General features: G+C 45.1%; 6 protein-coding genes, 4 long non-coding RNA genes and 3 pseudogenes across 17 annotated transcripts in view; 4 read left to right on the top strand and 9 right to left on the bottom strand.

Annotated features, from left to right (window-relative positions):
- Positions 1 to 20,672: 20,672 nt before the first annotated feature.
- Positions 20,673 to 31,686, bottom strand: LOC106545644 (uncharacterized). The gene is made up of 3 exons (XM_087704550.1): positions 31,595 to 31,686; positions 29,783 to 31,452; positions 20,673 to 22,783 (listed from the first exon to the last, which is right to left on the bottom strand). The coding sequence occupies exons 2-3, from the start codon at positions 31,334 to 31,336 to the stop codon at positions 21,356 to 21,358; spliced, it is 2,982 nt and encodes a 993-aa protein (XP_087560676.1). The 5' UTR covers positions 31,337 to 31,452; positions 31,595 to 31,686; the 3' UTR covers positions 20,673 to 21,355.
- Positions 31,687 to 41,714: 10,028 nt separating this feature from the next.
- LOC106552589 (uncharacterized) lies at positions 41,715 to 54,730 on the bottom strand (annotated as a pseudogene). The gene is made up of 3 exons (XR_015695466.1): positions 54,626 to 54,730; positions 52,894 to 54,482; positions 41,715 to 43,694 (listed from the first exon to the last, which is right to left on the bottom strand). The product of XR_015695466.1 is annotated as an uncharacterized LOC106552589 (transcript).
- LOC148048527 (uncharacterized) lies at positions 46,450 to 47,995 on the bottom strand. Its single transcript, XR_015695471.1, has 2 exons — positions 47,350 to 47,995; positions 46,450 to 46,749 (listed from the first exon to the last, which is right to left on the bottom strand). It is a non-coding gene; the product is annotated as an uncharacterized LOC148048527 (long non-coding RNA).
- A 3,371-nt stretch (positions 54,731 to 58,101) lies between the features above and the next one.
- Positions 58,102 to 61,024, bottom strand: LOC148048526 (uncharacterized). Its single transcript, XM_087704543.1, has 2 exons — positions 60,950 to 61,024; positions 58,102 to 60,808 (listed from the first exon to the last, which is right to left on the bottom strand). The coding sequence occupies exon 2, from the start codon at positions 60,655 to 60,657 to the stop codon at positions 58,930 to 58,932; it is 1,728 nt and encodes a 575-aa protein (XP_087560669.1). The 5' UTR covers positions 60,658 to 60,808; positions 60,950 to 61,024; the 3' UTR covers positions 58,102 to 58,929.
- A 2,972-nt stretch (positions 61,025 to 63,996) lies between these two features.
- LOC106552590 (uncharacterized) lies at positions 63,997 to 76,280 on the bottom strand. Its single transcript, XM_087704535.1, has 3 exons — positions 76,190 to 76,280; positions 74,731 to 76,047; positions 63,997 to 67,258 (listed from the first exon to the last, which is right to left on the bottom strand). Exons 1-3 carry the CDS (start codon positions 76,196 to 76,198, stop codon positions 65,828 to 65,830), a joined length of 2,757 nt encoding a protein of 918 aa, XP_087560661.1. The 5' UTR covers positions 76,199 to 76,280; the 3' UTR covers positions 63,997 to 65,827.
- Positions 76,281 to 81,982: 5,702 nt separating this feature from the next.
- LOC106552593 (uncharacterized) lies at positions 81,983 to 86,681 on the bottom strand. Of its 2 annotated transcripts, none has more exons than XM_087704538.1 (2): positions 86,604 to 86,681; positions 81,983 to 85,847 (listed from the first exon to the last, which is right to left on the bottom strand). In XM_087704538.1, the coding sequence occupies exon 2, from the start codon at positions 85,692 to 85,694 to the stop codon at positions 83,628 to 83,630; it is 2,067 nt and encodes a 688-aa protein (XP_087560664.1). In that variant the 5' UTR covers positions 85,695 to 85,847; positions 86,604 to 86,681; the 3' UTR covers positions 81,983 to 83,627. The 2 variants fall into 2 exon arrangements, with proteins under 2 accessions (XP_087560664.1, XP_087560663.1); XM_087704537.1 differs by lacking the exon at positions 86,604 to 86,681 and adding an exon at positions 85,997 to 86,037.
- LOC148048525 (uncharacterized) lies at positions 86,526 to 88,021 on the top strand. Of its 2 annotated transcripts, XR_015695468.1 has the most exons (3): positions 86,526 to 86,619; positions 86,849 to 87,354; positions 87,740 to 88,021. It is a non-coding gene; the product is annotated as an uncharacterized LOC148048525 (long non-coding RNA). The 2 variants fall into 2 exon arrangements; XR_015695467.1 differs by having other exon boundaries at positions 86,532 to 87,354.
- Positions 88,022 to 89,019: 998 nt separating this feature from the next.
- On the bottom strand, positions 89,020 to 96,582 carry LOC148048524 (uncharacterized). Its single transcript, XR_015695473.1, has 3 exons — positions 96,404 to 96,582; positions 90,999 to 91,080; positions 89,020 to 89,533 (listed from the first exon to the last, which is right to left on the bottom strand). It is a non-coding gene; the product is annotated as an uncharacterized LOC148048524 (long non-coding RNA).
- A 171-nt stretch (positions 96,583 to 96,753) lies between these two features.
- Positions 96,754 to 99,657, top strand: LOC148048523 (uncharacterized; annotated as a pseudogene). Its single transcript, XR_015695465.1, has 2 exons — positions 96,754 to 97,076; positions 97,202 to 99,657. The product of XR_015695465.1 is annotated as an uncharacterized LOC148048523 (transcript).
- Positions 99,658 to 103,982: 4,325 nt separating this feature from the next.
- LOC106553817 (uncharacterized) lies at positions 103,983 to 106,890 on the top strand. Its single transcript, XM_014072386.2, has 2 exons — positions 103,983 to 104,085; positions 104,227 to 106,890. Exons 1-2 carry the CDS (start codon positions 104,077 to 104,079, stop codon positions 106,051 to 106,053), a joined length of 1,836 nt encoding a protein of 611 aa, XP_013927861.2. The 5' UTR covers positions 103,983 to 104,076; the 3' UTR covers positions 106,054 to 106,890.
- Positions 106,891 to 111,426: 4,536 nt separating this feature from the next.
- LOC106552594 (uncharacterized) lies at positions 111,427 to 115,241 on the top strand. 2 transcript variants are annotated; one of them, XM_014070909.2, is made up of 2 exons: positions 111,427 to 111,529; positions 111,700 to 113,245. In XM_014070909.2, the coding sequence occupies exon 2, from the start codon at positions 111,789 to 111,791 to the stop codon at positions 113,103 to 113,105; it is 1,317 nt and encodes a 438-aa protein (XP_013926384.2). In that variant the 5' UTR covers positions 111,427 to 111,529; positions 111,700 to 111,788; the 3' UTR covers positions 113,106 to 113,245. The 2 variants fall into 2 exon arrangements, with proteins under 2 accessions (XP_013926384.2, XP_087560659.1); XM_087704533.1 differs by lacking the exon at positions 111,427 to 111,529 and having other exon boundaries at positions 111,604 to 113,010; positions 113,178 to 115,241.
- Positions 115,242 to 115,304: 63 nt separating this feature from the next.
- LOC148048522 (uncharacterized) lies at positions 115,305 to 119,912 on the bottom strand. 2 transcript variants are annotated; one of them, XR_015695464.1, is made up of 3 exons: positions 119,588 to 119,912; positions 119,183 to 119,329; positions 115,305 to 117,790 (listed from the first exon to the last, which is right to left on the bottom strand). It is a non-coding gene; the product is annotated as an uncharacterized LOC148048522 (long non-coding RNA). The 2 variants fall into 2 exon arrangements; XR_015695463.1 differs by lacking the exon at positions 119,588 to 119,912 and adding an exon at positions 119,429 to 119,536.
- Positions 119,913 to 128,704: 8,792 nt separating this feature from the next.
- The window catches only part of LOC148048521 (uncharacterized), a 12,103-nt pseudogene continuing 1,183 nt past the window's right edge, over positions 128,705 to 139,624 (bottom strand). The window contains exons 2-3 of the transcript XR_015695459.1: positions 138,644 to 139,624; positions 128,705 to 130,728 (exon numbers count right to left, since the gene is read on the bottom strand). The exon at positions 138,644 to 139,624 is cut by the window's right edge and continues 979 nt beyond it. The product of XR_015695459.1 is annotated as an uncharacterized LOC148048521 (transcript). The remainder of the gene's footprint in view (positions 130,729 to 138,643) is intronic.

Below are 139,624 nucleotides of genomic sequence, written 5' to 3'. Positions count from 1 at the left end.
GATTTTATTCTGGCCAAAGTTGTTCAAGGGAGACAGGGTTTATTTATTCTGTCTTCGATTGCTGTATTACTCTGGGATTCAGGAAAAGGTGGCTGCACCTAAGCAGAAATAAAAGAGGGAGCTTACCTGGGATGGTTTCTTAGTGGAGCTTCAAACAACAATTCAATTAGTGATGAAGCCTAAAATGTGAAGCAACAGAATCTCACAGTCAACTTAACTTGCTGGGAATTAAAATTGTTTTCTCAGTCGTCTTCTCTGCTCTAGCATTTTTCTCAGGGTTTTCTTGCTGGGGAAGGAGAGATAGTGGTGGTGGGGTTGTATAGGACGTCTGTGGGCTGATGTTCAAAGTTGTCCAGAAGAACCACTGTACACAGTGCAGGATACTAATCACTACAGATAGCAAAGGAGAAAAACCAATTCTTTATACTGTATATTTATATATGATGGTTGTTGCATTCCAGGCATTTCACTATCGGGACTCCAGGATGATGAGCCACCTTGGAAATAGTGTTTGGAGATTGTGTCCTGAAAGAGAAGCCAAGGTCCTCTCAGGGAAGTTTCAAAGTGGCTCTATGGGATATCCAAGGGCAGGAAATTTGGGGGACTTGCCCATTTCTTTAGGAGTGACTTCATTTATCCCAATGACTCTGGGTAGCCTACAAAAGAGAAAAATAAAACAGGGAAGAAGATGTACACCTGGGCAAAACACTGTATTAAAAACCAAAGCTCCCTATGGCTCAAGGAACAGTCTAACACCCTGCACCCACCCCCAGCCTAGGAGCCTGTATGGAAGGATAGAAGGTGCAAGAGAGCCGAGAGCCTTAGTTTCAAGGGAAAAAGTCACCCCAGGAGAGAACAAATTTCCAGGCGTATGGAAAGAACTGTGGACACAATAGAATGTTTGGACGTGCTAAATAGGTGGATGATTGCACATGTCCATGGAAGTGGAATGGTACTTAACCCAAGGGTGTGTGCGTGTGATGGAAACTTGCCAATGTGCTGGCATCTGTAGCAGATTTGTGTTGCTTTACCAGCCAGCTGAAACAATAATAACAGAACATGAGTTAGGTGCCAGACCAGGGGTGGAGGGTTATGTCGCAGGGCACACTGGCCCGGGCATCAGCTGCAACAGGAGTCCCCCTCCAAAGAGTGTATAGGAGAAAAATATATACACATGTCAACTTCAGCATCAGGTTTCCAGGGGCTCAAAAAAAGTTGAACAATCCAAATATTAAGGGGGCAGTATTGGAGGGGATTTTCCCCCTCTGCTGTGGTTTTTGGAAAGAAGGCAGAAAGGAGGGATGAGAAAGGAGAAAGTGGATCGGTGAGGGAGGGGCTGATAAGGCTGCTAGAGGGAGGGAGGGGCTGGATGACTCAACCCTGCTTACTGTCTCTGGGATGTATTTTGCAGTTATTGTTTGTGAAAGCTGGTTATATTGCCCCCAAGCTGTACAGGTAATCCTAGGTCTTTACAAGAAGCAGTAAGCAAGAAAACGGCAGTGTTGATTTTTATTTTATCCTGACATTATTTAAAAGGTTGCAAACTCAGAAGATATAAATGTGAGAATTCTCAAATTCAAAATAAAAGGTCTCATCTCATTGAAAAACTTCCCAGAAATACTCAACTGGTTTCTAATCACTTAGAAACTATGCCTGACCAGGTTCTGCAGGATTTTCTGGGAGATGACACATCCTCTCCACAACTGCTGTGTTACCTCTTGGGAAGAGAAGAGACTCTGCGGTATCCGAAGCAGCACATCGGATTCAATCACTTTTCTTCCGTTTGAAGAAGTATCAACCCTGTGAACTCCCAAGTCTCTTTTTTTCCATTATGTATTGTAAATGGTGTGTGTGTGGCATATGTATGGATATGTGTGTGTGTGTATGTTTATGCACACACACACACACACACACACACACACACACACACACACACACACAGAGTTTTGAGAGCAGGCATCAGAATTTCATTTTTTAATGGGTACCAGTTTCTTCACAGGAAAAGGTAACAATAAAGATGATCTTATCAAACCTTTATTGTGATCATTGTGGTTTCGTCAATCAAAAAACATAAACTTCAAAGTCTAAAAATTAATCATTCACCTTGAGGCAAATAAATCTAAATAAATACTTAAGAAGTAATAATTATGTAGTTATAATTTTAAGACAAAAATCTAAAATGTATGCCAAAAAATAAGGTGGCATCCTTAATAGCAATAGCAGTTAGACTTATATACCACTTCATAGGGCTTTCAGCCCTCTCTAAGCGGTTTACAGAGTCAGCATATTGCCCCCACAGTCTGGGTCCTCATTTCACCCACCTCGGAAGGTTGGAAGGCTGAGTCAACCCTGAGCCGATGAGATTTGAACAGCCGAACTACAGAACTGCAGTCAGCTGAAGTAGCCTGCAGTGCTGCATTTAACCACTGCGCTACCTCGGCTCTTAAATATCATATGGCATCCTAAATCGATCCCAGTCCCAGCATCTGCCAACCTAGCAGTTCGAAAGCACATAAAAATGCAAGTAGAAAAATAGGGACCACCTTCGGTGGGAAGGGAACAGCATTCTGTGCGCCTTCAGTGTTGAGTCATTCCGGCCACATGACCACGGAGACCTCTTTGGACAGCGTTGGCTCTTCGGCTTTGAAACAGAGATGAGCACTGCCCCCTGGAGTTGGGAATGACAAGCACATGTTTGAGGGAAACCTTTACCTTTAAGATTTTTTTCCGAGCTGGCGGAAGGGAAAAATAAAACCCAGTGATGATAAAGCAGACGTAAAGTGAGATTTGGACATTAAGTGTGAAACCTACTGGGTCAGGCTGGACAGCCTCTTAGAGCCCCTTTACTTCTATATTAAAGCCACATAGGCAGAATTGCAGCTTGCAAAAGAACAGGAAGCCAGTGCCTAACCACAAGATGTCAAAAGTCCAAGGTTCAATTAAAGTTCGTTAATGACACGTATTTCATAAACAAAAGGAGAAGTAAGACCCCATCTCCTTATAAGGTTTTCTCCTCAAGGTAACCACTAAGAAATGTGTTAAGTATTTCCGTGTTGCAATGCTTTTGAGAATGTATAAGAATGTGTGCTTCGATAATTAAGGTTGTTCAGAACTTGCAATGCTAAGCCATGGGCTAGCTTTCTGAACCTGGCTGCCAAATAAACTTTTCCTGTATCCTGAGAAGTCTAAAGCCTGTAATTTTCTGCAACATATTCTGGCGACCGCAGCAGGACTTAGAGCGATATTTTGCTGAGGACGGAACGGACCGACTGGTGCCCCATCGAAGCCATCTCGCCATCTTCAGGCGCCACAGAGACCTTTCTCTGGAAGATGGCTGATGACCTCTCTTGGGCATCCGGAGGACACCACCGATCCAAGAATCTGACCAGGGGCAGGACAAGTTAATAAAAATTACGCCGGCTGAGAAAGAAGACGCCTGCAGGCAAGTATCATAAGAATTGTAGACCCACTCAGTTAGGAGTGGAAGTGGGGGCCTGATCACCCCCCTGGGCCTGGGGTAGCGTCCCTTCCAAAGGGAACCGGCGTATCCTAATGAGGCTCTAGGTTTGTGTGGGAGGATAATCTGCTGCATTTCCTGTTGGTGGCCGTGAGCTCTGGGGCCGCAGGTCAGCAAAAAGTGTGTTAGAAATAGAACATGGGAGGGTGGGGAGCATTCCTCGAATGCCTCTCCAATACATGTTGAAAAAACCCTTCAGAAAAGTTTTAGTAAAGTCTCTGGCAGAGAAATTATCACCCCCATTGCACAAGCCTCAAGGAGGTTGTTTGTAGGGATCAGTAGTTAGAGACACATATGCTGTTGTTAATCAGGTTGCTGCAGCCTGTCTCAGTTGTGAGAAAAATAACCCAAAGACAGGATGGAAACTTCCTTTGGAAATCCTTCTACAGGACTCCCAGGTGCTGTGTGGCAAATAGATTTCCCCACAATATTCCCAGAAATTGGGATTTAGAGATCTCTTGGTTTTGTGTGTACTAAAAGACGATGTGCCAAGATTTGGGGTGCCTTTCTGTAGGCCCTCAGATTCTGGCCACCATGAGATGAATCAAGAGCCCCACCCAGATGCAAATGATACGTTAATGAAAGTCTCCATATATTTTGATCTTTAAAAATATGCCAGCGTGGGCTGGGAGATCAAGAATTTGGACTTTTAAAAATTAGCCAGCGCTGCTGGGAAGTCCAAATTATGGAACACGCCAGGGCAGAGACAGGTATTAAGAATCTAGTGCATAAGGAGATAGAACATCGGGCATAACTTTGAACAAAAGTAAGAAATTTAGCAGGTAATAAAAAGGAAAAGCCTATTGAATGGGAAGATCTAGGTAGTTGGACTTGATTAATTTGATGTACTGTCTGTTGAAATTCTTAGGTGTGTCTAAGTCTTTGTGCACCCTCAAGGTTATTGAAACTAAGATGTCTCCAATCCAAAAGGACATGAGAAAAGTTTCATCCTTGTAGTTATTGTGTGTTTAAATGATTTTACCTGTTCATTTTGTTCCTGAAGCATGTGAACCCATACTTCACAGTTCAGGTGACACAAACTGTTTCCTAGGCTTTTGGAATTAAGTGGAAACTTCATGCTGTCTATTCCCCACAGAGTAGTGGTGTTGAAATATTTAATGATTTGATTTAATGACAAAACAACTAATAGGAGACAATTATGAGGTTTTTTTGGTTATAGCAGGATATTGTAGAATATGGATACTGAATTTTGCCCCCCTAGTCAAACCACCGTATGAATCCACAAAAGAGACATAGATAAGAAATAAGAAACAAAAGAAAAAAGAGTCTCAATGTTTTAGCTTGCATGTTTGTCTTTGTTGATGTGTTTAAGTGTTCAAAAAGAGAAAGAGAGAGTGTGTCTCTGAGATCAGTGCCCTTCACCTGTGTAGCCTTAACATGAAGTAGTTGACACTGAAGGGGTAGGAGACCCAGGGAGACAAAAAGTGGAATCAGATATTGATTAGAATGAAGAAACAGTCCCATTAGGTGGGGCCAGGAGGAAGGAAACCAAAAAGGTTACTGAAGGGACAGATCAAGTGGACCACAAACCTGGTCCAAGGGAGCAGTTGAGACAAAAACTCAAATTGCCCCTAAGGAAAATTTTATTGCCAGAAGCTGAGGGGGAGCTACATAAGGTGTGGATATGCTCCATTCTCAGTGGCTGATTTATATAATTGGAAAAATCAAATTCCTGCTTATAGAGAAAATCCAGATGAGATGCATGTCCTTTTTGCATCCATTTTTCTGAACTCACCCGTCTGCTTGAGCTGACATACAAATTCTGATGGAAATTTTATTAACCCCAGAGAAAAGAAGGCTGGTGAAGATAACCATGAATTAGCCTTTGCAGAAGGATCATAAGGAGAAAAAAAATCCAGACTGGACATGGTTACTGAAGGAACCAGATTGGGAACCTAGTCCATTCAGCTGAAAAACTATTGGACCTTAGTTTTGGTAGGATTCAACAAAAGTAAAGATTTTATTGAAGGTGTATTAAATTCAACAGAAACAGGATGAAAATCCAGGGGAAATCCTAGAATGCATTTATCAAACCTTTAGGCAAAATACCACATTAGATCCTGAGCTTGAAGAAAGTAAGAGAATGATCAATATGATCTTCATTGGTCACTCTGCAGATGACATTAGGGTAAATAAATAAACAAAATACAGAAGACAAAAAGGGGGGCCAGGAAAGGCATCTCTGAACTTGTGAAATAAGCATGCAAAATGTATGTTAATTGGGCTCAAATTTCAGAGAAGAAAGACAGAAAGATGGGAGGCTAGGGGACTTGCTGTAAGAATTGTCGAGGAGAGGCCAAATAGATAGAATCCATGCCCATTCAGAGAAAGAGCCTTCCAGTTAGCAAGAAAAGAAAGCCACGAAGGTCTGTGTGGCTTGAATAAATGGAAATTGCATGAAAGGTCTTAGAAAGAAAGAAAGAAAGAAAGAAAGAAAGAAAGAAAGAAAGAAAGAAAGAAAGAAAGAAAGAAAGAAAGAAAGAAAGAAAGAAAGAAAGAAAAAGACAGGATGCAATGTAAAGCTCAATTGCTGACAGTTGCGTTGTCAAATAATTCCAAAGCAGAGGTCAATGTATTTGGTGAAAAGAAAAGAAAAAAGGCCATTGACTACAAAAATGTCCCAAGACATGCCTGAATGCCCAGTTCCTCTTCTGAGATGTGATCCTATGCAAAATGGGAGTTACACTGTCCTTTGAGGAAGAAAAAAATGGCCCTAAAATGAGACACCCCCCCAGATGAGATATGGCGAGTAATGGTAGTTTAAGCATTTAATCCACCAGGCTATGCATCTCATCATGTACCAATAATTATACAAGTAAAGCTTCTAGCCATGCCTGTCTGCCTACCACCTCAAATACATAGAGACAGCCAAAAACTATTTGCTTTTGGGGAAAACCTAGTAACAGGTCACAAGCGGCAGTTTGCTTGCCAAGGATTTGAAAAAAAAATTCACCTACCTTTTTGGCAAAGGTGGAATGTGCTACTCCAATATGTAGACAATATCTTAGTGATAGGACAGACAAAGGAAACTTGTTGGAAAAAACCCAATCAATTGCTCCATTTGTTAATGAACAAGGGACATGGTGCCCCAAGGCAAAAAAGCTCACCTGGGAAAGCCCCAAGTAAATACACCGTAAGTCGAGGTTAGAAGGCAATAGGAAATAAGTGAAAAGAAGCTGTCTGCCAAATCAAGGAACAAAATCATGCCCCCTCCCCCAAACAATTTTGTCCTGTTTAGTTTTGTTCTGTTCTTGGTTATTTTCTGTGAGCTTGCATTTTATCCCTTGGATTTCAAATTTCGCTCTTCTAGCCAAACCTCCTTACACATCTACGAAGGGGGGGGGGGGTGGTGGTGAAAAAGAACCTTTTGTTTGGGGTTTAAAGCAGAAACGAGTGTAAAAAGCCCTGAAGTCAGAATTATCTCAGGCTCTGATAAGAAAAGGGAAGTTGGCAACAACTTGTGGCTTATCTATATAAACACTGAACTGTGTTGCAAAAGGCTGGCCACATTGCCTAAAGATTCTAGCCACCACGGCTCTTGTGATAGAAGAAGCTAATAAATTAACTTTTGGACAGGCTACTTTTATCTACATAAGCCACGCAATTCAAATAATTTTAGAAATGAAAGGACATTTATGGTTAACAAACCCAAGTAGCAAAATTATGGGCTTTAATCTGTGCTTTAAAAGAGGACAAAGAATTAATGAAGGGTGAACTTCTGAACTGACTCCATATGCCTTCCTTACTTTGCATATCAATACTGCTGATTATGGGGAAAGAGGTCTTTTAACGGCCTCAGGAAAGAAATTAAGCAAATGTGTGAATCGCACTGTTAAGGAAAAGATAAGATGTGTTGAAACCCACCTTAAATGGGTAGACGCCTTACCCTTAGTTCTCTGGTCTGTAAGATTTACCCCATGTAAAGGACTCTAAATAGCTCATTAATCTAAACTGGATGGTCGGATCCAGCAGAAAAGGAAAAAGCAGCTGACAGAAAAACAAGGCTGTCAGCAACCGGAGGTGATCAGAGCCACCCTGACATGATAATTTATGCAGCATTGAAAAATGTGAAGGAGACTGAGCTCCAGATATTCCAAAGCAGAAGAACTCCATCTTACTTTCACCGCTTACACGCACTGTGTGCCTATGCAAGTGAAAGGTGTAGCATGTGTGCTCAAGTAAATCCAAGGCAAGGACCTAGACTCCCTCCTGGAAGTCAACCCAAAGGATATTATCCCATGGATTCATTGATTTCACAGACATGCCCAAGTGTGGGCTATATAAGGCAATGCTAGTCATAAATGGGTGAATGCATTGCCAATGGCACTTTAGTCTGTGTGATGCTCTACGCAAAAGGGAAATGGGTTATCTCCTTTTGAAGTGATGTTTGGGAGACCCCCCAGTTATAAGTGCTAACTTGAAAAATCATATAGGGCACCTAGGTCATGAAAATTTTGATCGTGTGACCATGAGGATGCTGCAACGGTCGCTAAGTGTGAAAATGGTCGCTAAGTGTGAAAAAGGTCATCAGTCACTTTTTTCAATGCCATTGTAACTTTGGTCACTAAACCCATTATACTACCTTTCTTGCCACAGTTCTTAAGTGAATAACTGCAGCTGATAAGTTAGTAACATAAGTGAATCTGGTTTCCCCATTTGACTTTGTCAAAAGGTGATTATATAAGCCAAGGACACTGAAATCATCATAAATATGAATCTGTTGCCAAACATCAAAATTTTGATTGCGTGACCATGAGGATGCTGCAACAGTCACTAAGTGTGAAAATGGTTGCTAAGTGTGAAAAATGGATGGGATGTTGGCATGAAAGGGATCCGGGCACAATCTCACCTGTTCCAAGTAAAGTTGCCTTTTGCAATTGGCTACCGGTAATCCTCGACTTACGACCAGGATTGATCCCCAATTTCTGTTGCTAAGGGAGACATTTGTTAAATGAATTTGGCCTCATTTTGCGACCTTTTATTGCCACATTAAGTGAATCATGGTGGTTGTTAAGTCAGGAACATGGCTGTTTAGTGACCAAAGTTACAATGGCATTGAAAAAAGTGACTGATTACCATTTTTCACACTTAGCGACCGTTGCAGCATCCTCATGGTCACGTGATCAAAATTTTGATGTTTGGCAACAGTTACAATTTATATTTGTAAATTGTAGTTATGTTGAAATAAAAAAATATTACAATACTATTTTTGCGTTGTATGAAAATTTTTGTTCCGTATAAAATTTTTAATCAAGCCCCCCCCACCCCCCACCCACCCCGGTCTAAGGTGTCCCTCTTTACCAATCTGAAAATCTGGTCACCTTAGTAATACACACACCTGTATGTATCATTAAATATTGTCCATTAACATTTCATTGTTGTTATTGTAGTTAACTAAAGGTTATTACCTCTCCTCTCCAGGCCCACACAATATTATGACTTTATAACCGTCTTTAAACAATGATTTATTAACAAGATTTATAGGACTTTTCCCTCAATCCCACATTAGTTAATTACGGGCTAAGAAAAAAAAAACATTAAACATCTAAGACTAAGGTGACCAGATTTTCAGATTGGTAAAGAGGGACACCTTACACCGGGGGGTGGGGGGTGGGGGCTTGATTAAAAATTTTATACGGAGCAACAACAATTTTCATACAATGCAAAAATAGTATTGTAATATTTTTTTATTTCAACATAACTACAATTTACAAATATAAATTGTAACTGTTGCCAAACATCAAAATTTTGATCACGTGACCATGAGGATGCTGCAACGGTCATTAAGTGTGAAAATGATCGCTAAGTGTGAAAAATGGTCAATGCCATTGTAACTTTGGTCACTAAACAGCCATGTTCCTGACTTAACAATCACCATGATTCACTTAACATGGCAATAAAAGGTCGCAAAATGAGGCCAAATTCATTTAACAAATGTCTCCCTTAGCAACAGAAATTGGGGGATCAATCCTGGTCGTAAGTCGAGGATTACCGGTAGCCAATTGCAAAAGGCAACTTTACTTGGAACAGGTGAGATTGTGTCTGGATCCCTTTCATGCCAACATCCCATCCTGTCCATGGGGAGAACTCCACAGGTGGACAAAAAAACCCAATCCCCTCTCAACCTCCACCTGACTTTGCCATCCACCATAACCACACATGACATTTAGATGGCCCTCAAAGGCAAAACTCGGGAGGCTGAATTCTACAGGGGGAGGAGTAAGGGGGAGATTTGAGGGGCAGCCCAAAGCACCGTCTGTCTAAATTTGCATCAGGCAGGCAGTAACATTTTCATAGAACATGATCAGAGGAGCAGGATCATAGGTCTTTCTTCCTTCTAGCCTTCCTCCCTTTCCATTCTTTCTCCTTCCATCCTTCCTCTTGCCTATCTACCTTCTGTCTTTCTGCTCTTTAGATCTCTCTTCCCCCTTCCTTCCTCCTTCCATCCTTTCACCAAAAATCAGGATGTTTTATTAGCATCAGCATCATTCTGCTGAAAATTCCAGATTCTGTGGTACTTCTCCCTTCAGTCCCGATGCGAGCAACCCACTTGGTGTCCCTGGCCCATGATAGGAAATAATAGCCGCTGAGATCCCACCTGCCTGCCGCAACATCGCTTTCGGGAGAAAAAGGAGGTGGGGGATAGTTCCCCCCCCCCCCGCCGCAGCAAACTTGTGGCAGCCACCCGAGCTCCCTCCTCACACCTTCTCGCCTTCCCTCAGGTGGAAGTTGCTCGCAATCACCCTCTCGCAAGGCTCTCGACTCCTCCGGGGACTCTTTGCCGCGGTGGCTCGACAAGCTCAGGCTTTCTCCTGCTGCTGTTGCTGCTGCTGTCTGGCTCCAGCAGAACGCGGCACGGGAGGCTTGGGGACCGAGTGCGGCTGGCGCAAAACATGTGAAAGATGCCAGCCGTGCTGTGTACGTTCCCGCCTCCACCCCTGCACCCGCGCCCGTTCTTTTTGGAGGCCTGGCATCTTGGGCAAGACCGGGGACCTTGCAAAGGTCTTGCGAGGTCCCCAAACATGTCAAAGACGCCGGCCACGCTGCGTACGTTCCCGCCCCCAGCCCCACGCCTGCTCTTTAAAAAAATTGGGACTTTTTAAGAATGCCGCGGGACGCGGGACAAATTGTGCAAAATCGTGACTGTCCCGCCAAAAGCGGGACGTCTGGTCACCTTACCTTACTTGTAACTTGAATCTGCTAAGTTTCTGACAACCTTTTGTGTTGCTGGCATATTGTTTGTCATAATCTTTGTTTTGTCCTTGTTTATTTTCAAGCCTGGTACTTTTCCATATTCCTCTATTCTTTCTAGCAGTTTGGGTGCTGTTTCTAATGGATCTTCAAGGATAAAAACTAGATCATCTGCAAACGCTTGTAGCTTATATTCTTCTTTTTAAATTTTCATTCCTCTTATTTCTTCTTCTTTTCTGATCTTTCTGTTTAAGACCTCTAATGTTAACACAAAGAGTAATGGTGATAATGGGCAACCTTGTCTCGTACCTCTCTTTATTTCAATAGGACCTGTTAATTCTTCATTTACCATTATCTTTGCTGCTTGTTTCTGATATATCATTCGTATGGTTTGAGTAAATTTCTTACCAAAGTTCATCTGCTCCAGTTGTAAAAACATAAATTGCCAATTCACATTGTCAAAGGCCTTCTGCGCATCGAGAAACATCAAAGCCATTTGTTTTTCAGGGTGGGCCTCATAATATTCCAGAGTATTCAAAATCATTCTCATATTATCTTTAATTTGTCTCTTAGGTAAAAAGCCATTTTGATCTGAGTGGATGAAGCCATTTAAATATTTTTAAGTCTCTCTGCTAGTGTAGATGCAAATAGCTTATAGTCTGAATTTAATAAAGAAATTGGTCTATAATTCTTAATTTGTGTTAGATCGGTCTCTTCCTTGGGTAGCAATGTAATATATGCTTCTGACCATTACTTCTGTATTTTACTCTCAAACATCACTTCATTCATAACTTGTAGGAGTGGGAGAATCAAAATTTCTTCAAATGTTCTATAAAATTCCACAAGTAGTCCATCCGGTCCTGGGGCTTTCCCGTTGTTTTGTTTTTTAAATGCATCTCTTAACTCCATTGTTATTTTACTTTCTAGCATTGTTCTAATTTCATCTGATATCTGATTGGCATCCTGTAAGTACTTTTTGACTCCTCCCTCCTCCACCTTCTCTTGTTCGTAGAGCTTAGCATAGTAGTCTTGTATAATATTTTTTTCTCAGTATTTCCATACTGAATTTGTCCGTGTTCATCTCTTAATTGGATTTTTTTTTTGTTTATCTCTCTTTTTTCAGTTTATATGCCAACCACCTGCCTGGTTTATTTGCATTTTCAAAATAGTTCTGTTTAGCACCTCTAATTTTTTGTGCCAGTTCTTCCTTTTCCAGTAGGTCCATTTTATGTTTAATTATGTCCATTTTTATCTTGACATCTTTTTTTTGGTGGCGAACTCTGTAATTCTCTTTCAAGTATTTTATAATCATTGTCTAAAGCTTTATGCATTTGTCTTTTCTTTAGGTTTCTCTTCTTTAAAACTTCCAGTGTTGGAGCACCCACAACTTCTGGAGGCAAGTTGTTCCACGGATGAATTGTTCTCACTGCCAGGAAATTTTTCCTAGATCTAGGCTGCTTCTCTCCTTGATTAGTTTCTTGTTGAGGTGGAGATGATATGAGGAGGGGGAAGGACACCCCTGGCATAGGCCATTTTCAACAAAGCGGGATATAAATGCAGTAATGAAATAAACAACATAACCGGAGCAGTCTGGCCCAGTTCAACAGAAGTTGTGGCTAACTTCTTTATCTAGCATTGGGCAAATCTTAGCTTTTGGGGGAACGTAAGAGGTGTGATGCCAGTCCAGAAGCCCCAGGGACTAAGCACAGGATGGGTGAGCCTGTCCTTCATTGGGGAGCCAAGCAGGAGGGTTCAATCCTTTTCCCACTGCAGGGAAAGATCTTGAGAGTGTATGGCTTCCCCTGCTAAAGTCAGCTTTAGCACTTCAAACACTTGGCTGTCCTCTAAAATTAGATTACAATCCCTCCTGCTTTCTCGTGCTTTCTCATGCTGAGCAAATGCTCAGTGCCGTATGTGGGGTTCTTCCTGATTCACACTGAAGTCCTCTGACAGCCCTGCAAAGCTGGCTGGCAAGGAAGCCCTGCCTAGTGGAGCAACTCAACAGAAGAACCTGGTTTGGTGGCCCTCCTCTTAAGTCATGAACTTAAGTTTTTTTCCTTTCTTTTCTGCCAGGGTGGGTTTGAGTTAAATCAACCCCTATTAAATCAATCACTATTTAAATCACTAGTAAAAAGGCTTGATTTAAATCTGACTTAAATCAAAATATTTAAAAAGCAACTGTCATCTCTGTCCCGCAGCTACTCCTCCCCTGACCCTCTGTTGATTCACCAACTGTTCCATTCACTTTAATGGGAGGGCTGGGGATGCAGTAGGGACACAGCAAGGTGAGGGACATGGTGGGCAACAGGTGAGTAGATCCCCACTAACACTAAGCACTAAGCTGCTTAGAAGGTTTCACTTCCATTTTTACTGGTTGCCCTTTTCCCCTCCCACCTGGAACTTTGTGGTACAAATCTATATCTCTTCAAACAATCTTGCAGTTTGTAGTCTACGTAGATTTGCAAAACATGGGGATAAAGGAATATTCCTACACTTTTATGATTTCTCTCATGGTTACTGGGAAATTGTGGTGAATGCATCAATGCAGTGCCTGTTGTCTCAGCTTGCATGGAGCTTCGATACATGGAATGAGTTTGCCAAGAATGTAAATATTGCAGATTTTTTTTTAATCCATGGTTTTTCTCCACCCGTTTTCTGCAGTCCTCCCGCCTGGATGACCAGTGCTGTGCCCCGCCCCATTCCGCCCCCCATGGCCCCACGGTGCCCGATGAGGATTTCTTCAGCCTCATCCAGCGGGTCCAAGCCAAGCGCATGGATGAGCAGAGGGTGGACCTGGCCTCAGGCGAAGAAGACCAAGTGGAGGACTGAGCACCAGATCGCCAGCAAAGCCCCAGCTTCAGTTAAGGCAGAGCAAGTGCTGAGCAAAGGGAGGGACTTCTGGATGCAGCTGAAGATCTGGGCCCTGGCACTCAGTGCATTTCTGGGTGGGGTGCACTTTCTCCCCCTGGGGAACATGGCACTGACCAGAGTGGCAAGCAGAATGGGTGGGCACTTTCTCCTGACCAAGGTGCCTTTGGGGCAGCTGGGGGGGATCGGCAAGTGTGTGGACCCTTCTCTGCTTGATGTTTGGCTGTGAAAACCGGGCTCAAGAACTGAGGAAGGGGACAGTCTGCACCAAGGAAATCTGGATGAGGGCCACGCCTCAAGGGGCTGCTGGAGAGGTTGACAACCCCCCCCCCCAAAAAAACCCAGGTTGATTTATGTCTCTGCCTCTTTCAGCAGCCAACTCGGGAATATGAATTGATGACAAATCAGTGACTCTGTGTGTGTGTGTGTGTATGCAAACCTTACTTTTAAAATATGTTTTGGATGCCCTTTTATCTCAGGTGCAATCGGATGCTAGTTGGAAAGGTGTTAGGGAGGAGACAGAGGGAAGCAAACATCCAGAGCCAAGATGCACGGTTTCTGTTAGCCAGGGGAAATTGGGCAGGACCCATAATTGGGCGGATCGCCTTTGACTTACGACTGCAGTTGAGTTCAGAATTGTGTCGGGTGGCTGTTTTGCTCAGTGACTGCAATCCCGGCTCTTCCAGTTGCAGTGATTGGGCAGGTTATTAAGCAGAGCTGGGGAAGCGAGATTACAAAGGGGGGGGAATCAGACTGTGCAGTTTGCAGAAATCTTCCCACAGGCCACGACTGAGTCGACTGCAGGGCCCACTGGGGCACAGAAATATCCATGGGCCTTCTGCCTGCCCGGCCAGCTCTGGCCCGATTACAGGATCCAGCCAATGTTCCCTCTAATTTTTTTTCAGTGTGAGCGGAAAAGTATAGTGTTTGAGCGGCACATTTTCATGCCTGAGGACCTGAATTTTTTTCACATGTCACCTAAGACAACAACAAAATCAATATTATTTGAAACTCAAAGTTATGTTTATTCAAGGTACCCGCTTAATTAAAAGTGTTATATAATATCAGTATCACTTAACAACGCTCCTGCTTAGCAACCAAAATGTTGGCTCAGACAGTCTGGCATTTGAAGCACGCAAGTCTTAAAGCTGTTGTTACAAGACCCTTGCACCCCTAACCCTTTAGGGAAAAAAAACCAGGGGTCTTCAAATGTGACAGCTTTAAGACTTGTGGACTTCAACTCCCAGAATTCCTCCCTGAGGGGGAATTATATATTTGGACTGTTTCATAGTTACATTAGAGAACTACATTGTTAGAACTTAGCACAAAAGATACCTTTTATCTGAAAATCTAAATAGAGTAAACCTGCTATTATCCCAGAGCACTAATGTCATTTGTCCCAATCTGTTTTACGAGTCTGTATTAAAATAGATAGAAATATTTTCACTAAATTTTGTAGATCTATATTTCAGGAACCTATCAGAAGTTAGGGCAAGATAAGAGTGGAAGAATGAATTTTGTTGCAGGTCATGGGGATTTTTTCAGCATCTTAAAAGTGGAGCGCATGTGCATTGAACTAGCAATACCCATTTAATAACAAAAGGAGATGGCTGAATTAAATTTGGTAAAGTTGCAAGCGAGCTGTAAAAAGCTTGTGGTTTTTAAAATCATATAATCAGAAGGGATACTGGAGGTCTTCTAGTCCAGCCCCTTGTTCAAGGCAGGAGTCTTTATATCATCTGAGACAAATGGCCATCCAGTCTTTTGAAAACCTGCGGCAAATGAATTAAGATTCCATTGATTTTAATTGTTCTTACTGTCAGATTTCTCCTTATTTCCATCTTGAGTCTCCTGACAAGTTTCCATTGCTTCTTGTCCTGTCCTCAGGTGCTATTGCTGCCACCTCCTCCTCCTCCTCCTCCTCCAACAGCACCAACACATTTGCTGCCCAGCGTTGCGGCTGAGGTGAAGCCGCCGAACCTCCTGCTGGCGCCCCCGCAGCATTGGGCGGAAATCCAGCAATGCTGTTGGAGGAGGAGGAGGCGAACCAGCCTGCCACCACCGGCCACCGCCAGCCCCGACGCTCTTCCCGCCCCCTTCCCAGCCCCACAGTCCAGCAGTCGCAGCAGAAGCAGCCCCGGGTCTCCGCTGCCGCTCCCCGCATTTTCTGGACGGGGATCCCTTGGAGAGGGGATTCCTTCCTGCGAGACCCTGTCCAGAAAATGCGGCGAGCGGCAGCGGAAACCCGGAGCAGTTTCTGCTGCGACCGCTGGACTGTGGGGCTGAGAAGGGGGCGGGAAGAGCAGCGGGGCTGGCGGTGGGCGGTGGTGGCAGGCTGGTTCGCCTCCTCCTCCTCCAACAGGCAACAGCACTGCCGGATTCAGTTGCAGCCGCCTGCAAAGGACTTCCACACGTTTCCTTAAGAAATCTCTGCGTGGCAGATAAAAACTGCTGCGCGGGATTTTCTTGCAACGTGCGCGGCCGCGCACACGCGCACCTTAGAGGGAACAGTGGATCCAGCACCACTTGTAAATTGCTCCACGCCATTCAATAGTGACAATAAAGTTATTCTAAGTCAGGGGTCGGCAACCTTAAAGACACAAAGAGCCGCTTGGGCCCGTTTTCCCCAGAAAACACCGCGAGCCACAAAACCTGGGTGGGCGTGGCCAACTCTACGTCGCTCATTCCCACCCAGTCACATGACCCACCGTAGCCACACCTACCCATGTTTTATGGCTCCCGGTTTTTTCTTTTCGGTGCTAGTCACCTTCAGTATTCTGCATCTCTCTGGAGATCGGGTAGATGGGTGGAGGGATGGAGTTGCTGCAGTTCTTAAAACCAGGTGGGATGTGATCACTTCGTTCAAAGCCTGCGAACCCAGCACTCCTGCTTGTTAAGTGATGGCTCCTCAGGTGGACTGAATCCCTGGTTCGATGTGCCAGGGGTGTCTTAGGAAGGCTGGGGAAATCTTGGGATGCCGGAGGCAGGATCACAAAGTTTGCATCCAGCCCACTAGGGTAGGGAGGTCTGGTGTGCTAGCACACTTTTGCCATCCCTTCCCAAGCAAGGTCAGGCGTGCCCGGTCTGTGTGCGGCAAGGCCTTCTTACAAAGGCTGCCTTGTGCCGCTCTCCCAAGTGGTCTCCATTCCCATGATCCTTCAGAGGTCCTTGAAGCACTGTTCCCTCTAAGGTGCGCGGCCACGCGGCCGCGCACATGGCAAGAAACCCCCGCGCAGAGGTTTCTAACTCCCGCGCAGAGGTTTCTTTCAAAGCAAACGTGGGGAAGTCCTTTGCAGGCGGCTAGAACTGGCTGCCTGCAAAGGACCTCCCCAAACTTGTTTCAGCGGCAGCTCTCAGCCTGGGCGGCAGCGTCATGCAAGCTGTGAAAGGAGGGGGAGGAGGAGGGAACCAAAGAGAGGCTTTTGCCGAGTCTGCGCCCCACAGCCAGGACCGTCCTTGCGCCTCACGCCGCGTTTCTTCCTGCAAAGCCCTTCTGGCGTCAAGCGGAACTCTCGGGTTGCCCGAAGGGCTTTGCAGGAAGAAACGCGGCTTGAGGCGCAAGGACGGTCCTGGCTGTGGGGCGCAGACCTGGTAAAAGCCTCTCTTTGGTTCCCTCCTCCTCCTCCTCCTCCTCCTCCTTCTTTCTGGACCCCCTTCCTCAAAGATTTGGTACCAAAGCAATGGCGGTGAGGAAGTTGTGTCTTTTGGATTTTGCACTGTTGTCTTTTCAATGGTTCTCAGACTGGTTGAACCTTTAGCAGCTGGGGTGATATTCTTTACTGTTAAGGTTACAATTGGATGTGTTGGACGAATCTTAAAAGATGAAACTTTTATTAAAACGTTTGACTTAACTAAAAACATCTTCCTTTTTCTTCTTCTTCTTAAATATGATTTATTTATTTTTACTTCAGAAGTTTGATGACCGTTGTACAAACTAATCCAACCTAAATGTAGAGGAGGAGAAGAAGGGGGGGGGATTTAAAAAGAGCAGAGGAAAAAGAAAAGAAAGCATGAAGAAAACATAAAGAAAGGGATGGGAGGGAGGGAAGGAAGGAAGGCACTTTATGTTGAAACAGAAAATATTATATAAGGAAGAAAATGGAAATAACTTAGGAAGGAAGGAAGGAAGGAAGGAATTGCACTTAATATTGAAGGAAAAGAGAATGAAGGAAAAAGTATTGGAAGGATTGAAAGAAGGAAGGAGGAACAAAGAATTACACTTAATATTGAAATGGAAAAGAAAATATAATGAATGAAAGAAGAAGTATAGGAAGGAAGGAAGGAAGGAAGAAACAAAGACTGTTGAAACAGAAAAGATAATATAAGGAAGAAAATGGAAAGACGTATAGGAAGGAAGGAAGGAAAAAAGGAAGACAATGTTGAAATGGAAAAGAATATAAGGAAGAAAATGGGAAAAAGTATAGGAAGAAAGGAAGAAATGTACTTAATATTGAAACAGACAAGGGAATGAAGGAAAAAATATTGGAAGGATTGAAAGAAGGAAGGAAGAATGGAAGGAACAAAGACAATGTTGAAATGGAAAAGAATATAAGGAAAAAAATGGAAAAATGTTAGGAAGGAAGAATTACACTTAATATTGAAACAATTGAATATAATGAAGGAAAAGGAAACAGGAATAAGGGAGGGACGGAGGACTTCAGCTCCCAAGGCTGGGAAAAGAATCCGCACTAGGGACAATGCAAGCTATGCTTCACCCCGTCAGCAATGTTCCCTCTAATTTTTTTTCAGTGTGAGCGGAAAAGTATTCTGGGAGTTGAAGTCCACAAGGCTTAAGGCTGTCAGGTTTGAAGATCCCTGGGGGTTTTTTCCTAAAGGGTTAGGGGTGCGAGGGTCTTGTAACTTGACAGCTTTAAGACTTGCACGCTTCAATGCCAGAGTTTCTGAGCCAACATTTTGGTTGCTAAGCAGGACCGTTGTTAAGTGATACTGATATTATATAACACTTTTAATTAAGCGGGTACCTTGAATAAACATAACTTTGAGTTTCAAATAATACTGATTTCGTTGTTGTCTTAGGTGACATCTGTGAAAAAAATTAAGGTGCTCAGGCATGAAAATGTGCCGCTCAAACACTATACTTTTCCGCTCACACTGAAAAAAAATTAGAGGGAACATTGCCTTGAAGTTTTGCATGCTCATGGGCCAGAGATGGGGGTCAGGAAGGACCATCCAGCACTTCTAGCCCTGGGAATCCAACTGCAGCAGCTCAGAAATCCTGGCAACTGCAGTGAAAGGCTGGCTCTTCTTCCCTTTCTCCATCCCGTCCATTGACTATCCAGCTAATTAACAGAAGGGCTGAGGTGGGGGATTGTTCTCGTTGCTGGGTGAGTATCTCCCAAACAAATTGTCTTCTCAGCAAAAGCGTCTTTGATCGCAGCCTACAAAACCTCCAGTGATAGAGAACGTGCCCTGACTCCAAAAGGATTCAGGGGGTCCCAAATCCCCCTTCTGGACACAGCCACACCCAGAAAGCCTTTCTCCTCAGAGTCCATGGGCAGTGAGGGAGGCATGGCGGCTGCTGGGGCAAACAGCCCCACCCTTTGCTTTGTGCCACAGTTAAGGGTCTCCGTGCCGGGATGCCAAAGTCCCAGAAGTTTACAAAGTTACACATTAACACCCAAAGCGTGAAGAATAAACAGAGTGAACAGTCTTAGTACATGAGAGCAAAGATGACATTGGTGCCGTTACTGAAATACGGCAGGAAGAAACCAGGAAGATTTAAAATGTTCAAAAGAGGCCTAATAAAAGAGGAGGAGTTGCACTAAACCTTGATAAAAATGCAAAAGAAAAGAAAACCATCTTGAATGCATTTGGGTTAATATGAAGGGAAAACTGAATGAGATTGCCATAGGTGTATACTCCGGACCACCCAATCGGAGGGACTAGATCGGGGGTATCAAACTCAAAGGTGCTTGGTTATGGCCCATGGGGGGTGCCCTGGAAAAAGCAAAGGACCGGCCCGCTATGTGCAGTGATGTGTGCAGCCCCACTGAGCCCTGTTTTCAGCGGTGATGGCCTCCTGCAGTCCTCTAACAGCAAAAATTTGCCCCCCGCAGCTCCATTTTCACTTGCAGTGTGTTAGGAAAACAAATTAAAAGAAAAAGAAACTTTTGCACTTGAGCATGCAAGAAGGGACAGGAAAGGAAAACAGGAAAGAGAAAGAAGGAAGTGAGAATAAGGGAGGAGAAATAAGGAAAAGGGAAGGAGGAAGAATGAAGAGGAAGTAAAAAGGAGGGAGGGAGGAAGATTATATAGAGATGGAGGGTCTGAGAGAAGTCCTGCCTTGCTCACTTAGCCACCCCAGGCGCTCCCAACAGAAGTGACCATGAGATGGCGACGCCTACCCTGAAAACACCCCCCCCCACTGCCCCCTTGCCCTCATAGGTCAAACCCGACCCTGATGTGGTCCTGAATGAAATCAAGTTTGACATCAGGGAACAATATGAATATTTTGCTGATCATTTAGCTGATGAACAGGAAGCACAGAAATGCTTTCACGATTCTGACAACTGGAAACACCTAGTCTCTGCACCTAGTGGGAGATCCAACAGGTCCCTAATGAGTCTTGTTCATTGAAAACATTCTTATAACTGCCCATCTTTCAGTCAACTCTCTGCAGCTCACAAAAAGCAGTTTTAAAAACAATACAACACATAAAAACAGAAAACATTGAAAATAAAAACCAACAAACAAAAGACTGGCATCAATCCACATCAACTTCTCATTGTCTGATCTCCCAGCACCTGGAGGAAAGCCAGGGGTTTAAAGCAAAAAGGATGGAGACTGGTATCTCACAAAGCTTTGTTGGCCTTAGAGAGTCCCTTATAGTGGTTTCTGCTGGAAGACAAGTGGACCATTCAGAGAATTCAACCAATAGGAGTTTCGGATATCTGGAAATGGTCTTCCATGTTTCTGACATTTGGAAAACCCACATAGAATAGAGTGTATCAATCAATGACAGAGAGAAGCTCTTTCACACCCACAACAAAAAAGGCCAAATTAGCAGTGGATTCAACCAGGGAACACTTGCTTCAATTAGAATCTGAGTGGGATGATTATTTAAAGGCAATTTATTAGAGGATTGTAGCAAAGAGATTTCCATCAATGAAGAGGGGGAATCCAGGAAACAAAATTTGGCTTCATTTTATACTCCATACAGTAGAAAAAGTAGAAAATGAGAGTTGATTGCATGGAAGAAATCATCCTGCTAAATTGCATTTACATCAAAGACATGGACAGTAACATCCCATAATATTAAGCATAACAACTGAAATGAGCATTGCATTAAAAGAACATTCACAAGGGAAATGGCATCCTGAGTCACATAAGTCTCTTCTGAAAAAGTACAATTTCAGGAGGTCGAAACAGCATGTACAACAGAAAAAGTCCTGTTATTCAGCCTGAGACAGTCCCCTATTTGCCAGTTATTATTTACTCTTCTTAATATCTTTCTTACTCACCCCCCCCAAATTGGGATTATTACAAATATTATCATGAATATCCTTATTCTGTTGCTCTGTAGGTACACTGAGAGCTTGTGCACTCGAAACAAATTCCTACCCTCTCTATTCACACTTGACCAAATTGAATATGCGATTGAATTCAATTCCTTAAATTCACACCGGGACTGAGGATCTTCTCACACTCAGGCATGTTTATCATTTTTCTCCCATGTGAATTCTTTAGTGTCGAAGGAGCTTCCTATGCTCAGTATAGCTCTTTCCACCCTCCAGGCATTTATGTGTTTTTTCTACCTCCTGGATCCTTTTGGGAAACCACGGGTCTTCCCAAGGACCCTCCGTCCTCCAGGCATATATTCGGTTTCTCTCTCCAGTGGATCCTTTGATGTCTATAAAGGCTGCTCCTCTGACTGAAGTTCTTTCCACATTCCAGGCATTCATGAGGTTTTTCTCCTGTGTGGATCCTTTGATGTTTATAAAGGTTGCCCCTACGACTGAAGCTCTTTCCACACTCCAAGCATTTATGGGATTTCGCTCCTGAGTGGATCCTTTGATGTTTATAAAGTTTGCTCCACTCACTGAAGCTCTTTCCACACTCCAGGCATTTATGAGGTTTTTCTCCTGTGTGGCTCCTTTGATGTATATAAAGGTGGTCCCTCCGACTGAAGCTCTTTCCACACTCCAGGCATTTATGAGGTTTTTCTCCTGTGTGGATCCTTTGATGTATATAAAGGTGGTCCCTCCGACTGAAGCTCTTTCCACACTCCAGGCATTTATGAGGTTTTTCTCCTGTGTGGATCCTTTGATGTGTATAAAAGCTGTTCCTCCAACTGAAGCTCTTTCCACACTCCAGACATTTATGAGGTTTTTCTCCTGTGTGGCTCCTTTGATGTGTATAAAGGTTCCTCCTGTCACTGAAGCTCTTTCCACACTCCAGGCATTTATGAGGTTTTTCTCCTGTGTGGATCCTTTGGTGTGTATAAAGGTTGCCCCTATGACTGAAGCTCTTTCCACACTCCAGGCATTTATGAGGTTTTTCTGCTGTGTGGATCCTTTGATGTACATAAAGGCTGTTGCTTTGACTGAAGCTCTTTCCACACTCCAGGCATTCATGAGGCTTCTCTCCTGTGTGGCTCCTTTGATGTGCATAAAGTCTGCTCCTCTGACTGAAGCTCTGTCCACAGTCCAGGCACTTGTGAGGTTTTTCTCCTGTGTGGCTCCTTTGATGTGCATAAAGTCTGCTCCTCTGACTGAAGCTCTGTCCACAGTCCAGGCATTTATGAGGTTTCTCTCCTGTGTGGATCCTTTGATGTACACAAAGGCTGCTGCTATGACTGAAGCTCTTTCCACACTCCAGGCATTTATGAGGTTTCTCTCCTGTGTGGATCCTTTGATGTACACAAAGGCTGCTGCTATGACTGAAGCTCTTTCCACACTCCAGGCATTTATGAGGTTTCTCTCCTGTGTGGATCCTTTGATGTACACAAAGGCTGCTGCTATGACTGAAACTCTGTCCACACCCCAGGCATTTATGAGGTTTCTCTCCTGTGTGGATCCTTTGATGTACATAAAGGCTGCTGGTATGACTGAAGCTCTTTCCACACTCCAGGCATTTATGAGGTTTTTCTCCCGTGTGAATTCTTGCATGTTGCCTAAGTTCTGCTCTATAATTGAAGCTCTTTCCACACTCAAAGCATTTATGTGGGTTTCCAAATGAGTGGATTTTTAGATGGTTCTCAAGATGGTCGTTTCTCTTGAAGGACTTTTCACATTCCGGGCACTGATATTTCTCTTCTTCCTCCTGGATCCTTTGGGGATTTCGGGGTCTTCCGAAGTAGCCTCCGCCCTCCAGGACCGTATCGGAGTCTCCGCTCATTTCCTTTTCCCCGCATCGCCCTCCAGGCAGCGGCCTTTCCCGGGATCTTCCTGAGTTCATCCCTCCTGCAGCCCCGGAGCTTCCCGGCCTTTCTCCGCCCTCTGCCGGGGAAACCGCACAGGGATCTCCTGCTCTCGGGCGGCGCTTTCTTCCTTCCCCCGCCGGGCTCCTCCGTGCTCCTGCAGGGGAGAGAGAGAGGTGGTCACGGCTGCGTCCCCTTCCCCGCAGGAGAGGCCCAGGCCTCCGCCTCCGCCTCCCACGGGCCTCCCTACCAAAGTCCCCCTCAGCCGTCAGACCAAGCCTCGGGCGCCCGCCCTCTCCTCCCTCACAGGTCTCCCTTCTCCGGAGGAATCTCCCGGACTGCAACTCCCGGCGTCCCTTGCGCCCTACCTGCATCAGTCCGCATGCGCACCTTTAATCGAATCCCCCCCCCCCCCGTTGCTTCTCTGTATCGGAAAATGAGGGCCAGACTGTCCTCCGCCCCGTTTTTGGCCAAGCTCCGCCTCTTCCTCTCCTGGTACCGCCTTCTGTAGCTCTCTTGGTCCGATTGCGGAAGTCGGGAAGAAAGCGCTTTTCCTACCAGATCGTGTCATTTGCATCGGGGAACCTTTTACGCTCATGCCTTCTGCAGCCCCGGAGCTTCCCGGCCTTTCCCCGCCGTCTCTCTGGGACGCCACGAAGGGACTTCGTCCTCTGAGGGGGCTCTTCCTTCCTTCCCCCTCCGGATTCTTCCGTTCTCCTGCAGGGGAGAGAGAGACATAGAAAGAGGCGGGTGACGGCTGCGTCTCGCAGCCTCCCCGTCCGAAAAAGACCCTCCTGCGACCCGGACTGCGACTTCCAGCATCCCCTGCGCCATCCGGCCTCCTCTTTCGCCCATTCATTAAGCTCCCTAGTTGCCCGTTTTGTTTCCGGAAGTGGAGGCTTCACGCCCTGTTTCTCCAGAGGTTCCGCCTGTTCCTTTGCAGAGACCGGTCCCAAGCAGTCCTCCTGCCAATCGCCGCCCTCCCCAGAGGACCAATCGGCGTGCGCCTTCCTCCAACCAGCCAAATAGCGCCTCCGGTGTTGATGGTTGCTATGGTTCCCAGTGGAGCCGTGGGCGCAGGGTTCCCTTTGATCTTTGGGGTCCTTCTCCCCCCCTCTTTCCCCCCTATTGAGGCCGGGCTCTTCTGGGGCGGAGACCTTATAGCCGCCTATATAGGGGAGCCAGTGGGGTAGAGTGGGGAGAAAGCAAAAGAGACTGAGGTCAAGTGTGGGGCAGCCGCTCTTTCGGTCCAGCCCACCTCACAGGGTTGTTGTTGGGGGAAGAGAGGAGGGAGGGGTCACCGTGGCTGGAAGGGGGAGGGGCTCCGAGAGCCCCAAATAGTCTCCTTCCTTTTCTTGTAATTGTTCTTATTTGTAGAAATAATAAAGTCAGGATCCAAATAAATAAAGTCTCCATATGTGACTCACTCAAGTCTTCTTTGAAATAGCAACTACAGGGCCAAATGCCAAAGCAGATGTCTTTGGAGGACCTAAGAATGAGAAGATCCTGCTAACGGTCCCTGCTAATGAATTTCCTCTCATTCCAACACATTATTGTGAGAAAAAGGAAGTAGAAAATTGGGCAATTTCGATATTACCCAAGTTGTACTACCTGTACAACAGGAGGGATGAGAAAGGAGAAGGTGGATCTGGGGAGGGAGGGGCTGATAAGGCTGCTAGAAGGAGAGAGGGGCTGGATGACTCAACCCTGCTTACTGTCTCTGGGGTGTATTTTGTAGTTATTGTTTGTGAAGGTTGGTTATATTGCCCCCAAGCTGTACAGGTAGTCCTAGATCTTTACAAGAAGCGGTAAGCAAGAAAACGGAAGTGTTGATTTTCATTTTACCAAGACATTATATAAAAGATTGCAAACTCAGAAGATAAATGTATAACATTTGATTCCCTACTTTATCTAAAATACGTTTAGCTTTCAGGTAATCAGACCATTTATATACCTTATAGAAGCTTGTAAATTAGCTAATTCATCTTCAATAGTTTTAGGGTGCACAAATGTATAACATTTGATTTGTTGCATTTGTTCCCGAATGCTGAAGATGAGTGAAAGGAAACCAATCCACGGATAGCAGAATCAACAGCATTTTATTGAGCATCAGACATGATTTATATAATTTCTTAGTTTCTCAGTTCTCACCTACTTTACCTGTTATTTCATTATTGGTTAACAAATCTCCAAGGTACAGTAATTGGTTAGCAATTACATCATTGGTGTTCATGAGAATATGCATGTTTTCTTACACAATGAAAGAATCAAATGTTATACATTCAAAGCAGCAAATGTTGCAGGTTATACATTGTTTCATCCTGTGTCCTTGTACATGCTTGGGAACACTGCAAGCAAAGAATTGCTGAAGTTTGCAATTATGTGTAACTTAAGGTGACTAGACGTCCCGCTTTTGAACAATTTGTCCCGCGTCCTGCGGCATTTTTAAAAAGTCCCGATTTTTCGGTCAGCCGCACACATGGCAAGAAAACAACGCACAGCAGTTTGCAACTGCCGCACAGTGATTTCTACTGTCACAGGCTCCGGAAGCTGGGGAGATCCTTTGCATGTGGCTAGAACTGGGGATTAGTGGCGTGGGGTCAGGTTTGCGGAGCAGAGGGCTGAGCTGGGCGAAGCGAGGTTTCTTTTTTGAGGGGGAAGTCCCTGCTCGGCTGTGGCTCCGTTCCCCGAAGTCTGAAGGACTTCCCCAAAGCCCCCAGTGCTCAGTTCCGGGCCAAGCGGCTCAGCTATTGGAAGTTGTTTTTTTTTGCCCGCTTCTCTTGGGCGCCGCTCTCCCTGCAGCCATGCCGGTCTTCCACACCCGCACCATCGAGAGCATCCTGGAGCCGGTGACCCAGCAGATCTCCCACCTGGTCATCATGCACGAGGAGGGCGAGGTAGACGGCAAGGCCATCCCGGACCTCACCGCCCCGGTGGCTGCCATTCAAGCCGCCGTCAGCAACCTGGTCTGGGTGAGCTGATGGGGGTGGCTTTTGAAAGGGTTGGGGGGTGTTGGGGGAAGGCAATCGGGGGGAGGCTGCTTTGCAACTGCCAGCAGTCCCATCTAAACTTCTTGGTTCGCCCTCCTCGGCCCAGAGCAGACTATTCTCGGGAAAGCCGGGTTCTTCCTCCCTCCCTCCCTTCTCTTCCCTTCCTCCCTTTCGCCTCCCTCCCTGGGGGGTGTTCTTGATTAAAACTTTTGCCGCCCGGCGCTGCGGCTGAGGTGAAACTGCCAAGCTCCCGCCAGCTCCCCCGCCCGTGGCAGCGACGTCTCCCCCTCTGCTCAGAGCACCTCAGCTGGGCACCGCATTATCCCTGCCCCCTCCTCCTCTGCCGTGCTTTTGAGGAGCCATGAGGCCGCGGGAACCAGTAGGAAGGCGGCGGAGGGGGCGGGAGCAGGAAAAAAAAGGCCACATGGCTTCTCAAAAGCACAGCGGAGTAGGAGGCGGCAGGGGTAACGCGGTGCCCAGCTCAGGTGCTCCAAGCAGGGGGGGGGGGACTTTGGCAGTTTCACCTCAGCTGCAGCGCCGGATGGCAAAATTTTTAATCAAGAACACACTGCCACCCCCCTCCCCCACCCCCAGTCAATGGTGTCCCGCTTTACCAATTTTAAAATCTGGTCACTTTAGTGTAACCGCAGTTCCAAGAACCATCCAGATGATGCATTGTAATAATCCTACATGTGGGAATTCTCAAATTCAAAATAAAAGGTCTCATCTCATTGAAAAACTTCCCAGAAATACTCAACAGGTTTTAATCACCTAGAAACGATGCCTGACCAGGTTCTGCAGGATTTTCTGGGAGATGACACATCCTCTCCACAACCGCTGTGTTACCTCCTAGGGAGAGAAGAGACTCTGCGGTATCTGGAGCAGCACATCGGATTCAATCACTTTTCTTCCGTTTGAAGAAGTATCAACCCTTTGAATTCCCCCCACACACAGAGAGAGAGAGAAAGAGAAAGAAAGAAAAAAGAAAGAAAAAGTGAGAGATGAAAGAATAGCAATAGCAATAGCAATAGCAGTAGACTTATATACCGCTTCATAGGCCTTTCAGGCCTCTCTAAGCGGTTTACAGAGAGTCAGCATATTGCCCCCAACAATCTGGGTCCTCATTTTACCCACCTCGGAAGGATGGAAGGCTGAGTCAACCCTGAGCCGGTGAGATTTGAACCGCTGACCTGCTGATCTAGCAGTAGCCTGCAGTGCTGCATTTAACCACTGCGCCACCTTGGCTCAAAAAAAGGAAAAAGGGACAGAGACAAAAGGAAGGAAAGAGAGAGCTGGGGGAGAAAGCACATGGCCGGCAAGCCACTCCCACAAAGGAGGCCACACCCACAGAGTAGGTTCAAAAAAATTTGAAACCCACCACTGACACATACCCATACATATGCTACACACACATAGACACACGGACAGTTTTGAGAGCAGGCATCAGAATTTCATAATGTTCAATGGACATTAAGACCACTTTACAGCCACAATCTTCACATGGCTCCTTAGCCGATTCTCCCCAAGATGTGTCCCCCGGGAAGGGAAGCCATCATGGATGCATTTGCATGGCCTGCTCAGCTTGGCTGGTGTTAGGTTAACTTTCCTTGCAGTCAGCCGGTGACTGCATTCTAGACAACGACAAACCTGCATACAGACGGAGGTTGAACAACTAGCCTTGGAGTGCAATCCGAACAATTATGAATTAAATACACTAAAAGCCATAGAAATCTTGGTAGATTTTAGGAGAAACCCTCCCATACTATCACCTCTTACAATACGAAACAACAAAGTTATCAACAGTAGAGACCTTCAAGCTTCTAGGTTCTATCATATCTCAAGACTTAAACTCTCCTGCTTGAGCAGAGGGTTGGACTAGAAGACATCTAAGGCCCCTTCCAGCTCGCTGTTCTTATTGTGTTAAGGGAACTTCCTCCATACATCTAAAAACACCTGGAGAACCTCACTGGGCTCCTGCATCAGATTATATCAGGTCTTTAATGCAAAACAACGAGAACATTAAAATGATGTCAAATTTGCAGCCCCTGCAGTTCTCACCTCCAAGACCTCCCCGCTTTACCAAGGGAGGAACCCCGGATGGGGGGGAGCTGCAGCCAAAGAAGGGCCCCTCAACCTCCACCTGCCTTCATTTAGTGGGGAGGAGGGGACCCAAAAAATCAAAGGGAGCCCCTTGCCTCACCTCCAAGTGAGACTAGGGACTCTTGTAGGTGGCCTCTAGCTGGCTGAAGGAGGGTGGATGCCGATTTAGCTGATGAACAGAAAGCATAGTGATGGGGGACTTTCACTATCCTGACAACTGGGGAACCCCAAGTGACTACTAGTCTCTGCACCTAGTGGGAGATCAAACAGGTCCCTAATGAGACTTATTCATTTAAAACATTGTTATAATGCCCATCTTTCAGTCAATTCTGCAGCTCTCAAAAAACTATTGGTATCAATATTTGGAAAACCCATGGAGATTGTATCAAACAATGCCAGGAAAAAGCACTTTCACATCTGGCACAATAAGGGCCAAATTATCCCTAGATTCAGCCAGGGAACCCTTGCTCCAATTGGACACCGAATGGGATGTCCATTTAAAGGCAACTTATTAGAATATTAAGGTATTTCCCTTAATGAAGAGGGAATCCAGGACACAGAATCAGGATTCCTTTTATACACCATACAGTAGAAAAAGTACAAAATAAGTGTTGATTGCATGGAAGAAATATGAGTGGATAAAAATAGATTAATTTTTTTTAAAAAAAATATTTTTTAAAATTAAATCTTTTTTTGTTATTTTTTTATCAAATTTATTTTAATAAAATGGTAAAAATCTAAACATAAATATCTATTTAAGATGCATTAATAATTTAGTTATAAATTAAAGCAAAGTGCAGGAATGTTCCTTTATCCCACTGATATGCAAATCTATGTACAACTACAACTATGATTGTTTGGCAATAAATACATTTGTACCACCAGGCTCCAAGTGTGGGAGGAAAAGGCAAGCGGTAAAAATGGAAGTGAAACCTTCTAAGCAGCTTATAAATGAAATATTAAAAAGCACCTGCCCTTTCAGATCCATCATGGCAGCCTCTGTTAGTGGGCATCCACTCACCTGCTACCCACCACGTCCCTCATCTTGTTGTGTCCCTGCCGCATCACCAGCCGTCCCATTAAAAGGAATGAGACTGTCAATGAGTCAACAGCGGGTCAGAGGAGGAGCCTCTGCGTGACAGACATAAGTCGCTCTTTAAAAATTGTGATTTAAATCGAGTTGATTTAAATCAAGCCTTTTTAATAGTGATTTATATCATGATTTAAATCGACCTGCTATAAATCAAACCCACCCTGGAAGAAATCATCCTGCTCAGTTACAGTTATCTAAGAGACATGGACAGTAACATCCCATAATATTAAGCATAATTGAAATGAGCATTGCATTAAAAATAGAACGTTAACATGGGAAATGGCATCATGAGTCACGTGAGTTTCTGGTGAAAAGGTACAATTTCAGCCAGTTGAAACATTTAGCATGTACAATTGAAAAAGTGCTTTATTATTCAGCCTGAGATTTGGCAGCTATGATTTACCCTTATTATCTTCTTTACTCAACCCTCATATTGGAATTATTATAGTTATGTCATGAATATTATTATTCTGTTGCTTTGTAGATACACTGAGAGCTTGTGCAGGCAAGACAAATTCCTTGGGTGCCTATTCACACTTGGACAAATTAAATAGGCAATACAATTCAATTCCTGAGATACACTCTGGGATTGAAGGTCTTCTCACACCCAGGCATGTTTATCATTTTTCTCCCATGTGAATTATTTGGTGTTGCTGGAGGCCTCTACGCTGAGTATAGCTCTTTCCACATTCAAGACATTTATGCGGCTTTTCTCCTGAATGGATTGTTTGATGCAGTGAAAGTTTTCCTCTCTGACTGAAGCTCTTTCCACACTCCAGACATTTATGTGGTTTCTCCCATGAGTGGATTCTTTGATGTCTGTTAAGGTGTCCTCTCCGACTGAAGCTCTTTCTACAATGCAGACATTTATGTGGTTTTTCTCCTGTGTGAATTCTTTGGTGTTGACGGAGGCTACCACGCTCAGCAAAGCTCTTTCCACACTCAAGACATTTGAAGGGTTTTTCTCCTGTGTGGATTCTTTGATGGGTATCAAGATTTCCCTTTTGACTGAAGCTCTTTCCACACTGCAAACATTTATGTGGTTTTTCTCCTGTGTGAATTCTTTGATGGCCATATAGACTTGCTTTTGTACCAAAACACTTTCTACATTCGAGGCATTTATATGGTTTTTCTCCTGTGTGGATTCTTTGATGTCGACGGAGGTGTGAACCACTAGTGAAGCTCTTTCCACACTTGAGGCATTTGTAAGGTTTTTCTCCCGTGTGGATTCTTTGATGGATATCAAGACTTCCCTTTTGACTGAAGCTCTTTCCACACTCCAGGCATATATTCAGCTTGTGGATTCTCAGATGTTTTTCAAAGTTTTGAATTGTTTTAAAGGATTTTTCACATTCCCCGCATTTGTACTCTTCTTGTAAATGGACTCTTTGATGTATATAAAGGCTGCTTCTCTGACTGAAGCTCCTTCCGCACTCCAGGCATTTATGAGGTTTTTCTCCGGAGTGGATCATTAGATGCCTTTGAAGATGGTCATTTGTTTTGAAAGATTTTTCACATTCTGGGCATTTGTATTTCTTTTCTCCTGAGTGGATCCTTAGATGCCTTTGAACATGCTCAACTGTTTTGAAAGATTTTTCACATTTCGGGCATTTGTATTTCTTTTCTTCTGAGTGGATACTTAGATGCTTTTTAAAAACATCCTTTCTTTTGAAACTCTTTCCACACTTCAGGCATTGATACTTCTTTTCTCCCTCCTGGATCTTTTGGGGATTCCCTGGTATTCCGAAGGACACTCTGCCATCCAGGCATATATTCGGTTTCTCCCTCCAGTGGATCCTTTGATGTCTATAAAGATGTCCCCTTTCACGGAATCTCTTTCCACACTCCAGGCATTTATTTAGTTTCTCTCCGCAATGGATCCTTTCATGTCTATAAAGATGTCCTCTTTGACGGAAGCTGTATCCACACTCAAAGCATTTAAATGGTCTCTCTCCTGTGTGGATTCTCAGATGGTCTTTAAGTTCTCTATTTCTTTTGAAGGCTTTTTCACATTCCGGGCACTGATAGTTCTTTCCTTCCTCCTTGATCCTTTGGGGATTCCGGGATCTTCCGAAGGAACCTCCGCCTTCCAAGCCCGTCTCAGGGTCTCCGCCCGTTTCCTTCTCCCCGCATCGCCTTCCAAGCAGCCGACTTTTCCGGGGTCTCCCTGGGCTCATCCCTCCTGCAGCCCCGGAGCCTCCCAGCCTTTCACCGCCGTCTCACGGGGAAACCGCGCCGGGACAGGGCACGGCTGCTCTGCGGGGCCCGCTCTTCTCCTCCGCTTCCTGCCTTCCTGCAGGGGAGAGAAAGAGAGAGTGGCGGGTCAGGGCTGCGTCCCCTTCCCCGCACCGAAGGCCCAGGCCAAAGCCTCCGCTTTGAGCGGACCCGAAAGTTATCCTCCCAGACTGCGACTCCCAGCATCCCCTTCGCCAAACCTGCATCATCCGGACTCCTCTATCGCCGATTAGGCAGCTCCCTCTGTGCCATTCTTTTTCCGGAAGTGGAGACTTCAGCCCCTTTTTTTTCCAGAAGTTCCGCCTTTTCCTTTATAGGAACCGCCGCAAGGAGTCCTCCTGCCAATCGTGGCCCTCCCCAGAGCGAACAATCGGCGTCCGCGTTCCTTCAACCAGCCAGATGGAGCGTGCGCGCGGTGGATGGTTGCTATGGTTCCCCGCGGAGGTGGGGGAGGAGGGCTCCCTTTGATCTTTCTTTGGGTCTTTCTCCCTCCCTCTTCCCCACCTATTGAGGCCGGGGGAGCTCAGGGGCTCTTCTGGGGCGGAGATCTTATAGCCGCCTATAAAGGGGAGCCAGTGGGGTCCAGTGATGGAGGCACTGGGGGAGAAAGCAAGAGAAGCTCTTTCACTCCAGTCCACCTCACAGGGTGGTTGTTGGGAGAAGAGAGGAGGGAGGGGTCACCGTGGCTGGAAGGGGGTGGGGCTCAGAGAGCTCCAAAGGCCCCTCAGTCCAACCCTGAGCTTCAAATAGTCTCCTTCCTTTTCTTGCATCTCTTCTCCGCCTCATTTGCACAAATAATAAAGTCAGGATCCAAATAAATAAAGAAACTCTCCATATGTGACTCACTCAAGTGTGTTTTTAAAGAGCAACTACATGGATACATTTTCTTCCTGGATATAAGAATTCTGAATTCTTCCACAAAAGGAGACCGTCTCCAGTTAAAGAGGACCTAAGGAGGAGAATCTCCTGCCAATGGTTCCTCATAGTGAATTTCCTCATAGAAATCAATACGTCATTGTTGGAAAAAGGAAACAGGAAACAGGAAATTATGCAACGTTGATAGGACCCAAGTTGGTTTGTTTCTGTGTCTCTTTAACTGCTGGATCCATCAACCTTTGGAACGTGGCCAGAAGAGGGTCTTGTGCCTTGGGGGGGACTCAACATCATGAAGCTATGCAGTATTTTCTTTTGGCAGAAATTGTTCAAGGCAGACAGCATTTTTCTTTGGGATTCACAAAAAGGTTTCTTACCTAAGGAGAAATCATGGAGGGAGCTCACCTGGGATGATGGAACAAAACACAAAAGAGCATGGCAAAAGAAAGGGAATGCGATGGGAAGCTCATCCAGAGCTACCTTAATGAGTGGAGCTTCCCTTGACAGAAGCAGTCTACATACAAAAAATCTGCCTTTTGTGAGAAATGGGAAGCTTTAGTGATTGATTAGGTTGCCTCCTATAGACATTTGCCTGGCATTGGTGTATGTGTAAAAGGGGACCTTTGGTAGGATCAGTGGTGGGTTCCTATTGGTTCGGCCTGGTTCTGTGGTACTGGTAGTAGGTTGGCAGCCTGGGTCGCTGGAACAGGCAGTGACTGAGGCCTGGTACGCTCCCAAAACAGTTATTCCAAAAGCACCATAGGATCCACCATTTTGTTTTTGGTTTCTGTGCATTGGCAGAGCAATTTTCATTGTACCTCAAATGCGTGCGCAACGGTTCCCTGATCCAACCAGCAGTAGCGGCTGCCAGAACCTACCACTGGGTAGGATGCCAAGGGAGGCCTGTCATCTCCTAGGGAATTCTGGTGGCTTTATGACCTCATTCATGCAGTCTAAGCTGCCAGTTACTGCCATTTATCAGACTGAAGATGCCTTCCAAGAGGTAAGTTGGTTTCAAAAGGGCTCCTGGACTCTGGGAAATCTTCCCTCTATTTGCAACCAATTTATCAGAGATGAATTCCAAGGGCGAAAATGCACATTTGGACTTTCACCTGCTTGAGTGTCCCCCAATTCCCCCCCCACTTTCCTATGGAGGGAGCCTGGATGGGGAGGAAAATCACAGTCCCAGAAGGCCCACTCAACCTCCGTCTGCCTCTTTCTGTTACTTTTCATTATTGCTTGATCATTTTAAATCATATCTTAATCTCCAACTCAGGCACCAAGTTTGGTGCGGAGCCGAAAAGAAGTTGATTGCCTGAATTTGAGGGACTTTGAGAGAAGCAAAGGGGAGCCCAACTGCCAATGACTCTGGGTGGCTTACAAAAGAGAAAAATAAAACAGTGAAGATGATGTACACCTGGGCAAAACACTGCATTAAAAACAAAGGCTCCCTATGGCTCAACGAACAGTCTTAACTCCCAGCCTAGGAGCCTATATGGAAAGATAGAGGGTGCAGGAGGGCCAAGAGCCTTAGTTTCAAGGGAAGAAGTCACCCAGGAGAGAACAAATTTCCAGGCGCATGGAAAGAACTGTGGGCACAATGGGAATTGGGGATGTGCCAGGAAGGTGGTCGATTGCACATGTCCATGGAAATGGTCAGGCAGGTAGCCCAAGGGTCTGTGTGTGTGAAGGGAACTTCCAAATGTGCTGGCAGATAAGCAGATGTGTGTTGCTTTGCCAGCCAACTGGAACAATAACAGAAAATGAGTTAGGTGTCAGCCCAGCAGTAGAGGGTTATGTCATAGGACACAGTGGTACAGGCAGAAGTCCCTTCCAAAGAGGGAGGGGGCATAGGAGGAAAACAAACAAACAAACACACACACACACACACACACACACACACACACACACACACACACACACGTCAACTTCAGCATCAGGTCTAAGCAGCTTATAAATATACTATTAAAGAGCACCTGCCATTTCAGATCCATCATGGCAGCCCGTTACTGGGCATCCACTTACCTGCTGCCCGCCACATCCCTCACCTTGTTGTATCCTTGCTGCATCACCAGCCGTCCCATTAAAAGGAATGGGACTGTTGGTGAGTCAACAGCAGGCCAGAGGAGGAGCCTCTGCATGACAGAGGTAACAGTTGCTCTTTAAAAATTATAATTTAAATCGAGTTGATTGAAATCAAGCCTTTTTAATTTGATTTTTTTCATGATTAAAATCAACTTGCTCTAAATCAAACCCACCCTGGAAGAAATCATCCTGCTCAGTTACAGTTATCTAAGAGACATGGACAGTAACATAATAGTAAGCATAACAATTGAAATGAGCATTGCATTAAAAAGAGAATGTTCACATGGGAAATGGCATGAGTCACGTGAGTCTTTGGTGAAAAGGAACAATTATAGCCAGTTGAAACATTTAGCATGTACAATTGAAAAAGTGCTTTATTATTCAGCCTGAGATTTGGCACTAAAGGAACTAAAGGTCTAATCACACTCAGGGATGTTTATCATTTTTCTCCCATGTGAATTATTTGGTGTCGATAGAGGCCTCTACAGTCAGTATAGCGCTTTCCACATTTAAGGCATTGATGCAGCTTTTCTCCCATGAGTGGATTCTTTGATGTCTGTTAAGATGTTCTCTCCGACTGAAGCTCTTTCTACAACGCAGACATTGATATTTCTTTCCTCCCTCCAGGCATATATTCGGTTCCCGAATAAGAGAGAGACACAGAGAGAGAGAAGCGGGTCAGGGCTGCGTCCCCTTTCTCGCACCGAAGGCCCAGGCCAAAGCCTCTGCTTTGAGCGGACCCGAAAGCTATCCTCCCAGACTGCGACTCCCAGCATCCCCTTCGCCAAACCTGCATCATCCGGTCTCCTCCTATAGGAACCGCCTCAAGGAGTCCTCCTGCCCCAGAGCGACCAATCGGCGTCCGCCTTCCTTCAACCATCCAGATGGCGCGTGCGCGCTGTAGATGGTTGCTATGGTTCCCCGCAGAGGTGGGGCGGAGGAATCTCATTGTTTGGGGCCCTTCTCCCCCACCCGCTTTCCCCCCTATTGAGGCCGGGGAAGCTCAGGGGCTCTTCTGGGGCGGAGACCTTATAGCTGCCTATAAAGGGGATCCAGTGGGGAGAAAGCAAGAGAGCCTGAGTTCAAGTGTGGGGCAGCCGCTCTTTGGTCCAGCCCACCTCACAGGATTGTTGTTGAGAGGAGGGAGGGGTCACCGTGGCTGGAAGAGGGAGGGGCTCAGAGAGCTCCAAAGGCCCCTCAGTCCAACCCTGAGCTCCAAATTGGCTCCTTCCTTTTCTTGTAATTGTTCTTATTTGCAAAAATAATAAAGCCAGGATCCAAATGAATAAATAAACTGTCCATATGTGACTCACTCAAGTGTGTTTTTAAATACAAGTAAATGGCCTCTATTTGATTCAGGACAATTATTCTTCCTGGATATAAGAATTCTGAATTCTTGCACAACAGGAGACCGTCTCCAGTTAAAGAGCACCTAAAGAGGAGAATCTCCTGCCAATGGTTCCTGCTAATGAGTTTCCTCATAGAAATCAATACCTCATTGTTGGAAAAAGGAAATCATGTCATTGATATGATCCACGTTGGATTCTTTCTGGGTCTCTTTAACTGCTGGATCGCCCAACATGTGGAACTTGGGTAAAAGAGGGTCATTAAGCCATGTAGTACTTTATTTGGCAGAAGTTCAAGGGGACAGGATTTTTTTCCTATCTTCTCAATTGATTTATTATTTTGGGAGTCACAAAAAGCTTTCTCACTTAAGCAGAAATCACAGAGGGAGATAACCTGGGATGAGGGAACAAAACACAAGAGTGTCAGATGCTGCTTCATTTAATAATCAGGAAAGAAACCACTCAATTCCATTTGTTTGAAATTAAGTGTACTTTTACTAATTACAAACGAAAAGTAGAAAAGCAAAGCTGAGTCTGGTTAATTGGGTGCGAAAGCAATTAATATCATGTATACCTCAATCCCCTCACCTTGGCACCCCAGTCCATAGTCCAATAATAATTCACCCAACTGTCAGGTGGGAGATATCTTCAAAAAACCTCATCAGGGTGGAATGCTGGACAGTTAACCTTGGCTGGAAACTCCCTTTCTCCACATGCGCAATGAGATGGTCAGGACAGCTTCTAGAATATTCCTCCAGCACATATGATTCCCCTCCCAAATACCATGCCTCCCCTCCCGTTTCAATGGCAGCCGAAGCAGCAGCAAGGCAGAGGCTGACATCCGGCCCTCCTCCAGAAAAGGGTGGTCAAACCTGCAGAAATGAAAGAACACAGACAAAACAGACAGACAACAGGACACAGAAAAGAGAGATGGGAAGGGGAGGGAAAACAGGAAAATTAGCAGTCCATCCAAGAATCAGGGCTTGTCAGGGTAGGTAGAGTAGAACTTGCGGAGTAGACGGGGAGCTCGAACATGGGACTTGTCAACCCATTCAGTGTGAGATGGGGGAAAATGCTTCCAAGCAACAAGGTACTGAACACGGTTCCTCCATTTACGAGAGTCCAAAATCTCACGGACCTCAAAATGCTGCTCTCCCTCTATCAAGAGGGGGGCGGGTGGAGGTGGAAGAGGAGCTCTCAACGAAGAAGTAAGTTCAGGCATTAGGAGATTAACATGAAAAACAGGATAAACCTGGCTGAGGTGCTTAGGTAACTGGAGGCAGATGGAGACAGGGTTGATGATCTTGATAATTGGGAACGGGCCAACATATTTGGGGCCCAACTTCTTCGACTTATGAGTCATTTGAAGGAACTTAGTGGATAAATAAACCCGATCACCAACTTTATATTCATGGGGCTTAGTCCGTTTCCTATCAGCATGCTTCTTATGAGTGCGGTGTGCAGCATCTGGAGCCCAGAGTGTCAAAGGCCATACTTCCCGAAGGCGGTCACTCCATTCGGATAGTGAAGACACTTGCGGGTTCTCTCGAGGAATCTCTGGAATGGGCACAAAATCCTGTCCGTATACCACACAAAAAGGGGTAAAGCTAGTGCTACTGTGCACGGAATTGTTGTAAGCCACTTCAGCATGAGGCAATAATTCCACCCAATCATCTTGCTGGTAGTTGATGAAACAACATAAATATTGTTCTAGCACAGAATTAGTCCTCTCGCAGGCGCCATTAGTCTGAGGATGGTGAGAGGAGCTTAATACCTGGGCGGAGCCAATCCGTTTTAGGAATTCTTTCCAGAATAGGGAGGTGAATTGAACACCCCTATCAGAAATGATGCCGTTGGGTATCCCATGCAAGCGATATATATGTGAGATGAACATCTTAGCGAGAGATTTAGCGGAAGGGATCTTGAAGCAAGGAATGAAATGAACTTGCTTGGAGAACAAGTCAGTAACAACCCAGATTACTGTGTTCCCTTGACTCTCTGGAAGTTCAACAATGAAATCCATAGAGATCTTCCACGGGGCTTCTGGGTGAGCTACCGCCTGGAGCAATCCTTGGGGCTTTCCCGGAGGCCGTTTCGCCGCAGCACAAACGGGACAACTAGCTACATAAGCCTCAATGTCCTTTTTCAAAGGCGGCCACCAAAATTGTCTCTTAACGAGATGCAGGGTCTTGATGAACCCAAAGTGTCCAGCCATGCGAGAGTCATGTGCCCGTTGGAGTACGATGGTCCTAATGGACACAGGGATGTATAATTTAGCACCAATCCAAGCCAATCCATCTTTTATATGCATTCATCCATGTGTTGCTGGAACCAGTCATCCTTTGCAAGGGCCTTCTTTAGGTCAGAGATAAAGTCCTTTGTGACCTCTAATTTAGAAGTTGTTTGACTTCTAGTGACAACAGGAGCAGCCAGGCTTTTTGTGGGAATAACAGGTTGGACAACACTGAGCTTTGAACAGTTGTCCTGTGGAAGTCTGGACAAAGCATCAGCCATAAAAAATTTCCCTCCCGGTATGTATTTCAAAGTAAAATTGAATCTATTGAAATGCTGAGCCCAGCGCATGTATTTGGGAGAAAGTTTTCTAGAGGTTCTCAACGCCTCCAAATTTTTATGTTCAGTGCACACCTCAAAAGGGTGTTTGGCGCCCTCTAGAAAATGGTGCCAGGTTGTTAAAGCCCAACAAACAGCAAAAGCCTCCTTCTCCCAAATATCCCAATGTCTTTCTGTGTTGGTCAGTTTGCGAGAGGTGTAAGTGCAGGGTTGTAATTTTCCCTTGGCTATTTGCTTGAAGCAGTATCGCCCCCACTGCCACATCACTGGCGTCAGCCTGGACCACAAAAAGTGCGTCCATGTCTGGGTGCTTCAGGACCGGTTCCTCCGAAAAGAGGCGTGTCAGCTTTTCGAAAGCAGCTTGACACTCCATAGTCCAGACAATGGTTTGCTAGGTTTGGGCTTAGCTCCTCCTTTTGATTTAAGGAGGTTAGTTATAGGGAGAGCTATCTTAGCGAACGAGGGAATAAACTGACGATAGAAGTTAGCAAACCTCTGTAATTACTTACGTATACGTGGGGCCTCCAATTTGGTGACAGCCTTGACCTTAGCGGGGTCCATTTCTATCCCCTTGTGGGAGATTCGATAACCCAGGTAATCAACCCATTCCTGATGAAATTCGCACTTGAACAATTTGGCATAAAGTTCTGCAGCTCAGAGTTTCTTCAGAACCGTGCGAACAAGCTTCACGTGTTCTTCACGTGTTTCCGTGTAAATAAGGATATCATCTAAATAGACCATTACGCCTTTGTAAAGATGGTCATGCAAAACCTAATTAATCAGTTGCATGAAGACTGCTGGCGCCCCCTGGAGGCCAAATGGCATTACTCGAAATTGGAAGCAACCAAGGGGACAGTTGAAAGCAGTTTTCCATTCGTCTCCCTAATTCTGACCCAATAGTATGGTCCCGTAGGTCCAATTTAGTGAAAATCCTCCCCTTCCCTAGTTGGGCCAGCATATCTTTCATTAGTGGTAAAGGGTAGAGGTTCTGGGCAAATATGCAGTTTAAATTTTTGAAATTAACACATAACCTGAAGGAGCCATCTTTCTTTTCTCTGAACAATACTGCTGCAGCTACCTTGGGCCTTGCTGGTTTAATGAAGCCCCTTTCCAAGTTTTTATCAATGAATTTCCTCATTTCCTCTTTCTGTCCCACTCCCCAAGTCCACCTGGGTGGAACAGCAGTTTCCTCCACTCTCAGGTCGGCCAGCATTTCTGTTAAAGATGGTGCTGCCATTGCACCCATTTCTTCTTCCTGGTTGCTTTCATGTAAAGACATTTTTCTTTTCCTTCTGTGAGGACACCCCACTTGGAAGGTGTTCGCTCTGGGTTGGGTGCGAGGTGAGACTCATCTTAATGTCAGATGCTGCTTCATTTAATAATCAGGAAAGAAACCACTCAACTCCATTTGTTTGAAATTAAGTGTACTTTTACTAATTACAAACGAATAGTAGCAAAGCAAAGCTGAGTCTGGTTAATTGGGCGCGAAAGCAATTAATATCATGTATAGCTCAATCCCCTCACCTTGGCACCCCAGTCCATAGTCCAATAATAATTCATCCAACTGTCAGGTGGGAGATATATTCAAAAAACCTCATCAGGGTGGAATGCTGGACAGTTAACCTTGGCGGGAAACTCCCTTTCTCCACATGCGCAATGAGATGGTCAGGACAGCTTCTAGAATATTCCTCCAGCACATATGATTCCCCTCCCAAATACCATGCCTACCCCTCCCCGTTTCAATGGCAGCCAAAGCAGCAGCATGGCAAAAGAAAGGGAATGCGATGGGAAGTTCATCCAGAGCTACATTAATGAGTGGAGCTTCCATTGACAGAGGCAGTCTACATACAAAAATCTGCCTTTTGTGCGAAATGGGCAAATTCAGTGATTGATTTGGTCACCTCCTGCAGACATTTTCTTGACATTGGTGTACGTGTTAAAGGTGGAGTGGGTGACATTTGGTAGGATGCCAAGGGAGGCCTGTCATCTCTTAGGGAATTCTGATGGCTTCCTGACTTCATCCATGCAGGCTAAACTGCCAATTGTCAGAGTGAAGATGCCTTCCAAGAGGTAGGTTGGTGTCCGAAGGGCTCCTGGACTCCGGGGAAGCTTCCCCCTATTGGCAGCCAATCCATCAGAGTTGTATTCCAAGGGCAAATATGCCCATTTGGCCCCTTCTTAGGAAAGGGAAGCAGGGAGAAAATGAGAACATCCAGCCCTTTTTCCTGTTATTTTTAATTATTGGTTGATGATTTTAAATCACGTCTTAATCTCCAAACTCAGGAACCAATTTTGGTCAGGAGATGAAAAGAACTTTTCTGAATTTGAGAGACCTTGAGAGAAGCAAAGGAGCTTCTTTGTCCACCTGAAAACACAGATAATCAAGTAATAATTTGAACTTATGCTTATTTTTGTTTCAGGTCCACCTTTCTTGTGGGGGGGGGGGGGCGTCAGCATGTCAAGACTGAATAGCACTGTCATTTATATTCTGCTTCACTCCCACCTGGATAAAGAAGGGGTAGGAGTGGGATGGAATGCAACAATTGGGGGGAATGGCATCCAAGCATTGTTATTTCCTGTGAGAAATTACTCCCACCACAAGGACATCCCAACCTATTTCCCAGCATGGCTGGTTTCTTCCCATAACAAAAGGAACAGAAAGTGTCCAAGCTTAGTTATGTAACATGAAGCTGTATTTTATGCAATATTTATATTTTTGGTAAAAAATTCATTCAATGAATCCAAGCTCCTCAAGCTGAGACAACATGCACTGCACTGATACATTCACACAGTTTCACAGTAACCATGAGATAAATCATAAAGCAAAGTGTAGGAATATTCCTTGTTTTGCAAATCTATCTAGACCACAAACTGTATAATTGTTTGGAGATAAATACATTTGTACCACCAGGCTCCCAGTGTGAGGGGGAATGGCAAGCAGTAAAAATGGAAGTGAAACCTTCTAAGCAGCTTATAAATAAAATATTAAAAAGCACCTGCCATTTCAGATCCATCATGGCAGCCCCTGTTAGTGGTACCCACCATGTCCCTCACCTTGTTGTGTCCCTGCCTCATCACCAGCCATCCCATTAAAAGGAATGAGACTGTCAATGAGTCAACAGCGGATCAGAGGAGGAGCCTCTGCACGACAGACATAACAGTTGCTCTTTAAAAATTATGATTTAAATCGAGTTGATTTAAATCAAGCCTTTTTAATAGTGATTTTTTTCATGATTAAAATCAACCATCCTGGAAGAAATCATCCTGCTCAGTTATATCAGAGACATGGACAGAAACATAATATTAATATGTTAATAATATATTAACATTAAGCATAAAAATTGAAAGCAGCACTGGATTAAAGAGAGAACATTCACATGGGATCATGAGTCACGTGACTCTCTTGGAAAAGGTACAATTTCAGCCAGTTGAAACATTTAGCATGTACAATTGAAAAAGTCCTTTATTATTCAGCCTGAGATTTGGCACCTATTATTTACCCTTATCTTCTTTACTCAACCCTCATATTGGAATTATTATAATTATGTCATGAATATCATTCTGTTGCTTTGTAGGTACAGAGAGGTTGTACATTCGAGATAAATTCCTAGCATGTCTATTCACACTATTAAATACGCAATTCAATTCTATTTCTGAGAAACACACTGTGACTTCTCACACTTAGGCATGTTTATCATTTTTCTCCCACTTGATTTCTTTGGTGTCGATGAAGGCCTCTATTCTCAATATAGCTCTTTGTACACTCAAGACATTTATATAGTTTTTCTCTGAATGGATTGTTTGATGTGAACGAAGTGAAACACTTGCCACAGTCCAGGAATTTATGTGGTTTTTCTCATTAATGGATTATTTGATGCTGGGAAAGTTTTCATCTCTGACTGAAGTTCTTTCCACAGTCCAAACATTGTTATGGTTTTTGTAAGTGGATTCTTTGATGTCTATCAAGGTTTACTCTCCAACGGTAGCTTTTTCCACACTCTTTACATTGATATCTTTTTTCTTCTGTGTGGATTCTTTGATGCAGGTAAAGTTGTCCTCTCCGACTGAAGCTCTTTCCACACTCCAGACATTTATGAGGTTTTTCTCCTGTGTGGATCCTTTGATGTGTATAAAGGTTGCTCCTCTGACTGAAGCTCTTTCCACACTCCAGGCATTTATGAGGTTTTTCTCCTGTGTGGATCTTTTGATGGTTATAAAGGCTGCTCCTCTTACTGAAGTTCATTCCACACTCCACACATTTATAGGGTTTTTCACCTGTGTGGATTCTTTGATGGTCCTCAAGGCTTACCCTTTGACTGAAGCTCTTTCCACATTCCAGGCATTTATGAGGTTTTTCTCCTGTGTGGATTCTTTGATGTTTTTCAAGGAATTGAATTGTTTTGAAGTATTTTTTGCATTCCACACATTGGTATGGGTTTTGTAAATGGAGTTTTTCATGTTTATAAAGGTTGCTGCTACAACGGAAGCTCTTTCCACACTCCAGGCACTCATAAGGTTTTTCTCCTGTGTGGATTCTTTGATGGGTATCAAGATTTCCCTTGTGACTGAAGCTCTTTCCACACTGTAGACATTTATGTGGTTTTTCTCCTGTGTGAATCCTTTGATGTCTATACAGACTTCCTCTCATACTGAAACACTTTCCACATTCAAGGCATTTATGTGGTTTTTCTCCTGTGTGGATTTTTTGATGTCGAACGAGGTTTGAAGCACTAGGGAAGCTTTTTCCACACTCTAAGCATTTGTAGGGTTTTTCTCCTGTGTGGATTCTTTGATGGCTATCTAGACTTCCCCTTGTAGTGAAGCTCTTTCCACACTCCAGGCATATATTTGGCTTGTGGATTCTTTGATGTTTTTCAAGGATATTAACTGTTTTAAAGGATTTTTCACATTCCCCGCATTTGTATTCTTCTTGTAAATGGACTCTTTGATGTATATAAAGGCTGCTTCTCTCACTGAAGCTCTTTCCACACTCCAGGCATTTGTGAGGTTTTTCTCCTGAGTGGACCATTAGATGCCTTTTAAGATAGTCATTTGTTTTGAAACATTTTTCACATTCTGGGCATTCATATTTTCTTTCTCCTGAATGAATCCTTACATGCCTTTGGAGATTGCCATTTGTTTTGAAAGATTTTTCACAAACCATGCATTCATATTTCTTTTCTCCTGAGTGGATATTTAGATGCCTTTTAAAAACCTCTTTTTTTTTTGAAGCTCTTTCCACATTCCAGACATTTATGAGGTTTTTTTCCTGTGTGGATCCTTTGATGTTTATAAAGGTTGCTCCTGTGACTGAAGCTCTTTTCACAATCCAGGCATTTATGAGGTTTCTCTCCTGAATGAACCCTTAGATGGCCTTGAAGATGGTCATTTCTCCAGAATAAGTTTTTACATTCTGGACATTTGTATTTCATACCTCCCTCCTGGATCCTTCGGGGCCTTCCTGGTCTCCCGAAGGACCCTCCGCCCTCCAGGCATTTCTTCAATCTCTCTCTCAAATGGATGCTTTGATGTCTATAAAGGTGGCCCCTCCGACTGAAGTTCTTTCCACACTCCTGGCACTTAAATGGTTCCTCTCGTGAATGGACCTTTAAATGGCTCTGAAGAAGGTCCTTTTTCTTGAAGGATTTTTCACATTCCGAGCACTGATATTCTTTTCCTCCCTTCTGGATCCTTTGGGGATTCCCGGGTCTTCGGAAGGACCTTCCGCCCTCCTGGCCTGTCTCGTGGACTCCTCCCATTTCCTCCTCCCCGCATTGCCCTCCAGGCAGCCGCCTTTCCCGCGGTCCCCATGGGCTCATCCCTCCTGCAGCTCCGGAGCCTCCCGACCTTTCCCCACCGTCTCCAGGGGAAGCCGCGTCAGGACCTCCTCCTCTCAGGCAGCGCTTCCTTCCCCCGCTGGGCTCCTCCGTCCTCCTGCATGGGGCTGGGGGGAGAGAGGCGGTTCACGACTTCGTCCCCTTGCCGACAGGAAAGGCTCAGGCCGAAGCCTCCAGAACAAGCGGATCCAAAAGAGACACTCCCACTCTGAGACTCCCAGCATCCCCTTCGCCAAACCTCATACGGTCTACTCTGTCGCCGATTCAGGCAGCTCCCTCGATGCCCGTTTTGTTTCCGGAAGTGGAGGCTTCACACGCTTTTTTCCCAGAAGTTCCGCCTTTTCCTTTCGAAGGAGCGCCCCAAGGAGTCTTCCTGCCAATCGCCGTCCTCCCTAGAGCGACCAATCGACGTCTCACTTCCTACATCCAGCAAGATGACGCCTGCGCGCTGTGGATGGTTGCTATGGTTCCCCGCGGAGATGGGAGTGGAGGGCTCCCTTTGATTTTTGGGGTCCTTCTCTCCCCTCAATTGAGGCCGGGGGAGCTCAGGGTCTCTTCTGGGGCGGAGACTTTATAGCCTCCTATAAAGGGGAGCAAGAGGTGTCCAGTGATGGAGACACCAAGGGAGAAAGCAAGAGAAGCTCTTTCACTCCAGTCCACCTCACAGGGTCGTTGTTGGGGGAAGAGAGGAGGGAGAGGTCACCGTGGCTGGAAGCGGGGGGGCTCAGAGAGCTCCAAAGACCCCTCAGTCCAACCCTGAGCTCCAAATTGTCTCCTTTCTTTTCTTCCATATCTTCTCCTCCTCCTTTGTAGAAATAATAAAGTCAGGATCCAAATAAATAAAGAAACTCTATATGTGACTCACTCAAGTGTGCTGTTAAATGGCCACTACACAGCCTCTATTTGATGCAGGAAAATTATTCTTCCTGAATATCAGAATTGGAGGAGAATCTCCTGCCAATGGTTCCTCATAGTGAATTTTCCCATAGAAATCATTACCTCATTGTTGGAAAAAGGAAATCATGTAATTTGATATGATCCACGTTGGATTCTTTCTGGGTCTCTTTAACTGTTGGATCCCTCAACATTTGGAACTTGGCTAAAAGAGGGTCCATTTTCACTTGCAGTGTGTTAGGAAAACAAACTAAAAGAAAAAGAAACTTTTGCCCTTGAGTATGCAAGAAGGGACAGGAAAGAGAAAGAAGGAAAGGTGAGAAGAAGGAAGGAAAAATAAGGAAAATGGAGGGAGGAAGATTATAATGAGGGAGGGTCTGAGGGAAGTCCTTCCTTGGTCACTTAGCCACTAGGTGCCCCCAACAGAAGTAACCATGAGATGGCCACGATTACACTGAAAACACCCATCTGTTCCCGCCTCGCATGTCAAACACAATCCTGATGCAGCCCTTTTGACATCGGAACAAGATGAATATTTTGCTGATCATTTAGCTGATGAACAGGAAGCACAGAAATGCTTTCACGATTCTGAAACTGGGAAACTTCTAGTCTCTGCACCTAGTGGGAGATCCAACAGGTCCCTCATGAGTCGTATTCATTTAAAACATAACTGCCCATCTTTCAGTCAGCTCTGAGCAGCTCACAAAAAGCAGTTTTAAAAACTGTACAACTTGTAAAACATAAAATATCGAAAATAAAAACCAGCAAAGGACTGGCATGAATCCATGCCAACTTCTCATTGTCTCATCTCCCAGCGCTTGGAGAAAAGCCAGGTGTTTAAGGCTAAAAGAATGCAGGCCCTTTGAGAATATCACTTGTATCTTGCAAAGCGATATTTTTGTTGGCCTTAGAGAGTTCTGCTGGAAGACAAGGGGACCATTCAAGGAATCCAATTGACAAGGTTTCAGATATCTGGGGATTGTCTCTTTGCAAAACCCAAATAGATTGTATCAACCAATGAAAGGGAGAAGCTCTTTCACACCCACAAAAATGAAGGCCAAATTAGCCCCAGATTCAACCAGGGAACACTTGCTTCAATTGGGATCCGAGTGGGATGACAGTTAAAAGCAATTCGTTAGACTATTGTAGCAAAAAGATTTACATCAAAGAAAAGAGGGAACACGGGACAAAGAATTGGGTTTCATTTTATACTCAATACAGTAGAAAAAGTAGAAAAGGAGAGTTGATTGCATGGAAGAAATGATCCTGCTCAGTTACAGTTACATCAGAGACTTTGGCAGTAACATCCCATATTAAGCATAACAACTGAAATGAGCATTGCATTAAAAGAATATTCACATGGGAAATGGCATCATAAGTCAACCTAAGTCTCTTCTAAAAAGGTACAATTTCAGGAGGTTGAAACAGCATATACAATTGAAAAAGTCCTTTGTTATTCAGCCTGGGAAAGTCCTTTATTTGGCAGTTATTAGTTACCCTTATCTTCTTTACTCAACCCTCATAGTAGAATCATTACAATTATTATCATGATTTTCTCACGAATCGATTATTTGATGCTTGGAAAGTTTTCCTCGCTGAATAGCAGTTCCTGTTATTTTTAATTATTGGTTGATGGTTTTAAATCAAGTCTTAATCTCCAAACTCAGGAACCAGTTTTGGTCAGGAGATGAAAAGAACTTGATTACCAGAATTTGAGAGACTTTGAAGGAAGCCAAGGAGCTTGTCAACCTGAAAACACAGAAAATCAAGTAATAATTTGAACATGTTTATTTTTGTTTCAGGTCCACCTTTCTTCTGGGGGGGAGGGGTTTCAGCATGTCAAGACTGACTAGCACTGTCACCTATATTCTGCTTCACTCTCACCTGGGTAAAGAAGGGGGAGAGGTGGGATGGAATGCAATGGTTGGAAGGAATGGCATCCAAGCATTGTCGCTTCCCGTGAGAAATTACTCCCACCACAAGGACATCCCAACCAGATTTCCCAGCATGGCTGGTTTCTTCCCATAACAAAATGAACAGAAGTGATTGAGGGACATAATGGAGCGTGGGCGGCTCATGGGGAAATGAACTATGGAAAAAGTAGGGGTACCCTTTTACCAAATAATCTCAATTTACTGTGAAATCAGTTGAAACTGATCCAAGGAGCAATTTTTGATTTACGAGTAAACTTTTTTCTAAATGAAACAAATTAAAATGGCAGGGAAAGAATTACTGCATGCAGCATGTGTTGATTTTAAATTGACATTTGATTCCATTTTGAGAGAAATCATTATGGAAAATCAGTAGCAATAATTTTTCTCATTCAGCAATTAGATGAAATGTGCTAACCATCCTTTTCAGAAAAGATTCCCAGGGCTGTCCACACGTGACAAATTTATGTCTTAGTCTTTCCCAGCTGGGTTTGTGTCTTTCTTGAAAGTTGCAGGTGTATTCAGACAGAATTCTCTGTGGTGTAGTGGCTGAAAAAGCAACATCTCACATATTAACATAAAGAGCCTTAGTCAGGAAGGGGAAAACATGCATTCGTAAACTAATATGTCATTACAAGTTCGTGATGAAGCCTAAAATGTGAAGCTAAAGGATGATACTTTGTTTAACTTGCTGTGAATCAACTTGCTTTCTTAGACTTTGCCTCAGTCTTCTCCTCCTCTCTTCTAGGTCTTTTCTCAAGGGGTTACTTGCTGGGGAAATACTTGGTTGTGTAAACAGAGGCATAGAATCAACATCAAGTGAACTATTTCTACCACCTTATAAAACCTTAGTAAGGCCACACCTGAATACTACATTCAATTTTGGTCACCACATTACAAAACGTTGTTGAGACATAGAAAAAAGTGCAAAGAACAGCAACTGGGATGATTAAGGGCCTGGAGACTAAAGGATATGGAGAACTGCATATGGCTAGTCTAGAGATAAGAAAGAATGATAGCACTGTTCCAATATATGACATGATATATGTGACATGATAGCACTGTTCCAATATATGTCAATTAATCAGTGGAACAGCTTGCCTTCAGAAGTTGTGAGTGCTTCATCACTAGATGTTTTTTACAATAGATTGAACAGCCACTTGTTTCAAATTAATATGGAATATATTACTTTTTACAATGATATTATCTACATGTATATCCATATGATTGCAACAATTGTGATGATTTTTATAGTTTAACACCTTTGTACCTAGAGAATAGAATAGAGGGTTCAATATAGAAATAGAACTTTTGATAAACGGGGAAAAAAGAATGGACAGGCACTTTTCTGGAATGGTATAGGGTCTCCTGCTTTAATAAGGGGTTGGAGTAGAAGGCCTCCAAGGTCCACCCACTGCTGTTATTCTGTTAACATTATCCTGCAGCCCCAGAACCTCCGGGCCTTTCCCCGCCGTCTCCCAGGGCTGCTCAGGGGTGCCGGTCTCCTCCTCCCCCTCTCAGGCGGCCTTCCTTCCTTCCTTCCTTCCTTCCTTCCTTCCTTCCTTCCTTCCTTCCTTCCTTCCTTCCTTCCTTCCTTCCTTCCTTCCTTCCTTCCTTCCTTCCTTCCTTCCTCCCTCCCTCCCTCCCTCCCTCCTTCCTTCCTTCCTTCCCCACCGCCCTGCCGGGCTCCTCCGTCCTCCTGCAGGGTAAAGGAGAGGCGGGTCACGGCTGTGTCCCCTTCCCCGCAGGGTGGCCCAGGCTTCCGCCTCCCGCGTTTCTTCCGGGCATGCTGGAGAGGCGGACACGGCCTCCCTACCAGCATCCGGTCTCCCTCCCTGGCCGCCCAGGCAGCCAGGCCTCGGCCTCCCTGTCCCCCGCTTCTCCGAGAAAGACGCTCCCAGCAGCTCCCTAGTTGCCCGTTCTTTTCCGGAAGTGGAGGCTTCATGCCCTTTTTTCTCCAGAAGTCGCGCCTTTTCCTTCAGAGGCTCCGCCTCAAAAGGTCCTCCTGCCAATCGCCGGCCTCTCCAGACTGACCAATCGGTTTCTGCCTTCTTTCATTTAGCAAGATGGTTGCTATGGTTCCCCGCGGAGGTGGGGCGGAGGAATCTCATTGATCTTTGGGGTCCTTCTCCCTCCCTCTTTCCCCCCTATTGAGGCCGGGGGAGCTCAGGGGCTCTTCTGCGGCGGAGGCCTTATAGCCGCCTATAAAGGGGAGCCAGTGGGGTCCAGTGATGGAGGCACTGGGGGAGAAAGCAAGAGAAGCTCTTTCGGTCCAGCCCACCTCATAGGGTTGTTGGAGGAAGAGAGGAGGGAGGGGTCACCGTGGCTGGAAGAGGGAGGGGCTCAGAGAACTCCAAAGGCCCCTCAGTCCAACCCTGAGCTCCAAATTGGCTCCTTCCTTTTCTTGCATCTCTTCTACGCCTTCTTTGTAGAAATAATAAAGTCAGGATCCAAATAAATAAACTCTCCATATGCGACTCACTCAAGTGTTTTTAAATAGCAAGTAAATGGCCTCTATTTGATGCAGACAATTATTCTTCCTGGATATAAGAATTCTGAATTCTTGCACAAAAGTCTCCAGTTAAAGAGGACCTAAGGAGGAGAATCTCCTGTCAATGGTTCCTGCTAGTGAATTTCCTCATAGAAATCAATACTTCATTGTTGGAGAAAGGAAATCATGTCATTTGATATGATCCACATTGGATTCTTTCTGGGTGTCTTTAACTGCTGGATTGCCCAACATGTAGAACTTGGGTAAAACAGTCATTAAGCCATGTAGTATTTTCTTTGGCAGAAGTTGTTCAAGGGGACAGGATTTTTTCCTATCTACTGAATTGTTTTATTATTTTGGGAGTCACAAAAAGCTTTCTCACCTAAGCAGAAATCACGGAGGCAGATAACCTGAAATGATGGAATCATCTCTTAGGGAATTCTGAGGCTTTATGACCTCATCCATGCAGGCTAAACTGCCAGTTATCAGAGTGAAGATGCCCTCCAAGAGGTACCGGTAGGTTGGTGTCCGAAGGGCTCCTGGACACTGGGGAAGTTTCCCCCTATTTGCAGCCAATTCATCAGAGTTGTATTCCAAGAGCAAAAATGCCCATTTGTCCCCTTCTTAGGAAAGGGAAGAAGGGAGAAAATGAGAACACCCAGCCCTGTTTCCTTTTATTTTTAATTATTGATTGAAGATTTTAAATCAAGTCTTAATCTCCAAACTCAGGCACCAATTTTAGTTTGGAGATGAAAAGAACTTTCTTCGGGGAAAAGGGCGGCATATAAATGTAATCAATCAATCAATCAATCAATCAATCAATCAACTTGATTACCTGAATTTGAGAGACTTTGAGAGAAGCAAAGGAGCTTCTTTGTCCATCTGAAAGCACAGATAATCAAGTAATAATTTGAACTTATGTTTATTTTTGTTTCAGGTCAACCTTTCTTTGGGGGGGGAGGTCAGCATGTCAAGACTGACTAGCACTGTCACCTATATTCTGCTTCATTCCTACCTAGATAAAGAAAAGGGAGGGGTGGGATGGAATGCAACCATTTGGGAGGAATGGCATCCAAGCATTGTCGCTTCCCGTGAATAAATTACTCCTACCACAAGGACATCCCAACCAGATTTCCCAGCATGGCTGATTTCTTCCCATAACAAAAGGAACAGAAGTGATTGAGGGACATAATGGAGCATGTGTGGCTCATGGGCAAAGAGGGAATGAACTATGGAAAACGTAGGGGTACCCTTTTAACAAATAATCTCAATTTACTGTGAAATCAGTTGAAACTGATCCAAGGAGCAATTTTTGATTTACGAGTAAACTTTTTTTTCTAAACTAAACAAATTAAAATGGCAGGGAGAGAATTACTGCATGCAGCCTGTATTGATTTTAAATTGACATTTGATTCCATTTTGAGAGAAATCATTAAGAGGAACTTGGAAAATACAGTACAAAGGGTGTTTCTCATTCAGCAATTGGATGAAATGTGCTAACCACCCTTTTCAGAAAAGTCTCCTGGGGCTGTATTTGACCTCCACCTTCTTTAGGGAGCAGTTTCACTCCTTAACAGGTGAACTGACCAACTCCTAATTAAACCTGCTTCAATCCCTGGGTCCCAAAGTACTTCTCCTCCTAAAGGCTGAGAATATGGCTAGTATCTCATAAAGATTAGTTGGCCTTAAAGTGTGTAAGGATGTCCCTTGTCTCTCCACTCAAGAAACTAAAACTCTTGAAACGCTTGGCATTTCAAAAGGAGCCTATTGAGAAAGGGATAGCAAGACAAAGAAAGCAGGATTTGAGGATTCCCATGCAATTCATTCAGGGTAAAACAACAAGAGACTCCTCCCCTCAATCCGGTGTGGGAGAAACCTATGTGTGGGTGTGGTTTTAAGAACTGCAGGATGAGAAAGTGATAAGAAGTTGTCCTCCAGCATCACTTGCTGGAGGCTCCAGTGCTGAGACATAACAGATTGCATCCCTCCCCACTTTCATTCCCAAGAAGGAACATCTCAGTGCAGGATAAGCAGGAAAAGGGGTATAAAGTGAGCAATGCACCCAGTCTTCCCCCTCCCCCAAACAGAATATTATCTATGGGACCTGTCCCTTGTAGCAATTTCTGCTGGAAGATAACCATTGAGAAAATCCAATTGTCTGGGGAAGGTCTTACATGACACTGATATTTGGAAAACCCATATAGATTATATCCAACAATGACAGGGAGAAACTTTTAAAGACCAATTAGCCATAGATTCAGCCACTCCACACTTGCTCCAATTAGATATGAAGTGCGATGTCCTTTTAAAGGCAACTTATTGTAGCAGAGAGATTTCCCTCAATGAAAAGAAGGAATTCAGGAGACAGAATTGGGCTTCATTTTATACTCCATACAGTAAGAAAAGTACAAAATAAGAGTTCATTGCATGGAAGAAATCATCCTGGGCAGTTACAGTAACATAAGAGATGTTGACAGTAACATCCCATAATATTAAGTATAACCACTGAAATGAGCATTGCATTAAAAAGCCGTTCACATGGGAAACAGCATCATGAGTCACTTAAGTCTGTTCTGAAAAAGTACAATTTCAGTCGGTTGAATCATGTATCAGGCACAATTGAAAAAGGCCTTTATTATTCAGCCTGAGAAAGTCCCTTACTTGGTAATTATTATTTACCATTCTTAATATCTTCTTTACTCATTTGGAGTAAAGATAAATTCCTCCTATTGGAATTATTATAAATATCATGAATATTATTATTTGTTGCTTTTTTGTACATTGAGAGCTTGTGCACTGGAGGCAAATTCCTAGTGTGTCTATTCGCATTTGGCCAATTAAATATACAATTCAATTCCTCAGAAACAGTGTGATTGAAGGTCTTCTCACACTCAGACATGTTTATCGTATTTTCTCAGCTGAATTCTCCCATGAGTGGATTCTTTGATGTCTGTTAAGCTGTGCTTTCTAACTGAAGCTCTTTCTACAATGCAGACATGTATGTGGTTTTTGGTTCCACCACAAAACCGTGTTCGACTAAAGTGCGCTCGACGAAACCGCGTAGCTGACGTCATCACAGAGCGACAACAGCACGGAGACAGCAGCATGCTGTAAACCCTAAACCTAAAATTAACCCCTAAACCTAAACCTAACCCCCCTTAACCTAACCCTAACCCTAACCCTAACCCTTAACCTAACCCTAACCCTTAACCTAACCCTAAACCTAATCCTAATCCTAACCCTAATCCTAACCCAACCCTAACCCTAACCCTAACCCTTAACCTAACCATAAACTTAACCCTAAAGCTAACCCTAAACCTAACCCTTACTTTAACTTGAATCGGCTTGCTTTTAAAGCGCTATTTAAAGCGCCCTTCTTTCTCTGCGCTCGCTGTTGTCGCCCTGTTGATGATGTCAGCGACGCGATTTAATCGGGCACGCTTTAGTCGAGCGCGGTTTTGTCGTGCCACGGTGGTTTTTCTCCTGTGTGAATTCTTTGGTGTTTATGGAGGATACCATGCTCAGTAAAACTCTTTCCACACTCCAGGCATTTATATGGTTTTTCTCCTGAGTGTACTCTTTGATGTTTGTCAAGATGTGCTCTCTGACTGAAGCTCTTTCCACACTCCAGACATTGATGTGCTTTTTCTCCTGTGTGGATCCTTTGATGTGTATAAAGTTGGCTCCTCTGACTGAAGCTCTTTCCACACTCCAGGCATTTATGAGGTTTCTCTCCTGAATGGACCCTTAGATGGCTCTGAAGATGGCCCTTTCTCTCGAAGGATTTTCCACATTCCGGGCACTGATATTTCCTTCCTCCCTCCTGGATCTTTTGGGGATTCCAGGCTCTTCTGCCCTCCAGGCATTTCTTCTGTTTCTCTCCCCTATGGATACTTCGATGTTTATAAAGATTGCCCCTCCTACTGAAGCTCTTTCCACACTCCAGGCATTTATGAGGTTTTTCTCCTGTGTGGATCCTTTGATGTCTATAAAGGTTGTTCCTCTGACTGAAACTCTTTCCACACTCCAGGCATTTATGAGGCTTTTCTCCTGTGTGGATCCTTTGATGTATATAAAGTGGGCTCCTCTGACTGAAGCTCTTTCCACACTCCAGGCATTTATGAGGTTTTTCTCCTGTGTGGATCCTTTGATGTCTATAAAGGTTGTTCCTCTGACTGAAGCTCTTTCCACACTCCAGGCATTTATGAAGTTTTTCTCCTGTGTGGATCCTTTGATGTGTATAAAGGTTGTCCCTCCGACTAAAGCTGTTTCCACACTCCAGGCATTTATGAGGCTTTTCTCCTCTGTGGATCCTCTGATGTGTATAAAGGTTGCTCCTCCGACTAAAGCTGTTTCCACATTGCAGGCATTTATGAGTTTTTTCTCCTGTGTGGATTCTCTGATGTGTATAAAGGTTGTTCCTCTGACTAAAGCTCTTTCCACACTCCAGGCATTTATGAAGTTTTTCTCCTGTGTGGATACTTTGATGTGTATAAAGGCTGTCCCTTCGACTAAAGCTGTTTCCACACTCCAGGCATTTATGAGGCTTTTCTCCTGTGTGGATTCTCTGATGTGTATAAAGGTTGTCCCTCCGACTGAAGCTCTTTCCACACTCCAGGCATTTATGAGGTTTTTCTCCTGTGTGGATACTTTGATGTGTATAAAGGTTGTCCCTCCGACTGAAGCTCTTTCCACACTCCATGCATTTAAATGGTTTCTCTCTTGAATGGACCCTTAAATGGCTCTGAAGAAGGTCGTTTCTCTCGAAGGATTTTTCACATTCCGGGCAATGATATTTCTTTTCTCCCTTCTGGATCCTTTGGGGATTTCCGCGTCTTCCTAAGGACCCCCCGGCCTTCAGGACCGTCTCGGGGTCTCTGCCCGCCTCCTCCTCCCCGCATCGCCCTTCAAGCAGCCGACTTTCCCGTGGTGCCCCTGGGCTCATCCCTCCTGCAGCCCCGGAGCCCCTCTGCCCTTCACCGCCCTCTCTCGGGGAAGCCGGGCCGGGCCTTCCTCCTCCTAGGCGGCGCTTCCTTCCTTCGCCCGGCTCCTACGTCCTCCTGCAGGGGGAGAGAGAGAGAGAGTGGCGGGTTACCGCTGCGTCCCCTTCCCCGCAAGGGAGGCCTAGGCCGGAGTCTCCACTCCACGTGGAACCGAAAGAGACCCTCCCAGAGAGCGACTACCAGCATCCCCCGCGTCAAACCTGCATCATCCGGTCACCTCTGTCGCCGATCCAGGCAGCTCCCTCGTTGCCCGTTTCTTTTCCGGTAGTAGAGGCTTTCTGCCCTTTTTTCACCAGAGGTTTCGCCTGCTCCTTTGGAGAAACGCCCCCAATGAGTCCCCCTGCCAATCGCGGCCATCCCCAGAGCGACCAATCGGCCTCCGCCTTCCTCCAACCAGCCAGATGGCGCCTGCGCGGTGTGGATGGTTGCTATGGTTCCCCGCGGAGGTGGGGCGGAGGAATCTCATTGATGTTTGGAACCCTTCTCCCCCTCTTTCTCCCCTATTGAGGCCGGGGGGAGCTCAGGGGCTCTTCTGGGGCGGAGGCCTTATAGCCGCCTATAAAGGGGGTCCAGTGGATCCAGTGGGGAGAAAGCAAGAGAGCCTGAGTTCAAGTGTGGGGCAGTCGCTCTTTCGGTCTAGCCCACCCATTCAAGGTCACAGATAAGTGAATGTACTTATTTGTTGTATTGCATAGTCATCCCTCAGGAATTGCCCCCTCCAGAGGAAGACAGGTGCTGAGGCTAAAATATTGACTGTGACAAAGAGGAGTTTGAATCTTCTGATGACACTTATGTTTGAGGAATCGTGGGAATGGGTTCTTTGCGGTATAATAGGATTTGGTTTTGTGGATTGCCCAAAGCTGAAATTGCCCTTCCTCAAACTATATATAACCCCTGCCTTCTCCCTGACTACATACAAAAATCTGCCTTTTGTGCGAAATGGGCAAATTCAGTGATTGGTTTGGTCACCTCCTGCAGATATTTGCTTGACATTGGTGTACGTGTAAAAGGTGGAGCGGGTGACCTTTCATAGGATGCCAAGGGAGCCTGCCATCTCTTAGGGAATTCTGAGGCTTTATGACCTCATCCATGCAGGCTAAACTGCCAGTTATCAGAGTGAAGATGCCCTCCAAGAGGTAGGTTGGTGTCCGAAGGGCTCCTGGACTCTGGGGAAGTTTCCCCCTATTTGCAGCCAATTCATCAGAGTTGTATTCCAAGGGCAAAAATGCCCATTTGGGCCCTTCTTAGGAAAGGGAAGCAGGGAGAAAATGAGAACATTCAGCCCTATTTCTGATTACTTTTAATTATTGGTTGATCATTTTAAATCAAGTCTTATTCTTTACCTTAACAGGTGCATGGAAAGAACTTGAGAGACCGCCTGCTGCCAATTTCCTCCCAAAGACCCATTAGATCACACAGGGTCAGCCTCCTCCGGGTTCCGTCTACCAGCCAATGCCATCTGGCTACTACCCGGGGGAGGGCCTTCTCTGTGGCAGCTTCGGCCCTTTGGAATGAACTCCCCGCAGAGATTCGGATCCTCACCTCTCTCCAGGCCTTCCGAAAAGCCATCAAAACATGGCTTTGCCAACAGGCCTGCGGTTGATGAGTTCCCCTCCCCTCTCGACCTGTGTGGTTGTGTGATTCTTGGCTATTTTAACTATTTGTATTGTGTTTTATGTTTTCCCTTTCCCTCTTGATTTGTTCGCCGCCCTGAGTCCCTCCCGGAAAAGGGTGGCATATAAATAAAGCAAATCTAAATCTAAATCTGTGGACGTGCCAGGTAAGTAATCGATTGCACATGTCCGTCAAAGTGGACAGGTAGGTAGCCCAAAGGTGTGTATGTGTGAAGGGGACTTGCCAATGTGCTGGCAGATAAACAGATGTGTGTTGCTTTGCCATCCAGGTGCAAGAATAAGAGAAAACGAGTTAGCTGCCAGCCCAGGAGTGAAAGGATATGTCGCAGGACACAGTGGAGGCAGCAGCTGCAACTGGACCCCCTCCAAAGAGGGAGGGGGTGTGAAAGGAAAATGTGTGTCAACTTTCATTCAGGTTTCCAATGACTCAAAAGGTTGAAAAATGCAAATATGATGGAGGCAGTATGGGGGATTTCCTCCCTCTGCTGTAGTTTTTGGAAAGAAGGTGGAAAGAAGGGATGAGAAAGGAAAAGGTGGATTTGGTAAGGGAGGGGCTGGTAAGGCACTAGAAGGAGGGTGAGGCTGGCTGACTCAACCTTGCTTACTGTCTCTGGAATGTATTTTGTGGTTATCGTTCATGAGTGTTTGATATATTGACCCCAAACTGTATCTAGATCCTTAGAGGTAAAATTATGCAAGAAAATGGCACTGTTGATTTTAATTTTACCCTGATCAAGTTCGATAAAAGTTTGCAAACTCAGAAGATATAAAATATGGGAATTCTTAAATTCAAAGTAAAATGTCTCACCCCACTGCAGACTTTTCCATCCCAGAAATACTCAACTGGTTTCTAATTACCTAGAAACGATGCCTGAGCAGGCTCTTCAGGAGTGTCTGGGAGACAACACATCCTCTCCACAACTGCTGTTTTATACCTCCTGGGAAGAGACTCTGCGGTATCCGAAGCAGCACATCGGATTCAGTCACTTTTCTTCCATATGAAAAAATATCAATATCAACCCTGTGAACTCCCAAGTCTCTTTTTTCCATTATGTATTCTAAATGGGGTGTGATTAATGTTTGTGTGTGTGTGTGTGTATGAATGTATGTACGTATATACTGTATATTCCTTTGAGAGCAGGCATCAGAAAAATTAGTTATGCACCAACTCAGGAAACTCAAACTGCCCAAAGGGCTGCTGATTCAGTTCTACAGAGGAATTACTGAGTCTGTCATCTGCAGCTCTTGCCTGTCTTGGTGACCTTACAGACCCCCCCTCGCTTTGCTTAGGGAGGACCCCGAATATGGGATAAGTTGCAGCCCCAGAAGGGTGGCTCAACATCCCCCTACCTGAATGCAGGAGGAGAAGACCGGAGCCCAAGATCAAAGGGAGCACCCAACCTCATCACAGTGGAACAAGGGAGGGACTGGGTGCACCCTTTGGCTGGTTGAAGGGTTAGCTGATTTAAGAGAAAGCATAGTAATGGGGGACTTTTAACTATCCTGAAAACTGGGAAACACCTGCGCAACCAGGTCCCTCATGAGTCTTATTCATTTAAAACATTCTTATAACTGCCCATCTTTCAGTTAACTCTGTGCAGGTCACAAAAAGCATTTTTTAAAAACTATGCAACACATTAAAACATAAAACATTGAAAATAAAAACCAACAAACAAAAGACTGGCATCAATCCATGTCACCTTCTCATTATCTGATCTCCCAGCACCTGGAGAAAAGCCAGGTGCTTAAGGCTAAAAGGATGGAGGCCCTTTGAGAATATGGCTGGTATCTCACAAAGCTTTGTTGGCCTTAGCAAGTACCTTGTTGTGGTTTCTGCTGGAAGACAAGGGAACCATTCAGGGAATCCAACTGACAGGAGTTTCAGGTATCTGTAGGTGGTCTTACATGGTATAGACATTTAGAAAACCCACATAGATTGTATCAATGGCAGGGAGATGCTTCTTCACATCCACAACAATAAAGGCCAAATTAGCCCTAGATTCAGCCAGGGAACCCTTGTTCCAATTAGGCATTGATTGGGATGAAATTTTAAAGGCAATTTATTAGAGTATTGTAGCAAAGACATTTCCATGAATGAAAAGAGGGAATTCAGTACAGAGAATTGGGTTTCATTTTATACTCCATATAGCACAAAAAGAAGAAAACATGAATTGATTGCATGGAAGAAATCATCCTGCTCAGTTATTACAGTTACATCAGAGACATAGACAGTAACATCCCATAATATTAAGCATAAATGAAATGAGCATTGCATTAAAAGAACATTCATGTGGGAAATGGCATAATGAGTCACCTGTCTGTTGTGAAAAGGTACAATTTCAGCCAGTTGAAAAAGTATGTAAAATTGAAAAAGCCCTTTGTTATTCAGCCTGGGAAAGTCCCTTATTTGGCAGTTATTATTTACCCTTATCTTCTTTACTCAACCCTCATAGTAGAATCATTACAATTATTATCATGAATATCCTTATTCTGTTGCTTTGTAGGTACACTGAGAGGTTGTGATCTCGAGACAAATTCTTAGCCTGTCTATTCACACTATTAAATACGCAATTCAATTCTATTTCTGAGATACACTCTGTGACTTCTCACATTCAGTCATGTTTATCATTTTTCTCCCACATGAATTATTTGGTGTCGATGGAGGCCTTTACTCTCAATACAGCTCTTTCCACGCTCAAAACATTTATATGGTTTTTCTCTGAATGGATTGTTTGATGTGAACGAAGTTTTCCTTTTGAACGGAAACACTTGCCACAGTCCAGAGATTTATGTGGTTTTTCTCAATAATGGATTATTTGATGCTGGGAAAGTTTTCCTTTCTGACTGAGCTCTTTCCACACTCCAGAAAATTAATAAGGTTTTTCTCCTGTGTGGATTCTTTGATGTTTTTCAAGGATTTGAATTGTTTTGAAGTATTTTTTGCATTCCCTGCATTGGTACAGTTTTTGTACATGGAGTCTTTGATGTTTATACAGGTTGCTTCGACAACGGAAGCTCTTTCCACACTCCAGGCACATATAAGGTTTTTCTCCTGTGTGGATTCTTTGATGGGTATCAAGATTTCCCTTGTGACTGAAGCTCTTTCCACACTGCAGACATTTATGTGGTTTTTCTCCTGTGTGAATCCTTTGATGTCTATACAGACTTCCTCTCATACTGAAACACTTTCCACATTCCAGACATGTATGAGGTTTTTCTCCTGTGTGGATTCTTTGATGTTTTTCAAGGAATTGAATTGTTTTGAAGTATTTTTTGCATTCCACACATTGGTATGGATTTTGTAAACGGAGTCTTTGATGTTTATAAAGGTTGCTGCTACAACGGAAGCTCTTTCCACACTCCAGGCACTTATAAGGTTTTTCTCCTGTGTGGATTCTTTGATGGGTATCAAGATTTCCCTTGTAACTGAAGCTCTTTCCACACTCCAGACATTTATGTGGTTTTTCTCCTGTGTGAATCCTTTGGTGTCTATACAGACTTCCTCTCATACTGAAACACTTTCCACATTCAAGGCATTTATGTGGTTTTTCTCCTGTGTGAATCCTTTGGTGTCTATACAGACTTCCTCTCATACTGAAACACTTTCCACATTCAAGGCATTTATGTGGTTTTTCTCCTGTGTGGATTATTTGATGTCGCCAGAGGTTTGAAGCACTAGTGAAGCTCTTTCCACATTCCAGGCATTTGTAGGATTTTTCTCCTGTGTGGATTCTTTGATGGATAACTAGACTTCCTCTTTGACTGAAGCTCTTTCCACATTCCAGGCATATATTCGGCTTGTGCATTCTTTGATGTTTTTCAAGGATTTGAACTGTTTTAAAGGATTTTTCACATTCTGGGCATTCATATTTTCTTTCTCCTGAATGGATCCTTAGATGCCTTTGAAAATTGTCATTTGTTTTGAAAGATTTTTCACATACCGGGCATTTGTATTTCTTTTCTCCTGAGTGGATATTTAGATGCCTTTTACAATCTCCCTTTTTTTTGAAGCTCTTTCCGCATTCCGGGCATTGATATTTCTTTCCTCCCTCCTGGATCATTGGGGGATTTCCAGGTCTTCCAAAGGACCCTCCACCCTCCAGGCATTTCTTCAGTTTCTCCCTCCAATGGATTGTTTGATGTCTGTAAAGGTTGCTCCTCTGACTGAAGCTCTTTTCACACTCCATGCATTTATGAGATTTTTCTCCTGTGTGGATCCTTTGATGTGTATAAAGGTTGCCCCTCTGACTGAAGCTCTTTCCACATTCCAAACATTTATGAGGTTTTTCTCCTGTGTGGATCCTTTGATGTGAGAAAAGGTTGCCCCTCTGACTGAAGCTCTTTCCACACTCCATGCATTTAAATGGTTTGTCTACTAAATGAACCCTTAGATGACTCTGAAGAAGGTCGTTTTTCTTGAAGGATTTTTCACATTCCGGGCACTGATATTTCCCTCCTCCCTCCTGGATCCTTTGGGAATTTCCCGGTCTTCCTAAGGACACTCCGCCCTCCAGGACCGTCTCGGACTCTCCGCACGTTTCCTCCTCCCCGCATCGCCCTCCAGGCAACAGCCTTTTCCGGGGTCCCCCTGGGTTCATCCCTCCTGCAGCCCCGGAGACTCCCGACCTTTCCCCACCGTCACCCGGGGAAGCCACGCCGGGACTCGGCAGGGCTGTTCCGCGGGCCCCGCTCTCCTCCTCTCAGGCGGCGTTTCCTTTCTTCCTTCTCCTGCCAGGGTCCTCCATTCTCCTGTAGGGGAGGGAGAGAGAGAGGCAGATCAGGGCTGCGTCCCCTTCCCCGCAAGGGAGGCCTAAGCCGAAGCCTCGGCGTCACTTGGGCCCGAAAGACCTTCCCCCCGGACTGCGAATCCCAGCATCCCCTGCGCCAAACCTGCATCATCCGGGCTCCTCTGTCGCCGATCCAGGCAGCTCCCTCATTGCCAGTTTGTTTCCGGAAGTAGAGGCTTCACGCCCTTTTTCTCCAGAGGTTCCGCCTGTTCCTTTGGAGGGACCGCGCCAAGGAGTCCTCCTGCCAATTGCCACCCTCCCCAAAACGACCAATCGGCATCCGCCTTCCTTCAACCAGCCAGATGGCGCCTGTGCGGTGTTGGTGGTTGCTATGGTTCCCGGCGGAGATGGGGCGGAGGGATCCCTTTGATCTTTGGGGTCCTTCTTCCCCCCTCTTTCCCCCCTATTGAGGCCGGGGGAGCTCAGGGGCTCTTCTGGGGCGGAGACCTTATAGCCGCCTATAAAGGGGAGCCAGTGGGGTCCAGTGGGGAAAAAGCAAGAGAGCCTGAGTTTAAGTGTGGGGCAGCCGCTCTTTCGGTCCAGCCCACCTCACAGGGTTGTTGTTGGGGGGAAGAGAGGAGGGAGGGGTCACCGTGGCTGGAAGGGGGAGGGGCTCACAGAGCTCCAAAGGCCCCTCAGACTCAGTCCAACCCTGAGCTCCAAATTGGCTGCTTCCTTTTCTTGCACATCTTCTTTGCCTCATTTGCAGAAATAATAAAGTCAGAATCCAAATGAATAAACTCTCCATATGTGACTCACTCAAGTGTGTTTTTAAACAGCAACTACATGGCCTCTATTCGATGCAGGACAATTATTCTTCCTGGATATAAGAATTCGGAATTCTTGCACAAAATGAGACCGTCTCCAGTTAAAGAGGACCTGAGAAGGAGAATCTCCTGCCAATGGTTCCTGCTAATGAGTTTCCTCATGGAAATCAATACCTCAGTGTTGGAAAAAAAACAAGCAGAAAATCAAACAATTTGATGTGATGCAAGTTGGTTTCTCTCTGCTGGATCTCTCAACATTTGGAACTTGGCTAAAAGAGAGTCATATCTGCACCTAAGCAGAAATAATGGAGGGAGCTCACTTGGGATGAGGGAACTGTAGTTTGTCAATGCAGCTCAGAATCTTTTAAATCCAATGAAACTCTGAACATGAGGCTACTGATTATCAACTCTTATTTCTAGGTAGAAAGCAAAACTGGGCCACGGTTTTATTCTCCCCCCTTAACAGCAGGCAGAGAGGAAAGCAGGCACGCACAAAAAAATCCCAGTTTTGTCAATCTTCTTATACCCTTAAACAGCTTGCACTGACCATCATAGTGTTAGAAAACATGATTTAATGTCACGGAAAAGCTCATGATCTTTGCAGCGCTTCTCTGAACAATGGACCTTAGAAGGGGAAAGAAATACATTTTCTAGCATGTTACTCAGAGCTTTGTTAGAGCTTGGCATTATTATCTCTCAGTAGGTTGCAGAGAATACACATTTTTAATTACAGCAAAGAAGCAGAATCCACACTTTCTATTTCACAGGTTACTTTAGCTTGGGAATTTGCCCGGAGGCTTTATCTCCTCAATTGGCCCACTAGGTTACAATGGAGCTCAGCTCAGCAGGGAATCCAAGGTCAGGTTAGGCACCCTCTGTACATGCTCTAATCCTTCCAGGGACCCTTTTAAGACAAAACATAAAACAGCATGGCAACACAAAGGGTCCGATGGGATGTTGACCCAGAGCTACATTAACGTGTAGAGCTTCCATTGATAGAGGCAGTCTTCATTAAACAATCGGTTGTTTTTTCACAAATGGGCAGCTTGCGTGATTTATCTGGTTGCCTCCTAAAGATATTTGCCTGGTAATGCTATAGGTAGAAAAAGTGTTGAAACTGAGGTTTGAAAGGCACCTGTCATCTCCATGGGAATTCTGATGGCTTTATGACCTCATTAATGCAGGCTAAACTGACAGTTACTCTCAGTTGTCAGAGTGAAGATGCCATCCAATAGGTTAGGAAGTCTTCAGAAGAACTCCTGGGTTCTGGGAAATATTCTCTCTATTTGCAGCCAATTCATCAGAGTTGTATTCCAAGGACAAAAATGCCCATTTGGCCCCTTTTTAGGAAAGGGAAGAAGGGAGAAAATGAGAACATTCAGCCCTATTTCTGATTACTTTTAATTATTGGTTGATCATTTTAAATCAAGTCTTATTCTTTACCTTAACAGGTGCATTGAAAGAACTGTGGGCATCCCAGGTATTGGAGATTTCCTCCCTCTGTTGTAGTTTTTGGAAAGAAGGCGGAAAGAAGGGATGAGAAAGGAAAAGGTGGATTTCGGGAGGGAGGGGCTGGTAAGGCAGCTAGAGGGAGGATGAGGCTGGCTCGTATGCATGCATGCATGCATGCATGTATGTATGTATGTATGTATATATTGTATATTCCTTTGAGAGCAGGCATCAGAAAAATTAGTTATGCACCAACTCAGAAAACTCAAACTGCCCAAAGGGCTGCTGATTCAGTTCTACAGAGGAATTATTGAGTCTGTCATCTGCAGCTCTTGCCTGTCTTGATGATCTTACAGACCACCCCCCTCGCTTTGCTTAGGGAGGACCCCGAATATGGGATAAGTTGAGGGTGGATCAACATCCCCCTGTCTGAGCCCAAGATCAAAGGGAGCACCCCACCTCACCGCAGTGGAACAAGGAAGGGACTGGGCACACCCTCTGGCTGGTTGAAGGGTTAACTGATTTAAGAGAAAGCATAGTAATGGGGGACTTTTAACTATCCTGAAAACTGGGAAACACCTGCGCAACCAGGTCCCTCATGAGTCTCATTCATTTAAAACATTCTTATAACTGCCCATCTTTCAGTTAACTCTGTGCAGGTCACAAAAAGCAGTTTTAAAAACTATACAACACATAAAAACATAAAACATTGAAAATCAAAACCAACAAACAAAAGACTGGCATCAATCCATGTCACCTTCTCATTGTCTGATCTCCCAGCGCCTGGAGAAAAGCCAGGTGATTAAGGCTAAAAGGAACCCTTGCTCCAATTAGGCACCGAATGGGATGTCCATTTAAAGGCAACTTATTAGAGAATTAAGAGATTTCCCACAATGAAAAGAAGCAATACAGGACACAGAATCGAGTTTTATTTTATACTCCATGAAGTAGAAAAATTAGAAAATGAGTTGATTGCATGGAAGAAATCAGGGTCGATAAAAATCAATTTTAAAAAATCAGTTGTTTTTTTTAATTTAAATCATTTTTTATTTTTATCAAATTTATTTTAATAAAATGCTTTTGGAGTTAAAAACTGTCTAAAGATAGTTTTCTATTTAAGATGCATTAATAATTTATTTATTCAACATGAAATGGAGCTTAGTTATACAATACAATAAAGGGACCTTGGAGGTTTTCTAGTCTACCTCCCTGCCTAGGCAGGAAACTCTATACCATTTCAGACAAATGGCTATCCAACATCTTCTTAAAGACTTCCAATGTGGGGGCATTCACAACTTCTGGAGGCAACTTCTGTTCCACTGGTTAATTGTTTTAACTGTCAGGAAATTTATCCTCAGTTCTATGTTGCTTCTCTCCCTGATTAGTTTCCACCCATTGCTTCTTGTTCTACCCTCAGGTCCCTTGGAGAATAGCTTGACTCCCTCTTCTTTGGGGCAGACCCTGAGATATTGGAACACTGCTATCATGTCTCCCCTAGTCCTTCTTTTCATTAAACTAGACATACCCAGTTCCTGCAAACGCTCGTCATTATGTTGCATGAAACTGTATTTTCTGCAATATTTCAATTAAACATGCATTGCACTGATATGTTCACACAATTTCACAGTAACCATGAGATAAATCATAAAGTGCAGGAATATTCCTTTATCCTATTGTTTTGCAAATCTATGTAGACTACAAGCTATAAGATTGTTTGGACTAAACAATTTTGTTTGAAGAGATATACATTTGTACCACAAAGTTCCAAGTGGGAGGGGGAAACGGCAAGCGGTAAAAACAAAAGTGAAACCTTTTAAGCAGCTTATAAATATGTTAAAGAGCACCTGACATTTCAGATTGATCATGGCAGTGCTTGTTAGTGGGCATCCCCTCACCTGTTGCCAGCCACATCGCTCACCTTGTTGTGTCCTTGATGCATCACCAGCCCTCCCATTAAAGTGAATGGGACTGTCGGTGAGTCAACAGCGGGTCAGAGGAGGAGCCGCTGCATGACAGACATAACAGTTGCTCTTTAAAAATTATGATTTAAATCAAGTTGATTTAAATTAAGCCATTTTACTTGTGATTTATATAATGATTTAAATTGTGATTTAAATCGAATCAATCCTGGAAGAAATAATCCTGTTCAGTTACAGTTACATCAGAGATATGGACAGAAACATCCCATAATATTAAGGGTAACTACAGGAATAAGCTTTGCATTAAAACAATGTTGACATGGAAAATGGCATAATGAGTCACAAAAGCCTACTGTGAAAAGGTACAATTTCAGCCAGTTGAAACATCTATCATATACAACTAAAGAATTGCATTATTATTATTCAGCCTGGAAAAGTCCCATATTGGGCAGATTATTTGCCCTTCTTAATATCTTCTTTACTGAAACCTTCATATTGGAATTATTATAATTATTATGAATATCATTATTCTGTTGCTTTGTATGTAGCCTGAGAGTTCGTGCAGGCAAGATAAATTCTTTGGGTGCCTATTCACACTTGGCCAAATTAAATAGGCAATTCAATTCAATTCCTGAGATACACTCTGGGATTGAAGGTTTTTCTCCTGTGTGAATTATTTGATGTTGACGGAGGTTTGAATGGTCAGTAAAGCTCGTTCCACACTCCAAACATTGATATGGTTTTTCTCCTGAGTGGATTCTTTGATGTCTATAGAGATTAAATAGGCAATTCAATTCCTGAGATACACTCTGGGATTGAAGGTCTTCTCACACCCAGGCATGTTTATCATTTTTCTCCCATATGAATTATTTGGTGTTGCTGGAGGCCTCTACGCTGAGTATAGCTCTTTCCACATTCAAGACATTTATGCGGCTTTTCTCCTGAATGGATTGTTTGATGGAGTGAAAGTTTTCCTCTCTGACTGAAGCTCTTTCCACACTCCAGATATTTATGTGGTTTCTCCCATGCGTGGATTCTTTGATGTCTGTCAAGGTGTCCTCTCTGACTAAAGCTCTTTCCACACTGCAGACATTTATGTGGTTTTTCACCTGTGTGAATTCTTTGGTGTCGCCGGAGGCTACTACGCTCAACAAAGCTCTTTCCACACTCCAGACATTTGAAGGGTTTTTCTCCTGTGTGGATTCTTTGATGATTATCGAGACTTCCCCTTTGACTGAAGCTCTTCCCACACTGCAGACATTTATGTGGTTTTTCTCCTGTGTGAATCATTTGATGTCCATATAGACTTCCTCTTCTACTAAAACACTTTCCACATTCAAGGCATTTATGTGGTTTTTCTCCTGTGTGGATTCTTTCATGTCGACGGAGTTTTGAACCATTAGTAAAGCTCTTTCCACACTGGAAGCATTTGTAGGGTTTTTCTCCTGTGTGGATTCTTTGATGAATATCAAGACTTCCCTTTTGACTGAAGCTCTTTCCACACTCCAGGCATATATTTGGCTTGTGAATCCTTAGATGTTTTTCAAGGATCTGAATTGTTTTAAAGGATTTTTCACATTCCCCACATTCATACTCTTCTTGTAAATGGACTGTTTGATGTCTATAAAGGCTACTCCTCTGACTGAAGGTCTTTCCACACTCCAGGCATTTGTGAGGTTTTTCTCCTGTGTGGACCCTTAAATGCCTTTGAAGGTGGTCATTTCTTCTGAAGAATTTTTCACATTCTGGGCATTCGTATTTTTTTTCTCCTGAGTGGATACATAGATGCCTTTGAAGAACGTCATTTCTTTTGAAAGATTTTTCACATTCTAGGCAATAATATTTCTTTCCTCCCTCCTGGCATTTATTCGGTTTCTCCCTCCAGTGGATCCTTTGATGTTTATAAAGATGCGCCCTTTGGCGGAATCTCTTTCCACACTCCAGGCATTTATTTGGTTTCTCTCCACAGTGCATCTTTTGATGTCTATAAAAGCTTCCCGTTTGACGGAAGCTCTTTCCACACTCCAAGCATTTAAACGGTCTCTCTCCTGTGTGGATTCTTAGATGGTCTTTAAGTTCTCTACTTCTTTTGAAGTATTTTTTGCATTCTGGGCATTCATAGTTCTTTTCTCCTGTGTGGATCCTTAGATGCCTTTTAAGAAGGTCGTTTCTCTTGATTGATTTTTTGCATACCGGGCACTGATATTTTTTTCCTCTCTCCTGGATCCTTTGGGGGTTCCCAGGTATCCGGAAGGACTCTCCACCCTCCAGGACCGTCTCTCGGTCTTCGCCCATTTCCTCCTCCCCGCTTCGCCCTCCAGGCAGCCCGCTCTCCTCCTCCTCCTCTCGGCCGGCGCTTCCTTCCTTCTCCAGCCGGACTCCTCCGGCGTCCTGCAGGGGAGAAAGAGAGGCGGGTCACGGCTGCGTTCCCTTCCCCGCAGAAGAAACCCAGGCCGAAGCCTCCGCCTCTAGCGGACCCGAAAGAGACCCTCCCGGAGTGCGATTCCCATCATCCCCTGCGCCAAACCTGCATCAACTGGGCTTCTCTGTCGCCGGTTTAGGCAGCTCCCTCGTTGCCAGTTTGTTTCCGGACGTGGAGGCTTCACGCCCTTTCTTTTCCAGAAGTTCCGCCTCCTCCTTTGGAGGGATCGCCCAAGGAGTCCTCCTGCCAATCGCCAGCCCCTCCAGACTGACCAATCGGCGTCCGCCTTCTTTCATCCAGCAAGATGACGCCTGCGCGGTGTGGATGGTTGCTATGGTTCCCCGCGGAGGTGGGGCGGAGGAATCTCATTGATGTTTGGAGCCCTTCCCCCCCCTCTTTCCCCCCCTATTGAGGCCGGGGGAGCTCAGGGGCTCTTCTGGGGCGGAGACCTCATAGCCGCCTATAAAGGGAACCAGTGGGGTCCAGTGATGAAGGCACGGGTGGGGATGGTGGAGGGTTCTGAACTCCCAAGTGTCTTTTTTCCATTATATATTCTATATGGGCTGTTATTAATGTGCGTGTGTAGAAAATATATAATATAAAAAAATATAAATATATAATATGTTGAGAGCAGGCATCAGAATTCCCTTTTTAAATGGGTCCCAGTTTCTTCATAGGAAAACGTGAAAATAAAGGTTATCTTATCAAACCTTTATTGTGATCAGGGACAGTCCACTGGTGTTTGCTCGCTTAAAAAGCATAAATTTCATGGTTTAAAATTAATAATTCACCTTTGGCAAACAAAATGAAATAAATACATAAAAGTAATAATTATAATTTTAAGACAAAGATCTAAAATGTATGCCAAAAAAATTGTGTGGCATTCTTATATTTTACTCTCCCTGCTGCCCCCCTTCCACTGCTTCCATTCGTGGGCCTCTGTCTCGCCAAGAGGCGTTTCATGTGGACCCCCCTTACATCTGAAGAGCTGCCAGGAGTCCTTTGCAAGCCAGTCTTCCCAATTGCTTTCGGATTTCTGGCCCCAGTCAAGGCTCATGGGCTGAAAACAGGGGCAGAGAAGGATAAAAGAGGTGTTTCCCTCCACCCCGCCCCACTGGCTACCCCTTTAACCCCCAGGACTCAGCTTCTCAGACACCCATAATAACAATTCCGCCTGTTCCTTTGGAGGAACTGCACCCAATGAGTCCTCCTGCCAATTGCTGCCTTCCCCAAAATGACCAATCGGCATCCTCTTTCCTTCGACCAGCCAGATGGCGCCTGTGCGGTGTGGATGGTTGCTATGGTTCCCCAGGGAGGTGGGGCGGAGGGATCCCATTGATGTTTGGGGTCCTTCTCCCCCGCTCTTTCCCCCCTATTGAGGCCGGGGGAGCTCAGGGGCTCTTCTGGGGCGGAGGCCTTATAGCCACCTATAAAGGGGAGCCACTGGGGTCCAGTGGGGAGAAAGCAAGAGAGCCTGAGTTCAAGTGTAGGGCAACCGCTCTTTCGGCCCAGCCCACCTCACAGGGTTGTTGTTGGGGGAAGAGAGGAGGGAGGGGTCACCGTGGCTGGAAGGGGGAGGGGCTCAGAGAGCTCCAAAGGCCCCTCAGTCCAACCATGAGCTCCAAATTGGCTCCTTCCTTTTCTTGCCTCTCTTCTCCACCTTCTTTGTAGAAATAATAAAGTCAGGATCCAAATAAATAAACTCTCCATATGTGACTCACTCAAGTGTGTTTTTAAACAGCCAGTGACGTGCGGTGAGGTTTATACCTGGTGAGGCTCAGCTGGGCATCCTTTTGTGAAACAGCTCAGCAGGGCAGCGGTCGGCCTCAGCGGGGGGTGGGTGGAATTTGCATCACGGGAGCAACCAAGCGCCCGGGTCTGCAGCAAAGGCCCTTGGGTGGCTCCCGCGATGCAAAGTGCCCCGCTGCCCCCCCGCTGTCCTGGCCTGCGTCCACTGCTTCTCCAAGCTCCGCTGCTGGAAGTCCCGGATCGCCTCTGGGGGAAGGCTGAGTGAGAAACGGAGCGAAGCTTCTCCACGGCCTCCCAGCACTACGCAGAGGCTGTCACAGGAGTACGTGTCAGCGGCCGGTGGCCCGGGCTGTGAGACAAGGGAGTGCTTAAAGTAGCCGCTGCCGCCGCCACCGCCCCACCGGACAAAGGAGGGGCGGTGGCGGCAGCGGCTGCTTTAAGCGCTCCCTTGTCTCGCAGCTGGGGCCGCTCCAGGACGCCGGCCGCTGACACGTGCTCTTGCAAGAGCCTCTGCGCAGCGCCGGGAGGCCGCAGAGCAGCTTCGCTCCGCTTCTCACCCAGCCTTACCCCAGAGGCGATCCGGGACTTCCAGCGGCGGAGCCTGGAGAAGCAGGCCGGGGCAGCGGGTGGCAGCATCAGGGATGGTGGGGCACTTTGCATCGCGGGAGCCGCCAAGAGCCCAGGTCTGCAGCAAAGAGGCAGCCTCCTCCTTCTCTCCCACTCCTCTCTCCTCTGAAGCACGCCCCGCCCAACGTAAGCGTGCTCAAGAAGACATGATTCGCTGCTTCCAGATCAGGAGGCGAGAGAATTAGTGCCTCTTTTGCATCTGAACTTTTTTGCTTTTTAACTCTTTCTTAACTTTTAGAAGGCGAAAAATTCCTTATGGAAAAGAGGCCCCAAGTTCTCTCGCCTCCTGCTTTGGTTAACACTAAGCAGACACCAAGCCATTGAGACCTGGAATCTGGTAGCAACTATCTTGGCTTTAATTATTTAAAAAAAATATTTAAATTTCTTTCTTTTTCCTGAGGAGACTGGTGAGGCTCCGCCTCCCTTGCCTCTAGTGACTGCACGTCCCTGTAAACAGCAACTACATGGCCTCTATTCGATGCAGGACAATTATTCTTCCTGGATATAAGAATTCGGAATTCTTGCACAAAAGGAGACCGTCTCCAGTTAAAGAGGACCTAAGGAGAGTCTGCTGCCAATAGTTCCTGCTAGTGAATTTCCTCATAGAAATCAATACCACTGTTGGAAAAAGGAAATCATATAATTTTGATATAATCCAAGTTAGATTCCTTCTGTGTCTCTTTAACTGTTGGAATCCTCAACATTTGGAACATGGCCAAAAATGTGCCTTGGGGTTGAAGCATCATTAAGGTATGCAATATTTTGGGGGGCAGAAGTTGTTCAAGGCAGACTGGACTTTTTTTTCTGTCCTGGATCGCTGTTTTACTTTGGGATTCAGAATAAGGGGTCTTTGGGATTCAGAAATAATGGAGGGAGCTCACGTGGGTTGATGTTACAAAACACAAAACATGGCAACGGAAAGGGAATACAATGGGAGGTTGACCTGAGGCTGTATAAATGAGTCTTAGTGGAGTTTTCCTACAAAGGGGCAGTCTACATCCAACAATCTGTCTTTTGTGAGAAATGGGCAGCTTGAGGGATTAGTTTGGTCTCCTCCTACAGATATTTGACTGGCAATGCTGTATATAGAAAATGGGGAGTAGGTGAGGCGGACAAAGTGAGGTTTGATAGGCCACCTATCATCTCCATGGGAATTCTGATGCCTTTATGACCTCATCCATGCAAGCTAAGCTGTCAGTTATCGGACTGAAGATGCCCCCCAAGAGGTTAGTCAGTCTTCAGAAGGGCTCTGGGAAATCTTCCCTCTATTTGTAGCCAATTTATCAGGGTTATATTGCAAGGGTCGAAATGCCCATTTGGCCCATTCTTAGGAATGAGAAGCAGGGAGAAAATGAGAACATCTAGCCCTTTTTCCTGTTACTTTTCATTATAGTTAATCGTTCTAAATGATTAGTTTTAATTTTCCAACTCAGGCACCAAATTTGGTGTGAAGCTGCAACAGGAATCCCCTCCAAAGAGGGATGGGATGGAGGAGGAAAATACACCCACACCCCAACTTCGGCATCAGGTTTCCAAGGTGTCAAAAAAGATTGAAAAATGCAAATACGATGGGGGCAGTATTGGAGGGGATTTCCCCCCTTTGCTGTAGTTTTTAGAAAGAACGGATGAGAAAGGAGGTGAATTCAGGGAGGGAGGGGATGGTAAGGCAGCTGGAGGGGAGGGGGCCTGGCTCACTCAACTATGCTTACTGTCTCTGGGATGTATTTTGCAGTTATCTTTCAGGATAGTTTGATATATTGCCCCCAAAATGTATAGGTAGTACTAGATGTTTACAGGTAGTACTAGACAAGAAAATGGCAGTGTTGATTTTTATTTTACCCTACCATTATACTCATGTTGCAAAGTCAGAAAATGTAAATATGGGAATTCTCAAATTCAAAATAAAATGTCTCATCCCACTAAAGTACTTTCCGTCCCAGAAATAGTCAACTGTCAGCTAGAAGCGATGCCTGACCAGGTTCTGCACGATTGTCTGGGGCACGACACATCATCTCCACAAGCGCTCTGTTACCTCCTGGGAAGAGAAGAGACTGCGGTATCCGAAGCAGCACATCAGATTCAATCACTTTCAATCACCATTATGTATTGTAATTGGTGTGTGTGTGTGAGAGAGAGAGAAAGAAAGAAAGAGAATTTATATGTATGTATGTATGTATGTATGTATGTATGTATGTGTGTGTGTGTGTATATATATATATATATATATATATATATATATATATATATATATATATATATATATATATATATGTATGTATATGTATACACACACACACATATATATATATATACATACACACACACACACATATATATCACATACACATACACACATTTTTTAATGGGTATCATTTTTTTTCACAGGAAAATGTAACAATCTTATGAAACCTTTATTGCCATAAGGGACAGTACATTGGGGTTTGGCCAATCAAAAAGCATAAACTTCAAAATCAAAAAATTAATCATTCACCTTGAGGCAAACAAATCTAAATAAATACTTATATAGTAATAAGTATATAATAATTTTAAGACAAAAATTTAAAATGTACGCCAAGAAATAGGGTGCCATCCTTGGATATTATATAGCATCCTGAATAGATCCCGGTCCAAAGCACTGTAAAATGTTGGAAAATATGAACATGAAGACCACTTTACAGATAGTAGAAATAAGGGAGGTTTTGGACTCCCAGATTGGGAACTTGTATTACCATGCGGCTGCTGTGACTTGCCTTAAGGATTAGATAAACCAAAATAATAAAAGGATGCTAACAATAGAGGGTCATGACCTTCAACTTGGCTGGCATACTTTTATTTGGGAGGGAAAAAAAAAACAAAATACACTCATATATCCAGAGACACTTAGTAAGAGATTCCCTATAGTAGGGTCTGGGGGGGGGGGAATTAAGAAAAATCATTATATGAAAATCCCTCTCTGGCTATCAGCTATGGAGGCAATGATATATCCCAGTGTATTAGACCTAAATAAGGTAGTGAGATACAAAGATTTATTGGATGATGAAGGGAAATTAAAATCTGACCAAGAATTAAAGAGCCATGGAATAGAGATAGGTTGGTGGCCATATCTGCAAATTAGGACAAGATATAAAAAAGATTTAGAACAATATGGCCTCCACAGAGAATAACAGGAATTAGATGAAATATTCCCGGGGGAGGAGGGGGTGATTACAAAAGCATATAATTTTTCCTTAAGATTTAAAATGGAGGAAGAAGCAGTGAAAGAGACAATGATACAATTATTCTTTAAGATTTAAAATGAAAGAAACAATAAAGACTCTACCAGCTGCTCCAAACACAGTATATTCTCACTTGTCTGGGAATATCCTGAATGTCTATGGAGATTCTCCGCCATCCAGGTCATGGTTGTCCCAAAGGTGCTTTTTCAAGAGGCAGCTGGACTTTCTACTTTTCCTTCTCATCCAAGAAGCTTCTTCATTCCTGACTAGAGATACCTGTACAATTAGCACGGGAGAACTCCAGAGTTGTGTGCCCTCTCCACTTCTCTCTGTACACCAGTGACTAAATTTCAAAAGATTACTGTGTCAAAGTACTAAAATCTGCAGATTATACAACAGCGAGTGGTCTCATTCAAGACAACAATGAATCTGTATACAGTTGGGAGGTTGAACAACTAGGCTTGAGGTCCAATCAGAACAATCTTGAACTAAATACACTCAAAACCATAGAAATGGTGGGAGATTTTAGGAGAAACCCTCACATACTACCACCTCTTACAATTCTAGACAACATAGTATCAACAGTATAGACCTTCAAATTTCTAGGTTCTATCCTATCTTAAGACTTAAAAATGGACACCTAACATCAAAAACATCATCAAACAGCACAAGAATGTTCTTTCTGCACCAAGCTCAAACGGCCCAAAGAGCTCCTGATTCAGTTCTACAAAGGAATTATTGAGCCTGTCATCTGCAGCTCTTGCCTGCCTGGGTGACCCTCCAGACATCCCCTCCCCCACCTTGCCTAGGGAGGTACCCTGAATGTGGGGAAAATTGCAGCCCAAGAAGGCCCCCTCAACCTCCCCTTGACTGAAATGCAGGGGGAGAAAGACCAGACTCCAAAGATCAAAGGGAGCACCCTACCTCACCGCATGGGTCAAGGAAGGGACTGGGCACTGCGAAGACACCCTCTGTCTGGTTGGAGGGTTAGCTGATTTAAGAGAAAGCATAGTAACGGGGGACTTTTAACTATCTTGAAAATTGGGAAACACCTGCTCAAACAGCTGTGCAGCTCCCAAAAAGCCCTTATAAAACCATAAAACACATTAAAACCTAAAACATTGGGGGGGGGGGGGAAAGACTGGTATCAATTCATGCCAACTTCTCATTGTCTGATCTCCCAGACAATGCTCCTTAAAAATTATGATATAAATCAAGTGTATTTAAATCAAAGCCTTTTACTAATGATTTATATAATGATTTAAAGACTTGATTTAAATAAAATCCACCCTGGAAGAAATTATCCTGCTCAGTTACAGTTACATCAGAGACATGGACAGTAACATCCCATACTATTAAGGATAATCACAGAAATAAGCCTTGCATTAAAAGAATGTTCACATGGTAAATGACATCATGAGTCACAAAAATCTACTCTGAAAAGATACATTTTCAGTCAGTTCAAACATCTATGATATACAACTAAAGAATTGTATTATTATTATTATTATTCAGTCTAGAAAAGTCCCCTATTTGGCAGTTATTCACCCTTCTTAATATTTTCTTTGCTCAACCCTCATATTGGAATTATTATAATTATCATGATTATCATTAGTCTGTTGCTTTGTATGTACACTGAGAGCTTGTGCAGGCAAGACAAATTCCTTGGGTGCCTATTCACACTTGGCCAAATTAAATATACAATTCAATTCAATTCCTGAGATACACTCTGGGACTGAAGGTTTTTCTCCTGTGTGAATAATTTGATGTCTATACAGAGTTCCTCTAGTATTGAAACACTTTCCACATTCGGGGCATTTATGTGGTTTTTCTCCTGTGTGAATTATTTGATGTCGACGGAGGTTTGAATGGTCAGTAAAGCTCTTTCCACACTCCAGACATTGATATGGTTTTTCTCCTGAGTGGATTCTTTGATGTCTATACAGATCTCCTCTCCTATTGAAGCTCTTCCCACAATGCAGACATTTATGTGGTTTTTCTCCTGTGTGGATTCTTTGATGTCGACAGAGGCTTGAAGCATTAGTGAAGCTCTTTCCACATTCCAGGCATTTGTAAGGTTTTTCTCCTGTGTGGATTCTTTCATGTCGACGGAGGTTTGAAGCATAAGTAAAGCTCTTTCCACATTGCAGGCATTTGTAGGGTTTTTCTCCTGTGTGCATTCTTTGATGTTCTTCAAGATTTCCCCTTTGACTGAAGCTCTTTCCACACTCCATGCATATATTTGGCTTGTGGATCCTTTGATGTTTTTCAAGGATTTGAATGGTTTTGAAGTGCTTCTTACATTCCCTGCATTGGTATGGTTTTTGTAAATGGAGTCTTTGATGTGCATAAAAGGTGCTGCTATGACGGAAGCTCTTAACACATGCCAGACAAGTATAAGGTTTCTCTCCTGTGTGGATCCTTTGATGTTGATCAAGAACTGCTCTCTGACAGAAGTTCTTTCCACATTCAAGGCATTGATGTGGGTTTCCAACTGAGTGGCTGCTTAGATGCCTTTGAAAATATCTATTTCTTTTGAAGGATTTTTCACATTCCGGGCATTGATACTTCTTTCCTTCCTCCTGGATCCCTCCACCCTCCAAGCCTTTCTTAGGTTTCTCTCCCGAATGGATCCTTTCATGTCTATAAAGATTTCCCAAATGACTGAAGCTCCTTCCACACTCCAGGCACTTGTGAGGTTTCTCTCCTGTGTGGATCCTTAGATGGCTCTGAAGATGGCCATTATTTTTGAAGGATTTTTCACATTCAGGGCATTTGTATTTCTTTTCTTCCTCCTGGACCCTTTGGGGATTCTGGGATCTTCCGAAGGACCCTTCGCCCTCCAGGACCGTCTCGGGGTCTTCGCCTGTTTCTTCCTCCTTGCACCGCCCTCCAGGCAGCCGCCTTTCCCGGCCCCTCCCTGGGCTCATCCCTCCTGCAGCCCCGGAGCCTCCCGGCCTTTCCACGGCGTCTCCCGGGAAAGCCGCGTCGGGACCTCCTGTTCTCAGGCAGCGCTTCCTTCCTTGCTTCCTCCGCCGGGCTCCTCCGTCCTCCTGCAGGAGAGAGAGAGAGATGCGGGTCACGGATATATCCCCTTCCCTTCCCCGCAGGGCAGGCCTAGGCCGAAGCCTTTCGTCACATGCACCCGAAAGAGACCCTCCCGGACTGCGACATCCAGCATCCCCTGCGCCAAACCTCCATCATCAGCGCTCCTCTGTCACCGATTCAGGCAGCTCCCTCGTTCTCCGTTTTGGAAGTGGAGGCTTCACGCCGTTTTTTCTCCGGAAGTTCCGCCTATTCCTTTGGAGGGACCGCCCCAAAGAGTCCTCCTGCCAATCGCCGCCCTCCCTAGAGCGACCAATCGGCGTCCGCCCGCCTTCACTCAGTCAGAGGGCGCCTGCGCAATGTCGATAGTTGCTATGGTTCCCCGCGGAGGGGGGGCGGAGGACTCCCTTATATCTTTATATATGGTGATTGTTGCATCCCAAGCATTTCAGGACTCCAGGATAAGGAGCCACCTTGGAAATAGTTTTTGGAGGTTCTGTCCTGAAGGAAAAGCCAGGATCCTCTCAGGGGAGTTTCAAAGTGGTTTTGACATGGGGAGGACCTCTCGGGAGATGCTCCCCTTGGAGTTCGGCTGCTCAAAGGGGCTGCAATAGATGGGAATAAATGGATATTTCCCTTCCTAGCTTCCTTCCTTCCTCCGCCGGGCTCCTCCGTCCTCCTGCCGGGGAGAGAGAGAGGCGGGTGACGGCTGCGTCCCCTTCCCCGCAGGAGGGACCCAGGCCGAACCCTCCGCATCTTGAGGACCTTCCCGGACTGCGACTCCCAGCGTCCCCTGCGCCCTCCCTGTTCTATTACGCGTGCGCAAATTCGCTTCTCTGATTCCGAAAGCCAGGGCCAGACCGGCCTTCCTCTCTTTTCGGCCAAGCCCCGCCTTTTCCTCCTGGCCTCTTTCTTACATCTGCCGCCTCTATCGCCGACTCCGTTGCTCGTTTTGTTTCCGAAGTTTTCTCCAGAAGCTCCTCCACCTTCGCCTGTAGGGACCATCTCACGGGGTCGTTAGACCAATCGCTGCCCTCCACACAGCGGCCAATCGGCGTCGGCCTTCCTGCAGTGAGCCATAGGGCGCTTGCGCGGTGCAGAGGTCCTTCGTCGTGCCCCGCGCAGGTGAAGGGTGGGGGGGCTCCCTTTGGTCTTTGGGGTCCAGTCTCCCCCCCCTCCTAGAATCCAGGCAGGCGGAGGTTGAGGGGCCCTTCTGGGGCTGCGGCTTTTCCCCCTCCCCTTCCCCACCCGGGGATCTCACTAGGCAAGGCGGGGGAGGGGATCTGGGGGCAGCAAGGCAGGTGGGGTTGAAGGGGCTCCGCTTCCTCCTGAGCGGCTCCAGGCAGCGAGGAAGACCCCCCAATCAAACTCCATCGCCCCCCCTTTCCTCTTCCTCCCTCCCTCCCTCCCAAGGCACCTTTGAAAATCTGCAGGGGGGCGAAATCCCCCTCCCCCAAGCCCTTAATATGTGGACCCCCTCAGTCTCTGACCTCTTCAGTGGGAAGAAGCTTCTTGGATGAGAAGCAAAACGCCTTCAAAGGAAAACCAGAAAGTCCAGCTGCCTCTTGAAAAATCACCTTTGGGACAACCATGACGTGGATGATGGAGAATCTCCATAGACAATCAGGACATTCCCAGTCAAGTGGGAATCTGCTGCCTTTGGAGGAGCTGGGAGGCTCTTTATTGGCTTTTAATGTTATTTTTCTGCTCCTATTCAAGCGTGTGGTTGTATAAATTTCATACATGCATACGTTCCCCACATTTGGAATCATGTATTTAATTTTCCCCCTTCAGATAGGGTCCATTTCATGTATCCCCAGGGGGACAAAGGGGCGAGGGGAAGACCTCGTGTGGGTACTTGAGAGACCGCCTCCTGCCAATTACCTCCACTAGACCGATTAGATCCCACAGATTAGGCCTCCTCCGAATTCCATCCGCCGGCCAGTGTCGACTGGCGACTACCCGGAGGAGAGCCTTCTCTGTGGCTGTTCCGTCCCTTTGGAACGAACTCCCCGTGGAGATTCGAACCCTCACCACCCTCCAGGCCTTCCACAAAGCCCTTAAAACCTGGCTGTTGCGACAGGCCTGGGGCTAAAGAACTGTTGCCCCCGTCTCGAATTGGTATGACTGTTGTGTTTTTAATCATGCATTGTTTTTATGTTGTTTTAAATTCTTGTTTGTACCCCCCTTCCCTGGTTGAGTTGTAAGCCGCCCTGAGTCCCCTTCGGGGGAAAAGGGCAGCATATAAATAAAATCAATCAATCAATCAATCAAGACAGGTGCATCACAGCCAAAATCAGGTGATTTACGTTCTTGCATCTAGCATTGGGAAGTGAGTACAGTAGGCTAGAATTTGCATCGTGACATTGCGATAAGTTTCCTCAGTGGCTGCTGGGTCTGTCCTTGGAAACAGCCTCACAACAGGTCTCCATGTAGGGGAAATGGCAGCCTTTGAACCCAGCTCAGCGAGTATCTCGGGACCTATGCACTGGTGAGCCTGAACCGCTCTAGTGGGCAACACTGGGGATACAATAACAGAGAGGGGAGTAATGGGCCAAGAGAAGCCATATAGGAATGGTCCTGTCGAAAGCCTTGGCTGCCCTTTAGTTCCAGGACATAATGAGATTTTTGACAGGATGATTCAACAAGCCCTCTTCCACCCCACTCCCCTCCCCAGATTTTCCCCAGTTCCCTCAGTAACCCATTGGGTTCATCAGTCACTGGAGGAGGAGCTTCCGAATGGATCCAGCCTCCCTGTGGAGGGGGGAGGGTAGCATAGGAGAACCTCACAGGCACCAAGGCATGATCTGACCCTGACAGGGCATAATAACCACCAGATCACATTGCTATTGATCTGATAAGATCAAACCAGTGTGTGCCAACCATTGTTCTGAGTCAGGGCTGAGACGATCTGGGATGGGCTGATGATTGCCATGATCTCTTAGATTGCTTCTTAAGCCAGGGATGGCAAATGGAAGTCCCCCAGGACCATGAGCCTGGAAAACTCCTCTGCCAACCCAGCTCAGGCAGGGAGGCTGGTGCAGGAGCAAGCACGCCATCCCAGCTTCGCAAAGAGGGGTCTCCCAACCAGAAACCTGGGGAGCAAAGCCGCTGAACACCAAGAGATTATGGGACGACCACTGCCACTCGCTTTCCATGCCCCAGGGCTCAGCTAGTGCATAATCCTAAACCTGGATGGACACATCTCTGACAGGGGTGCCCCCTGTCAGAGTCAACCAGGCCTCAAAGATGACTTCTCATCAATAAAGTCTTGGATAATTTGGGATCTTTATTACTGACCTGGCACTCATCGGGAGCCACAGCCAATCCCTGGGGCCTTAGAGGAGCTGCTCTCCAGGGCCTGGGAGTGGACTCGGGGCCAGAAGACACCACCAGGGTTCCAAGCAAGACTCTCACCTCTCACTTGATAGAAGGCAGCAGCCACTGAAGAATTAGCATTCCCTCTGGTACTGAAAACTTGCTTTTGTGCCTAGGCGTATAAATACAGCTTATGCAAGTGAGTTTAGGCAAACAAAACTAGACTTGGCCAGGAAGCCGCAGATGGGGACTGTGAGGCTGTTCCCCTCACACCAGCCTGTGCTTCCTGGCCCCCATGGTCCAAGAGCCGTTGCCTGCCAAGGAATGCCTAGCAGGATCAGAGGCGCTTTGAAGGACCCAACTGCCATCTTTACTGGAGGTGCTGCCAAAGCCTTTTGGGTTCTTGAGATGGAAGTAGATGAGAGCAGCAACTTTACCACAGACAAGTAGGGGGCAGCAAAGGACAGGATGCTCAGCAGCAGCTCTTCCTTGGGGTGCTACTCCTGTCTTCCTGCCAAGCAGGTGGGACACTGTTTCTCCCCAAACAGGTGGCACACAGATCCTTTTGTTAGGGCACGTGAGGCGTTGCCCTGTCAGCTCCAGCGGTCTTCATTTCCAGCAGTTTTTCGTCCTCTGGAGGTTTCCCTGAAGCTTCGGAGGGCAAAAAACAACCCAACGCACAAACCAGAAGTTCCGGAAGAGACTTCTGGTTTGCATGTTGGGCCTCTGGAGGTCTTTGAGGGGATGGGGGGCATGGGGAGGCCATTTTTGCCCTCCCCAGGCTCCTAGAAAGCCTCTGGAGCCTGTGGAGGGTGAAAAACAGGTCCATCACAGGCATAGAATTATGGGTTTGGGTACGCCCGTGCACGACCCCCCCCCTTGCCCTCCCCCACTTTTGGCACACGATGGGAAAAAGGTTAGCCATCACTGGTCTAGAACTTCAGGTATCTTGGCTAGCCCTGTAAATTTTGATTCGATTCACACAACACTGCTCTCTCCATAAGATCTAACACCCACATTCAAATTTCCTAAGTGCGGCAGTGTGGAGAAGAGGTGGATTTCTAGGGCTTTGCCTATTGTCCAAAGTCCAGTCTTCATTACTTCCTGGTTGAGTCTAAGCTGTCCTATCAGTTACCCCCTCTGGGGCGATCCTGGTTCCAGCTGAAACGCTTCCTGAAGAAGAATAAGGAGCCAGAAACTGCTGTCAAAAAACACCAGTTGCGGCCACAAAGAAAGACACCAAGAATTGTCCCACCTGGTTCTGGTCCAGTCAAACACCATGATAAATATTGGGCCTAGTTTGAGTCCCTGAAACACAATCTCACAAGTTTCAGAGAAGGACAAGGTGAATGATTGAGTCCACTTCTTGCAGCAAAAAGTAAGGCTACCCTTTTTAACCAAATAAACTCAATTTACTGTCAAACTAGGTGAAACTGACTGAACTAAACGACATCCACAATGTATTCTTGCATAATGTATTGGGTGTAGAGTTTATGACTTGCCATTTTCTAAATAAAGCAAAATGGCAGGCAAAATTACTGCATGTAGCCTGTGTTGATTTTAAATCAATATTTGATTCCATTTTGAGAGAAATCATTAGGAACATGGAAAGGGCAGAGGGTAGAACAGTAGAAAGTCTCCCGGGTCTGCATTTTGACCTCCACCTTCTTTAAGGAGCAGTTCCACTCAACTGACCATCTCCTACATACCCTGCCTCAATCCGTGGGCCCAGATGTACTTTTCTTCCTATATGTTGAGAATATGGCTAGGACAGAGATGACTAATCTTTTTGGAAAGACGTGCCAAAATGTTGTGCGTGCCTAGACCACAATGGAATGCACCCACTCACCTGCGCATGTATGTGACCCCCCCCCTGCAAATGCTCCATGGGGTGTGTGTGTGTGTTTGCCTTCCCCAGGCTCCAGAGGCTTTCCTGAAGCATGGGGAGGGTGAAAATGGCCACCCCTGGAGGCCCTCTGGAAGGCGGAAATGCATCATTTCTGAACTTCCGGTTGGCCCACTGGGTCCATATTTTGCTCTCCCCAGGCTTCAGGATAGCCTCCGGAGCCTGGGGTGGGTGAAAAAATGGCCCAAGTGGCTTTTCCCAGCCCTCCAGAAGGCAGAAAATCATGCTGGAGCTGAGAGCTGGCATGCTGGCAAATCTGGCTTTGCATGCCACCTGTGGTACATGTGCCACAAATTTGTTATCATGGGGCTAGGATCTCAAACATTGACAGGGAGGAGCATTTTCACACCCGGAACAATTAAGGCCAAATTAGCCCTGGTATCAGGTCCTCCCATCTGGAGGAGCATTGGAGAGATGGACAAATGGACAATACGATTGTGTGGATCTGATGGGAAATGAGGAGGGAAATGACAGACGATGAAGACCAGAGAAATGTGGAACCGATTTGTACCAGAGCCCCCTTTTGCTACAATCCGGTGAAGTCGAGGGTCTTCCTTTCCTAAGGGACCTGATTGGGGCAGGTCTGACACCTGGATTCTGCCACAGTACACTTGTTCAAATTAGGCACAGAGTTGGCAAGTCATTTAAGGGCATTGTTAGAGTAATCTAGCAAAGATGTTTCCCTTCATGAAAAAATGGAACCGACGACAGACTCGGGATTCATTTTACACTTTTATACAGTAGAAAAAGTACAAAACAGTTGATTCGGTGGAAGAAATCCTGCTCAGTTACATCAGAGACATGGACAGTATGTTAAACATCCCATAATATTAAGCATTACCACTGAAATGGGCATTGCATTAAAATAACATTTGCATGGGAAAAGGAGTCACATAAATCTATTGTGAAAAGGAACAATTTCAGCTGGTTGAAATGCCTGACATATACAATTGAAAGCGTTCTTAATTTTGAAGTTAGGTTCAGGAGGTTCAAGGCCTACAGAACCTGAATCAAAGCAAAAACCACTAGATAACCAGTTATATAAGGATGTGGGGAGTAAAGAGCAGAAGAAAAAAGAAAAAAAAACAGTGAAGTAGAGAGTGATGGAAAGGACAGAAAACTCAGATACAAAAGTAGGAGATATAACAAACATACCCAAGACCCATAAAGAACTCAAATGCCTATGTAGTTTAGGGAACAAACAGGGTGAACTTGAAATATTAATGCATGAAGGTACATACGATATAGTTGCTATTACTGAAACGTGATGGGATGAAACTCATGACTGAGTTGAATGGATTGATTTCTAACTGGCTGACAAACTACTCAACAGGTGGTTCTTAATGGTACTACGTCTACATGAAGGGAAGGAAGCAGTGGGGTACCACAAGGTTTCATCTTAGGCCCACTACTCTTCAATATCTTCATAAATGACAGATGAGGGAATGGAAACTCATCGAATTTACTAAGCAGGTAGAAATAGCCAACACCCTAAATTACAGGCTCAAAATCCAGATAGATCTTGACAAACTTGAACAATGGGCCTTATTCAACAACATGAAATTTAATGTGTATTAAAGTATTAGTACCACTTTATAAAGCCTTAGCAAGGCCGTTCCTGAACACTACATTCAATTTTGGTCACCCCATTACAAAAACATGTTGAGACTTTAGAAAAGGTGCAAAGAGCAGAAACTAGGATAATTAAGGGCCTGGAGACTAAAGCATATGAAAAATGGTTGCAGGAACAGGATATGGCTAGTCTAGAGATAAGAAGGACTAGGGGTGACATCATAGCAATGTTCCAATATTTGAAGGGCTGCCACAAAGAAAAAAAAATGTGTTTGTGTGTCAACCTATTTTCCAAAGAACCAGAAGTAAAGGGATGGAAACTAATGATGGAGAGAAGCAACCTAGAACTAAGGAGAAATTTCTTGACAGCGGAAACAATTAACTAGTTAAATGGCTTTCTTCAGATGATGTGTGTGTTCCAACACCAGACGCTTTTAAGAAGAGGCTGGACAGCCACTTGCCTGGAATGGTATAGGGTCTCCTGCTTTAACAGGGGGTTGGACAAGAAGGCCTCCAAGGTCCCTTCCACGGCTGTTATTCTGTTATCATTATTCTGTTGCTTTCATGTACTCTTGAGAACTTCTGCAGGGAAGAAAATTCCTTGTGTGTCTAATCACACTTAACTAAACCAATTATTCAACTGATTTCCTTAGTTCAATTCAATTACTCAGACATCTGAGTAATTTACTGACTGTCTTTCCACACTCAGGCATATTTAGGATTACCACCCCCCACCCCTTGTGAATCCTTTGATGTCCAACATCAGTAAAGCTCTTTCCACACTCAAGGCATTTATATGGTTTTCCTCATGTGGATTCCTTGATGTAAATTAAGGTACTGCTTTGAACTGAAACTTTCCCCACATTCCAGGCATTTATATGGTTTTTCTCCTGTATGAATCATTTGATGTCCATGTAGAGTTCCTTTCCTATTGAAAGCCTTTCCACATTCCAGGCATTTATAGGGTTTCACTCCTGAGTGGATTCTTTGATGTATGTAAAGGTTTCCTCTCTGATTGAAGCTCTTTCCACATTCCAGGCAGTTATAGGGTTTCTCTCCTGAGTGGATTCTTTGATGTATGTAAAGGTTTCCTGTCCGATTGAAGCTCTTCCCACACTCCAGGCATTTATGTGGTTTTTCTCCTGTGTGAATCCTTTGATGTACGTAAAGGGTGCTCCTATGACTGAAGCTCTTCCCACACTTCAGGCATTTATGAGGTTTTTCTCCAGTGAGAATTCTTTGATGTTGACAGAGGTTTGCATCCTTATTAAAGCTCTTTCCACACTCCAAGCATTCATATGGTTTTTCCCCAGTGTGGATTCTTTTCTGTGTATGAAGGTGTCTCATCTGACTGAAGCACTTTCCACACTCAAATGGTTTCTCTCCTGTGTGGAGATGGTTTTGAAGATCTTTATTTGTATTGAAAGATTTTTCACATTCTGTGTATTGATATTGTTTTTCTCCCTCGTGGATTCTTTGGGGATTCCTGAGTCTTTCGTCTGTTCTCTCACTGAAGCTCTTTCCACACACCAGGGTTTTTTCCTGTTTTTCTCCTAAGTGGACTCTTCGATGCATAATAAGGTGTCCTGTGTGACTGAAGTTCTTTCCACACTCCAGGCATCTATATGGTTGTTCTCCTGTGTGAATCCTTTGATGGCTGTACAGAGCTGTTTTACTACTGAAGCTCCTTTCACATTCCAAGCATGTATAGGGTTTCTCTCCAGTGTGAATTCTTTGATGGTCATGAAGGCGGCCACGTATGGTAAAACTCTTTCCACACTCAAGGCACTTATAGGGTTTTTCTCCTGTGTGAACAGTTTGATGCTTATAAAGATTTCCACCATCAATAAATCTCTTTCCACACTCCAGGCATTTATACGGTTTCTCTCCTGAGTGGATCCTTTGATGTACATAAAGGCTGTTCCTATGACTGAAGCTCTTTCCACACTGTAGACATTTATGAGGTTTTTCTCCTGTGTGGATCCTTTGATGTCTATAATGGCTGCTCCTCTGGCGGAATCTCTTTCCACACTCAAAGCATTTATAAGGTTTTTCCCCTGTGTGGATTCTTTGATGTTGATTAAGATCTCCTCTCTGATTGAAGTTCTTTCCACACTCAAAACATTTATATGGGTTTCCAACTGAGTGGTTTTTTAGATGGTTTTCAAAATGTCTATTTGTTTTGAAGCATTTTTCACATTCTGGGCATTTGTATGATTTCTCTCCTGTGTGGAACCGTAGATGGCTTTCCAGATTTCCATTTCTTTTGAAAGATTTTTCACATTCGGAGCACTGATATATCTTTTCTCCCTCATGGATCTTTTGGGGATTCCCAGCTCTTCCAAACAACCCTCCTCCCTCCAAGCATTTACTCGGTTTCTCTCTCCAGTGGATCCTTTGATGTTTATAAAGGCTGCTCCTCTGACTGAAGTTCTTTCTACACTCCAGGCATTTATGAGGTTTTTCTCCTGAATGGATCTTTAGATGTCTATTAAAGCTACTTCTATAATTGAAGCTCATCCCACATTCCTGGCATTTAAATGGTTTCTCTCCTGAGTGGACCCTTAGATGGTTTTGCAGATTTCTATTATTTTTGAAGGATTTTTCACATTCTGGGCATTTGTATTTCTTTTCCCCTGAGTGGATTTTTAAATGGTTTTCCAGATTTCCATTTCTTTTGAAAGATTTTCCACATTCGGGGCACTGATACTTCTTTCCTTCCTCCTGGATCCTTTGGGGATTCCGGGGTCTTTCGAAGGACCCTTCGCCCTCCAGGACCGTCTCGGGGTCTCCGCCCGTTTCCTCCTCCCCGTACGGCCCTCCAAAGAGCATCATTTCCCGGGGTCCCGCTGGGCTCATTCCTCCTGCAGCCCCGGAGCCTCTCGGCCTTTCCCCGCTGTCTCTCGGGGAAGCCGCGCCGGGACTAGGGAGGGCTGCTCCGCCTGGCCCGCTCCCGTCCTCCTCCTCCCGGGCGTCGCTTCCTTCCTTCCTCCGCCGGGTTCCTCCGTCTTCCTGCATGGGAAAGAGAGAGGCGGGTCACGGCTGCGTCCCCTTCCCCGCTGGAGAGTCTTAAGCCTCCGCCTCCGGCGGGCCTCTTTCCCAGGACTCTCCTGTCCCCAGAGCCTCTCAGGTTGCGACTCCCAGCAGTCCCGGCATCCTACCTGCATCCGGGCACTTGCGTCACCTAACCTTATAGTCTTTCCGTCGCTACTCTGATTACGTAAGTGCGGGCGGGGCTTCTTCCTCTCCTCCCCTGTCCCTCCTGTATAAAATCTCCGATTGCGAAGAAAACTTTCTCTTCAGGGCCGGTTCATATTTGCATGCGGTGCCTTCTACGCCATCCCATTGGCGGTGCCCGCTTTATGACTCCGCACCTCGCTCTTTACTGGCGTGCCGAACTCGCCCCTTTGTCTCTGGGCTTCTCCCCCCCCCTTTGGCTCCGCCCTTCGCTGCTGGCTTTTCCCATCCGCTCCCTCCGCCCCCCGCGGCTCTTCCAGGGTGGTCTGTCCGCCCTTCCACCCTTCGTTCTCCCCTCCCCCCTAACCTTGTCCGTGTTCGCGGGGGGAGGGGCTGCGATCGAGCGGGTCCTCTGATCCCCCCCCCAAAGTGCCTAAGGAGTGGAGGGGGTTGAATGGCGGGTCCTCTGTCCCCCCCGAGCCCTTCCTCTGCTCTGCTTCTCACCCCCCGCCCCTCCTCCCCCCCCGCCCTTCTGTGTCCTTAAAAGTGGTTCCATCTCACAATACTTTCTCTGGACCTCCGTCGGCCTACCTTGCAGGGTTGTGCGGTAGGGAGACAAATGGGGAGGTTGCCACCCGCAAAGCTCCTAAGGAGGGTAGGGGGTGGAATGGCAAGAAGGGGTGGGGATTCGTCTATCCTGCTCCTTCTCTGGTGCTCCCCGCTCCTCCCCTTCTCTCCCCCCTGCCCCTCCCTTTCCTTCCCCCCACCCCCTCCCCCGCCCTTCTTCTGTTGCCCCCATCCCTTCCATTAAGCTGTGTAGTTTTTTCTTTTGGCAGAATCTGTTCCAGGGAGGCTGGAATTCATTTTCCTGGCCTGGATCGATGGGGGAGAAAGGAGGCCTGAAGTTCAAAACTCGGGGAGAGAATTTCTGTGTCCTCAAACGTCCCACCATACTTTCTCTGGATGCCTTTGGTGAAAGAGGCTTCAGCCCCCAGGCAGAAATCATGGAGGGAGCTCACCTGGGATGATGGAACAAAACAGGGCAACCAAAAGGGAATGCAATGGGAGGTTGACCTGAGGATGTATAAATAAGTCTTAGCGGAGCTTCCCTAGAAAGGGGCAGTCTACATCCAGCAATCTGCCTTTTGTGAGAAATGGGCAGCTTGAGTGATTTGTCTCCTTCCCTCCTACAGACATTTGTTGCAGGTAGAAAAGGCGGAGCAGGGGACGTTTGATAGGCACCTGTCATCTCCTTGGGAATTCTGATGACTTTATGACCTCATCCATGCAGCCTAAGCTGCCAGTTGCTCTCAGTTGTCAGAGTGAAGATGCCACTCAAGAGGTTGGTCAGTCTTCAGAGGGGCTCCAGGGCTCTGGGGAAGCTTCCCTCTATTTGCAGCCAATTTATCAGAGTTTTATTCCAATTCTTCAACTCAATTTCTGTTCTCAGGAAAGGGGAGGTGGGTGAAGATGTGCTCCAGAGATCACCCAGCTCCCTTCCTTCTTCCTTTTAATTAGTCCTTGATCGTTTTTAATCCTGTGGGATTGTTGCTTCTAAAGCCAGGTGCTCCCAGATTTGTGTGTAGCTGAAAAGAGCTGAATTTCCTCCCCTTTGGGAGACTTTTACCTTTGTAAAGGGGCTTCTTTGCTCACCTGAACATACAAATACAAATCACCATGTAATTCAAGCAAAAATTGTTGATTAGGGGTCATGTTTTTTTCCACAGGGTAAAGAAATACAATATTCAGTCCAAGTGACACATCAGTAAGCAAATGACCAAACTGTCATTCCCTCAATGGACAATAATGGCTGCAAAAGTTGATGGAGTTAGCAGAGGCAACTAAATGGACTGATTAAAGAAAAGAACATATTTTGTTTTCTACTTGGAAACCACTTTGGACTTTGTGCTTAAGGTGGGGAAAAAACTTTGATTTTGGGTTTTTTCAATTCTATTTGATGCTACAGAAACTTTGTATTATATAAAAATAAAAAGTTGAATGTTATGTTATTTATTCTACTGTATTAAAGGAGTCAGGGAAATTAATGCTTTCCCCTCTACCATATTCTTTTCTCTCTTCCTCCACTATTTTACCCTAAACTTGTATTTTTCTTTATATTTAGTATTTTATGCTATGATAAATAATAAAAAATTGAAAACAAACAATTAAGTGCACTGATCGCTTGTGAAGTTTGAATAGCAGAAAACATCAATTCCAGAGAAAATTCCACACGGGACAAAATGATGTCTTAGTCTTCCCCAGCTGGGTTTGTGTCTTTCTTAAAAGTTGCAGGTGTATTCAAAGATACTCAAAATACTCTCTTGTGTAGTTGTTAAAAAGCAACTTCTCACATACCAAATAAAGAGCCTTAGTCAAGAAGGGAAGAACATGCATTCTTAAACTTAAAAAAGGTGTAGACGGTCACTTCTACAGGGCTAATATATTTTAAATTTGTGATGAAGCCTATAATTTGAGGCAACAGGATCACACTCAGTTTAACTTGCTGTGAATTAGCTTGCTTTCTTAGACTTTGCCTCAGTCATCTCCTCCTCTCTTCTAGGCCTTTTCCCAAGGGGTTTTCTTGCTGGGGGAGGGGATGGGGTAGTTGCATAGGACATGTGTGAGCTGATTATCCAGAAGAACCAACATATTCAGTGCAGGGTACTAATCATTACATATAGCAAAGGAGAAGGAACAACTCTTTGTATCTTTATATATGATGTGGAAAGGGGGAGTGAACCATGCCGAAAGTTGCTAGTTGCAACCAATTGTGGCCCCATGGACAACGTTCTTCCAGGCCTTCCTGTCCTCTGCCCTCCTCTGGAGTCCACTTAAGCTCTTGAGTCCATTTAAACTCTTGACAAAAGTAGTGGTACCCTTTTACCAAATACTCTCAATTTGCTGTGAAATCAGTTGAAACTGACACGGTGCAAATTTTGATTTATGAGTAAACTTTCTTCTAACTGAAAGAAATTAAAATGGCAGGGACAGAATGACTCCATGCAGCCTGTGTTTATTTTAAATCAACATTTGATTCCATTTTGAGAGAAATCATTAAGAGGTACTTGGAAAATACAGTACAAAGGATGTTTCTCACTCAGTAATTGTATGAAATGTGCTAACCATCCTCTTCAGAAAAATCTCACAGGGCTGTATTTTGACCTCCACCTTCTTTAAGTAGCAACGACAGGTGAAGTGACCATCTTTTATTTACACCTGACTCATTCTATGGGCCCAGATGTACTTCTCCTCCTATATGCTGAGAATATGGCTAATATCTCATAAAGCTTTGTTGGCTTTACAGAATTTAAGAACTTGCCTCTCCTTTCCGCTCATGGAAGTAGAACTCTCAGGCAATTGGCCTTTCAAAAGGAAACACTTATTGAGAGAAAGTGATAGCAAGACAAAGAAAGCAGGATCTGAGGATTCCCGCGTGATTCTATCACGTTAAAACAGACAGACACACACACGGAGTCTGGTGTAGGATAAGCCAATCCACAGGCGTGAAGTTGTTTTGAGACCTGCAGAAAGTGATAAGAAATTGGAGTTAGGGTCCTTGCTGGAGGCTCTGGTGCGGAGACTTAACAGATGACCCTCAATTGAATCCCTCCCCCCTTTCATTCCCAAAAAGGAACATCAAAATACAGGATAGGCAGGAAAAGAGTTATAAAGTGAGGAATGTACCCAGGCCTCCCCACCAAAAGGTACAATTTCAGCCAGTTGAAACATCTAGCATGTGCACTCGAAAAAATCCTTTATTAATCAGCCTGAGAATGTCCCTTATTTGGCAGTTATTACTTACCCTTCTTAATATCTACTTCACTCACCCCCCCCCAATTGGAATTATAATTACTATCATGAATATAATTATTCTGTTGCTTTGTAGGTACACTGAGAGCTTGTGCACTCGAGACAAATATGCAATTTAATTCAATTCCTGAGATAAACTCTGGGACTGAAGGTCTTAGCGCACTCATGTTTATAATATTTCACCTTCAGGATTCTTTGGTGTTGATGGTGGCCTCTACACTCAATAAAGCTCTTTCTCTCCTGAGTGGATTCTTTGATGTCTATTAAGGCTTTTGCCTCAAGCTCTTTCCATATTCCAGGCATTTATATGGTTTTCTCCCTGAATGGATTCTTTGATGTCTATAAAGGTGTTCCCTCCTATTGAAACTCTTTCCACATTCCAGACATTTATATGGTTTCTCTCCTGAGTGGATCTTAGATGGATTACAAGAAGTCCATTTCTTTGGAAATATTTTTCACATTCTGGGCATTTGTATGCCTTCTTTCCTGTGTGGATGCTTAGATGCCTTTTAAGATTTCTTTTGAATAATGTTTCACATTTCGGGCACTGATATTTCTCTTTTCCCCCCTGGGGACTCCTGGAACTTTTGAAAGACCCTCTGCTCTCCAGGCATTTTTTCTGTTTCTCTCCTGTGTGCCTCCTTTGATGTATATAAAGGCTGCTTCTGCTTACTTGCAGAAATAATGAAGGCAGGATCCAAATGAATAAAACTCTCCATATGTGACTCACTCAAGTGTGTTTTTAAAGAGCAACTACATGGCCTCCATTCAATGCAGGATAATTATTCTTCCTGGATATAAGAATTCTGAATTCTTGCACAAAAGGAGACCTTCTCCAGTTAAAGAGGACCTAAGGAGGAGAAACTCCTGCCAGTGGTTCCTGCTAGTGAATTTTCTCATAGAAATCAATACGTCATTGTTGGAAAAAGGAAATCATGTCATTTGATATGATCCACATTGGATTCTTTCCGGTCTGTTTAACTGCTGAATCCCTCAACATTTGGAACATGGCCAAAAGTCATGTCTCTTGGGGGTTCAGCATCATTAAGCTACAGCAGTATTTTCTTTTGGCAGAGACGGGAGACAGGATTTTTTTCTTTCTTTCCTGGATTACTGAATGAGAAATGATGCCTAAAGTTCAAAATTCGAGGAGAGAATCTCTCTCTCTATCCTTACCTTAAACTTGGCACCATCTAACAATATTTGGGGGTTAAGAAAAGATGGCTGTACCTAAGCAGAAATAATGAAGGGAACCCACCTGGAAACAAAACACAAAACAGCATGGCAACACAAAGGGAATGTGATGGAAGTTCATCCAGAGCTACATTAATGAGAAGAGCTTTCCTTGACAGGCAGTCTACATCCAACAATCTGCCTTTTGTGTGTTGCAGTACAGAAGTAATGATTAACCATATAATTAGATCAGTAAAACAAATTAACACTAAGCAGATCAGTAATCACAGACTTTTAATTATAAGCGTTGATTAAATCAGGGGTTACAACTGTTTAACTCTCAAACATTAATTAGGGATTAGAAGTTTGCTAGTAAAAGATTTATTGACTATGGGTATTCTTTAGGTCTACATGGAAGTAAATGAGTTACCATATACCATAGACTTGTACAACCATGATTGATCCACATAGACCATGTGAATTCACCCCTTTCCTTGTGTATGCTCAATAAAAGAGGCCTCCGGACTCTATTCCGTGTCGGCCCATCCCGAGAGAGACCTGCCTCTGAGTTTTCTTTCATCATTGGCTTCATGGGCGACCCACGGAGAAATCGCATTTGTGCACAAAGATGAGAAATTGACAGCTTTAGTGATTGTTTTTTTCACGTCCTACAGACATTTGCCTGGCATTGGTGTATGGAGAGAAGGTGGAGAAAACATTCTTAACCTTAATGTAGGTTTAAAAAAAGGCATAGACAGCCATGTTAAAAAGGCTAATTTGTCATTTTAAATTAGTCATTTAAAATGATTTAGATGCAAATCCAGGGGTGGAAGTCTATGTCGCAGGGCATAGTGGGGCAGGCAGCAGCTGCAACAGGAGCCCCCTCAAAAGGTGTAGGAGGAAAACATATATACGCGTGTCAACTTCAACATAAGGTTTCCAAGGGCTCAAAAAAGGTTGAATAATCCAAATATGTAGGGGTCAGCATTGGAGGGGATTTCCCCCTCTGCTGTAGTTTTCCAAAGGGGTCCTTTGGGAAGGAGGAGGGATAAGATAGAAGCTTGATCTGTATGTTTGCGTGTGTTTGTGTGTGCATGTGTGTAGGGGCTGGTTAGACAGCTAGGGGGGGTAGGGCTGGCTGATTTAATCCTGTTTACTGTCTTTGGGATGTATTTTATGATTGTTGTTCCTGACAGTTGGATATATTGCCCCAGACTGTATAGGTAGTACTAACTAGATCTACAATCAGAATTGAGCCCAAAATGTATGTTGTTGACAGTTGCTGCACCCCATTTTCTGGCATAATTGGCAGTTGTGAAGTGAGTTGGGAAGCTGTTAAGTGAATTCTCCAATGACTTTGCGGGATGCCTTCTGGAAAGGTTAGAAATGGTGATGACATAACCCTGGCCAGTGTAGCCCTCATAAATGCATGCCCGTGGCTAAGTGGATGGAAGGGATTCCAGTTGGTACCTGCCCTTCCTCAGCAGAAGGCACCATGGCAGAGAACTGGGCAGTGGTCAACCGAGGGATTGACCTCCCCACCAGTTCCAGTCTCCCCTGCAATGCCCCAAAAGGTTCTTGCCCAATCTTCCTACAGAGAAAGGTTCTCAACAATGGAAGAAGGAATTACCAAGGGGCAAGCTACAGAATGGATGGTGGAAAAATGTGATGTGGTGGTTCCTAAGTTTAGAGATGTAAATAGGTCCCTTTCCTCGTGGGGCCCAACAAAATGCCACCTTTGCTGTCAACTTGACCACAAAGCGTCAGAGTGCTTGGCTCCAGCCCCATTGCCACAAATGTGCGCACCAACCGCCACGGCGGAGAAGAGAAGGCCCCAGATGCCACCACAAAAGAGTCATCTGGCCCAACAACCTCTAGAAGAGGATCCCCAACCTAAGGTGACGAAGAGTCCTTCCTACCAAGGGGGAGGCCTCAGAGGAGGAAAAGGGTCAACAACCTCTAGAAGAGGATCCCCAACTTAAGGTGACGAAGAGTCCTACCAAGGGGGAGGCCTCGGAGGAGGAAAAGGTCAACAACCTCTGGAAGAGGATCCCCAACTTAAGGTGACAAGGAGTCCTACCAAGGAGGAGGCCTCGGAGGAGGAAAATGCTGAAGATGACCCAATGGTGAATGCACCCATCCGTCCTTTCGCCTTCCAAGTCAACCTCCAAGTGCATAAGACGGGGTTGGAGGGGGAAGTTGAAGCAGTTGTGAACACCAGTTGCGCTCGATGCTTAATCAGCATGTCGATTGTCAAGCAACTAGGCTTAAGCACAAGACCTCTAGCCTGTCCCATTCGGGGTGAGCAGGTAGATGGAATGCTAATTGGAGGGGCCCAACCCACGCTAGTAACTGAACTGGTGAAGTTACAAGTGGGCCGCCACTGCGAGCTTCTTAGATTCATTGTGGCTTCGGAGATGCCGGAGAAAATAATCTTGGGGCTTGCATGGCTTGACAAGTGGAAACCTACGATAAAGTGGGAAGACAATGGTAGAAAATTGATGATTGTGGAGGAGCCAATACCACCGATGGAGAAAAGGGGCCAGCCAGGGATGATTGAATCCAAGAGCCCAGAACCTGCAGCAGAGACAAAAAACTCAGCTGTCCAACAAGAACCCAAAACTTTGTTGGGGAATGTTTTGTTGAGGAAAACAGCAGCATGATAGTAATGGAAACCAGGATAAGCTGATGACAGCTATGAAATTAGCGCTCCCAACAGACCAGTCTGGACTGCTACAACGAGTGGCCAGCCCTAACAGGCCATGGGAAGAGGTCGCAATGGACTTCATCATGCAACTCCCAGACAACAGTGGAAATAGAGTAATCTGGACAGTTATGGACTTGGTTTCTAAGCAGGCACACTTCATCGCTTGCTCAGAGTTGCCGTCCGCAAAGAAATTAGCGAAAATGTTTGTGAAACACATTTATCGCCTGCACGGATTACCCAAGAGGATCATTTCAGACCGCGGAGTCCAGTTCACAGCCAAGTTCTGGAGCCAGGTCCTGCGATCCATTGGGTCCACACAGGAACTGAGCTCAGAGGTTCATCCCAGCATGAACTTCGCAGCAGAGAGAGCCAATGCGTTGGTGGAACAATACATCCGGTGTTTTGTGGACTATCAGCAAGACAACTGGTCAGGCTTGCTACCCTTCGCCAAAGTGGCGTACAACAATGCAAGTCACAGCAGCACTGGATTTACTCCTTTCCAGATTACCAGTGGCGTGGAATTTGCTCCCATGCCTGAGCTGCCTAAAGAACCTCCCTCCTCCATGTCTTTGAATGAATGGATGGACATACTAAAGAAAGGTTGGGAGAATACGAAGAAGGCTCTAGCAGATGCAGCAGAAGCCTACCAGAAGCAAGCTGAGAACCATCGCTTGCTCCAGTACCCCTTTCATGTGGGGGACAAAGTTTTTTCGTCTGCCACATACTTAAGATTAGGAATGCCTAGCAAGGAATTTGGTCCAAAATTTCTAGGTCCATTCCCTATAGTGATGATAGTTAACCCATTTACAGTTCAGCTCAGTCTACCCAGAAGTCTAGGGAAATTTGGCCCGGAATTTCATTGTAGCTTGTTGAAACCAGTAAATGGGTCTAGCATAAGAGCATCCACCCAAGCTTTCTCTCCTCCTATAGTGCTAGAAGGGGAAACACCATCTGTAGTGCTAGAAGGGGAAACACAATCTGAGGTGGAAAAGATTGTAGACTCTAGGTTGAATAGGGGTCGCTTGCAGTATTTAGTGCAATGGAAGGGTTACCCTTTGTCTGAAGCCACTTGGGTGAAAAGTTGGAATTTAAAAGTGGAAAAGTTAGTAGAACAATTCCACGAGAAGTTTCCCGATAAGCCAAAGGGTCCCCTAGAGGTGGAAGTAGGTGGTTAAATTTTTATATGTTAACTTTTATGTTATTCTCTTTTCAGGAAATGTTTTTCTTCTGAGGAAAGACTGCCTGTCAGGCCTGCATTTATATTCCTTTTAGAATTTTGGCCTGCTACACTTTTTCTTATTTCATTATGCTGTTTCTTTAAGTATAGTCAATGGGAGGGCGGATTAGAAGGAGTAGGATTTTGGAATGTATTGTTTTTCATTCTTTGCTAGAAGCCAAGGTCATCCTTTGTCTCCACACCAGTACACCTGACCGGAAGAAGCTGGGTATGGACGCCAGTGTGGAAGAAGGAGATTGGACCATGTGATGGACTGTGGGTGTGGGGACAAGATCATTAACTTTTAACTGGGTGGGATTCTGATGTAACTTCCAGAGTTGGAATCCCCACAGCACTATGCCAACATGCCTGCTTTATTAAATTGGAACTTTAAGCATAGTTTTGCCTTCAACTCTGATTTAATTCTACATGGTATTTGGAACGCTGACAGCCTTCTTTTCTTGTTCCATGGACGGAATTGCAAGCTATGACTGTCACTGTTAGACAAGGAGGGCATGAGGCATTTGGGTTGTGTTGCTTGGCCTCTGGCTTCTTTTGCAGCTGCAATTGGCTGCAAAAGCAACCAGCGTTTGCTAGAGGCAGAGGCCTGAGCGGCACCCGCCAATCAGCTGTTTTGTGAATGGAGCGGCTCAGCTGATCCGATTAAAGGGCCAAGAAGCCGTGGGTGAACAAGGAAGGGAAGGGCTGCCCCCTATTCTGGCTGAACTCACCCCTTCACTAAGACTTATTTTGGGGGGAGGGTTTATATTTTTGCCCACCTCGAAAATCTGGCATGGCCTTAGTTTCAGGACATGTCATATTTTCGGGAAACACGGTAGTAACTGTGGTTGTTCCTTTTGCAGTTGAAGGGCTGCCCTACCTCGCAGAAGTGATTACTGGGGAAGCGGATAAACCATGGTTGACCCCTACAAAGGGAAAGACACACCTGGGGGGAGAAGGGCCCTTTTGAAGGCTCCCCAGGTGTTTTCCCACCAGATGCGACTCCCGGGAAGGGAAGCCTCTATGGCTGCATTTGCTTGGCTCAGCTTGGCTGTTGCCAGGTTAACTTTCCTTGCAGTCAGCCTGTGAATCCAGCTGTGAACCCTGTGGGGAATGGATACATGTATGACATTTACACAAGGACACGCTTTAATAAAAGCAGAAAATAACATAGAAGCCAATGAAGACTCTGCCAGCTCCTCCAAACACAGCATATTCCTACTTGTCTGGGAATGTCCTGAATGTCTACGGAGATTCTCTGTCATCCACGTCATGGTTGTCCCAAAGGTGATTTTTCAAGAGGCAGCTGAATGGGGTTGGACCTCCAAGGATTTGCAAAGGGGGCTTTGGGGACTCAGGAGCTGCAGCGAGGACCGCCCCCCGAATTCCCCGCCCGCCGTGCCTAGGGAGAGACCCCAGGTGGGGGCGGGGAGAAAGGAGAAGAGGGAACCCCCAAGATCAAAGGTAGCGCCCCCCCCGCCTCACCTCCGGGGGGAGCAAAGCAGCCCTCGGCACTGCGCAGGCGTCCTCTGGTTGGTTGAAGGAAGGCGGAAGCCGATTGGTCGATCTGGGTAGGACGGTGATTGGCAGGAGGACTCTTAGGGGCAGTTCCTTCAAAGGAACAAGAGGAAATTCTGCAGAAAAAAGGGCGTGAAGCCTCCACTTCCGGAAACGAAACGGGCAACGAGGCAGCTGCCTGAAACGGCGACAGAGCAGCCCGGATGATGCAGGTTTGGCGCAGGGGATGCTGGGAGTTGCAGTCTCGGAGGGTCTCTTCCCGTGAAAGGAAGTCTGGGAGCCCGAGGACTAGTCTGACGGAGGGGCGGACGGAGAAGGACCGTGACAGGCGGAGGGGGGACAAAGGGAGGGGGCAAAAGAGGCACCTCCAAAATTAAAGGGAGACCTCCGCCTCACCTCCGGACGGAAAGAAAGCAATCCTCGGCACTCCGCAGGCGCCCTCTGGCTTGAATGAAAACGTAAGCCGCTTGGTCTCTCTGGAGAGGCCAGCGATTGGTAGGAGGACTCTTAGGGGCGGTTCCCCCAAAGGAACAGGCGGAACTTCTGCAAAAAAAACCGGCGTGAAGCCTCCACTTCCGGAAAAGAAAAGGGCAACGAGGGAGCTGTCTGAAACGCCGACAGAGGAGCCCGGATGATGCAGGTTTGGCGCAGGGGATGCTGGGAGTTGCAGTCCGAAAGTTTCGGAGGCTTCGGCCTGGGCCTCTCCTGACGGGAAGCGGGCGGAACTGTGACCCGCCTCTTTCTCTCTCCCCGCCCACCATGCAGGAGGACGAATGTGCCCGGCGGAGGAAGAAAGGAAGGAAGCACCACCTGAGAGCAGGAGATCCCTGTCCGGCTTCCCCGGGAAACGGCGGTGAAAGGCTCGGAGGCTCCGGACTGCAGGGGGGGATGAGCCCAGGGGGACCCCGGGAAAGGCGGCTGCCTGGAGGGCGATGCGGGGTCCAGGAAACGGGAGGTGACTCCGAGACGGTCCTGGACGGCGGAGGGTCCTTCCGAAAATCCCGGAATCCCCAAAGGACCCAGGAGGAAGAAGAGAAATATCAGTGCCCGGAATGTGAAAAATCCTTCAAAAGAAACGACCATCTTGAGAACCATCTAAAAATCCACTCATTTGGAAACCCACATAAATGCTTTGAGTGTGGAAAGACCTTCAATTATAGAGCAGAACTTAGGCAACATGCAAGAATTCACACAGGAGAAAAACCTCATAAATGCCTGGAGTGTGGAAAGAGCTTCAGTCATAGCAGCAGCCTTTATTTACATCAAAGGATCCACACAGGACAAAAACCTCATAAATGCCTGGAGTGCGGAAAGAGCTTCAATCAGAGATCAAAACTTACCCAACATGCAAGAAGGCACACCGGAGAGAAACCATTTCAATGCATGGAGTGTGGAAAGAGCTTCAGTCAGAAGAGCCACCTTTATACACATCAAAGGATCCACACAGGAGAAAAACCTCATACATGTCTGGAGTGTGGAAAAAGCTTCAGTGTGAGGAGCAGCCTTTATCAACATCAAAGGATCCACACAGGAGAAAAACCTCATATATGTCTGGAGTGTGGAAAGAGCTTCAGTGTGAGGGGCAACCTTTATCGACATCAAAGGATCCACACAGGAGAAAAACCTCATAAATGCCTGGAGTGTGGAAAGAGCTTCATTCAGAGGAGCAGCCTTTATACACATCAGAGGATCCACACAGGAGAAAAACCTCATAAATGCCTGGAGTGTGGAAAGAGCTTCAGTCAGAGGAGCAGCCTTTACACACATCAGAGGATCCACACAGGAGAAAAACTTCATAAATGCCTGGAGTGTGGAAAGAGCTTCACTCAGAGAGGAGAGCTTACGCAACATGCAAGAATCCACACGGGAGAGAAACCATTTAATTGCCCAGAGTGTGGAAAGAGCTTCAGTCATTTGGGAAACCTTTATATACATCAAAGGATCCACACAGGAGAAAAACCTCATACATGTCTGGAGTGTGGAAAGAGCTTCAGTAATTTGGGAAACCTTTATAGACATCAAAGGATTCATTGGGGAGAGAAAGGGAAGAAATGCCTGGAGGGCGGAGGGTCCTTCATAAGACCCTGGAAGCCCCAAAGGATCCAGGAGGGAGGAAGGAAATATCAGTGTCTGGAATGTGAAAAATACTTCAAGACAAAATACCATCTTCAAAGGCATCTATGGGTCCATTCAGGAGAAAAACCTCATGATTGCCTGGAGTGTGGAAAGAGCTTCAGTCAGAGGAGCAGCCTTTATAGACATCAAATGATCCACACAGGAGAAAAACCTCATAAATGCCTGGTGTGTGGAAAGAGCTTCAGTCTGAGGAACAGCCTTTATAGACATCAAAGGAGCCACACAGGAGAAAAACCTCATAAATGCCTGGAGTGTGGAAAGAGCTTCAGTCACAGGAGCAACCTTTATACACATCAAAGAATCCACACAGGAGAAAAACCTCATAAATGCCTGGAATGTGGAAAGAGTTTCAGTCAGAGGAGCCACCTTTATCAACATCAAAGGATCCACACAGGAGAAAAACCTCATAAATGCCTGGAGTGTGGAAAGAGCTTCAGTGAGAGGAGCACGCTTTATCAACATCAAAGGATCCACACAGGAGAAAAACCTCATATATGCCTGGAGTGTGGAAAGCGCTTCAGTCAGAGGGGCACCCTTTATAAACATCAAAAGATTCACCCAGGAGTGACGCCTCATAAAATCCTGAAGTGTGGAAAGAGTTTCTTGGAGAGCAGAAGTCATTATAATCATTAAAGAATCCACATGGGAGAATAACCAGATACAGTCAGTCCCCAACTTACACCAATTCATTTAGTGACTGTTCAAAGTTACAATAGCTCTGAAGAGAGTGGCTTTTGGCTTTTTTTCACACTGACATCACTTGATCAAAATTCAGATGCTTCAGAGCTATCCCTTAATTCACATCAAAGAATCCACAGAGGAGAAAAAACATAGAAACCCCTTGAGGGAAGAGCGTTTCTTTTGATATCAAAGGATTCACACTAAAAAAAACCTATACATTTGCCTGAGTGTGGAAAGACCTTCAGTCATGATACATGTCTGAGTAATTGAGAGGAGAGGAGAGTTTTTTATTGTCCAAGTCTGATTGGACACACAAGGAATCCATCTTCGGTGCATAAATTCATTGTACATAAAAGCTATGAGATAATCATGATCATAGTAATAAAACTACAGATCAAATTAAATATTTTATTTGGTCACATGTAATTTGATATGCAAGGAATATGTCTCCAGTGCAGAAGCTCTGGGTGTACATGCACAGCAACACCATAACAACAATAATTGGAAGGGATCTTGGAGGTCTTGTGTTCTAATCTTTTGGCCCTATACAAGTGATGGCTAACCTTTTTCTAAAGGTGTGACAAAATGGTGTATGCCCACTCACCTATACATGCGCGCGCAACCTCCATGCGGGGAGGGATTTTTTCCCATCAACAGCCTCTGAAGCTTTCCTGAATCCTGGGGAGGGGGCCGGGGGAGGTATTTAAGAAGACACTTGACAGTCACTTGCCTGAGATGGTCTGGGCTCTCCTGTTTGAACAGGGGGCTGGGATAGAAGACCTCCAAGGTCCCTTCTAGTTCTTTCTGAAATTTTCTTTGCTCCAGAAGGTGGTCCAAGAAACAATGGTTTAAATTACACAGATTTTTATAGACTTTGGGGAGGCTCTAGAGGCCTTGTACTAGCCTGGGTGTTAATCTGTCAGTAGTTCAGAAATGTTGGATTCCCAACTGGGCAGCTGTGGACGAGATGCTTGCCTGATCTCCGTCCAAGGGCTGCAGTTGAGAGCTGCTCTGACACGGGGTCCAGTCCTCCCTCTGCCCGGCCTAAAGCCGGTGCTGCTGTGCCCGGAATTGTAGGCTGTCTGCCCCAAAAGGGCAACACAATCGTCCAGCCATTAATTCAATCCAGTTCACAATTTGAGGAGAAAAATTCTCTCCCCATCTTTAAACTCTGCACCCTCTAACAATACTTTGGGGTTCAGAAAAAGGTGTCTGTACCTAAGCAGAAATAATGGAGGAAGCTCATCTGGGATGATGGAACAAAACACAGAAACAGCATGGCAGCACAAAGGGAATGCGATGGGAAGTTCATCCAGAGCTACTTTAATGAGTGGAGCTTCCCTTAACAAAGGCAGTCTACATCAAAAAGTATGCCTTTTGTGTAAAACTGAGAGAAATGGGCAGTTTTAGTTATCGGTTTGGTCTCTTACTAAAGACATTTGCCTAGCATTGGTGTATATAGAAAAGGTGGAGCAGGTGAGCTTTGGAATTCTGATGGCTTTATGACCTCATCCATGCAGGCTAAGCCAGTTGTTAGAGTGAAGATGCTCTCCAAGAGGTAAGTTAGTCTTCAGAAGGACTCCTGAAATCTGGGAAATCGTTCCTTTATTTGCAGCCAATTTATCAGAGTTGTATTGCAAGGAGGAAAATGCCCATTTGTCACCTTATTTGAGGGAGACAGGGTGAAAATGAGAAGACCAGCTCTTTTTCTGTTGCTTTTCATTTCTGATGCTTTTAAATCAACTCTTCCTCTCCAAACTCAGGCACCAAGTTTACTATAGAACTTGATTACCTGAATGAGAGAGTTTGAGAGAAGCAACAACAGAAGACATTGATTCTAGATAACATTCCACAAGGGACAAATGTATGGGCTACATTAGTCTTTCCCAGCTGGGTTGGGGTTTTTCTTGAAAGTTGCAGATGGATTCAAATACACTCAGAATACTCTGTTTTGTAGTTCCTGAAAAAGCAAGTTCTCACATACAGAATAAAGAGCCTTAGTCAAGAAGAAAGACATGCAAAAAACAGAAGAGGCTGCCTGTTAATGTGCCATTTTTAATTAGTGAAGCCTAAAATGAGAGGCGAACCACAGTTTAACTTGCTGTGAATTAACTTGCTTTCTTAGGCTTTGCCTCATTGGGGGGATGCTGGTTGTATAGGACATCTGTGAGCTAATGTTCAATGTTTTTTCAGAGGAACCACTGTACCCAGGGCAGAATACTAATAATTACAGAGGGCAAAAGGGGAAAAATTATATCTAAAATTATTTATATTCCTGGATCCTTGTGTTTGGGAGAGCTTTTGCTGTGATGGGGAACACTGAGAGGAAGCAACAGTAAAGTGAACCAATAGTAACCTGTTCTGACCCCCCCCTCTTTGCTCATTCACAAATGACAGTCACATAGAACTTCAAAGGAAATAACTTTATCAGTCCTGGCTCAAGCTGGCTGCGAGCCCAAAAATAAACATAGATAAAGTCTCTGGCAAAAAGGTACAGAGCAAAAGCAAAAACAAAAAGGTCTTACAGCAAAACCAGGTTTACAGAAAGAAAGCAAATCACTTATCCAAGGCCTCTTTGAATCAGGATTACAGAAAGCAAATCACTTATCCAAGTGCCTCTCACGAACAACAAACCATGACCGATGAACCACGAACGTTGACTTCTGCAACAAAGGCGTGGCACCATCTTTTATCTGCAGAAGACGACCCTAACGAGCTCATTATTCCTGCATCCCGACTCAACTCTGAGCAAACTTCTGCTGAGTCACAACAGTAACCATTGTTATTGCTTCTGCAGTTGAAGGGCTACCCTACCTCGCAGGGGTGATTACCAGGGAAATGGAGAAACCATGATTGTCTCCCACAATGGAGCCCAGGAAGAGGGGGGGAGAAGGGCCATTTTGACGACTGCTCAGGTGTTTTTCCAGCAGATGCGACCCCCGGGAAGGGAAGGCCTCACGGCTGCATTTTCATAACCTGCTCAGCTTGGCTGGTTTTAATCCAGGTTAACTTTCCTTGCAGTCAGCCTGTGAACCCAGGCAGGACTCAGGATATGCAAAGCCAGGAGTGGGAAGTGTGTTGCGTGAATGGGGCCTCTGGTCCCACCGAGTCCGCTTTGAGGTCCTTTCAGGCGATGAACCATATCCTCCTTCCCAGTGGACGACATGGGCAAAGATGGGTTCCCTACTTCTGCTGGCTGCAAGGATGGCATGGGGGGAATACTCTCCCTTCTGCTCCCCCTCCCTCATGCTTCATAGATGGAGACCTCCCCCTCCACTGCTTCCACTCGTGGGCCTCTGTCTCACCAAGAGCCACAGTGCGTTTCATGTGGACCCCCCTTACATGTGAAGAGGTGCCAGGAATCCTTATGACCTTTGCAAGCCAGTCTTCCCAATTGCTTCCGTACTTCTGGCCCCAGTCAAGGCTCATGGCCTGAAAACAGGGGCAGAGAATGATGAAGGAGCAGCTCTTTGCCCTCCATCCCCCAAACTGGCCAACCCTCAATCTCCCAGGTTTCGGCTTTTCAGGCCCCCAGAATTGAATACCTTATTTCAAGTGTGGGGGATGGATGCATGTATGACATTTACACAAGGATACGCTTTAATAAAAGCAGAAAATAACATAGAAGCCAATGAAGACTCTGCCAGCTCCTCCAAACACAGCATATTCCTTCTTGTCTGGGAATATCCTGAATGTCTATAGAGATTCTCCGTCATCCACGTCATGGTTGTCCCAAAGGTGATTTTTCAAGAGGCAGCTGGACTTTCTGGTTTTCCTTTGAAGGTGTTTCGCTTGTCATCCAAGAAGCTTCTTTGGTACGAAAGAACGGAGGAAGCTTCTTGGATGAGAAGTGAAACATCTTCAAAGAAAAGCAAAGAAAGTCCAGTTGCCTCTTGAAAAAGCACCTTTGGGATAAGATCTCCTGCTTGAGAGGGGGGTTGGACTAGAAGACTTCCAAGGCCTCTTCCAGCTCGCTTGTTCTTATTGGGTTAGCTGACAGGGGAACTTCCTCCACAGGTCTAAAAACGCCTTCCGGACCTCACTGGGCTCCAGCCTCAGATCGCCTCAGGTATTTCCTGCAAAAACAAGAACATTAAAATGAAGTCAAACCTTAAAAGTTGCCATTGGGGAGATTGTTGACATCTAAGGTTAAAGACTTATGGAGGGGCTCCATCAGGATCGCCTCCCAGCCGAGGAGGAGCTGCAGTGCAAGAGAGCAGAAGGACCAGGAGCCCCTCCAGCCTTTGGGGCGATGCATCAACCAGCAAAAAGCCCCCCAAGGTGGTGGGGGCCCTTCAGCCCCGGGCCCCTCTTCCTCGGGAGGGAGGGGGCGCGTGGGGGAGAGCTGGGGGAGGGGCTGCAAGCGGCCTTCATGGAGGACAGAAGAGGCTGAGTGTCCACATATTAAGGGGGGGATCTGCCCCCCGGCATATTTGCAAAGGGGGCTTTGGGGGTTCAGGAGCTGCCGGGAGGACCCTCCCCCCGAATTCCCCGCCCGCCGTGCCTAGGGAGAGACCCCGGGTGGGGGCGGGGGACAAAGGGGGGGGCAAAAGAGGTACCTCCAAGATAAAGAGAGACCTCCGCCTCAACTCCGGACGGAAGGAAAGCAATCTTCGGCACTGCGCAGGCGCCCTCTGTTTTGAAGTTAGGCGGAAGCCGATTGGTCGCTCTGGAGAGGCCAGCGATTGGCAGGATGACTCTTAGGAGCGGTGTCTCCAAAGGAACAGGCGGAACCTCTGGAGAAAAAAGGGCGTGAAGCCTCCACTTCCGGAAAAGAAACGGGCAACGAGAGAGCTGCCTGAAACGGCGACAGAGGAGCACGGATGATGCAGGTTTGACGCAGGGGATGCTGGGCGTTGCAGTCTGGGATGGTGTCGTTCGCGTCCAAAGGTTGCGGAGGCTTCGGCCTGGGCCTCTCCTGACGGGACGCGGGCGGTACTGTGACCCGCCTCTCTCTCTCTCCCCTCCTGCAGGAGGACGGAGGACACCAGCGGGGAATGGAAGGAAGCGCCGCCCGGGAGGAGAAGGAGGAGAGCGGTACCCCCGGAGCAGCTATGCCCTGTCTTGGCGCGGCTTCCCCCGGAGACGGCGGAGAAAGGCCGGGAGGCTCCGGCGCTGCAGGAGGGATTATTAGTCCAGAAGGACTTTGGGAAACGCGGCTGCCTGGAGGGCGATGCGGGGAGGAGGAAACGGGCGGACACCCCGAGACGGTCCTGGAGGGCGGGGCGTCCTTCGGAAGACCCCGGAATCCCCAAAGAATCCATGAGGAAGGAAGGAAATATCATCAATGCGAGAAATTCTTCAAGAGCAAAGAGCATCTTCAGAGCCATCTAAAGGTCCATTCAGGAGAAAAACCTCATAAGTGCCCGAAGTGTGGAAAGTGCTTCATTTGGAGGAGTATCTTTTATATACATCAAAAGATCCACAGAGGGGAGAAACCATTTAAATGCCTCGAATGTGAAAAGAGCTTTTGTTGGAGGGGCAACCTTTATAAACATCAAAGGATCCATTGGGGAGAGAAACGGAAGAAATGCCTGGAGAGCGGAGGGTCCTTCGGAAGACTCCAGAATCCCCGAAGGATCCAGAAGGGAGGAAGGAAATATCAGTGCCCAGAATGCAAAAAATCCTTCAAGAGAAACAACCATCTTGAAAACCCTCTAAAAATCGACTCATTTATTAACCTACATAAATGCTTTGAGTGTGGAAAGAGCTTCAATTGGAGAGCAGAACTTATGCAACATGCAAGAATCCACACCGGGGAGAAACCATTTAAATGCCTGGAGTGTGGAAAGAGCTTCAGTCAGTTGGGAAACCTTTATCGACATCAAAGGATCCACACAGGAGAAAAACCTCATGAATGCCTGGAATGTGGAAAGAGCTTCATTCAGAGGAGCAGCCTTTATACACATCAGAGGATCCACACAGGAGAAAAACCTCATAAATGCCTGGAGTGTGGAAAGAGCTTCAGTCAGAGGAGCAGCCTTTACACACATCAGAGGATCCACACAGGAGAAAAACTTCATAAATGCCTGGAGTGTGGAAAGAGCTTCACTCAGAGAGGAGAGCTTACTCAACATGCAAGAATCCACACGGGAGAGAAACCATTTAATTGCCCAGAGTGTGGAAAGAGCTTCAGTCAGTTGGGAAACCTTTATATACATCAAAGGATCCACACAGGAGAAAAACCTCATACATGTCTGGAGTGTGGAAAGAGCTTCGGTAATTTGGGAAACCTTTATAGACATCAAAGGATTCATTGGAGAGAGAAAGGGAAGAAATGCCTGGAGGGCGGAGGGTCCTTCATAAGACCCTGGAAGCCCCAAAGGATCCAGGAGGGAGGAAGGAAATATCAGTGTCTGGAATGTGAAAAATACTTCAAGACAAAATACCATCTTCAAAGGCATCTATGGGTCCATTCAGGAGAAAAACCTCATAATTGCCTGGAGTGTGGAAAGAGCTTCAGTCAGAGGAGCAGCCTTTATAGACATCAAATGATCCACACAGGAGAAAAACCTCATAAATGCTTGGTGTGTGGAAAGAGCTTCAGTCTGAGGAACAGCCTTTATAGACATCAAAGGAGCCACACAGGAGAAAAACCTCATAAATGCCTGGAGTGTGGAAAGAGCTTCAGTCACAGGAGCAACCTTTATACACATCAAAGAATCCACACAGGAGAAAAACCTCATAAATGCCTGGAATGTGGAAAGTGCTTCAGTCGGAAGGACAGCCTTTATATACATCAAAGGATCCACACAAGAGAGAAACCTCATAAAATCCTGGAGCGTGGAAAGAGTTTCTAGGAGAGCGGAAGTCATTATAAACATCAAAGAATCCACATGGGAGAATAACCAGATACAGTCAGTCCCCAACTTACAGCAGTTCATTTAGTAACTGTTCAAAGTTATAATGGCTCTGAAGAGAGTGGCTTATGGCTGTTTTTCATACTGACATCACTTGATCAAAATTTAGACACTTGTAAACTGACTCCTTTTTGTGACGGTTGCAGTGTTCGGAGGGCATGTCACCTTTTGTGACCTTCCAGCAAGCAAAGACAATGGGAAAACCATATTCACTTAACGCTGTTACAGTTGGAGTGATTTACAAAACTGGCAAGAAAGGTCATAAAATCTACTTCAATGTTTCATTTAGCAGGAAAAATTTGCAGCTGAATTGTTGTAAATTGAGGGCTGCCTGAAAATGCTTGGATTGCGGCAAGCGATTCACTTCAGAGCAATCCCTTAATTCACATCAAAGAATCCACAGAGGAGAAAAACCATATAAACCCCTTGAGTGAAGAGCGCTTCTTTCAATATCAAAGGATTCACACTAAAAAAAGCTATAAACTTGATTGAGTGTGGAAAGACCTTCCGTCATGATACATGTCTGAGTAATTGAGAGTAGAGGAGAGGAGAGTTCTTTATTGGCCAAGTGTGATTGGACACACAAGGAATCTGTCTTCGGTGCATAATTGTACATAAAAGCTATGTGATAATCATGATCATTGTAATACAACTACAAATGAAATTAAATATTTTATTTCATGAAGTGTAATTAGACATGCAAGTAATATGTCTCCAATGCAGAAGCTCTGGGTGTACATGCACACCAACAGCTATAAAAACAACAATTGGAAGGGATCTTGGAGGTTTTGTGTTCTAATCTTTTGGCCCTATACCAGTGATGGTTAACTGTTTTTTAAACGTTGACACCTGTGCATGCACGCACAACCTCCATGCAGGGAGGGATTTTTGCCCTCAACAGTCTCTGAATGCTTTCCTGAATCCTGGGGAGGGGGTTGGGGGAAGCCATTTTCACCCTTCCTAGGCCTCAGGAAAGCCTCCAGAACCTGGGGAGGGTGAAAAACAGGCCGAAATGGCCAACCGGAAGACTTTGAGAGAAGCAAAGGGGCTTCTTTGTCCACCTGAAAATGAAGATCATCAAGTAATCCAAACAAAGCAAAAACATTTATTGGGGAAGGGGTGTCAAATGGTATATAGATTCACAGTCAGGAAAGAAATGAAACGATAAAATACACTGATTGCTCGTGAAGTTTAAAGAGCAGAAGACATTGATTCTAGACAAGATTCCAGCAGGGACGTACAGGCAGCGGAGGCAGGGCCTCACCACTGTCATCATGAAAAGAAAAAAAATGTAAAAGGAAAAAGGCTGAGGTAGTTGCTGCCAGAGTCACAGTGGATGACTCTGCTTAGTGCTTAACTGTTTAAAAAAGCCTCTTTAAAAAGTGCCCTCTATAGGAGGAGGAGGGAGAACCACATGCCTCATTTAGTCTATCTTTATGATCACTCGAGCAGAGTTAAGCAAGGGTTAAAAGCCAAAAAATTCCTTATGTAGATGAGGCATATGGTTCTCTCGCCCCCTCCTGTAGAGAGCACTTTTTAAAGAGGCTTTTTAAAACAGTTAAGCAGAGTCATCCATTGGAGACTGGCAGCAGCTAACCCAGCCTGACCTCAGCAGTTCTTACCTTTTTCCTTTTATATTTTTATCATGGCAGACAAGCAGAGTTGAAATCCTCTGTGAAACAGCTGAAAAAGGTATGTGGGTCAGAGGGAGGAGGAGGAATTCAAAATTATTGTAATTTGTAATTAATTGTATTATTGTAAGTAATTTGTGTGTGTGTTTTACCCACCTCTGCTGGTGTGAGGGCTGGCACTTTTTTTTTGTTTCGACAACCCAAAACTGTTAAAGCGAGGAGGCTGACCATTCAGCAGGCATGTTTATAATCATTTTCCGTTTCCTATCTAAGGGGAACCACTTTAAGTGCGGGGTGTCTTCATTAATATAACCTGCCCCTTTCTCCTAATGTTGTTTTGTAGGAGAAGGGAGAAAGATGGGTTCTCCCTTGGTGTGGTATATCGGACACAGCGGTAGGGCTTCGGCGGGGCTTTCGGAAAGCCCCACCAAAGCGCCAGCGCTGTGTCCGACATAGGGTGGTTTTTGCCCCCTTGCCTCACCAGCCATAAACCTCACTGCACGTCACTGGATTCCACAAGGGACAAAAGTATGGGCTACATTAGTCTTTCTCAGCAGGTTGGGGTGTTTCTTGAAAGATGCAGATGTATTCAAAGAAATTCAGAATACTCTGTTGTGTAGTTCCTAAAAAAGCAAGTTCTCTGATACAGAATAAAGAATCTTAGTCAAGAAGGAAAACAGACTGCCTGTTAAAATGCCATTTTAAATTAGTGATGAAGCCTAAAATGGGAGGCAAAGGATCACAAATAGTTTAACTTCCTGTGAATCAAATTGCTTTCTTAGGCTTTACCTCAGTTTTCTCCTCTCTTCTAGGCATTTTCTCAAGGGGTTTTTCTTGCTAGGGGAGGGGAGATGGTGGTTGCTGGTTGTATAGGACATCTATGGGCTGATGTTCAAAGTTTTCCAGAGGAACCACTGTACCCAAGGCAGTATATTAATAATTACAGAGAACAAAGGAGAAAAACAATTCTTTATATCTAAAATTATTACTATTCCTGGATCCTTGTGTTTGGGAGAGCTTTTGCTCTCTGACGGGGGACTGTGAGAGGTAGTGTAGGGAATCAACCAGAGAGATTTATATAGAAGGAGCATCTCTCACTTCCCAAATGAAAGGTTGCCCAGAGATGGAGCGTATGTTTATAACTTACTTGACAGGGATTTCTGTTCTCTGAAACAAACAATGCATTGTTAAGCTATCAGCATTAATAAGGAAACCAAGTTGTTTATATGAAACAAAATAAAGCTACATGAAAAAGCTTTTTGGAGGGAAGGATTGCATATGCGCACTAAGAAGATACCAGGAAGGAAGCAGCTTTGGACACTGCAACCCACACATCTGCCTTCCTTGGCTTCTTGCCTACCAGCTGTGTTGGGACAGATGTGTTTGAGGGAAGACAGAAAGGCCGAGATGTCAGTGGCTTCTTCCAGGAAAAGGAGGCAGAGGGGTGTAGACCAACCCTGCTGAGAGATACATTGAAATACAGCACTATTGAGTGGCTGAATTAAATTTGCGAGGGAGATATAGGAATGTACACTGAATACAATTGAACTCACATCCCTGGCACAATTTGCAAGAGTTGCAGCTGTTCAAAGAAAATATGTGATGATGCAAAACAATTTTTAAATAATTGGTGATGCCAGTTAAACTATTGAGGCAAGAGAGAATAGGAAAAACACTGAACAAACCATAAGAATAAAGAAAATAGTAAAATGGTCCTTCTACAGAGCAAATGTAAAGCTGAATAGTAACCATTGTTATTGTTTTTGCAGTTGTGGGGCTGCCCTACCTCGCAGGGGTGATTACTGGGGAAACAATGAAACCATGAGGGTCTCCTGCAAAGGAAGAGATATACCTGGGGGGAGAAGGGCGCTTTTGATAGCTCTCCAGGTGTTTTTCCACCAGATGCGTCCCCCAGGAAAGGAAGCCCTCATGGCTGCATTTGCATGGCCTGCTCAGCTTGGCTGGTGTCAGGTTATCTTTCCTTGCAGTCAGCCTGTGAACCCAGCCGGGGCTCAGGATGTGCAAAGCCAGGAGTGGGAAACGTGTTGTGTGAATGGGGTCTCTGGTCACACCAAGTCCTTTCAGGCAATGGCCTAGTTCACCTCCCTCCCAGTGGACGTCCTGGAGCAAATATGTCTCCCTTGGCTTCCCTATTTCTGCTGGCTGCAAGGATGGCATGGAGGGCTACCCTCCCTGCTGCTTCCCCTCCCTCCTGCTTCAAAGACGGAGCCCCCCCCCCCTCTACTGCTTCCACTCGTGGGCCTCTGTCTCGCCAAGAGCCACAGCGCGTTTCATGTTAAGCCCCCTTTCACGTGAACAGCTGCCAGGAGTCCTTATGGCCTTTGCAAGCCAGTCTTCCCAATTGCTTCCGTACTTTTGGCCTCAGTCAAGGCTCATGGCCTGAAAACAAGGGCAGAGAATGATGAAGGAGAAGCTGTTGGCCCCCATCCCCCAAACTGGCCACCCCTCTAGCCCTCAGGCTTCAGCTTCTCAGACCCTAGGATTGAATATCTTATTTCAAGTGTGGAGCATGGATAAATGTATGACATTTACACAACGACACACTTTAATAAAAGCAGAAAATAACATAGAAGCCAATGAAGACTCTGCCAACTCCTCCAAACACAGCATATTCCTTCTTGTCTGGGAATGTCCCGAATGTCTATGGAGATTCTCCGTCATCCACGTCATGGTTGTCCCAAAGGTGATTTTTCAAGAAGCAGCTGGACTTTCTGCTTTTCCTTTGAAGGTGTTTCGCTTGTCATCCAAGAAGCTTCTTTGGTACGAAAGAACGGAGGAAGCTTCTTGGATGAGAAGTGAAACATCTTCAAAGAAAAGCAAATAAAGTCCAGTTGCCTCTTGAAAAAGCACCTTTGGGATAAGATCTCTTGCTTGAGAAGGGGGTTGGACTAGAAGACCTCCAAGGCCCCTTCCAGCTCGCTTGTTTTTATTGGGTTAGCTGACAGGGGAACTTCCTCCACAGGTCTAAAAACGCCTTCAGGACCTCACTGGGCTCCAGCCTCAGATCGCCTCAGGTATTTCCTGCAAAAACAAGAACATTAAAATGAAGTCAAACCTTAAAAGTTGCCATTGGGGAGATTGTTGACATCTAAGGTTAAAGACTTATGGAGGGGCTCCATCAGGATCGCCTCCCAGCCGAGGAGGAGCTGCAGTGCAAGAGAGCAGAAGGACCAGGAGCCCCTCCAGCCTTTGGGGCGATGCATCAACCAGGAAAAGCCCCCCAAGGTGGTGGGGGCCCTCCAGCCCCGGGCCCCTCTTCCTGGGGAGGGAGGGGGCGCGTGGGGGGGAGCTGGGGGAGGGGCTGCACGGGGCCTTCCTGGAGGCCAGAAGAGGCTGAGTGTCCACATATTAAGGGGGGGTCCTGGAGGGGATTCTGCCCCTGTAGATTTGAAAAGGGGGCTTTGGGGGCTCAGGAGCTGCAGGGAGGACCCCCCCTCCAGATTGCCCCCCCGGGTGGGGGAGGGGGACAAAGGGTGGGGCAAAAGAGGCACCTCCAAGATCAAAGGGAGACCTCCGCCTCATCTCCGCACTGAAGGAAAGCAACCCTCGGCACTGCGCAGGCGGCCTCTGGCTTGTTGAAGGAAGGCAGAAGCCGATTGGTCGCTCTTGGAGGACGGCGATTGGCAGGAGGACTGTTTGGGCGGTTTCTCCAAAGGAAAAGGCGGTACTTCTCGAGAAAAGGGCGTGAAGCCTCCACTTCCGGGAACGGAACGGGCAACGAGGGAGCTGCCTGGATCGACGAAAGAGGTGGCCGGAAGATACAGGTTTGGCGCAGGGGATGCTGGGAGTTGCAGTCTGGGAGGGTCTCTCCCGGTGAAAGGAGTCACACAGGGGGGCGGGCGGGGAAGGACTGTGAGAGGCGGAGGCGGAGGCCTGGGCCCTCCTGCGGGGAAGGGGATGCAGCCGTTACCCGCCTCTCTCTCTCCCCCTGCAGGAGGACGGAGGATCCCGGCGGGGGAAGGATGGAAGCGCCGCCTGAGAGGAGGAGGAGAGCGGGCAGCCCCGAGCGATGGAAAGGCCCTGATGTGCCGGGGGAGGCCGGGGGGCTCCGGGGATGCAGGAGAGATGAGCCCACGGGGACCCCGGGAAAGGGCGCTGCCTGGAGGGCGATGCAAGGAGGAGGAAACGTGCGGAGACCCCGAGACGGTCCTGGAGGACGGAGGAAGATCCCAGAATCCCCAAAGCATCCAGGAGGGAGGAAAGAAATACAGATGTGAAAAATCCTTCAAAAACAATGGGCATCTTCAGAGCCATCTAAGGATCCACTCATTAGGAAATCCATTTAAATGCCTCAAGTGCGGAAAGAGTTTCAGTGAATTGGGAACCCTTTATAGACATGAAAAGATCCACTTGGTAGAGAAAACAAATAAATGCCCGGTATGTGAAAAATCCTTCAAAACAAATGGAAATCTTCAAAGGCATCTAAGAATCCACTCAGTTGGAAACCCATATAAATGCTTTCAGTGTGGAAAGAACTTCAGTCGGACAAGAGATCTTACACAACACCAAAGAATCCACACAGGAGAGAAACCTTACAAGTGCCTGGAGTGTGAAAAAAGCTTCTGTCACAGCAGCAGCCTTTATAAGCATAAAAGACTCCATTTACAAATCCCTTACCAATGCAGGGAATGTGAAAAATACTTCAGAACAATTCAAATCCTTGAAAAACATCAAAGAATCCACTCGGAAAAGAAACTGAATAAATGCCTGGAGGGTGGAGGGTCTGGGAGATCCGAGAGTCCCCAAAGGATCAAAGAGGGAGAAAGGAAATATCAATGCCCAGAATGTGGAAAAACCTTCAAAAGAAATGGACATCTTCAAGACCATTTAAAAATTCACTCAGGAGAAAAGGAATATGAATGCCCAGAATGTGAAAAATCCTTCAGAACAAAAGACCTTCTTAAAAGCCATCTAAAAATCCATACAGAAGAAAAATCTTATAAATGCTTTGAGTGTGGAAAGAGCTTCCGGCACAAGAGCACCCATGACAGACATCAAAGAATACACACAGGAGAAAAACCTTATAAATGCTTTGAGTGTGGAAAGAGCTTCAGTCAGACAAGCACCCTTTATACACATCTAATAATCCACACAGGAGAAAAACCTCATAAATGCCTGGAGTGTGGAAAGAGCTTTGGTGATCGTAAAAGCCTTAATAGACATAAAAGGATCCACACAGGAGAAAAACCATATCAATGCCTGGAGTGTGGAAAGAACTTCAGTCATAGGAGCAGCCTTTATAGACATCTAAGAGAAACTGAAGAAATGCGTGGAGGGCGGAGGGTCCTTCGGAAGACCCGGGAATCGTTAAATGGTCCAGGACAGAGAAAAGAAATATGAATGCCCAGAATGTGAAAAATCCTTCCAAAGAGTGTGGAAAGACCTTCAGTCTTTTGGGAAACCTTCACAAACATCAAAGGATCTACTCAGGAGCAAAGCCCTATAAATGCCCTGAGTGTGAAAAGAGCTTCAAAAGGAGAAGTTCTCTGTATAGACATCAAATGCTTCACATAAGAGAAAAACCATATCAGGGCCTCGAGTGTGGAAAGAGTTTCTAGGAGAGATGTCTTTATAACCACAAAAGAATCCACGTGGGAGAATAACCAGATACAGTTAGTCCCCAACTTACAGCAGTTCATTTAGTGACTGTTCAAAGTTACAATGGCTCTGAAGAGAGTGGCTTATGGCTGTTTTTCACACTGACGTCACTTGATGAAAATTCAGATGCTTGTAAACTGACTCCTTTTTATGACAGTTGCAGTGTTCCGGGTTCATGTCACTTTTTGTGACCTTCCTGCAAGCAAAGTCAATGGGAAAACCAAATTCACTTCACCCTGTTACAATTGGAGTGATTTACAGAACTGGCAAGAAAGGTCATAAAATTCACTTCAATGTTTCACTTAGCAAGAAAAATTGGGGACTGAATTGTAGTTGTAAATCGAGGGCTGCCTGCAAATGCCTGGATAGTGGCAAGCGATTCACTTCACAGCAAACCCTTAATTCACATCAAAGAATCCACAGAGGAGAAAAACCATAGAAACCCCTTGAGCGAAGAGTGCTTCTTTCGATATCAAAGGATTCACATGAAAAAACTATAAACTTGTCTGAGTATGGAAAAACTTTTTGTCTGAGTAATTGAGAGTAGAATGAATAGAATTATTTATTGGCCAAGTCTGATTGGATACACAAGGAATCCGTCTTTGGTGCATAAACTCATTGTATATAAAAGCTTTGAGATAATCATGATCATAGTAATAAAACTACATGTCAAATTAAATATTTCATTTGGTCAAGTGTAATTAGACATGCAAGGAATATGTCTCCAGTGCAGAAGCTCTCGGTGTACATGGACAGCAACACAATAACAACAATAATAAATGGAAGAGATCTTGGAGGTATTGTGTTCCAATCACTTCAATTCACTTCACAAGAAACCCTTAATTCAAATCAAAGAATCCACAGAGGAGAAAAACCCTGTAAATGCCTTGAGTGAAGAGCTCTTCCTTCCATATCAAAGGATTTACATGGGGAAAAAAACTATAAACTTGCCTGTGTGTGGAAGGATCTTCAGTCATGATGTATATCTGAGTAATTGTGGGGATGGGAGGGGAGAATTCTTCATTGGCCTCTTTAAGGTCCTTCCCATGGTTCCTGCTGGTGAATTTCCTCTCATTCCAACACATTATTGTGTGGAAAAAGGAGCATAAAATTGTGCAATTTTGATAAGATCTAAGTTGGATTTTTTCTGAGTCTCTTTAATTGCTGGATCCCTCAATATTTGGAACTTGGCAAAATAAAGTCATGTGCCTTGGGGGGGGGGCGTCAGCATCATTAACCTACGCAGCATTTTCTTTTGAAAGTTGTTCAAGGGTGACAGGATTTTTTTTCCTGTCCTGGATGGCTGCATTACTTTAGGATTCAGAAAAAGGATTCTCACCTAAGCAGAAATAGAGGGCACTTACCTGGGATGATGCTACAAAACAGCATGGCAACAGAAAGGGAATGCAATGGGAGGTTGACCTGAGACTGTATAAATGAGTCTTAGGGAAGCTTCCCTGCAAAGGGGCAGTCTACACCCAATAATCTGCCTTTTGAGAGAAATGGGCAGCTTTAATAATTGGTTTGGTCACCTCCTACAGATATTTGCCTAGCATTGGGGTATGTAGAAAAGGTAGACGTGAAACATGTACAGGTATGATGACATAACAATGTTGATGTAATGACTGTAGGTGTTGTAGAAGGGAAAAATTTAAAAAAAACTGCTAAAAAAAGGTAGAACGGGTGAGGTTTGATAGGCCGCCTATCGTCTCTGGAATTCTGATGCCTTTATGACATCATTCATGCAGGCTAAACTGCCAGTTATCAGAGTGAATATCAGAGGTGGGTTGCTCCCAGTTCGGCTGAACCGGTAGTGCAGACATCACGCACACGAGAGAGCACACGAACGAACCGGTAGTAAAACCGGTACAAACCCAGCACTGTTGAAGATGCCTTCCAAGAGGTAAGTTGGTTACCAGGGAGAAAATGAGAACTCTCTGCTCTTTTTCTATTACTTTTATTTATTTGTCGATCATCTTAAATCATGTCTAATCTCCAAACTCAGGCCCCAAGTGTGGTGTGGAATTGAAAAGAACTTGATTTCTTGAATTTGAGACTTTTACCTCTGCAAATACAGACCATCAAGTAATTCAAGCGAAGCAAAACTAATGTTTTTAAAGAGTGTACAGAAACGAATGACACATATATTCACTGTCAGGAAACAAATGATGAAACAATAAAATACACTGAATGCTTGTGAAGTTTAAACAACAGAAGACATTGGTTCTAGATAACATTCCATAAATGACAAATTTATGTGTTTCATTAGTCTTTTATACCAGGGTTTGTATTTCTTGAAAGTTGCAGTTGTATTCAAACACTTTCAGAATACTTTTGTTCTCACATACCAAATAAAAAGCCTTAGTAAAGAAGGGGAAAACATCCATCTTAAACTTTAAAAAGAGGTTTTTTAAAGGTTAAGAATGCCACATTAAAAAGGCTAATATGCCATTTTAAATTTATGATAAAGCCTAAGATGTGAAGCAACAGGATCACATATTCCATTTAACTTGCTGTGAATTAACTTGCTTTCTTAGACTTTGCCTCAGCCTTCTCCTTCTCTGTTCTAGGCCTTTTCCCTTCTTTGGTTCTAGAATTTTCTTAAGGGGGGGCTGGGCTGAATAGGACATCTGTGAGCTGATGTGCAAAGTTATCCCTAGGAACCAATGTATCCAGTGCAGGATGCTCATTGCTACATATAGTAAAGGAGAAAAAACAACTCTTTATATCTTTATGGTTGTAGCACCCAGATCATTTCACTACCAAGACTCCAGGATGAGGAGTTTTTTGAGATTGTGTCCTGCGTACCTGAAAGAGAAGCCAGGATCCTCAGGGAAGTTTGGGAGACTTGCCCATTTATTTAGGTGTGACTTTTTATTAAATTTGGGGAGCAGCCTAACTCCCAGTGACTCCAGGTGACCCGAGTCCCTTCCAAATAAAAAGAGGGCAGTATTGAAGGGGATTTCCCCCTCTGCTGGGTTTTTTTTTTAAGAAGGCAGAAAGGAAGGATGAGAAAGGAAAAGGTGGATACAGGGAGGGAGGGGCTGGTAAGGCAGCTGGAGGGGTGAAGGGCTGGCAGACCCAACAATGCTTACTGTCTCTGGGATGTATTTTGCAGTTATTTTTCATGACAGTTGGATATATTGCCCCCAACTGTACAGATAGTACTAACTACATATGAGCAAGTTCTGCAGGATTATCTGGCACACGGCACATCCTCTCCACAACCGCTGTGTTACCTCCTGGGAAGAGAAAAGAGACTCCGGTATCCGAAGCAGCATATTAGATTGTCACTTTTCTTCCATATGAACAAGTATCAACCCCGTGAACTCCCAAATCTCTTTTTTCCATTATGTATTCCAAATAGGCTATGGTGTCAGAATTCCATTTTTTAATGGGTACCAGTATGTTCACAGGAACACTGGACAATAAAGGATATCTTATCAAACCTTTATTGCAATCATGGACAGTCCATTGGGGTTTGGTCAATGAAAAAACATAAACCTCAAAGTTTAGAAATTAATCATTCACCTTGAGGCAAACAAATCTAAATAAATACTTGTAAAGTAATAATACTATAGTTCTTATTTTATGACAAAAATCCAAAAAGTATGCCAAAAAATAAGGTGGCATCCTTGCATATAATATGGCATCCTAAATCAATCCTAGTCCAAAGCATTCTTAAAATGTTGGAAAATACAGACATTAAGACCCCTTTATAGCACAATCATGATGACTCCCAAGCCAATTTCCCCCCTCCCCAAGATGTGATACCCCCCCCCCCCCCCAAGGGAAGTCCTCACGACTGCATTTGCATGGCCGGCTGGCTGGTGTCAGGTTAACTTTCCTTGCAGTCAGCCTGTGAACCCAGTTGGGGCTCAGGATGTGCAAAGTCAGGAGTGGGAAGCTGTTGTGTGAATGGGGCCTCTGATCTTACCGAGTCCCCTTTGAGGTCCTTTCAGGCGATGACCCAGTTCCCCTCCTTCCCAGTGGATGGCCTGAGGCAAAGATGTCTCCCTTGGCTTCCCTCCTCCTGCTGGCTGCAAGGATGTCATGGAGGGCTACTCTCCAGGCTGCTCCCCCTCCCTCCTGCTTCAAGGATGGACCCCCCCCCCCGCCAGGAGTCCTTATGGGCTTTGCAAGAGAAAGGTCAAAAGAAAGCATAGAAATGGGGGACTTTTAACTATCCTGACAACTGTCCCTTGCAGCGGTTTCTGCTGGAAGACAAGGGGACCATCCAGGAAATCCAACTGACAGGAGTTTCAGATATCTGGGGAGAGTCTCTACTGACATTTGCAAAACCCATGTAAATTGTATCAAACAGGGAGAAGCTCTTTCACATCTGGCACAATGAAGGCCAAATCAGCTGTAGATTCAGCCACAGCACCTCCTGCTATTGGGCGGCGCTTCCTTCCTCCTCCGTCCTTCTGCAGGGGAGAGAGAAAGAGAGGCAGGTCAGGGCTGCGTCCCCTTCCCCAAAGGAGAGGCGCAGGCCAAAGCCGCCTCCTCTTACGGTCCTTCTAAGGTAAGGTGACCAGACGTCCCGATTCTTGCGGGACAATCACGCTTCCGCACAATTTGTCCCTTGTCCCGGGGCGTTCTTAAAAAGACCCGATTTTTGTGACCGGACCCGGAAGTAAGCCTGCCCCGCCCCCAGCCCTGTATACTCATCCCAGCCGGCCAGTATTTGGTCCCTTCTGTCCCCCGTTGCTCAGAAAAGCAACTCTGGGAAGGTCCTTTGCTAGCAGGCAGGTTCTAGGATGCCTGCCACCACCAAAGGACCTTCCCGGAGTTGCTTTTCTGAGCAACGGGGAGACAGAAGGGACGCAATCTCCTTTCATTCTCCCTCTGCCTCATTCACTCGTTCAGGCAGCAGAGAACGAAAGAAAATTGCATAGCCGAGAACAAAGGAGCCTGCAGCCTCCTTCATTCAAACGTTCAGGCAGCGGGGATGTGGGGGGGGGGGCTTTCTTGCACGCCTTCTTTCTCTGAAGCCGCGCCAGATTCAGCAAATAGGGCAGCGCGTGCCCTTAGGATTGTGCAACAGCCGAAGATCGCCTGGTTAAAAGGAGGAAGAGGAGGCTCTACTACTCCAGAGCCCATCCACGGGGGCAGGGATCCACACACACACACATACACACACACAGGGAGGGAGGAGAGACAGACACACAGAGAATGACAGAGAGAGAGACAGAGGGAAGGAGGGAGGAGTGTGTGAGGAGGGGGGATTTTCTAAACCCCATTGAATCCAGAGGAGGAGAGAGAGAGAGAGAGAGAAAGAGGGAGTGTGTGCACAGGAGTGGAGATTGTCTAAAAGTTCCATTGAATCCAGAGGAGGGGAGAGAGAGAGAGAGAGAGAGAAAGAGGGAGGGTGTGCACAGGAGTGGGGATTTTCTAAAACTCCCATTGAATCCAGAGGAGGGGAGAGGGGGAGAGAAAGAGGGAGGGTGTGCACAGGAGTGGGGATTTTCTAAAACTCCCATTGAATCCAGAGGAGGGGTGTGTTTGTGTGTGTGTGTTTGTGTGTGTGTGTGTGTGTGTGAGAGAGAGAGAGACTATCACTAAGTATTGTAGCTTATGATTCTTGATGAATGTATTCTATTTTTTTTTTATGTACATCGAAGACAAATTCCTTGTGTGTCCAATAACACTTGGCTAATAAACTATTCTACTCTACTCATTTCTATTTCAATTCTAATAAGGAGTTTAGCTGCTCTCTCTTGAAAATGTAAGCTATCATAATGCAAGCTAGCTATAGCTTTCAAACAGTTCATTTAGTGACAAAAGTTACAATGGCATTGAAAAAAGTGACTGATTACCATTTTTCACACTTAGCGACCATTTTTCACACTTAGCGACCGTTGAAGCATCCTCATGGTCACGTGATCAAAGTTTTGATGTTTGGCAACAGATTCACATTTATGATGCTTTCAGTGTCCTGGGGTCATGTAATCGCCTTGTGTGACCTTTTGACAAAATATAAATTTTTTAATCAAGCCGCCGCCGCTCCCCCCCCCGCCCCCGGTAAATGGTGTCCCTCTTTACCAATCTGAAAATCTGGTCACCTTATTCTAATGATGCTGGAGACAGACACGGCCTCCTTCGCAGCGTCCCATCTCCCTCCCGGCCCGCCTGGCTGCCCGGCTAGGCTTCCGGCTCTCAGGCCCCCCTTCTCCGAGAAAGACCCTCCCGGACTGCGACTCCCAGCATCCCCTGCGCCAAACCTGCATCATCCGGTCTCTTCTGTCGCGGATTCTGGCAGTTTCCCCGTTCTCCGTTTAGTTTCCGGAAGTGGAGGTTTCGCGCCCTTTTTGCCAGAAACTCAGCTGGTTCCAAAGGTGGTCCTGCCAATCGCCGCCTTCCCAAGAGCAACCAATCGGCGGCCGCCTTCCTTCAAAGCGCCATAAGGCGCCTGCGCGTTGCCGAGTCTTGTTAAGGTTCCCCCAAGGAGGAGCCGGTTTGCTTCCCCCTCACCCGCATCCAGGCAGACAGATGGGGTGGGGCTTCTGTGGCTGTGGCTTCACCCCCTCCACTCGAGGTCTCGCCCTAAGCAAGTTCGGGGGGGACGACACCTTTCTTTTGGAGGGACCGCCCCAAGGCGTCCTTCAGCCAATCGCCGCCATCTCCAGAGCAACCAATTTGCGTCCTCCAGAGAGTGCCTGCCCCCCCAAGTCCCTCCCTGTTCATGTGCCGAGGCGAGGGGCGTCTCCCTTTGATCTTTGAGGTCCCGGATTTCCTCCGTCTCCCCCCGCCCACATCCAGGCAGGCGGCGGTTGAGGGGACGTTCAGGGCCTCTGACTTTCCCCCCCATCCGGGCCCCTTCCTAGACAAGGCCGGGGGTATGTGGAGGTCGGGGGCAACCAACCAAGAGAGCGCTGAAGGGGCCACAGATTTGACCTCATTTTAATGTTCTTGTTGTTTTGCACTAAAACCTGAGGTAATCTGAGGCTGGAGCCCAGTGAGATTCTCCAGGTGTTTTTAGCCATATGGAGGAAGTTCCCTTCTCAGCTAACAGAATAAGAACAACCAAGCTGGAGGGGGCCTTGGAGGTCGTCTAGTCCAACCCTCTGCTCAAACAGGAGATCTTACCCCAAAGGAGCTTTTTCAAGAGGCAACTAGACTTCGTTTTCCCTTGAAAATGTTTCACTCCTCATCCAAGAAGCTTCTTCAGTTGTGACATCTTCAGTCAGAACCGAGGAAGCTTCTTGGATGAGGAGTGAAACATCTTCAAAAATAAGAAAGTCCAGTTGCCTCTTGGGGGGGGGGAAACCCACCCTGACCTGGAGGACGGAGAATTTAGCTATGCAATTTGGGATGAACACCCTTTGGATGGCGTGGGGGTAGGAATAGATTACCAGGGGGGAAATTGCAGACTACAAGAACCATTTGCACTACTAAGGTGACCCTGAGGACAAAGATAAATCTCCAACTGGCCTCAACGACCCTCTCAAAGTTTGGCGATTGAGTGGAAATGCTAGCTGGAAACTGTGGACAGTTGGATCATTTTTCTACCAAATTGGGCTAGTTTTGCAGATTTATTGCAGGAAAAATTTTGACCTTTGTGCGTTCCAATTTAGGGGCTATTTTGGAGTATTTTTAAAGTTCTGTACAGATAGTCCTTGAGTTATAACTATTTGCTTATTGACTCTCCAAAGTTCTAGCAACACTGAAGAAAGTAACCTTGACCAGTTTTCACATTTATAACTGTTCCAGCAATCCTGTCTTCAAAATCCAGGCATGACCTGGGATTAAGACCCATCCCGAGGGTGCCTGATTCACAGGGTGCAGTTCACCCAATGATGGCTGGTTAGGGGGGTTTATGTGCCAAGGGCCCCTCTGCTGGCTTGGAGGATTTCTGGCCCAAGGGCCCCTCTGCTGGCTTGGGGGACTTTCCCATGTTGATGGTCCAGGAGTTACCCACTGGAATCTTAACCATCCATACTATGGGAAGCAAGCCCAATTTAGTGGTGTTTCATCCACTAGCTGCAGCCCAATTTCTGGTGGCTGGTAAGTGGAGGATGTTTGCCAAATCCCTTCTTGCTGGCTGGGTTGAAAATCCCATCTTGCTAGGAATTCTGTCTTCCACTCAGTTGCAGGGCATTGGCTCATTCCAAATATCCCCGTTTGGTAGGAGTCAAAATCTCCAGGGTTTTTTCCAAGCCTCGGCTGGGGGGAAGGAGGAGTAGTATGCACTCACATTTAGTTGTCCGGAATGGTCCAGGATCTCCATCGGAGCTGATTGCATGTGGGTGGCTGGAATCTCCATCAGATCTTCCATTCCACTTCTTTGTATCCCCCACAGGCTGGGCTTCTTGCCAACGGTAATAAATTTAAAAGCGAAACTGCTTTTACCTTTGCAGATTTGCAGAGGAACGCCTCATCTCAACTTCTTATCTCAAAAGGCTTTCTCCTAATTGTTCGTTGATGTTTTACGCTGACCGGTGTGGTTCAGCATTGGAGAAACAGCAAACCTCACAAGCCCCCCCCCCGCCCCCGCCGTGAGAGTGAGGTGCTGGTGATTATTTTGAAAAGAGAGTTGGAATGATGTCAGCGTTCCAAATACCATGTAGAATTAAATCAGAGTCAAAGGCAAAACTATGCTTAAAGTTTCAATTTAATAAAGCAGGCATGTTGGCATAGTGCGATGTTCCCGTGGTTCGTCCATGAGGCCAATGTGGAGAAAAGACAGGATACAATCTTTCTCGGGATGGAGCGACCCAGATTGGGGGTCTGAGAGCCCCTTTTATTGAGATAGGACACAGCAGGAAGAGCAATAGCATGTGGTTAAAACAGCCTGTAAAAGTACAATTTCTAATCTACTGCTCAGGGAAGTTCTGTCTATGTATGGTCAAATCCTGGGTGTCATTGGTAGGGCACATCTCAGGATGTTATGTTATGAACTATCAGGATGTTATGGAGTTTTAGGAGTTTGTTTTCTCCTGTGTGGTTCAGCGTGGCTCTGCATGCCCCGTTATCCACTGGGCCATGGGTGACCCACACCTACACAAGGAACTATATTACAACAGCATAGTGCTGTGGGGATTCCAATTCTGGAAGATACATCAGAATCCCACCCAGTTAAAAGTTAATGATCTTGTCCCCACACCCACAGTCCATCACATGGTCCAATCTCCTTCTTCCACCTGGCGTCCATGCCCAGCTTCTTCCGGTCAGGTGTACTGATGTGGAGACAAAGGATGACCTTGGCTTCTAGCAAAGAATGAAAAACAATACATTCCAAAATCCTACTCCTTCTAACCCCCCCCCCCTTCCATTGAATAAACTTAAAGAAACAGCATAATGAAATAAGAGAAAATGTGGCAGGCCAAAATTCTTTAAAAAAAATTTTTTTTTATTATTTTGTTACATAAACAACACATGCCCACACCAGTGGGAAAAGAAAAAATCAAAAAACAAAAAAGACAAAAAACAAAAAACAAGGCAGGGGAAAAAAAGGAAAGACAAAAGAGAAAAAGAAAAAAACAACAACACAGGTAAATAATTAAAGAAGTATATCAGCTGGTTACAACATGTTTTGGTGCATCTCTTCCATTAATTCATATTAATTCAAATATCTTAACTCAAATGTTTACCATATTGACATCATTATACCTCCACTTTTAGTTGACTACAGTTATTTAAACATCTTTCATCCTTAACTATGCCAAAGATTTAATCCATAACCACATGCTAGCATTTCATTTACTTGTTTGTAAAATCCTCTATTAGCATCAAATCCTCATATCCTGTTTTAGCTAAACATCCATAATATTTAATACCAAAAATTCCATCTTCCATGTATATAGTTTATTATCATTCTCCTTTCTTTATGTAATTATATCGTATATCGTAACATTTTCCCCATATTAGTTAACATTTAACTGTATATAGTTTTATTTTTTAATAGTGATAATTATTGTGATTAATAACCTTTGTATATGGTCCAAAAATATTTCCAAACTTCCCTTCTCATGTCCAATTATTATTTATCATATCAACTCCACATTATATACATTACTATCATTATCAATTATTATTCAACTATGTCTATTACAAATAAGGATAATTAGGTTTAGCTAATTTTGAATTGTATTCTTCCATCTATCAGCCTGTGTCTCTCCAATAACAAAACCTCCTTAATCCTATTACCATTCGTGGAACAAGTTCTACAAACGTCTTTATAAGCAAGTCCAAACAGGAATATCTTTGCACCTTTTTGCTTAAGATGCCTCTCATATAATGTCCTACGCGTTGTCCTACGCTTGTTGCACTTTTCATCTTGTCTTTAATTCTTAGTGGTGGTATCGAAAATTTTGCAAATGATGTTTCATAAAGTATAAATTATTTAATGCTTCTCATTCCTCCTGCGCTCTGTCTTTTGAAATAAATCTTCTGTATGGCTGCCCCCCCCTTCAAACGTTGCATCTCTTTCTCCCTCCGAAGTAAACCAGATGCCTGGAGTGTCAGCAAGTTGAGAATCTTTAAGCCAGATGTCCGGAATGTCAGCAAATTGAGAATCTTCATTTCTGACATCCTTCATTTGTATTTCAGGAACATTCAAACATTCAACATTCTCACTTTTTTCTTCATATTTTGATGTTAAAAACAGCAAATAGTCCAGGTTTTTTTCAAATCTATCATACGTGTCAGACAACTTTTGTAACGCGAAAAAAATCATTTGAAATGAATCATTTGAAACTGGCATAGACGCCATATTTGTGACGCAGTTAGTATTTTTTCCTTTAGAGGCTTTAAGTTATTTGCAAGTAAAAGCAAGCTGGGAGCTGTGCAATCTTATCTGATCTTAGACCAACACAGCCAAGCAATAAAAGTGTCAAATTGTAGGGAGCCAAATTATAGTAAATTGGTTTACAGCCCACTTACAGGGAGTCAGAGGAGATGTTGAAGTAATCTTTCCTTTGTCCATGTAAATAGCATTTAAAACATTTAAGAAATAGGGTAACCACCGGCCATAAACACATTAAAAAAATCCAATTTGCCGCTAGATTCTTCTGTTCTTTGGTTTCAATTAGCTTAAATTTTTATGCGGACCATGTCTCTCTGAGTAATAAAATCACCTTACCAGTTGGAAACACTTACGCCCTTCTTAGGGGCAACCTGCAGTTTCGGTTAGCTTACAGCTAATCCAGAAGTCACTGGCAAAGGAGGTTAAATTCCAAGCCCCCCAGAGACTTTGCGAACGTCTCTGGGGTCACTGGATCTCCTCCAACCTTTCACTGTCTCTCCAGGACAGCTTGGGTCCGAAAAGGACCGTCCAATTTCCTTCGGAATAGAGGAATTTCAGGAATAGCCTGAAAATCCGTCTTCTCACTTCTAAGCCCCGCCTTCTTCCAGGCCAAAATTCTAAAAGGAATATAAATGCAGGCCTGACAAAGGGATGGAAATCCATACACTTGAGACATTGGAAGAAGCCCTGCGAGGAGTTTCTGCTGCCGAAGTGCAGGAAATCTCGCCCCCCTCTCCTGCAAATCGTCCTTTCAAAGAGAAGTTTCACCAGGATGAAGGTGATACAAACACCGCCTTCAGCCACCTCCATCCTGGTGAAACTCCTCTTTGAAAGGATGTTCTGCAGGTGTGTGTGTGGGGGGGGAGATTTCCTGCACTTCAGCAGCAGCATATCTTCGCAGGTATTCCGATGTCCCAAATGTATGCATTTTAATGCCTACAAGAGGTCGCTTCTCACCTGCATATTCACATTGAAGGCTCGAAAGGGGGCGTTTTGCAAATGGCTTGAAAAATGGGGAGGGAGATATTCCTGCCTCCCCCCCCTGTTCTGAAGGTCAGCACAGACTGAGAACAGGATAAGAGACGGAATCCCCCCTCCCTATTTTCAAGAGGTTTGAAAATTTGAAATTTCCATTTCGAGCCTTCAGCATATTCCAGGACTGAAGGCAGGCGGGAGGGAGGATTTTGTCTCTTATCCTGTTTTTAGTCTGTTACCTTCAGAACAGGGGGGGAGGCAGGAATATCCCCCTCCATATTTTCAAACGGTTTGCAAAAACGTTCCATGTCAAGCCTTCAGCATATTGCAGGATTGAAGGCTTAGAATGAAGCATTTTTGCGAACGGCTTGAAAATGGGGAGATTTTCCTTCCTCTTACCCTGTTCTGAAGCTCAGCAGACTCAGAACAGGATAAGAGGCAAACTCCCCCCCTCCCTTTTCCTGGCAATCATTCTTTCCGTGGGAATCTCATCGCAGACGCACATACCCCAAATGCTCTATCCAAAGCCTTCTCTGTGTCTGTAGAGAGCGACCAGGAAAGGATGTTGTGTATGTGTGTGTGAGAAAGAGATCCCTAACCCCCACCCCCTCCCCAGGCAGCCACATCCCTCCACTAACCTGCTTTCCTGCTCCATTCTCCACTACCAGATGCAGGGCAAGAAAAGTAGTTTGTTAATTTACTTCCAACTTCGTGAGATTTTTTGGGGGGGGGAGGGGGAGGACTTGGAAGGTATTTTCTGGTATTATTTTTTTTAACCATAGGCACAGTGTCTACTTTTCTCGTCCTGCACGTGGAGCGGAGAATGGAGCTAGAAAGCAAGTTAGTGAAGGGATGTGGCTGCCTTGGAGGGGGAGTGTGTGTGTGTGTGTGTGTGTGTGTGTGTGTGTGTGTGTGTGTTCGTTCGTTCTGCCAGGAAGCCCCCCCCCCCCTTGGCCAGAGCAGCACAGTCAGTTTTTCCCCACCAGGCAAGCAGGGCAGGCGAAGGCCAGGATGCAAGGAGAACTTGCAGATGGTGGGATGGAGAGGGTGGGGCTGGTGTGCTTGCTGCTTCCTGCACCGGAAAAATAATAAGCCCACCCCCTCTAATAAGCTCAAGGCCATATTTCGTGGGTCAAAAAATATAAGCTTTACTATTGGTTTCAGCTTCAGTAGAAGGACCGTTTCACTATTTCCTTTATTCTTATGGTATGTTCAGTGTTTTCCCTATTCTCTCTTACCTCAATAGTTTAACTAGCATCACATCACCAATTATTTAAAAATTGTTTTGCGTCATCGCATTTTTTTTTTTGAAGGGCTGCAACTCTTGCAAATTGTGCAAGGGATGCAAGTTCAACTGTATTCAGTGTACATTCCTATATCTCCCTCGCAAATTATAAAGAATTGTTTGTCCCCTTTGCTCCCTGAAATTATTACTATCCTGCACTGGGTACATTGGTTCCTCTGAAAAACGCCCATAGATGTCCTATACAACCAGCATCCTACCCATCTCCCCTCCCCCAGCAAAAAAAACCACTTGAAAAATGGTCTAAAAGATGAGAAAACTGAGGCACAGTCTAAGAAAGCAAGTTGATTCAGAGCAAGTTATACTGTGTGATCCTTTGACCCCCCATTTTAGGCTTCATCACTAATTTAAAATGGCATTTTAACAGGCAGTATCCCATTGTATGCATGTTTTCCTTCTTGACTAAGGCTCTTTATTCCATATCAGAGAACTTGCTTTTTCAGGAACTACACAACAGAATATTCTGTGTTTCTTTGAACAATCAGTGTATTTTATCCTTTCATCATTTCTTTACTAACCCAGAATCGTTTGACACCCCCGCTAATAAATGTTTGCTTGGATTATTTGATGATCTGCATTTTCAGGTGGACCAAGAAGCCCCTTTGCTCCTTCCTCTCAATGTCTCTCAAATTCAGGTAATCAATATATATATAAGATATATAAACTATAGAAAACTTTGGGCCCGAGTCTGGAGATTAAGACTTGCTTAAAAAGTCAAATAATGAAAAGCAACAGAAAAACTTCACGAGCAATCAGTGTATTTTATCCTTTCATTATTTCTTTACTGACACTGAATGTATGTACCATTTGACACCCCATCCTTAATAAATGTTTTTGCTTGGCTTGGAGTATTTGATGATCTTCATTTTCAGTTGGACAAAGAAGCCCCTTTGCTCCTCTCAGTCTCTTAAATTCAGGCAATCAAGTTCTATAATAAACTTGGTGCCTGAGTTTGGAGAGGAAGAGTTGATTTAAAAGGATCAGAAATGAAAAGCAACAGAAAAAGAGCTGGTCTTCTCATTTTCACCCTGCTTCCCTCTAAGAAGGGGCCAAATGGGCATTTTCGCCCTTTCAATACAACCCTGATAAATTGGCTGCAAATAAAGGGATGATTTCCCAGACTTCGGGAGTCCTGAAGACTAACTTACCTCTTGGAGGGGATCTTCACTCTGACAACTGGCTTTTTAGCCTGCATGGATGAGGTCATAAAGCCATCAGAATTCCAATGGAGATGACAGGTGGCTTCCAAAGCTCACCTGCTCCATCTTTTCTACTCAAACCAATACTAGGCAAATGTTTTAGTAGGTGACCAAACCGATGACTAAAGCTGCCCAACTCTCATTTTTCCACAAAAGGCATATTTTTGGATATAGAAAGCCCCTGTCAAGGGAAGCTCCACTCATTAATGTAGCTCTGGATGAACTTCCCATCGCATTCCCTTTGTGCTGCCATGCTGTTGTGTGTTTTGTTCCATCGTCCCAGGTGAGCTTCCTCCATTATTTCTGCTTAGCTGAGAACCTTTTTCTAAACCCCAAAGTATTGTTAGATGGTGCCGAGTTTAAAGACGGGGAGAGAATTTTTCTCCTCAAATTGTGAACTGGATTGAACTGGACAATTGTGTTGATCTCCTTTTGGGGCAGACAGTCTACAATTCCGGGCACAGCAGCACCGGCTTTAGGCCGGGCAGAGGGAGGACTGGACCCTGTGTCAGAGCAGCTCTCAACTGCAGACCTTGGACAGGGATCAGGCAAGCATCTCGTCCACAGCTGCCCAGTTGGGAATCCAACATTTCTGAACTACTGACAGATTAACACCCAGGCTAGTACAAGGCCTCTAGAGCCTCCCCAAAGTCTATAAAAATCTGTGTAATTTAAACCATTGTTTCTTGGACCACCTTCTGGAGCAAAGAAAATTTCAGAAAGAACTAGAAGGGACCTTGGAGGTCTTCTATCCCAGCCCCTGGCTCAAGCAGGAGAGCCCAGACCATCTCAGGCAAGTGACTGTCAAGTGTCTTCTTAAAAACTTCCCCTGGCCCCCTCCCCAGGATTCAGGAAAGCCTTCAGAGGCTGTTGAAAGCAAAAATCCCTCCCTGCGTGGAGGTTGTGCGCGCAATGGTGGGCATACACCATTTTCTCACACCTTTAGAAAAAGATTAGCAATCATTCGTATAGGGCCAAAAGAGTAGAACACAAGACCTCCAAGATCCCTTCCAATTATTGTTGTTATTGTTATGGTGTTGCTCTGCATGTACACCTAGAGCTTCTGCACTGAAGACATATTCCTTGCATGTCTAATTACACTTGACCAAATAAAATATTTAATTTGATTTGTAGTTTTATTACTATGATCGTGATTATCTCAAAGCTTTTATGTACAATGACTATGCACCGAAGACGGATTCCTTGTGTGTCCAATCACATTTGGCCAATAAAGAATTCTACTCTACTCTCAATTACTCAGACATGTATCATGACTGAAGGTCTTTCCACACTCAGGCAAGTTTATAGTTTTTTTTTAGTGTGAATCCTTTGATATCGAAAGAAGCGCTCTTCCCTCAAGGGGTTTACATGGTTTTTCTCCTCTGTGGATACTTTGATGTGAATTAAGGGTTTGCTGTGAAGTGAATCACTTGCCACAATCACTTGCATGCAGCCCTCGATTTACAACTACAATTCAGCCGCAAATTTTTCTTTATAAGTGAAACATTGAAGTGAATTTTACGACCTTTCTTGCTAGTTATCTAAATCACTCCAACTGTAACAGGGTTAAGTGAATTTGGTTTTCCCATTGACTTTGTTTGCAGGAAGGTCACAAAAGGTGACATGACCACGGAACATTGCAACCGTCACAAAAAGGAGTCAGTTTACAAGGCTCTGAATTTTGATCAAGTGACATCAGTGTGAAAAACAGCCGTAAGCCACTCTCTTCAGAGCCATTGTAACTTTGAACAGTCACTAAATAAACTGCTGTAAATTGGGAATTGACTGTATCTGGTTATTCTCCCATGTGGATTCTTTGATGGTTATAAAGACTCCCACTCTCCTAGGAACTCTTTCCACACTCCAGGAATTTATGAGGTTTTTCTCCTGTGTGGTGCCTTTGATGTTGATAAAGGTTGCTCCTCCGATTGAAGCTCTTTCCACACTCCAGACATTTATGAGGTTTCTCTCCTGAATGGATCCTTTTATGTATATAAAGGCTGCTCCACTGACTGAAGCTCTTTCCACACTCCAGACATTTATGAGGTTTTTCTCCTGTGTGGATCCTCTCATGTGTATAAAGGTGGCTCCTCTGACTGAAACTCTTTCCACACTCCAGGCATTTGTGAGGTTTTTCTCCTGAGTGGATCCTTTGATGTGTATAAAGGTGGCTCCTCTGACTGAACTCCTTTCCACACTCCAGGCATTTATGAGGTTTCTCTCCTGAGTGGATCCTTTGATGTTGATAAAGGTTGCTCCTCCGACTGAAGCTCTTTCCACACTCAATGCATTTATGAGATTTCTCTCCTGAGTGGATCCTTTGATGTATATAAAGGCTGCTCCTCCGACTGAAGCTCTTTCCACACTCCAGGCATTGAGGTTTCTCTCCTGAGTGGATCCTTTGATGTGGATAAAGGTGGCTCATCTGACTAAAGCTCATTCCACACTCCAGGCATTTGTAGGGTTTTTCTCCTGTGTGGATTCTTTGATGTCTCTCATGGGTGCTCTTGTGACGGAAGCTCTTTCCACACTCAAAGCATTTATAAGGTTTTTCTCCTGTGTGGATTATTTGATGTTTATAAAGGCTGCTGCTATGACCAAAGCTCTTTCCACACTCCAGACATTTATGAGGTTTTTCTCCTGTGTGGATTATTAGATGAGTATAAAGAGTGCTTGTCTGACTGAAGCTCTTTCCACACTCAAAGCATTTATAAGGTTTTTCTCCTGTGTGGATCCTTTGATGTCTCTCATGGGTGCTCTTGTGACGGAAGCTCTTTCCACACTCAAAGCATTTATAAGGTTTTTCTTCTGTATGGATTTTTAGATGGCTTTTAAGAAGGTCTTTGGTTCTAAAGGATTTCTCACATTCTGGGCATGGATATTCCTTCTCTCCTGAGTGGATTTTTAAATGGCCTTGAAGATGTTCACTTCTGTTGAAGGTTTTTCCACATTCGGGGCATTGGTATTTCTTTTCTCCCATGTGGATCCTTAGATGGCTTTGAAGACGGTCTTTTCCTTTAAAGGATTTTGCACATTCCGTGCATTTAAATGATTTCTCTCCTGTGTGGATCCTTAGATGCCTTTTAAGAAGGTCGTTTCTCTTGAAGGTTTTTCCACATTCCGGGCATTTCCATTTCCTTCCTCCTGGTTCCTTTGGCGATTCCGGGGTCATCCGAAGGATTCTCCGCCCCCCAGGACCGTCTCGGGGTCTCCGCCCGTTTCCTACTCCCCGCATCGCCCTCCACGCAACCACCTTTTTCGGAATGCCCCTGGGCTCATCCCTCCTGCAGCCCCGGAGGCGCCTGGCCTTTCCCCGCCGTCTCCCGGGAAACCACGCCGGGACCTCTTGCTCTCAGGTGGCGCTTCCTTCCTTCCTCCGCCGGGCTCCTCCGTCCTCCTGGAGGGGGGTGCGGGAGAGAGAGAGGCGGGTGACGGCTGCATTCCGCAGCCTCCGCCTCTCATGATCCTTCTCACCCGCCCCTCCGTCAGACTAGACCTCGGCCTCCCAGGCCTCCTTTCCCCGAGTTAATCTCCGAGACTGCAACTCCCAGCCTCCCTTGCGCCAAACCTGCATCATCCGGTCTCCTCTGTCGCCGTTTCAGGCAGCTCCCTCGTTGCCCGTTTCTTTTCCGATAGTGGTGGCTTCACGCCCTTTTTGTTCCAGAAGATCCGCCTGTTCCTTTGTAGGGACCGCCCAAAAAAGTCCTCCTGCCAATCGCCTCCCTCACGAGAGCCACCAATCGGCTTCCGCCTTCCTTCAACCAGCCAGAGGGCGCCTGTGCAGTGCCGAGGTTGGCTTTGCTCCCGCGGGGAGGTGAGGCGGAGGTCTCCCTTTGATCTTTTGGGTGCATCTTCTCCCCCCCCCCCTTTGTGCCTCTCCCCTCCCCCACCAGGGTCTTTCCCTAGGCAAGGCGGAGGGGCTGGGGGGGGGCTCCTTTGCAAATCTGCAGTGGGGGAATCCCTTCGAGGACCCCCCCCCCTTTAATATGAGGACCTTCAGCCTCTTTTTTTATAAACACTTTTTAATTTTTGAATAAACACAAAAAGAGACCTAACAAAAAACAAAATATATAAAAGCATCTTCCATTAAAAATTGTAAAAAGTGTGTATATATATATTTGATTTAAAAATATGTGATTTGATATGAATTGTGATGACTATGGAAGGGATGCACAGAAATGTTATAATCAGCTCGATATATATCGATTATTGTACCTCAAACTTAATTTGACTATGATTGTTTTACATCCTTTTATATGAAATATTCTAAATCTAAAGTAAAATTATATAATGGCATTCCATTAGATCTTCCTAAAATCATCCAATAACATTGCATCTTTATAACATGTTCTAAGTAAAAATTCGTTATATTTAATAACAAAGCTTTTAAACCTCCTCTCATAATCTCCATTTGTAGTTTATATAAAATTTCATGTTATCAAACTAATATATATATATATGCATTATCATTATTAATCATTATTTGACTATAACTATTATCACATCATTTCAAGCATAATACTCTAATTTTAACTAGATTTAACTTAATTTTTATTATACGCTTTCATTACATCAACCTGTATGTTTCCAGTAATAGTACAGTCTTATATTTCTTGACATTTGTAGCATTAGTGTTCTGGTTACTTTCTTGATAAGTCTTGTATGGACTTATCTTCACAACGTGATGTTCATTTCGTATCTCATGAAACCTCGAAACCAGTGGTGGGTTTAAAAAAAAATTGGAACCTCTTCTGTACGTGTGGCCTGCTTTCTGGGTCCACTGGTGGAACCTCTTCTAACCAGTTCGGTAGATTTGACGAACCGGTTCTACCGAATAGGTGCGAACTGGTAGGAACCCACCTCTGCTCGAAACCCACCATCTGCTCCTATCAGCTTGTCTGGTTATCATTGGTGTATCTGTCAAGATTTCTCTCCTTAACTCCATTAATTTTTCTCTCTTTTCTCCTTCTATACTTTGAAATCTGAGGTAGAGTTCCAGTCCATCTATCTCCCCTTCCCATATTCCACTCTTGCCATTTCCACCCACGCTCAATTTGTTGTCAGTATCCACAATTTTCTTACCTCTTTGTCATTTTTTTCTTCATTTTTCTGAACTCTGTTCTCCACTTTCTTCATTTGATAAACATCCTCAATTTTTCCATCAAATATTTCTGTTTTGTATTCCATGTTCTCCAATCTCTTCTCAATTTTTTCTGTTGCTACTAGTAATTTTTGAATTTCAAACATAATCATTTATGTTTGAAATTCACCATCAGCCTCTACTGGCTTCCAAGAAGACTCCTGCAGGCACCTCAGCTTCCCTCCCCCACTCGTCCCCTTCCTCCCCAGGGGCAATTGGGAAGACTGGCTTGCAAAGGTCATAAGGACTCCTGGCAGCTCTTCACATGTAAGGGGGCTTCACATGAAACGCGCCCCTTGGCTCTTGGAGAGACAGAGGCCCAAGATTGGAAGCAGTGGAGGGGGGGCTCCGCCTTTGAAGCAGGAGGGAGGGGAAGCAGCAGGGAGAGTAGCCCTCCATGCCATCCTTGCAGCCAGCAGAAATAGGGAAGCCAAGGGAGACATATTTGCTCAAGGCCGTTCACGGGGAAGGAGGTGAACTAGGCCATTGCCTGAAAGGACTCGGTGGGACCAGACACCCCATTCACACAACACGCCTCCCACTCCTGGCTTTGCACATCCTGAGCCCCAACTGGTTACACAGGCTGACTGCAAGGAAAGCTAACCTGACACCTGCCAAGCTGAGCAGGCCATGCAAATGCAGCCGTGGGTGCTTCCCTTCCCAGGGGTCGCATCTGGTGGGAAAACACCTGGGGAGCCATCAACAGCCGTTCTCCCCCCAGGTGTGTCTCTCCCTTTGCAGGAGACCATCATGGTTTCTCCGTGTCCCCAGTAATCACCCCTGCGAGGTAGGGCAGCCCCTCAACTGCAAAAACAACAACCACGGTTAATATTGGTTCAGCTTTACTATTGGTTTCAGCTTCAGGAGAAGGACCATTTTACCAATTACTTTATTCTTATGGTTTGTTTAGTGATTGCACTATTCTCACTTGCCTCAATAGTTTAACTGGGATCACATCACCAATTATTTAAAAATTCTTTTGTGTCATCGCATGTTTTCTTTGAAGGGCTGCAACTCTTGAAAATTGTGCCAGGGATGTGAGTTCAATTGTATTCAGTGTACATTCCTATATCTCCCTCGCAAACTTAATTGAGCCAGTCAATAGTGCTGTATTTCAATGTATTTCTCAGCAGGGTTGGTCTACACCCCTCTGCCTCCTTTTCCTGGAAGAAGCCACTGGCATCTCTGCCTTTCTGTCTTCCCTCAAACACATCTGTCCCAACACAGCTGGTAGGCAAGAAACCAAAAAAGGTAGACGTGTGGGTTGCAGTGTCCAAAGCTGCTTCTTTCCTGGTAGTTTTCTAGTGCCCATATGCAACTCTTCCCTCCAAAAAACTTTTTGATACAGCTTTATTTTGTTTCATATAATCAATTTGGTTTCCTTACTAATGCTGATAACTTAACAATGCATTGTTTGTTTCAGAAAACAGAAATCCCTGACAAGTGGCTTATAAACATTATGGTTAATTGAGTTGGTAGCTCAGAGAAGGCTTGGCCTATTTTTCATCTCTGGGCAACCTTTCATTTGGGAAGAGAGAGAGGCTCCTTCTATATAAATCTCTCTGGTTGATTCCCTACACTACCTCTCACAGTTCCCCATCACAGAGCAAAAGCTCTCCCAAACACAAGGATCCAGGAATAGTAATAATTTTGGATATATTCTCTCCCCCCTTTGATCTCTATAATTAGTATCCTGCCTTGGGTACAGTGGTTCTTCTGGAAAACTTTGAACATCAGCCCATAGATGTCCCATACAACCAGCATCCCCTCTATCTCCCCTCCCCTAATAAGAAAAACCCCTTGAGAAAAGACCTAGAAGAGAGAAGTTGAAGACTGAGGCAATTTAAAATGACATTTTAACAGGCAGTGTGCCGTTTTTCTTCTTGACTAAGGCCCTTTATTCTCTGTGTGAGAACTTGGCTTTTTCAGGAATTGCTCAACAGAGTATTCTGACCGTCTTTGAATCCATCTGCAACTTTCAAGGAACACCCCAATCCAGCTGGGAAAGACTAATGTAGCCCATACATTTGTTTCCTGTGGCGTGTTATCTAGGATCAATGTCTTCTAATGTCTTCTGTTGTTTAAACTTCACGAGCAATCAGTGTATTTTATCCTTCCATTATTTCTTTACTGATACTGAATGTATGTACCATTTGACACCCCATCCTTAATAAATGTTTTTGCTTGGCTTGGAGTATTTGATGATCTTTATTTTCAGTTGGACAAAGAAGCCCCTTTGCTCCTCTCAGTCTCTCAAATTCAGGTAATCAAGTTCTATAGTAAACTTGGTGCCTGAGTTTGGAGAGGAAGAATTGATTTAAAAGGATCAGAAATGAAAAGCAACAGAAAAAGAGCTGGTCTTCTCATTTTCACCCTGCTTCCCTCTAAGAAGGGGCCAAATGGGCATTTTCGCCCTTTCAACACAACCCTGATAAATTGGCTGCAAATAAAGGGATGATTTCCCAGACTTCGGGAGTCCTGAAGACTAACTTACCTCTTGGAGGGGGATCTTCACTCTGACAACTGGCTTTTTAGCCTGCATGGATGAGGTCATAAAGCCATCAGAATTCCCAAGGAGTTGACAGGTGGCTACCAAAGCTCACCTGCTCTACCTTTTCTATATACACCAATGCTAGGCAAATGTCTTTAGTAAGAGACCAAACCGATAACTAAAACTGCCCATTTCTCTGAGTTTTGCCCAAAAGGCTTACTTTTGGATGTAGACTGCCTTTGTTAAGGGAAACTCCACTCATTAAAGTAGCTCTGGATGAACTTCCCATCACATTCCCTTTGTGCTGCCATGCTGTTGTGTTCCATCATCCCAGATGAGCTTCCTCCATTATTTCTGCTTAGGTGGTAACCTTTTTCTGAACCCCAAAGTATTGTTAGATGGTGCAGAGTTTAAAGATGGGGAGAGAATTTTTCTCCTCAAATTGTGAACTGGATTGAATTAATGGCTGGACGATTGTGTTGATCTCCTTTTGGGGCAGACAGCCTACAATTCCGGGCACAGCAGCACTGGCTTTAGGCCGGGCAGAGGGAGGACTGGACCCCGTGTCAGAGCAGCCCTCAACAGGCAAGCATCTCGTCCACAGCTGCCCAGTTGGGAATCCAATATTTCTGAACTACTGACAGATTAACACCCAGACTAGTACAAGGCCTCTAGAGCCTCCCCAAAGTCTATAAAAATCTGTGTAATTTAAACCATTGTTTCTTGCAGCACCTTCTGGAGCAAAGAAAATTTCAGAAAGAACTAGAAGGGACCTTGGAGGTCTTCTATCCCAGCCCCTTGCTCAAGCAGGAGAGCCCAGACCATCTCAGGCAAGTGACTGTCAAGTGTCTTCTTAAAAACCTCCCCCGGCCCCCTCCCCAGGATTCAGGAAAGCCTTCAGAGGCTGTTGAAAGCAAAAATCCCTCCCCGCATGGAGGTTGCGCGTGCATGTATAGGTGGGTGGGCATACACCATTCTTATGGTTTGCTGTGAATGTACACCCAGAGCTTCTGCACTGGAGACATATTCCTTGCATATCTAATTACATGTGACCAAATAAAATATTTAATTTGATCTGTAGTTTTATTACTATGATCATGATTATCTCATAGTTTTTATGTATAATGAATTTATGCACCGAAGACAGATTCCTTGTGTGTCCAATCAGACTTGGACAATAAAAAACTCTCCTCTCCTCTCCTCTCAATTACTCAGACATGTATCATGACTGAAGGTCTTTCCACACTCTGGTAAGTATATATATATATATTGCCTGAGTGTGGAAAGACCTTCAGTCATGATACATGTATATATATAAAAATGTGAATCCTTTGATATCGAAGGAAGTGCTACTCATTCAATGGGTTTATACGGGTTCTTTTCTGTGGATTCTTTGATGTGAATTAAGGGATTGCTGTGAAGTGAATCACTTACCACAATCCAGGCATTTGTAGGCAGCCCTCGATTTACAACTACAATTCAGCCGCAAATTTTTCTTTATAAGTGAAACATTGAAGTGGATTTTACCACCTTTCTTGCCAGTTACATAAATTACTCCAAATGTAACAGTGTTAAGTGAATATGGTTTTCCCATTGTCTTTGCTTGCAGGAAGGTCACAAAAGTTGACATGACCCCGGAACACTGCAACTGTCCCAAAAAGGAGTCAGTTTAAAATTTCAACAAATACGTCCCCAAAATGCTGGAAATGTGATTCGGTACATGGAACATATTATCATTTATGATAGACCTGTGAAGAGGCAAAAAAATTCTGGAAAAGGATCAAAAATTGGCTGGAGGAAATAACAAGGGTTTAATTAGTTGGAAACCTGAAGTTTTTCTATTAGGAATTATGTCGGTGAAATACAAAAAAGAAATACAATATCTAATACTGCATATAGTTACAGCAGCAAGGATCGCTTTTGCCCAGAAGTGGAAAAACGAACTAACCCCAAATGAAGATGAAATAATAAGAAAAATTATGGACTGTGCCGAAATGGATAAATTAACGAAAGAAATACAGGAAAAGGAGCTGAGATGGTGCAGTGGTTAAATGCAGCACTGCAGGCTACTTCAGCTGACTGCAGTTCTGCAGTTCGGCTGTTCAAATCTCACCGGCTCAAGGTCGACTCAGCCTTCCATCCTTCCGAGGTGGGTAAAATGAGGACTCAGATTGTTGGGGGCAATATGCTGACTCTGTAAACCGCTTAGAGAGGGCTGAAAGCCCTATGAAGCGATATATAAGTCTAACGGCTATTGTTATTGCTATAAGAATCAGAATTCTACCAAATATGGGATAATTGGTATAGATGGATGAAGCAAAGAAATAAAAAGCAATGAAAGAATAGAACAACACTCAAAAATAATAGTTATGAGTAAAACCAGGGGGTCATGATTGGTGAAATCAAATCAGGACGATAGCTGGCATATAGACTGTAGAATGATAGAGAAAAAAGGAAATGATATGAAACAAAAATGGGCTTGTGGAAATACCATCCCCAAATGAACATAAACTGGGATTTGAAAGAGATACCTATAACAATAGAAAAAGAAAGGAAGGGAAGGAGGAAGGAAAGGAGGGGAGGAAGGTAGAGAATGGAGGGACGAAGGAATGGAAAAGAGTGGAGGGTGGAAGAGAGAGAAAGAGAAGGAGAGGAAGAAAAAGTGTGGAGGAGAGGTAGGGGAAGAAGAAAGAGGTAAGGAGAGGTGGGTGGAAGGGAGAGAAAGAGAAGGAGAGGAGGGAGGAAGAGAGAAAGAAGGAGAGAGGGTAGGAAGGAGAAGAGGGTAGGAGTAGGGGAGAGGTAAGGGAAGGAAGAAGGGGAAGTAGAGGAAGGAAGGAAGGGAGGGACAAAAGAAAAGAAAGAGAAAATAAGGTGGTATCATAGCAGGTGCAAAGGATGGTAAACAAAGCATTTCAAACTATACCTTATAACCTTTTAAATGGAATAATAATAATATAAGAATGGCAAAGAAAAAGAACCTATATACCTATAACTGTACATAAGAGAATAAATGACAGTAAAAATATAAACCACAATATAGGTAAATAATATTTGGTCATAAGTAGCTAAGTATAAATAAATAAAGAATTGTACATAAAAATGGATAACGAATAAGGAGATTATGAACGCAAGATAGAAATGTATAGAAGGGAAAACACTAACTGCAAAGAAACCGATTCGGAACTGCTGTATGATATTCGATGGAACTTATTGTTCCTATGTTGTTTTTAACTCATGTGTTTGTTTCTGTTGATGTGCTTGTGTGTTTAAAATAAAAATTTATAAAAAGAAAAAAAAAGGAGTCAGTTTACAAGCGTCCAAATTTTGATCAAGTGACGTCAGTGTGAAAAACAGCCATAAGCCACTCTCTTCAGAGCCATTGTAACTTTGAACAGTCACTAAATGAACTGCTGAAAGTTGGGGACTGACGGTATCTGGTTATTCTCCCATGTGGATTCTTTGATGTTTATAAAGACTTCCGCTCTCCTAGAAACTCTTTCCACGCTCCAGGAATTTGTGAGGTTTTTCTCCTGTGTGGATCCTTTGATGTTGATAAAGGTTGCTCCTCCAATTGAAGCTCTTTCCACACTCCAGGCATTTAAGAGGTTTCTCTCCTGAGTGGATCCTTTGATGTGTATAAAGGCTGCTCTTCTGACTGAAGCTCTTTCCACACTCCAGACATTTATGAAGTTTTTCTCCTGTGTGGATCCACTCATGTGTATAAAGATGGTTCCTGTTACTGAAGCTCTTTCCACACTCCAGACATTTGTGAGGTTTTTCTCCGGTGTGGATCATTTGATGTTGATAAAGGTTGCCCTTCTGTCTGAAGCTCTTTCCACACTCCAGGCATGTATGAGGTTTTTCTCCTGTGTGGATCTTTTGATGTATATAAAGGCTGTCCCTACGACTGAAGCACTTTCCACATTCCAGGCATTTATGAGGTTTCCGTCCTGTGTGGATCTTTTGATGTGTATAAAGGTTGCTCCTCTGACTGAAGCTCTTTCCACACTCCAGGCATATATAAGGTTTTTCTCCTGTGTGTATGTTTTGATGTTGATAAAGGTTGCTCCTCTGACTGAAGCTCTTTCCACACTCCAAACATGTATGAGGTTTTTCTCCTCTATGGATCCTTTGATGTTTATTAAGGCTGCTGCTATGACCAAAGCTCTTTCCACACTCCAGACATGTATGAGGTTTTTCTCCTGTGTGGATCCTTTGATGTTGATAAAGCTTGCTCCTCTGACAGAAGGTCTTTCCACATTCTAGGCATGTATGTTTTCCTCCTGTGTGGATCCTTTGATGTTCATTAAGGTGGCTCTTCTGACTGAAGGTCTTTAAACACTCCAGGCATTGAAATGGTTTCTCTCCGGTATGTATTCTTGCATGTTGGGTAAGTTTTGATCTCT

This window comes from Thamnophis sirtalis, unplaced genomic scaffold, assembly GCF_051295495.1.
Source record: "Thamnophis sirtalis isolate CommonGarterSnake01/CBP01778 unplaced genomic scaffold, rThaSir2_p1.2 scaffold_2, whole genome shotgun sequence".
Lineage (NCBI taxonomy): Eukaryota > Metazoa > Chordata > Lepidosauria > Squamata > Natricidae > Thamnophis > Thamnophis sirtalis.
Note: the sequence above shows the minus strand (reverse complement) of the source record. Positions and strands in the feature narration are given on the sequence as shown.

Coding starts and splice junctions, on each gene's coding strand:
- LOC106545644 (XM_087704550.1), bottom strand. CDS start 31,336: ATGAGCCCAGGGAGACCCCGGAAAAGTCGGCTGCTTGGAAGGCGATGC. Junction 22,784..29,782: donor TAATTCACATGGGAGAAAAA/TGATAAACATGC, acceptor TCATTTGGAAAC/CCACATAAATGCTTTGAGTG.
- LOC148048526 (XM_087704543.1), bottom strand. CDS start 60,657: ATGAACCCAGGGGGACCCCGGAAAAGGCTGTTGCCTGGAGGGCGATGC.
- LOC106552590 (XM_087704535.1), bottom strand. Junction 67,259..74,730: donor ACACAGGAGAAAAACCTTCA/GTCCCAGAGTGT, acceptor GAAGACCGAGAG/ACGGTCCTGGAGGGTGGAGA.
- LOC106552594 (XM_087704533.1), top strand. CDS start 111,663: ATGCAGCCGTTACCCGCCTCTCTCTCTCCCCCTGCAGGAGGACGGAGG. Junction 113,011..113,177: donor TAGGAGCAGCCTTTATAGAC/ATCTAAGAGAAA, acceptor ACCTTCACAAAC/ATCAAAGGATCTACTCAGGA.